The sequence below is a fragment of the Octopus sinensis genome, linkage group LG2 (genome assembly GCF_006345805.1).
Source record: "Octopus sinensis linkage group LG2, ASM634580v1, whole genome shotgun sequence".
Lineage (NCBI taxonomy): Eukaryota > Metazoa > Mollusca > Cephalopoda > Octopoda > Octopodidae > Octopus > Octopus sinensis.
This window is the reverse complement of record NC_042998.1, coordinates 184,276,331-184,401,728: the sequence shown is the minus strand read 5'-3', so window position 1 is coordinate 184,401,728 and position 125,398 is coordinate 184,276,331. Positions and strand designations below refer to the sequence as shown.

The following is a 125,398-nucleotide window of genomic DNA, read 5'->3' as shown; positions in this document are numbered from 1 at the left end:
GATATAAACACACCAGTACCAATGGTTAAGCGATGGCAGGTGGAAAAAACATAGATACACAGACATTTATACATGTACCCAAATACATGCATACACACACACACACATATTGTAGCCTAAGTACCCAGTGTTGCTCAGAATTTGAAGGAATGTTAACCCTTTTGATACCAACCCAGCTGACTCTGCTGTACATATGTCTTGTTTTCATATGTTTTGAATTTAAATTTTCCATCGAACCTTATTCACAATTCATGTTACAACATCAGGTTAATGATAACCACCAAGTTATTTTATGAAGCTGTTTGTTATATTTAAAATTAATTGAAAGAAACAGCATCTCAACAGAATTCATCATTATCATCGTTTAACGTCTGCTTTCCATGCTAGCATGGGTTGGACGATTTTGACTGAGGGCTGGTGAACCAGATGGTTGCACCAGCCTCCAATCTTGATCTGGCAGAGTTTCTACAGCTGGATGCCCTTCCTAGCGCCAACTACTCTGAGAGTGTAGTGGGTGCTTTTTATGTGCCACCGGCACGGGGGCCAGTCAGGCGGTACTGGCAATGACCTCGCTTGAATGTTTTTACACGTGCCAGTGAAGCGCTTTTGGTAATGATCACGCTCGAATGGTGTCCTTTTACGTGCCATGGGTACGGAAGCCAGTTGGCTGCTCTGGCAACGATCACACTTGGATGGTGTTCTTGGCACCCTACTAGCACAGGCATAAGTGCCAGTAAGGCGACGCTGGTAACGTTCATACTCGAATAGCCGCTCTGTCAACGATCACGCTCGAATGGTGCCCTTTTACGTGCCACGGGTACGGAAGCCAGTTGGCTGCTCTGGCAACGCAACGCTGTGTTTTTGAAAATAAGATCTAAGAACTAAGGTGTTTTTGAAAATGAGATCTAAGACTAGGAAGCAGATGTTGTGTGTTCTCAATTATTTATAACAATATTGTCATGTCTTTTCGTCAGTCTTTGCTCTGAAAGTTCAAATCACATCCAGGTCGACTTTGTCTTTCATCCCCTATTGGGAAATACTGAGTCTATTTATTCAACTTCCCACTCACATCAAAGATTGCTGGCCCTGGGCCAAACTTTGAGACCCTCATCATCATTGCTATTATCAATATTACCTTAAAGAAAACCTTTGTCTCCCTTTTATCAATGCCCAACAAACAACAGGAAAACATTAACTGATGCGGTATTCCTCAATCAGTTTCCTCTCATTTTGCTTATGTCCCATTACACAGTGGAAGCACAATGGCTCAGTGGTTAGGGCAGCGGACTCGTGGTTTCGATTCCCAGACCGAGCATTCATCATTATCATCATCATCATCGTTTAACGTCCGTTTTCCACGCTAGCACGGGTTGGACGGTTCGACCGGGGTCTGGGAAGCCAGGAGGCTGCACCAGGCTCCAGTCTGATCTGGCAGTGTTTCTACAGTTGGATGCCCTTCCTAACACCAACCACTCCGCGAGTGTAGTTGGTGCTCTTTACATGGCACCGACACAGGTGCCAGGGGAGTCTGGCAGCGGCCACGATCGGGCTGGTGCTTTTAATGTGCCACCGGCACAGAAGCCAGTCTAGGCGGGGCTGGCATCGGCCACGTTCGGATGGTGCTTTTTATGTGCCACTGGCACAGGTATCACAACTACTATTTCCATTGATATTTATTTCGATGTTCATGTACTTGACTCAATAGGTCTCCTCAAGCACAGCGGGATGTTCTGAAATCCAAGGTACTTTGAATGGGCAGGGGCTATGCGGATCTGGTGCAGGAAGCAGCCCGGGTCTTTGCAGTCACAGCATATCTCCAGAGATATCGGTCCTTCGTCATTGCCTCTGTGAGGCTCAATGCTCTGAGGTCATGCTTGACTACCTCATCCCATGTCTTCCTGGGTCTACTGATACCTTCAATTGTTTGGTTGCGGCACTTCTTCACACATCTCTCCTCATCCATCCGCAGTACATGACCATACCATCGCAAGCGTCACTCTTGCACACCACATCTGATGCTTCTTATGTCCAGCATTTCTCTCAGGGCACTTACACTCTGTCGTGTGTGCACACTGACATTACACATCCAGCGGATCATGCTAGCTTAATTTCATTCAAGTCTATGCATGTCCTCTGCAGTCATAGCCCATGTTTCACTATCATGAAGCATGGTAGTTTGCACACATGCATCATACAATCTACCTTTCACTCTGAGCGAGAGACCCTTTGTCGCCAGTAGGGGTAGAAGCTTTCTAAACTTTGCCCAGGCTATTCGTATTCTAGTGGTGGCACTCACTGAGCATCCACCTCCACTACTAACTTGGTCATCCAGGTAGCAGAAACTATCAACTACTTCTAGTTTCTACCCCTGGAGTGTGATGGAATCTGTTTTCTGAGTATCTGTGCTGTCTATTGTCCCTGTGCATCTGCCGCACATGAAAGCAATCTTATCAGTTAATTTCCCTTTGATGTTGCTGCACCTCTTATGCATCCATAGCTTACACTGGGTACATCTTATGGAGTTTCCACCTACACCTTTCCTACAGATCGAGCAGGGCTACCTGCCCGAGGGTGTGCCTGGTGGGTTCACCTTTCTGTTTACTATAACTTTGGTCTTTGCTACATTTACTCTAAGGCCTTTTGATTCTAACCCTTGCTTCCACACCCAAAATTTCTTTTCTAGTTCCGGTAGTGATTCTGCTATGAGAGCCAGGTCATCAGCATAGAGGAGCTCCCAGGGGCAACCTGTTTTGAATTTCTCTGTTATTGCCTGGAGGACTATGATGAATAAAAGGGGACTGAGGGCTGAACCTTGGTGTACACCTACTTCTACCCGGAATTCTTCACTATATTCGTTGCCAATCCTAACCTTGCTGACAGCCTCTCTGTATAGGGCCTGTACAGCCCTTATTAGCCATTCGTCAATCTCCAGTTTCCGCATCAACCACCAGATAAGGGATCAGGGGACCCTGTCAAAGGCTTTCTCCAAGTCCACAATAGCTAGGTACTTCTCCTGCAGTTGTCGGACCAGCAATATAGCATCAGTGGTGCTTCTACCTGGCACAAAACCGAACTGCATCTCATCTAAGCTAATTCTCTCCCTAATGAGATGGGTTATGACCCTCTCTGTGACCTTCATTACCTGATCCAACAGTTTAATACCCCTGTAGTTATTTCTATCTAGAGCATCACCTTTACCCTTGTAGCAGTTGACTATGGTGCTGCTACGCCAGTCATTGGGTATGACTCCATTATGAACTACCTGGTTTACAATGCGGGTGACTAGGCCATAGCCCACACAACCAGCTGTTTTAAGCATCTCAGCAGTGATTCCTGATGGGCCGGGTACTTTACTTGGTTTCATACCCTTAATTGCCTTAACTACAAGGGAGCTGTCTATTCGGATAGCTGGTCCCTCTACTGGGTCAACATTTGGCAGGCTCTCCTCCTCCCATTCATTCTCCACATTCAGCAGTCTTTCATAATGGCTTCTCCAAGCCTCTTTCTTTTCACCATCATTTAAAGCAAGTGCCCCATCATCCATGCAGACACATTTCTCTCCTATAACATCACTATTTTCTCTCACACACTGTCTAGCAATCCGAAATACCTGTTCTTTGGTCCTCACGTCGCTGGACATTGGCAAACTTCTTTTCTGCTACATCTTTGGCTATGTATACCTGCCGCCCAGCCTCCCTTTTGGCTACCTGGTACAGTTCCCTGCTACCCCTATCCCTCCAGGCTTTCCAGGCCTGTTTCTTTGCACTAATGGCTTTGTCTACTGTACCACCACCACCACCACCACATAACTCTAGGTCTGGAAGGGACTTTGCACCATCCACGGACTTGGTCTGTGGCACTCAGCAAGCTGTCCCGTAGGAATTTCCAGCTACCTTCTATGTCCAACGTCTGTAGCCCCTCCTCCCTCTCATCAAATTTCTTGATGAGGATGTCCCTAAATCTCTGACCATGTGAAGGGTTCTTTAGCTTCCAAATCCTTCTTTTCTGGATTGGTCTGTTTCTTGGAATCCTTCTGGCCTCAAGCCTAAAGTCACTAATGATTAACCTATGCTGAGGGGCACATTCTTCACCCGGGTGGGTCTGAGCGAAAACACCTAAAGCTCCACGAGGCTCCAGCAGTTGGTGGTGGTGAATCCTGCTGTACTCTTTCACCACAACTTTCTCTCATTCTTTCTTCCTGTTTCTGTTGTACCTATATTTCAAAGGGGCCAGCCTTGTCACACTGTGTTACGCTGAATCTCCCAGAGAACTACGTTAAGGGTACACGTGTCTGTGGAGTGCTCAACCACTTGCACGTTAATAAATGAGCTGCGACGTCACAAGTGCCAAGCTGTATCGGCCCCCTTTGCCTTTCCCTTGGATAACATTGGTGACATGGAGAGAGGGAGCCGGTATGCATGGGCGACTGCTGATCTTCCATAAACAGCCCAGACTTGTGCCTCGGAGGGTAACATTCAAGGTGCAATCATAATTAACAGATCATTATTTCGGTGTGGTCAAATTATTAAGTTTGCTTCACATTTTCCAAATGTGAGAGAGATTAAAATTTGAATACTCCGTATCAAAAAGGTTCCGACATGAATAGGCAGAAAAGAATTCTGTTTACATAATCAGCTTGATTGGTCACCTTCCTCTGTTGGTTGAGTAAAGTGTCGTCCAAGCTGATGTTTATTGGTAAGGAAACTTAATTTGCAACACCTGTGCATATTTATCAGCCTCACAGCCTCACTTTTGTTGGTAATTCTCATCAACAACTTTTCCTGTGATCATGATTTGATAAGACATACAGCAGTATGCTAAAGATCGGACATAATCTCTTGAGGGCAAAAAATGTAAAATAAAGTTTATTATAAACAACACAAACACTTTGTAATTTAATAGATTTCAATGTGATACCTGTTCAATAGAAATTACTTTTATTCAATAAAAATTTAATTAAATCCAATCAAGAGTAAGTGAAATTATCCTAAATACAACTAAATTGAAAATCTTTTTCCTAAATACAACTAAATTGAAAATCTTTTTCCCTGTCTATATCAGCAATACTCAAAACTTTTAAGTACGAATTTTATATAAGTGAAACCTTTTTTTGAACAAATTATATCCTGAAAATCACCTGTGTTAATTACACAGGTGCACAACTTACATGGGTTATTACGGCACTTGTGTTAAGTCAAGTGATACTTTTTAGAAAATGATTTACCACAGATATCAGAATATGGTTTTTTCCCCTGTATGTGTTGAGTCAAGTCCTATAAGAGAATGATTTAACAGACATTATTATGATATTTCTTTTCTCCTGGATATGTATGTGTATGTTGAATCAAGTTACATCCATAAGAGAATGATTAACCACATATTACAAAGATATGGCTTTACTATTTGCCGGTGGCACGTAAAATATACCATTTGAGCATCGCCTTACTGGCACTCGCGCCGGTGGCATTTGTAAAAGATTCGAGCGAGGTCGTTGCCAGTGCCGCCTGATTGGCACCGTGCTGGTGGCATGTAAAAGCACCCACTACACTCTCTGAGTGGTTGGCGTTAGGAAGGGCATCCAGCTGTAGAAACTCTGTCAGATCAAGATTGGAGCCTGGTGCAGCCATCTGGTTTGCCAGCCCTCAGTCATTCGTCCAACCCATGCTAGCATGGAAAGTGGATGTTAAACGATGATGATGATGTGTATGTTTGTGTTGAGTCAAGTCCTATAAGAGGATGATTTAGCACAGATATCGCAATGATATTTCTTTTCTCCTGGATATGTATGTGCATGTTGAATCAAGTTACACCCATAAGAGAATGATTTACCACATACTACAAAGATATGGCTTTACTGTTGCATGTGTATACTCGTGTTTAGTCAAGTTACTCCTTTTAGAGAATGACCTACCACAGATATCACAATCATATGGCTTTTCTCCTGTATGAGTACGTTTATGTTGAGCCAAGTTACTCCTACACGAGAATGATTTACCACAGATCTCACAATGAAACGGCTCTTCTCCTGTATGTGTATGTTTGTGTTCAGTCAAGGTACTCCTACACGAGAATGATTTACTACAGATATCGCAATGATATGGCTTTTCCCCAGTATGTGTATGCTTGTGTTCAGTCAAGGTATTCCTATGAGAGAATGATTTACCACAGATTTCACAGGAATGTTGTTTCTCTTTTGAATCTGGGTTTTTTGGTTTAGTTAAGTTGCTCATTATGAGAGAATAATTTATTATACATATCACAATAATAATGTTTCCTTCATCTCTATAAACATCTTTGTTTTCAGTTCTGCAACTTTTTCTAGAAAAGAATTTGGAGCTGTGTTTCTTTCTTCTGTGATCTTACTTAATATCTAAATCAGCTGATAGAAATCGTCAACTCGTTTGTAAAGTTATCCAACCTTAATTAACCTGTAAGCCAATCACTTAATCTACATTCCAAACAGTGAAGACAAGAAAAATATTGTATTCTTATAAATTTTGATGTATTGATGAATGCTGCTGATAAATTATGTCATCTTGCTTTGGTTGATGAAACGACGTCAAAATATGAAAGGCACATCTGAATGAAGAAGTTTCTTGTGGGTCAACATAAGGTGATATTCTGAAATAGGAAAAGAAACATCAAGATAAAGAGAATAGTTAGATGATACACTAATTCAACGTTGCAAAATTTAACATTGTCATCTATTAAATGTTTTTAGGGGTCAGAGTTAATTGAGGCATTGAAAGACTGGCACAATGACATGCTCCACACACTACATTTGTTTTCTCATGCCAATCAAAATAAAATCAATGTTTGGGAGTAACTTCGGTATAGGTACCGGATACATTTCAAGAAAGTGTTTTTTTTTATATAGGGGGGGGGCAGAAAAGGGTTTCTGTTATCTTCAGAAATGTAAACAAAGCCACTTCCGGTACCTATAACGAAGGATCGTAAATGTTTGATATATCCAAGACGAGGAATCATATTTTCTCAATGTTGCTATGTTCTTAATTCTATGAGATGACTGTAACCTCAAAGGGTACGTATAGTTTTAGAGCAAGGACCAGAATTCATGACTCAATTATTAGTAATCTTTCTTAACTTGCTTATTCTATATCATCAGTAATACAGCTTTTTTGACATCGATCTCCTTTTATCTTTTTAGAAATTTACATACACAAATGAAGCAGCTAAGAAGGAACCCTAGCCGAAAACACACACATACATCTATAACTTGCACGTTATAAATATGCAAGGCTTTTCTCAAGTTTAAACTGCGACGTTGATTTTATTATCTACATTCCACACAAATACAGAGCAGAAATATGTATGTGCATCAAGAAAGTGTATTATAAGTGATAATATTTCATGTGTTTATAGTTAACAGCATGTGCTGCCCCGAACGCGGAAACATACAAACGAATCTTGACAAATCGTAACAATTACAAGCCTGTTAGGGTATACATAAAAAAATCCGGAACAACAGTGTGTCAGTGTATTGTTTATTTCGCTTCCATCAGTCACACATGGTGAAAAAGAGTTCGAACACACATTTTAGTCTCCAAAGTCCGTTCCCTGCGGACCAAGTCGCTAACTAGGCCACACAAAAGGCCCTGTCTGTAGTTCGTGTATTTTTGAGTCATTGGGTAGGGCCCAGTACACCTTAAGTTTCAAAGCACGAACTCCTTCCAGTTCGACTTTGCCTTGTATCCTTTCCAGGTAAACAAAATAAGGAGCTCCAATAGAAACGCATCTCTCCAAGAAAATGAAATGCAATTGAAAAAAGTCATGAAAATATATACAAACAAGTGTCTTCTGCTATAGCCTCGGGCCGACCAATGCCTTGTGAGTGGATTTGGTAGACGGGAACTGAAAGAAGCCTGTCGTATATATGTATATATATATATATATATATATATATATATTATATATATATATATATATATATATATATGTATGTGTGTGTGTGTTTGTCCCCCAGCATTGCTTGACAACCGATGCTGGTGTGTTTACGTCCCCGTTACTTAGCGGTTCGGCAAAAGAGACCGATAGAATAAGTACTGGGCTTACAAAGAATAAGTCCCGGGGTCGATTTGCCCGACTAAAGGCGGTGCTCCAGCATGGCCGCAGTCAAATGACTGAAACAATGAAAGAGAGAAAAAAGAGATGTATGCAAAAAAATTAGGAAGATTTATCTGTTTTTAAGTATTTTATACTAAAGAATAAAACAGAAGGAGAACGTTGCTGGCCCAGGGCCAAAATGTGAAACCATCATCATTATTACTTTATTCATCCCGAAAAAGAAGTCCAGCTCTCAGTGGAAATACGGCCGAGGTCGTATTTGCCTTTCATCGTTTTCGAGAAATACTGGGTTCCATGTATTCGACTTCAGGCTCGCATAAAAGACTTCTGGCCCCGGGCCAAAATGTGGAACCATCATCATCATTATCAAAATAACCTTAAAGTAAATCTTCGTCAACTTGTCAATTAATTAGTGTCTCATAAACAACAGGACAACATTAATTAATGTGGTATTCTTCAATCGGTTTCCTCTCGTTTTACTAATTAATTATGCCACATTACTCTTATTTTACAAATTAATTTCCGGTTAATATAGGGCGTAACAAATATCAGAAAATCAAAAAAAAAATGTGTGTAATAGGTGTAAAACAACTTCCTATGAACGAATATGAAAAAAAAAATTCGCGCACGCGAAAGGGGGGTGGGGGAGAGGCCTCGGAAAATTCACATCGGGAAGTTCCGAAAGCGTCTGAGGGGCTGACCCGGGCACCAAAACAAAAAAAAAATAGTGTAATATGTGTAAAACAACTTGCTCTAAACGAATATGAAAAAAAAAATGCGCTCTCGCGAAAGAGGGGTGGGGGAGAGGCCTCGGAATATTTATATCGGGAATTTCCGAAAGCGTCTGAACCGGGCACAAAAACAAAAACAAAAACAGCGTAATAGGTGTAAAACAACTTGCTCTAAACGACTATCATGAAAAAAATGCGCGCTCGCGAAAGGGGGGCTGGGGGAGAGGCTTCGGAAATTTCACATCTTCAGTCCACGGCCTTTAAACTAAGAAAAAATAGTGTAATTGGTGTAAAACTACTTGTTCTAAACGAGTATCAAGAACACACACTCACACATGAATCATAAAATCATATTTCGCAAAAAAAAAAAAATAAAGAGAAGAGAAGAAATTCTGGAAAAAGTGAAGAAATGTTGGATCTCATTCCTTGGTTAAAGCTATTTTAAACATTAAATTTATGCTTTTCTTTGAAATAGTTCAGATATATGCAATTCTTCTCACTTATTAAGATGCATTTATCAGAAAAAAAGAGACAGAAAAAATTATTATTTTGTGTCAATCCTTCCCTAATTATCCTTTATTAATTAGTTTTGGCGTGTATTTTTTTCCCAAATTTATTTTTTCACCTTTACAACACTGTTTAGTAAAGCAATTAATTATCTTTATAATTTGCATATTTGACTTATTAATCAAAATTCTCTAGATGTAATATATACTAAGTAATGCATCCTTCATTTATGTGTTCCGTTCTGTATTATGCATGCGTGACTGTTTGTATGTAAGTGTGTTTAACTGTGCACATGAATGTGAATATTAAAGAACATATTTATTTACTATGATTGTTATTTTCAGAACAAATAAATCTTTTGGCTGTTATGTTATTGATGTTATTATTATTGCTAGTTAAAGGGTGGTGACTTGGCTGAATATTTTGAGTCTTGTAGTATGTAGTTGTGTTAGTCAATATTCTGAGTTCAAATCCAACTCATTTCTTTATCATCATTATCAAATGGACCACTCAAAGAGGTATGTATACATTATCATTTTCGTAACATAATTTCTGTAGTATTTCAAGATGTTTCTGACACGTTTATGATTCATGTGTGAGTGTGTGTTCTTGATACTCGTTTAGAACAAGTAGTTTTACACCAATTACACTATTTTTTCTTAGTTTAAAGGCCGTGGACTGAAGATGTGAAATTTCCGAAGCCTCTCCCCCACCCCCCTTTCGCGAGCGCGCATTTTTTTCATGATAGTCGTTTAGAGCAAGTTGTTTTACACCTATTACGCTGTTTTTGTTTTTGTTTTTGTGCCCGGTTCAGACGCTTTCGGAAATTCCCGATATAAATATTCCGAGGCCTCTCCCCCACCCCTCTTTCGCGAGAGCGCATTTTTTTTTTCATATTCGTTTAGAGCAAGTTGTTTTACACATATTACACTATTTTTTTTTTGTTTTGGTGCCCGGGTCAGCCCCTCAGACGCTTTCGGAACTTCCCGATGTGAATTTTCCGAGGCCTCTCCCCCACCCCCCTTTCGCGTGCGCGAATTTTTTTTTTCATATTCGTTCATAGGAAGTTGTTTTACACCTATTACCCACATTTTTTTTTTGATTTTCTGATATTTGTTACGCCCTATATTAACCTAATTTCCTTTATATCACATGAAACAGTCGATCATAGGTTTTCATAAACAATAAATCAACATTTCTGTTTGGAAATTATTAATTAAGACGAGGAAATGTATTCTCCTGTTCTGTTTTCGTTTCAAAATAATTGCTGTAACATCGAGAGGTTCACAGAATTCTATTATTTACATTATTAGTATTAATAGTATTATTATCACCATTACAACCTTAAAGTAAATCTTCGTCAAATTACAGTATTCAGATACAAACAGCGACTCAGTCAGTATTCGGCAATTAAGCACCTTAATTAATAATTTAATTGAATGGATGTTTGAAGTGCTGTAGAAGTTATTTCCCTTGTGATAATTCTATTCCTCAATTCTCCAATAGACGGCTCTACTGACTGGCTGGATTCATTCCAGTCTTTGTCTTTGTCCCATTCTCTCAGCAAATTTGGATCTTTTCGGTTTGACCGGCAGATTTTTTAAATAATTTCCACGTAACTATAGACCTTTAAACTTCGTGTACCGATAGAATGTGTTTATAAAACATCTTTTTCTCTTGGCTTTATTGAGAAAATTCTATAGTTTGTAAGATATTTGTTGTTTTTTCTTCTTCAATTTCAACCAATCAATGACGTCTATTGAGGTAAAAAACATTCTGTGCCGTATGAATATGTCCCTCGTTTAAGAAACAGATTGGGTTTATTTACATTACTGAAGAAAAAAAGATACCCTTCCCTCTCCCCTAACCCTAACCCTAAAATAGATTGAAATGCAATAGATCAGTACTAGGGTCATAATTATGGGTGACAATTTCATATGACACCGCTAGAAAAAACTGCTGTTCAAACCGAAAAAATCTCAGTAATATCCTTCACAAAGCTGAGTTATTTTCGAAAACACCCTGGGGCTTTTTTCAAGATAACTGATCTAAGACAAGGGGGCATATTCTTCCAGTGTTGTTACGTGTTTTCGTTCGCCTTTACTCTGAAAGTTCGAATCACATCCAGGTCGACTTTGTCTTTCATCCCTTTCAGGAATTACTGGGTTCTATGTATACAACTTCCCACTCACATCAAAGATTGCTGGCCCTGGGTCATAATTTGAAATGATCATCATCATTACTATTATGAATGTAACCTTAAATAAAATCTTTGTCATCGTTTTAATATTGCCTAATAAACAACAAGACAGCATTAATTGATGTGGTATCCATCATTATCATCATCGTCGTTTAACGTCCTTTCTCCATGCTAGCATGGGTTAGAAGGGTTCGACTGGGGTCTGGGAAGCCAGAAGGCTGCACCAGGCTCCAATCTGATCTGGCAGCATTTCTACAGCTGGATGCCTTTCCTAACGCCAACCACTCCGTGAGTGTAGTGGGTGCTTTTTACGTGCCACCAGCACAGGTGTCAGGCGAGGCTGGCAACAGCCACGATCGGGTTGGTGCTTTTTATGTGCCACTGGCATGGAAACCAGTCAAAGGCGGCGCTGGCATCGTCCATGTTCGGATGGTGCTTTTTCCATTGATTTCTGATGTTGATGTACTTAACTCAATAGGTCTCCTCAAGCACAGGGTCGAAACGGTGTTTCTTTACTTGCCACCTGCACAGGAGTCAGTCCAGCGGCACTGGCAACTGCTGGTTCAATTTTGATTCCGATTTCACTTGCCCCAACAGGTCTTTTTACTTATTAATTGGAAAAGAAGGACTTGGAAGCTTAAGAACCGTTCATATGGTCACAGATTTAGGGATATCCTTACCGAGAAATTTGATGACATAGAAGGGAGCTGGGAATTCCTGTGAGACAGGTTGCTGAGTAACACAGACCAAATCTGTGACTGGTGCAATGTCCTTTCCAGACCTAGGTGGGAATTACAACTATGTTTCGTGGTCTGCTATCACAACAGCTCCTTTACAGGATCCAGTTAGCTCAAGACATCATCAGGAGGAACCACGTCCGGTTTCGGCTCCTACTCCTCTACCATTTTGACATGGCGGGGCCTACCCCCTTTCGGAGGTGTCTTCAGCTCTGGTGTTGGGTGCATGTATTCTTTCTTTTGTTCCCTGGCCTCTTTGATGTATCGTCAGCGAGTGTCAGCCGGTGACTGACTGACTTGTCAAATTTTACCCTTTAAATACCTGCCGCTAGGCTCCAGCAAGTTGTCACATGACACTGTCTCACCTTAACTGGCTAGTGAAGGCGCGTAGTTTTAGCCCGTGCATTCCCTAAATGATCATCACCTGTCAGTCAGCGAAGCTGATTCAGTGTCAGCTTGTCTTACCTAATGATGTTATAACATGGTGGTGGAACAATACTGTAGACGACCATTAGTGTAAAGAAACAGGCCTGGAATGCCTGTAAGAGTTGGGGTAGCAGGAGAATGTACCAGATAGCCAAAAGGGAAGCTAAGAGACAGGGAGTAGTAGAAGAGAAGGGGTTTCCTAATGCTCAGCGATGTGAGGACCAGAGAACTGAAGTATTATGGATTTCAAGACAGTGTGTGAGAGAGAAAACCGTGATGTCATAGGAAAGAAATGTGTCCGCATGGATGATGGTGCCCTTGCATTTAATGATTCTGCAAAGAAAAGGGCTTGTTGAAGCCACTATGGAAGACTGCTGAATGTGGAGAATGAATGGGTGGAGGAGAGTCTGACAGATATTGACCCAGTTGACAGACCAGCTATCCGAATCAACAGTACCCAGGTAGATGAAGTAATTAAGGATATGAAGACAGGGAAAATCACCAGGCCCATCAAGAATCACTGCTGGGATACTTAAAATATTGGGTTGTGTTGGTTATGGTCTTGTCACCCACATTGTAAATCAGGTAGTTCATGAAGGAGTCATACCCAATGACTTGTGTAGCAGCACCATAGTCAACTGCTACAAGAGGAAAGGTGATACTTTAGACAGAAATAACTACAGGTGTATCAAATTATTGGGTCAGGTGTTGAAAGTCACAGAGAGGGTTATAGCCCAACAAATTAGGGAGAGAGTTAGCCTAGATGAGATGCAGTTTGGTTTGTAATGGGTAGAAGCACCATTGATGCTGTATTTCTGGTAAAGCAACTGCAGGAGAAATTTACATAATATCAGTGTCATTTATTCTTTTGTTGTCACATTATTATTACTATTAACAATATATAACAAATAAATAAATGCGCCCTTTTAAAGCATAGCCAGGCTCATGGGCCCGGTTTTCAGGTTTCAATGGTATATGTGTTCCCCAGCTGGATGGGATGCCAGTCCATTGCAGCGATACTAATTTTTGCCAGCTGAGTGGACTGGAGCAACGTGAAATGAAGTGTTTTGCTCAAGAACACAATGCTTCGCCCGGTCCAGGAATCGAAACCACAATCCTACAATCATAATGCTGACACCCTAACCACTAAGCCACGCGCATCCACATTAATAATATTTATATATATATATAAACACTATTCACTGAAGGAGGAATTATGCTAAGAACAATTAGTGTAATTTATAGGGTTCTTTCTTCTCAAATTTGTCATCGTCAGCCTCAATTTCATCACTGCTGCCAATATTGATTTCATCATGGTCTAACTTCAGCATCGTTACTATAAAACAAAATGCCTGGTCTTATGATTATACATTGACATTGGTGATTATTTGTAACATATGTGTAATAAAAGAATGCAAACTTTAACAACTCTGTATCGTACAAAAGGAGGCCAGAAGAAACGCTACAAGGACTCCCTGAAATCGAACCTCAAAAAGTGTGACATTGACTTCACCAACTGGGAGGAAACGGCAAAAAACAGACCACTCTGGAAAACCACCATCCATGAGGGAACGGCGAATTTCAAGTCGAAAAGACGACGACGGAAGGAGTGCCAACAACAACCACGTGAGCTCTCCCTTCTGGCACTAGATGTCCGCACTGTGACCAATCTTTTTGAGCAAGAATTGGTCTTATCAGTCACCTGCGGACTCACCAATAAATTTGCGCGAAGACCATCATCCTCGACCTTGAGGGATTGCCATAGTAGTAGTAGTAGTATAATAAAAATGAGTTTTTCAAACAGGGGAGATAAGCACCTCCACCCAGCAAAGCAGCAAGCAAAGACTAGTTTCAGAGCCATAACCCTTCATCAGTCTGGAGTAGCTTGGCTTGCTAGCTGTGAATGCTTTTCCCAATGAATTAAGTAACAACATTGTAGACAGAAATTGGTTCCTTACACACACACACATACATAGGTGTGGCTGTCTGGTAAGAAGCTTGCTTCCAAACTATATGGTTTCATGTTCAGTCCCAGTGCACAACACCTTTGGTAAGTGTCTTCTACTATATACTTGGGCTGACCAAACCCTTCTGAGTAAATTTGGTAGAGGGAAATTGAAAGAAGGCTGTATATATATATAATAATTATTATTGTTATTCTACAAATTATATACATCATCATCGTTTAACGTCCATTCTCCATGCTAGCATGGGTTGGACGGTTCGACTGGGGATCTCGGAAGCCAGAAGGCTGCACCAGGCTCTGGTCTTATCTGGCAATGTTTCTACAGCTGGATGCCCTTCCTAACGCCAACCACTCCGTGAGTGTAGTGGGTGCTTTTTACGTGCCACCTGCACTGGTGCCAGGCATCGGCCACGGTCGGATTGGTGCATTTTATGTGCCACCTGCATGGAAGCCAGTCGAGGCGGCACTGGCTTTGGATGGTGCTTTTTACGTGCCACCGACTCGGAAGCCAGTTGAGGCGTCGCTGGCATCGGACGTTTTTATTATTATTTTTTTGCAATTTACTTAATCTTTGACATTTTATTATTTTAATTTTAATATTTATATTATATGTAATTTTCTAGAATTCATAAAAGGTGGGTTTTTTTCTAATTTTATATAAATATATATATATGTGGGTGTATGTATGTATGTTTGGTTGGTGGGCTCCAAACGGGGTCTCAGTGAGTGGTATCCCTGCCTTCCTAAGCTAATTTTCTACCATATTTCTTAAAAACCATGGCATAGCAGAATCCATGTACTCTGGAACACTCATGTCTAGAAACTGAGGTTGTGGGTAAGCAACATTACAGATGATGACAGCTCCAAAAAGCCTCATGACAGCAGCCCAAAGGTTGGGGTGGGCTGAACCTGCCTGCCTCGGTTGCTAAGGCATTGAGGTAGATCCAACCACCCCCATTAGTGGGGACAAATCCTGAATTTAAAACAATGGATGACAATGATTATGTATATATGTGTGTGTGTGTGCATTTTTCCACCGGCCATCGCTTAACCATTGGTACGGGTGTGTTTATGTCCCTGTAACTGAGGTTTAGCAAAAGTCACCAATAAAATCAATACTAGACTTACAAAGACTAAGTCTTGGGGTCGATTTCTTCCATTGACTCCCTTGAAGGTGGTGCTCCAGAATGGTCTCAGTCAAATGACTGAAACACGTCAAAGAATAAAAGACTAAAAGAGTACAAATAAATTTCAGGAGCCAATGGAAGCAAGGCATTTGAATAACAAGACCATCCACGTAGTGTTGGGGATTCCATACCTGTACTTGAACAGTGTGTATGGACATGTAACATCAGCACCAAATCCCTAGGTGAGAAAAAATCCCACAACAGGGAGGTGAGCAGTTAGTATTGAACGGGTGTGCCGTTGTGCCAGATGCGAGATTTAAGGAACAGAGGAAACAGTGTCTAGATATTGAGTAACAAAACGAACACATAATGGTCTAACTTTTATTCTGATTTTTTATTCATTATTCTTTTGTAGCAAATTCCTCAAAATCCAAACACAGGCTTTTTTAGCAATCAAGTTAACTCAGAGTCAATATTTTTACAGATGATGACATATTTGAGGTTCACACTGACGGTATTCAAATTGATGATTGGAAAAAACCCTGCATGACAGCTGACAAAACAGACTTCATTGTTGTAATGTTTTAATAAATTCTGACATTGGTACAGTTACGATTGTTGTGAATACCCATGTGTACGGATGTAGCTTTTTTCAAGAGAATGGTTTAGCACAGATGTCACTCTGACCTGGCTTCTCTCCTGTAGGAATGCATTCATTTACAGTTAAGTTAGATCTGAGAGAATGATTTACAACAGATTTGACCATGATGTAGATTTTGTGTGGTATGAAAATGTATAGTTAAAACACTATTTTCAAAAATCAAATTACCACAGCTATTGCAATGTTATGGCTTCTCTCCTGCATGTGTCCATTTGTGTTTAGTTAAGGCACTTATTTGAGAGAATGATTTACCAGAGATATCACAGTGATGTGGTTTTCTGCACTGTATGAATGTATCTGTGATTAGTGAAGAGACCCCTTTGAGAGAATGATTTACCACAAATATCACAATGATATGGCTTCTCTCCTGTAAGTGTATGCTTGTGTTTAGTTAAGTTACTCTTTTCAGAGAATGATTTGCCACAGATATCACAACGATATGGGTTTTCAGTACTTCGGAATTACCCCTCACTCTGTAACTTTCCAACCTGTTATTATTTGTTTTTTGATACCTCTTCATATTCCTATGTTTTCGATATTGGAGATCACAATTTAGCAAAAAAAAAAAAAACTTTAATTTCGATCCCTTCCCTCACCAATTGATTAGCTTTGTTTACAGTTGGCAAGATGTACTGTCACACATAAAATGACAGCTTCCAAATCCTCTGTCCTAATTGGGTGAAAGTTATCAAACTTTAAACCGCTATAACTTTTTGAAAACATTCAAGCTTAATTGCTGGAGTTGTTTCACTTTTTCCAGAAAAATGCTTTTAAAAAGTTATAGAGGTTTAAAGTTTGATAATTTTCACCAAATCGTAATCTCTGATATCGAAAACATATGAATCGGAAAAGAATAAAGAAAGAAAATTATTGGTTCAAAGTTATAGAGTTGGGGGAATTCCAAAGAAGTACCAACTATTCTCTTGTATGTGTACATTTATGGTTACTCAAATCATTCCTTTCAGAGAATGATTTACCACAGATATCACAGAGAATGACATGACTTTCTTTACTAGTCAATAGACATTCTTCCAAGAATGATTTCCCATATGTATCAATGATCATTTTTTTCCCCCAGAAAGAATACGTTTGTGACATTTAAATGAGAATGATTTAACTCAGGTGTCACAATGATATGGCTCCTCTCCCACATGAATACCTTTGTCACTAGTTAAATCACAATTTTGAGGAAATGATTTACCACAGATGTCACAGTGATATGGTTTTTCTCCCAGTATGAATATATCTGTGATTAATCAAGTGACAATTTTGGGAAAATGATTTACCACAGATTTCACAATGATATGGCTTTTCTCCCGTATGTGTGCGTTTGTGTTGAGTCAAGTGACTCCTTTGAGAGAATGATTTACCACAGGTATCACAATGATATGGCTTTTCTCCTGTATGTGTATGCTTGTGTTCAGTCAAGGTAATCTTTTGACAGAATGATTTACCACAGATATCACAATGATATGGCCTTTCTCCTGTATGTGTACGTTTGTGCTTAGTCAAGTCACTCCTTTGACAGAATGATTTACCACAGATATCACAACGATATGGCTTTTCTCCTGTATGCGTATGCTTGTGTAGAGTCAAGTGACTCCTTTGAGAGAATGATTTACCACAAATATCACAATGATATGGCTTTTCTCCTGTATGTGTACTTTTGTGTTGACTTAAGTTGCTACTTGAAAAAAATGATTTATCACATATATCACAGTGATATGGTTTTTCTCCAGTATGGATACGTCTGTGAGTAGTCAAGTAAGTCTTATAAGCGAATGATTTACCACAAATATCACAGAAATACTGCTTCACTCTTGTATCATCGCTTTTTGCTTCAGTTAAATTATTCATTGTGAAAGAATAATTTATTATACATATCACAATAATAATGTTTCCTTCATCTCTATAAACATCTTTGTTTTCAGTTCTGCCACTCTTTCTAGAAAAGAATTTGCAGCTATCTTTCTTCCATCTGTGATCATAATATCTAAATGAGCTGATAGAAAATCGTCAACTCGTTTGTAAAGTTATCCCACCTTAATTAACCTGTAAGGCAATCACTTCCTCTACATTCCAAACAGTGAAGACAAGAAAAATATTGTATTCATATAAATTTTGATGTATTGATGAATGCTGCTGATAAATCATGTCATCTTGCTTTAGTTGATGAAACGATGTAAAAATATGAAAGGCACATCTGAATGAAGAAGTTTCTTGTGGGTCAACATAAGGTGATATTCTGAAATAGGAAAAGAAACATCAAGATAAAGAGAATAGTTAAATACACTAATTCAATGTTGCAAATTTTACAACATGAACACTGTCATCAATTAAATGCTTCTAGGGTCGGAGTTCAACGAGGCATTGAAAGAATGGCAGGTTTTTTTTCCTTTGAACGGCACATGTCAACACAATTTCTAGTCACTTTTAAACTTCGTATACAAGTAGAATGTGCCAAAATAAAACACTTTTCTTTGGCTTTCTTGAGAAAATTGTAATTTGTTTGTTTAACATAGCTTAAGTTTTCGAATTGCGCGCACCGGGACCGATATACTCGTATGGTACTACTAGCGAAGACTGGACCCGGTGCGCGCCCATATATATATACTCACATACACACACATATCTATATACATAATACTTACATATATATATATATATGAATGATGTACCTACTATGGATGCTGTCCAAAAACTAAAAACTAGTAAAAGAATATATCACACATACAATATCTATTTGTATAGGTGTGTATATACACACACACACATGATTAAAAACTAAAAGAATATATCACACACATTTTGTTTGATTTATGTAAAAAAATCATATACATTGTTCTAAGAAATAATTTATTTACTTTCTTTAAAAAATTCTTTTATTTTACTCTGTAAAATCAACTCATTTGCATACGCGCAAGTCGTTGCAGGATCGACTACTTACGTTCAGCTAGCGCGGACACGCGATTGCGCGCACCGGGTCCAGTCTTCCCTAGTAGTACCCCCTAACCCTAATCCTCCATATATATAAAAAAAAAACTTCTTTTAAATGTATCTGGTACTTCCGGAAGCACACCGGTACCTATACCGTAACATCGCCAGTTTTTTTTACACAAAGTAAATAGAAAAAAAAAACACAAATAATCGACTAGTCACGACTAGCTAGCGCGAATGCGCGCACACTTCTTAAATAGTACCTAGAATTTCAACAAAAGATAGGATCGGAGATTATTCATACACTTCGATTATACATTTTGATGAGGTACAAATTGTCAGCCCCCCCCCTTTTTTCGCATCAATTCCGATACATAATTGTAATCTACACGACATGAAATACTTTTTGAAAATTGTATTTAAAAATACCCATTTTTTGCCCAGGGCTCTGCAGAGAGTCATTACTTAATTCACAATACACCGGTTGAAGTAAAAAGACTGACACCGTTTCGGTACCAGGGAGGCTTTCTGCGGCGAATCAAAGTGCTGGAAATAACAGCCAAATCTTCATTTGAAAAAAAAAGGACATAAATGTTAAAGTAAGCCTGTATGGTAAAAATTTCGACTAGATTAGCTCTGCATATCAACAATTGGGATTCGTTCCAACAGGACATTTAGGTTGCTTAGAAGTATTAGACAACTAATAGGCGCAGGAGTGGCTGTGTGGTAAGTAGCTTGCTAACCAACCACATGGTTCCGGGTTCAGTCCCACTGCGTGACATCTTGGGCAAGTGTCTTCTGCTAGAGCCTCGGGCCGACCAAAGTCTTGTGAGTGGATTTGGTAGACGGAAACTGAAAGAAGCCTGTCGTATATATGTATGTGTTTGTCTCCCTAGCATTGCTTGACAACCGATGCTGGTGCGTTTACGTCCCTGTCACCTAGCAGTTCGGCTAAAGGGACCGATAGAATAAGTACTGGGCTTACAAAGAATAAGTCCCGGGGTCGATTTGCTCGACTAAAGGCGGTGCTCCAGCATGGCCGCAGTCAAATGACTGAAACAAGTAAAAGAGTAAAAAGAGTATACTTTCATTTGTGGACACATATGTGAATACAAATATCTTGGCGATCTTTCGTCTCTAGCAGACCTTTCCGTCGATTTCCGTAAAAAAATATTTTTTTTTACATATGGGCTTGCGGGAACTTTTGAAGTAATATACATACATATGCACATACACCGAGTAAAAAATTTCAGTTATCTCTTTCTTTCACACACTAACAGAAGCACTTCACTTACACAACATACTGTCTGTCTCCCACACCCCATCAATGCTTCCCATGCACGGTAACTTCAAAAGAACTTCCCTAGTCATACAATCGCTTTCTCTTAGTCTCTTTCGCTCTCATTACTTCAAAAGTTCCCGCAAGCCCATATGTAAAAAAAAAAAATTTTTTTACGGAAATCGACGGAATGGTCTACTACAGACGAAAGATTGCCAATATCTTATTTGAACTGATTCAATTTTAGAATATTGAACAAAAGACTAAAAATGACATTGCAAAATTTAATGAAGCATTTTAAATAAATAACTTGACAAAAATAATTTTAATTTTTACTGTTCTTTCATTTGTACACATCTGAATTGAATGTTCCTTTCACTTATTGATAATTCATACAAGAAATTATCAATAGATTCCGGTAAAGTCTTGGGCATGGGATCTAAAATGATTCCATATAAATTGTACATAACTGTTTTAGTCAGATCTGTTCCAGTCTCCCATTAGAAACTTTCAGATGTTCGTGACGCTATAGTGCGTAACTTACCGTATATTTTTGAGGGTGGACTACCCAAAATCAAATTACAAATAGCTCTTCGTGCAGTTTTGATATTCTGAAAAGAACCTAACAAATGAATTTTCGTATCAGCTAAAACAATCCTCGTCTTGGTAACATTCTCGATGGTAAATTTAGTTTTGCCGTTCCGGCCAGCCAGCCGACCAACAGCACGACCTAAGTGATCTCCTTTCAAAGGTTTCACGTCGGTAACATCGAACGTTTCCAAATAAAGTTCTTCCAGACGAAGTAAGGCTAAAGAATCGTCGATGTCGAAACCGAGAGTAAACGCACGTACGAAATCCGCTCCTCTCTGTAGTGCTCCAATTTCTGTGGTGCTTTTACAAGTACGCAGTTCTACATTTCTCGTCTTTATATTGAATCGTACTTGTAATTTCAGTTGTTCAACTACAGGAGTGTAAATTTTCAACCAGTTTTCCTTAAGAGGTGTATATCTATGTGCGGGAACTGGAATTTTACGCCTTTCCGATTTACCAGTTGCGGAAGCTGCTGATATCGGAGGATACTGTGGTTTCTTTGGCGGTGATATATCTACCGAATCTTCGTTAGTGGTGCAATCTTTCATTTCAACATCGCTGTCTAGAGGTTTTTTCCGTTTTCTTGAGTTCACCTCAACAGAGTCAACCTCAGCATGAGCTTCCACGGGTTTTTCCATATTTTTAAATCAATTCAAATTGACAAATGTATATATATATATATATCCACGTACCTCTAAAAAGATCTGCGATATTAAACGAGTCTGTAGTAACACCACGTGCACATCATGAAAGTATTCTTATGAACTTCCGGAATACAAGCATTTCCGAAGGGAGATAACTCAACTGACTAAATGCATTAGCCTACAGCAAGAAGAGTTAGTTTCTCATCTTGCCATACGAATTCATATAAAAATAGAACATCTAATTTTACTTCGTAAATTTAAGTTTTAAACTGTAAGAGTTCATGAAATACGTTTATATATTTGTTTTGCAAGATTTTTGATGTGAAATCGTGTGTTGAAACAGATAATGTTGTATTTAGGAATGGTCATTTTGCCAGTTTAGCCAATAAAAACACACGCACTGTATATTTGATGTTACTTTGCTTCAGCATTATTTATTTTTAACATTAATCTTAATCTTATTTCTGGCCGAAATACGACATCTAATTTTACTTCGCAAATTTAAGTTTTAGACTACTGGCCAAAATAAGATTAAGATTAATGTTAAAAATAAATAATGCTGAAGCAAAGTAACACCAAATATATAGTGCGCGTGTTTTCATTGGCTAAACTGGCAAAATGACCATTCCTAAATACAACAATAAATTCATGAAATAGTTACTTTAAAATGCTACAACTGTACATAGTTGTTAAGAATTTCGTGGAGGAATTCAATGATTAGCTAGAAAATGTGCTTTTTTCAACTGTCCTCTGGATTTCGTTTTAATTTAGTGTTTTAGATTGTCTGAAGCAAAAATTTGTTTCAGAGTTGTACTTGCTTGTTAAGTAGGTACCTTGAAATGAGATTGTGTTGGTGCCTGATATATATTTAAAAGACAGACATATTTTCATATTCATATTAGGGGAAGCTAGGAGACAGGTTTATATAGCCAGAGGGGAAGCGGATAAGAAAAAATTTGCCAATGTTCTGAGCCGTGAGGATGAAAGACTTGAGGTATTTCGTGTTGCAAGACAGTGTGTGAGAGAGAATCGTGATGTGGTAGGAGAGAAGTGTGTTCGCATGGATGATGGTTCACTTGCGCTAAATGAGGATGCAAAGAGAGAGGTTTGGAGATGCCACTATGAAAGTTTGCTGAATAAAGAAAATGAATGGGATAAAGAGAGTCTGCCAAATGTTGACCCAACAGAGGGACCAGCTATCCGAGTTGATAGTTCCGTAGTAGCTAAGGCAGTTAGGAGCATGAAGACAGGGAAAGCCCCAGGCCCATCAGGAATTACTGCAGAGATGCTCAAAATATCTGGCAGTGTCGGCTATAACCTAGTCACCCGTATAGTCAACCAGGTGATACACGAAGGAGTCATACCCAATGACTGGTGTGTAGCAGCATACTAGTCAACTGCTACAAAGGTAAAGGTGATGCCCTGGATACAAATAATTACAGAGGTATCAAGCTGTTGGATCAGGTAATGAAGGTTACGGAGAGGGTCTTAGCCCAACTAATTAGAGAGAGAGTTAGTTTAGATGAGATGCAGTTTGGGTTTGTCCCAGGGAAAAGCACCACTGATGCTATATTCCTGGTAAGGCAGCTGCAGGAGAAATACCTAGCCAAGGATAAGCCCCTGTACCTGGCTTTTGTTGACATGGAGAAAGCCTTTGATAGGGTCCCCCGATCCCTCATCTGGTGGTCAATGAGGAAACTAGGGATAGATGAATGGCTGGTGAGGGCTGTGCAAGCCATGTACAGAGATGCCGTAAGTAAGGTTAGAGTTGGCAACATGTACACAGAAGAATTCAAAGTAGAGGTTGGGGTCCACCAGGGTTCAGTACTCAGCCCCCTCCTATTTATCATAGTCCTCCAGGCAATAACGGAGGAATTCAAGACCGGTTGCCCCTGGGAGCTCCTCTATGCTGACGACCTCGCTCTAATCGCTGAGTCACTATCAGAACTGGAGGAGAAGTTCCAGGTGTGGAAGGAGGGTTTAGAATCGAGGGGCCTTAGAGTCAACCTAGCTAAAACCAAAGTACTAATAAGTAGAAAGGTAGAAAACCCACAAATATCATCAGGAAGATGGCCCTGTTCGATCTGTAGAAAAGGTGTAGGTAGAAACTCTATAAGATGTACCCAGTGTAAGCTATGGACACATAAGAGGTGCAGCAATGTCAAAGGTAGGCTAACTGGGAAGATAGTTTTGTATGTGGCAGGTGCTCTGGAGCACTGACCTCCGAAAATCTGCAGAAAACAACTTCTGTCACTTTCCGGGGGGAAAAAACTAGAAGTAGTTGATAGTTTCCGCTATCTAGGTGACCAAGTCAGTAGTGGGGGTGGGTGCGCTGAAAGTGTAACTGCTAGAATAAGAATAGCCTGGGCAAAGTTTAGGGAGCTCTTACCTCTGCTGGTGACTAAAGGCCTCTCGCTCAGAGTAAAAGGCAGACTGTATGATGCATGTGTACGAACAGCTATGCTACATGGCAGTGAAACATGGGCCGTGACTGCTGAGGACATGCGTAAGCTCGTGAGGAACGAAGCCAGTATGCTCCGATGGATGTGTAATGTCAGTGTACTTACTCGACAGAGCGTTAGTACCTTGAGAGAAATGTTGTACCTAAGAAGCATCAGTTGTTGTGTGCAAGAGAGACGATTGCGCTGGTATGGTCATGTGGCGAGAATGGATGAAGAGAGGTGTGTGAGAAAGTGCCAATCCCTAGCAGTTGAGGGAACCCGTGGAAGAGGTAGACCCAGGAAAACCTGGGACGAGGTGGTGAAGCACGACCTTCGGACGTTAGGTCTCACCATGGAAATGACTAGAGACCGAGACCTATGGAAGTATGCTGTGCGTGAGAAGACCCGGCAAGACTAGTGAAGCCATAATCCGTGGCCCCTACCTGGGACGTAGTCAGTCCACCTGTGCATACCTTCCTTCTTGTGACACTTGTGAAGACCTGTTGAGGCAAGTGAGAATCGAATCGAATCGTATCAAATCAAATCGAACCAAATCAAAATAGATGAACATCAATGGAATTTGTATCCTTGTGGTACCAGTGCCGGTGGCACATAAGAAAACCATCCGAACGTGACCGTAGCCAGTACCGCAATGACTGGCCTCCGTGCTGAGGGCACGTAACAAACACCATCCGAGCGTGGCCGTCCGCCAGCCTCGTCTAGCACCTGTGTCGGTGACACATAAGAAAACACCATCCGAGCGTGGCCGTCTGCCAGCCTCGTCTGGCACCTGTGTCGGTGGCACATAAAAAACACCATCCGAGCGTGGCCGTCTGCCAGCCTCGTCTGGCACCTGTGTCGGTGGCACATAAAAAAACACCATCCGAGCGTGGCCGTCTGCCAGCCTCGTCTGGCACCTGTGTCGGTGGCACATAAAAAAACCATCCGAGCGTGGCCGTCTGCCAGCCTCGTCTGGCACCTGTGTCGGTGGCACATAAAATCACCCACTACACTCTCGGAGTGGTTGGCGTTAGGAAGGGCATCCAGCTGTAGAAACACTGCCACATCTGACTGGCCTGGTGCAGCCTTCGGGCTTCCCAGACCCCAGTTGAACCGTCCAACCCATGCTAGCATGGAAAGCGGACGTTAAACGATGATGATGATATTAGTGATAATAACACAGTGGATGATTCTTAAATATAAAAAGGAAATTATAATAGAGTACCACCTTGAAGGCACACACACATCGATATATATATAAATAAAGATACCGGAGTAAACACATAAATGTGAAACAAGGTGGAAAAAAGAGTACTCAAATACCAGTGGTAGAGTAATATGCTTTAAATAAAGTATAAATAAAGATAGATAGATTGATAACTTGTTCTATATATATATATATATAAGCCTGGTACTTGTTCTCATCATCATCATCATCATCATTTAACGTCCGCTTTCCATGCTAGCATGGGTTGGACGGTTCAACTGGGGTCTGGGGAGCCCGAAGGCTGCACCAGGCCAGTCAGATCTGGCAGTGTTTCTACAGCTGGATGCCCTTCCTAATGCCAACCACTCCGAGAGTGTAGTGGGTGATTTTATGTGCCACTATATATATATATATATATATATATATCAATAATAACAAAGGGTAAAATTAATTAATTAAGAAGTAATCAATAATTTCACCAAGTAGAATTCGGCATGAAAAAAGGACCATTTCACGGTAAACTTAAGTAATACTTAATAATTAAGGTTCAGCAAAGATTTGCTTTACCACATACCGAAGTTTATATATATATATATATATATATATATATATATATATATATATATATATATATAGGTCTAAAGAAAAAAGTGCTGAGGTCATTCATTCCACCAAAGATTCTCAAGAGTGTGCCCCAGCATGGTCGCAGTCTAATGACTGAAACAAAAGGTAATATATCATCATCATCATGATCATCGTTTAACGTCCGCTTTCCATGCTAGCATGGGTTGGACGGTTCAACTGGGGTCTGGCAAGCCCGAAGGCTGCACCAGGTGAGTCAGATCTGGCAGTGTTTCTACAGCTGGATACCCTTCCTAACGCCAACCACTCCGAGAGTGTAGTGGGTGATTTTATGTGCCACCGACACAGGTGCCAGACGAGGCTGGCAGACGGCCACGCTCGGATGGTGTTTTTTATGTGCTACCGACACAGGTGCCAGACGAGGCTGGCAGATGGCCATGCTCGGATGGTGTTTTTTATGTACCACCGACACAGGTGCAAGACGAGGCTGGCGAACGGCCTATATATATATCAATAATAACAAAGGGTAAAATTAATTAATTAAGAAGTAATCAATAATTTCACCAAGTAGAATTCGGCATGAAAAAAGGACCATTTCACGGTAAACTTAAGTAATACTTAATAATTAGGGTTCAGCAAAAATTTGCTTTACCACATACCTAAGTTTATATATATATATATAGGTCTAAAGAAAAAAGTGCTGGGGTCAATTCATTCCACCAAAGATTCCTCAAGACTGAGCCCTAGCATGGTCGCAGTCTAATGACTGATACAAAAGGTAATATATATATATATATATATATATATATTACTGGGGAAGTCCAGTTTATGGAATTACCCTGGGTTCCTGTCCATAAAGGATTCAACTTTATGGCATATCATCAGACCCCAAAACCTGTTAGCCTAAGACCTCTTCAAAATATGAAGCGGGAAAGGCCTCGTTATGAATATAAACATGGGGATTATCTCTCTTTGCCATTGACTATCAACTTCCAGCTGTGCAGCCATTTTGCGGATTCCAAAACACTAGCTGGAATATCCCAAAATGCAAACATGGCCCTAAAATTTCTGGAGTTAAGGATGTTCCCTGGCTTGAGTGAGTCTTTTAGGATTCTTGCGCATTCAGCCGTGGATAACTTGCATTGCTTCATCCCGTTGATGTAGGAGCCTAGGTTTTCAAGGATTTCCCATGAGATTGAGTGTGGGATTCCACCGTCTCTTAGTTGCCAGACATGACTGGTTAGCAAGGTTACATATCTCTTTTCTGGGACCCTGAAGGAGGATTATGGTTGGAAATGTGTTGCTTGAGAGACTTCCCAGTACATCCAACGTATTTCCAAGAGCACATAATTGATGGCACTGCACCTATTGCTGTTGCATCTGTTGTTGCTGCCGTCGTTGATGGTGTTGTTGTTGCTGATGATGCTGGAGGTGGTGGTGGTATTGGTAATGTTATCACCGCTGCATGTGTTGCTAGTGCTGCACCTGTTGTTACTGATGTTGTTGCTGCTGCTGTTGTTGGAGATGGTGCGTGTAAGGTGGCATTAGTAATGCAAATTTAAGGCGGTGAGCTGGCAGAAACGTTAGCACGCCGGGCAAAATGCTTATGCGTTACGTTGTGAGTTCAAATTCCGCCGAGGTCGACTTTGCCTTTCATCCTTTCGGGGTCAATAAATTAAGTACCAGTTACGCACTGGGGTCGATGTAATCGACTTAATACCTATGTCTGTCCTTGTTTGTCCCCTCTGTGTTTGGCCCCTTGTGGGTAATAAAGAAATAGGTAATGCATTGTGAAGGCTTAATCAGCACGATTGCCATCAGATTGAAGATCACCATAGAGACCAACCTTACAACAGCAGACTTCCTAGACATCATGCTCTTCTTGGGCTCCAGACCCTACTGTTAACCAAACGAGAGGCTAACGTGCATCAACACAGCCTCCTGTCATCCACCCATCACGTCCAAGAACCTGTTAAAGGGTGTTAGTAAGAAGATTTCGAGCTTTTCCTCAAACCAAGAGGTCTTCGACACAGTGGCCCTGTACTATAAGGAGGCCCTAGCTACCATCGGGTTTAGGGACTGCATCTCCTATATTCTGGAACCCCACAGCTGCAGAAGGAAGTGTCACAGAAATGCAATTTGGTTTGTGCCCCCTTCACCCATAACGCCCACAGGTAGACTATTCCTTAAATTAGTAGACAAGCACTTCATTAGCTCCCATACATACGGGCCCATTTTCAGTAGGTACAATGTTACTGTCTCGTCTAACTGTGATCCCAATGTTAAGAGCATCCTCGTTAGCACCCCTAAGCCTCAGGGAAAGGCAGGTTGTTCATGCAGGAACTGCAATAGTTGCCCAGTAGGAGGCCGTTGCAAAACCAAAGGGGTCATCTATCAAGCTGAAGTACTAGCGAACCCTGCCAATACCACCGGCAGAACAGTAGCCATAATCACGAGAACAGAGCCAACACCACCACCACCATCGCCACAGTGGACACATTAGCAACCTCAACAATAGCAGCACCAATGACAACAATACCAGCCTTACCAGTAGCAGACCTGACAGTGTCCACACTAGCAGACTTGACACCCACTATAGTAGCAGCAGAAACAGATCCAATGCCAACATCATCATCATCATCATTGTCGTTTAACGTCCGTTTTCCATGCTAGCATGGGTTGGACGGTTCAACTGGGGTCTGGGAAGCCAGAATGCTGCACCAGGCCCAGTCTGATCTGGCAGTGTTTCTACAGCTGGATGCCCTTCCTAATGCCAACCACTCCGTGAGTGTAGTGGGTGCTTTTTATGTGCCAGACGAGGCTGGCAACGGCCACAATCGGATGGTGCTTTTTTTATGTGCCACCAGCATGGAGGCCAGTCGGGGTGGCACTGGCAACGGCCACGTTTGGATGGTTCTCTTACGTGCCACCGGCATTGGTTATAATGCCAACAACAACAATGGCTGCAGCCCTAGCAGAAGCACCAGCATAAACACAGCCATGTGGTCAGAAGCAAACTACTTACCATACAGCCACACCTGCACTTGTGAGTGAAGCCTAATGGCGTTTGTTTGCATTACTACCACCATATCAAATCATTTTGGATTTCTCTTATAGCCACTCTTGACGCCATGGACCTAATCATGGATGAAGAATTTGGATTTTAAGCTAAAATTTATTTGAGTACTACTACATGTTTTCCATACTGAGCATGTCTAGCTCTCACCTAGTCTCTGTGTGTGTATATATATATATATATAAATTTTTAAATTTTATACTTTATATATTTTGTATATTATATAAATTATTTTTATGTTCTTCACTGTTTGATTTGCCTAATAGTGGTTTTATCTCTAATTTATATATATATATATATATATATATATACACACACACACACACACAATGGGACTCTCCATGCAACAGACCCATCACATGGGACAACATCAATATTTATCAAATTACTAGATAAACCAGCGAAAAAAAAAAAAGAGGGAAGAATTTGCTGTTCTGTATTCAAACAACCCCACAAAAAGAAGACAGAGTACTGTGCATAATTGATCAAACAATATGTATTTTACTTTCAGAATACTTGGCATTGCTTAAGTAACTGTAAATAGCCCAGAATTATTCTTAAAGAATGAATATTCAGTTTCATAGACCACCACTAAATTTCTCTTGAAAAGTAATCTTACATGTAAAAATTAAATATGGGACTATCTACTTTTGTGGATAGTCCCATATTTAATGCGCTCAATATATATAGTATATTTCATAATTATGTAAATGACATATACATAATTCATGCTTATTAAATGAGAACATAGGAGTGAAAGTGAACACATTTTTAAAAAACTTTAAGCATAATTATTTCGCTTGTTATTCTTCATATTCTTTAAATTTTTAAATGAGAGGAAATCAGAATATCAAGCGGTAAACCAATGCTGCAAATAAAATAACTCCTAAAAGATATGGAAACCAAGGTGTTCAGATGAAATTTACATGTGCAAATACTGGAACTGGCCCAGAGCAATACATGCATCAATAAAGAAATGACATCGTTCCATGAAACATAATTTGTATTATTTTAATATACACTACCGGAGCTGCTGGCACCAGACTTGCCTTCTGGTCAATCCTCGTTAACAGATCACTAGCAGGGTCTGAGGATATCATTTGACCCCTAAGGTTACACAAATACTCATTTCACCCCTAAGGTTACACAAATCCACAGCTTTCTCATTGTGCATTAAACTCCAACATCTCTTGATCTGCCTACTTACTGAATTCTTGGCAATTTTGTAAGCAGGTACAAGAGCTTGAAAGCTGAATGTTACTGTATGTCTCTCACAAAGAAGTATGGCAGTGCTACTTGAAACAAATGCAAGAGCTATGTCAATAGACTTGGGCAAGCAATAAATTAATCAAGAATGTCTTCCCAATACCACAGAGCAAGTAAATTCTAGCTTCTTGTTGCCAAAGCCCATCAAAAATAGTAAAAGACTGGGCTCTGATCAAATGTAGGACTTGAAATTTCTGTTGATAAATCAACTTTGAAGCAGTTAATTCGAAGGAAGGCATATTATACAAGTTCTTGGCCACTTAATGGCCAAAGAGAGCTGCATTATAGATTTCATCTTTGTAAACTATTTCCATACTAGAGTGCATCACTTGGGCTCAATTCTTCAAACACTTGCAAGGTCATCACAATACTTAGACCAAAGTTACAGCTGATTGGATTGGTTCACAGGATTTTAACAGCATAGCAAAAAGAACTCTAAAGATTTTAGATTGTTTGAGATAGTGTTGCATCCTACTGGGTAATGTTCTTTAATCCAAGTCAAAAGCATGCCTCTCATGCAAGAGGTGAAACCATGCCAAAGCAAACACTGGAGCATCATGCAGATTATGGACCCATCAGATCCTGTCAAACAATTTTACCCATGCTGGCATGGAACATGAGCATTAAATGATCAATTTGAATTAATTCTATAAATTAAAATATCGAGTATAAACTAAACCACACTTATATGGACTTCAAAGAAAAACAAACCATTTCCATGACTCAATAATTTTATTAAATTTATAACAAGGCATATAAATTGCTGTAATTAATTTCTGCTTAAGCCCCATCATACAAAATACCAGTATACAATTGGTGCAAATATTACAAGACATCTTAAGTGTACAAACTTATGCTTGCAATTCCAAAAATTTATCCACTTTACTCTGAAAATACTTTTACATTAATTAGTTATTGAAATATATTGATATCAAATAAATTCCTTGCCTCAGCTTACAAGTTACTATCACAATTTTTCCATTTATTTCATCCATTTAAAAGTACCTTTAAATAGCCAGATTTGGCAATATTTTCAAAATTCAAAAATGATAGTCAACAAAAATAGGCAAAATATGTTAATATTTGTATAGAATGCGGACTTGAACAAAATGTGTGGCTACTCAGAGTTTGCTAAGAGTTAATGGCCTCTTAATTGCATTGCTAAGTTAAAATTTGTCATGTTTTGTTCGTGGAGTTTATTTCAATATATTAAAAAAATTGTTTTTATATCCACCCAGTTTTAAGTATCAAAAACAATTCTTATGAATATCAGTTAAGTTTGGGGGAAATGCATTCATCAAATGAACAATACATAACTTGGTTGGGTTATGAGTTAGTGGAAGTCATATACTTTGAGCAAGACAATTCGATAGTACTTGCTTAAATTACTGGTGCTCTCTTGTCAAGAAATTATCAAGATAATAAAACCACTTTCAAGAGAGTTTTATTTTGTTTACTTTTCACTACAAAGTTACTACTTAATCTTGACAGGATTCGTTGAAAAATTCAAATTTACAAACACTTTCAGTAAATCATATGGCAGTCAATTCAAATATATTGAGTTATTGAAATAAAACATTCAAATTTATTTAAATGTTTGATGAGAAAGAACAAACCACAGCTTTGTAGAATGTGACTAAATCACAGCAGAAACAATGCCAAGTCAGAAATTTATATAAATTTCAGACAAATTAATGTCTTGTATACAAATAATTTATTCAAAGTTAATATATTAATAAGAGTCATAGATAGAGGAGTTTGGCATGATGCTGGCTTACTAATAGAAAGATCAACATCTTTTGTTTAGTCACTAGTGCTGTGCATCTGAAAAGGTCAGTAGACTCAAAGTGAGCCAATTCAGTTGTCCTTTCATAGTGGGTGGTGAGAATAGTTCATTATTGTTAGCAACAAGGGTACTTTATAATTGGCTAGTGTTTTGTTAGCTTGCAATGATCTCAAATTTCCTCATGGGACTAGCAAAGGCAGTAGGAATCCTTTCTCCCCCTGGAAGATGAATATCCCTACTAAAGTCAACAGGTTTAACCTGCCATGGATCAATATCACTAGTAAAGAATATTCAAACAATGATGTATCGCACACTTTCATGTTAAAAATAAGGTAATATGTGACATGTTGATCTATTTAATGAGTATTTGAAATTTCAGATATTGCAAACTCTAAAATTAAAAATGAAAGTTAGAAATCAAGGTATCCTAAGAAATATTTAGTTGGATGGCATGGATTATTTTACATGTGTTTATATGCCTCTTCATAATTCTGAATATTTTATGAAATTAACTGAATAAATTCGATGTGTAAATACCAAAGAATACATGGAGAAATATATGTCCTTAAAAAGGGATAAAATTTAAGTAAAAACAAGTGTGGGTGTAAATTTGTTGGGTTCAGGAGTTGCGTTTGACCAAGTAGTTTATATCATTTCACTGTGGTCATAGTAAAAATATTGTATTCTCACCACTAAATAGCTTGATACAGCTCACTACTTTAAGCAGTGAAAGAACTACAAAAGCATTTCAATAATTGCTGCGTTTAAATTATGAGTATGTTGGGAGGTATGGGTTTTGTTAGACTCACTAGCTCTAGTCACATTGCAACTCATACTTATGGATACTTAACCAGATGAAATATCAATCAAGTAGAAAAGATTAAGATAACAGTATGAAAAATTTGTTAAATATTAATGATATTGAATATTTATATATCTCTGTAATATGAAACCTTTAAAGAAGCATCACATCTGTTAATTTACAAAATATGAAGCAAATTTTTATGAAAAATAATTTTGTAATAAAAATACACATTAATACTTCCTTTTGGATTAGCTAAAATACAATAAAAACCACTAGATCTGACAAGATTAGAACCACATGACAATGTCTTGCTAGAACAAGATCAATAAAAGTTGGATTACACAAAGGAGGGGAAAAAATTCAACTTTTATCCTCTTAATACCAAACCGTAAGTATTTATGCTTAAATTAAAACCTCCAATTATAATTTTATGTAAGAACCTTTTGTTGTTTTTGAAACACCAAGTTAAAATGACAAAATTATTTCACTGAAATCCTCTCAATTGTTGATTATATTCAAAATGAAGCACCATCAGTGTGTTTCAATTAGCTCATGAAAAAGGGTTAAAACATGGATTTGTTGTAAACTTGCAATAAAGTTTCAGTTAGAGAGACATAATGGAGTGAATTTTTAAACCAATTCCAATCAATTTACCCTTTTTCATTGCTCTTCTAAACACAGGAAATCTATATACTTAGAATATCTAGCTTCTACAATAATATTCTGTAAGCCGAATATTAATTTTAGTCTTATATAAAGATTCCTTTCAAACATCTATGGTGTTATGTTTATTATAGTACAATTAATTTCACATAAACCATACTTGTTCAGTGTTCATCTGGAAGATAAATAGTGTACGAAATTAGACAATAGCCATATTTGATATGTAGACTCACAAGTGAAACCTCTGTAAAGGTCCAATAATATTTAGAATTTTGTAATCAAGTCAAAGAAATACTTTATATGACAGATGCTTGAACAAAACCCAGGGGTGAAGACAATATATACACAATCTAGGCAATTTAAAAAGACCATTAGATACCAGGTTATAATTTCAGCAGCAAATTGTTGACTAGATTAAATACTGACCACTCACCTCACCACCTTTTAGCTTTCAATTTGAAGTTGCTTGTAGAATTGAAGTATAAACATAATTGATGGCCACCTATTAATGTGGAAAAATCCTTCCTATATTATACGTATATATTTTTTTTAACTCATACAAAATTGTTACATTTTTGGGGAATTCATCAAGAATGTAGCAGTACTAGTCCTGTAAGAGTCACTAAATTAATATACCCTCTAATTAACATATCAAGTACCTGACTTTGTGGTTCTTTCCATTTCAAATGAAATCTCCAACTAGTTATATACATATGCATACATACACACACACACGTAGAAGACATAGCAAAATAAGGTGCACTTCTTTTGACAAGTAATCTCAAACCCCAAAATAAATCCTTGAAGAAATAACTTTATAAAAATACAATCCAAATCATTGACTAAATAGAAACCATCAACAGGGTTTTGGCCATATAAATAATATACAATGGAACTGTATTTGCAGAAAGAAGTAGATTTACTTTATCTGCTCCAATTTACATAATATCATCTACTGTAAATACTTGTCATTTGCTGAAAGGTAGAACTTCAATAATGCAAAGCATATTTTCAGAATATTTACTCATTGACAATGGTTTTAATATTTGTGAAAAGATTTGAAGGAAACAAAATGTAAAAATAACTGAGAGAATCAAGAAAAATTTTAGGAACAATACTGAATTAGAAAAGGATTTCAATACCATTTATTATTATTATTATTATTATTTTTTTTTTCCAGAGATAAGAATTTTGTATATTTCGATGATCTTATTTGAATTGTTCATGTTAAGTTGCCAAAAATAAAAACATGCATAAATGGATAATGAGGTTTGGTAGATGGCTGAGCTTGAAAATCAACAAGTATAATACTTCTGAGAAATGGATAATCATATGAAATGCGACTGAGAAAGTGGAAATTTATTATTGCGTTGAAATCAATGAATCAAAGCTTTATGCAATGAAATATTGAATTCAAAGTTTTAAGGCATTAATATTTGATATAGTTTAGAGATTGTAATAGTGAATTTTATTTTTTTAAAATCATGATTGTTCTAACTTTCAAGTATTGAATAATAACACTTATTTCTAACAGGTTTTATACATAAACTATTACATACATTGAATATAGAACCTAAGTGGAAGAAAAAAAAAAATCTTAGTCAAATCAAGTCTTCTTTGCCAAGTGTCGCTTAGTGATCTCAATTCCAGCATGAACTATTTAGAAACGAACAACTTAAAAGTAAACTATATAACAACTCCAAAAAATTCTATCCTAAAATTCAAAGAAAGGTGTTAATAGAGCAGTGTATATCCTTGAAGCAAAGGATGATTATAGAATTTTAATTTAAAGACAAAAATCAAAATTTCATTTCTTCTAACTAATAGCATTTACCACATTGAAGGACATGAGGCATTCTGCTAAATATTCAACAGCAAAGTTTCTGATCCAAAAATCCTTGCTATTAAATGGAGCCAAACTTTTAAATTTATAAAGGTCCAAGTCCAAAATATGAACAGAATGTACTGACAGAGTATTAAAAAGTGACAGCAAAATAGGGTTTATTATGTAGATGAAGATAATCATGAAATAAGGAGAGGGATTCATGAAAAGGGTAAATACAAATATGTAGATCTATGAGAAAATGAAAACTAATTTACGTTATAAATAATAAAATTTCCAGTAGCAGCACTAGAAATTTAGTTATTGCGATTAATGCAGGGACAAACTGGATAGACAGTATATATATATATTTTCTATAGAGAGCAAAGTGGGAGGCTTTTTTTTTTATAGTTAATTCAAACATGAAAAGAATGTAATCTTCTACTTGGAAGAAGTTAAAGAGCCATTGAAAATCATAAAATAAGAAACAATAACTAAAATTATTTCTTCTTTGTTTTATTTATTCAAAATTTTACATTTGAAATAATGGCTCATGCCGGCAAGACGACCACATCCGATCATGCATTTATAAATAGCAGTCTTCAATAACAGCCTAACCAGCTACTTCAGATCCAGAGGATAGAATCAGAGGAATGTAACGATCCAGATGATTCATACTAGAGTCAATGTTATATGCTGCCATTGAAGATATGCAAAAAAAGAAAAGAGTATCTTATAAAATCTATGAGGAATTGATACAAGTTTTTCAACCTGCCAAACTATGGTAGTATAAGACTAATGATTTTTACAAGCACAGCTAATTTCTTTTATTCTTATAATTTTGAAGTGTGAATAACTATGCATATATATTTATTTTAGCAAGATTCCACAACAGTTTTCCAAAGTCAACATCACTTAAAAAGAATTCCCAACTATCTTTTGTAATATGACTATACCAGTTGTAATTATAACTTTTCCAGAATTATATTTAAAATTTTGTGCCACAAATTATACAACACACACACATCCTAATCAACCAACAGTGTGTTACAGAGTAGACAGGCTTTGAGTAAACATGACAACTAAGTTTGCTTTTTACCTTTAATTCAAGTTGAAGAAAAATAAAGCAAAAGACAACTTTTTGTGTAATTAATATAAAAATATGAGGATTTTACATATTTTCACAATAAAAATCAGTTTTTTTTTTTGTGACAAGAAAAAATTTCAGAACATAATTTTAAAATAGCATTTCCCTAAGAAATAAAATTACATAACCAATAGTAATACTTTGAGGAGACAAAGCACTGATTAGAATTTTTGTGGACATTTAAAAAAAAAAATTTTCACATCCATTTCCCTTTTGCAACAATAAAAATAAATCAACTACTATATGCCTTTTATATTAATGATTAAATAATAGTTTCAAATTAAATGAGACTGGACATTTATTTTTTATACTAAGGCATTTTCAAGGTAAAACAAATGGGATTTAGTGTATGAATAAACCAACCAATAAAGCTGCTCTATTAAATGAAATGTTAAAGCTAACAAAATTATAACCAATTCTAAATTTCACTAAAAACAACTGTTGAGACCCACAAAATATCTTAAGGTATGACAGGACATTAAATTTATAGGAATTTTATAAAATCAGCATTTATAACAATCCATTTATTCATAAAGCAATTTTTCAATATAAATTTTCTCCAGAAGCTTAAAATTTGAAATACTAAGGGTCACACAATTATCTATAGCACCAATAAACTAAAATTTGCCAAAAGAAAAAAAAAACAAAAAAAACCCCATCTATTTTGCCACTAACAAATAACATACGTTTACAAAAAAAAAAAAAAAAAAAAACAGAATGAGGAGTTAACATAATTGTAAAACTACTTTCCAATGACCTGTACAAAACAGCAAACAAAGTATTCAAACATTTAATTTCTTGGAAAGTGAGAAGGATGTAAAAAAATCTTATGATATACTGTCCATGTTTTAAAATGAATTTTTTTGCTTAACTGTGAAAATTGAAGCAAAAATCTCCATTTGGGCTTAACATATGTCACCCCATAGGCAATTGTATATTTAACAAAAACTTTCTTTTGCATAAAAATATTAAGGTGATGATAGCAATGAACTTTATTAAGGGATTATCATTTAAGGTTTTAATAATGAAAGGAACAATAATAATATTAAATTTATCACATGTAAATGTGGGCATTAAAAAAAAATAGCTGGAATCCCCATTTGAAATAAATGTTGGGGGTGGGAAAAAAAAAAAATTACATTAACATTTTGAATCTAAAATTTCCAAACCAATTCATTGTCTGAAACCCTAATTTTATACAGGCAAAATGGAAAGAAGAAATATTTTCATGTTACTCCAAATTTATCAATGAAGGGGGGAAAAAAAAAGTAAATTATAAACAAAATGAAATTAAATTCATTCTTCTTACAATCATTCAAAATCAAAGTTTTACTTGAGATAATATATATATATATTCTTTTCAGTTAAGTAATAAAATAAAAATATTACATTTGATAAAATTTTAAAAATACAGTAGTATCTTACAATCTTCATTTCAAATATTTTGTAAAGCAATAGAGTTTATATATTGTGGAAATATACAAATTGTAAGTAATTTTCTTTTAGAAAAAAAAAAAAAAAAAAAAAAAAGCATATATATATAATTTACAACCATTTCATACTGTTTGAGCTCTCCCTTTCCTGGTCACATCTGATATATAATTTTATATTTATCACTTTAAAGTAATTCTAATGATTTACAATACATTGTTATTTGATAAATTCATTCATAAAGTTTCAATTTTCAAGAATTAAAGAATTTGTGAATCAAATATTTTGTTAAGAGAATGAGATAATTTGGAGTAGTTCATAAGCAAAGGTAAATTATATCATGTATTTTTTTTCACAATTTGAAACCAAGGAAAAAACTTTAATCCACTGGTTTATTAGTAACAGTATCAGTGATTATCTGTAATCAAATGATTTTGCAGTTTAATTTTTTCAGAATTTCATAGAAGTTAAAAATGTACTCCAAGGTTGTATTGAAAATTCATGAAATGTAAGGGTTTGATCTTTTAAATAAACTATAAATGAGATTTCATATATATATATATAACACATACAACATGGTGAGTTTTTCCATGAAAACAGTTAAGTGCTCAATATGCACTCACAAAGTGTTTAGTGTCTGTGCATTATATAGTGCTTACAGCTATTTCTATTCCATGGTTTCTTGTTAGTACCAATAAAAGCTTTTGCTTCAACAATTATGAATGTCCAATGAAAATCAAATTACTAGATAGTAGTATAAAATCAAGGTACAGACGTAGCTACAAGCACTATACAAGATTAATTACTCAAACAAAAATAAAATATGTGAGTAAAATAAAATGACAGTCCCTTATAGAAAATCCATTTTAACTGAGTTTCATAGGAATTAATCAAGATAATTTACACTGGTCAACAATGAAGTATTTGAAGTAAATAATGATTCACCAGGTGCATGCTGAGGACAAATATTAAAAGGAGGTACAACTCAACATTTAAATTACTTGTTTCACAGAACCACAAATGAATGTGTATGTTAAACTAAACCTAACTAGTACTCAAGGATATCAAAATAAAAGTAGCAAGGTCAGCTTGATTTATGGGTATGATGTGAAGAATGAATGAATATGGAAGGCCAGTCAGTCCATGGTGGTAATAAATTCCAGACTTTCAGTAGATACTTATCCAGAATGGCAACATTTTATAAAAGTTTCAGACCACACTGAGGGTAACAACAAAAAGAATTTATATTTAATTTCTATTAAATAGCCATTGAGAAGCCAAATTTATGATGGCATTAATGAGGTTCTATTACATCTGAAGAGTATCCATTGGCATATAGGGATATAGCCAATCCATCTTTAGACCAAAGTTTATACAATTTTCATACTTGGTAGTCCTTCAACAACACACAAGTCAGCACAATCATATGACCCCATACTTACAATGAAAGAACCATTAGATCTGAGTTTTTAAAATCCAGACAGAATCTTTGCTAAACAGTGGATATTTCCCAGCAAACAATTTCATTATCATTTATATATCATTAGTGAATTCTACAGATCTGATGGAGAAAGATTTAGATAGAAAGGAATAAAAATCAACAATATCAAATTGGATAAATCTAGAGTAATTTTTACTAATAATAAACCAACTAATAACAGTTGGTATTGTCCCAATTTTTAAGGTTGACTGCTTTTCTAATAGTATTAAGGTTTTGTCCCATGATTTAAAGTTAACTATATTTGGGGTTAGAAGCAAAATGGTCTTTGTAGTCTTTAGTGAGATATACAACTTTCATTTAATAAAACATTGGAATCAATTAGATAATCGATGGAATTAGATAATTCTAGTAAGTTGTAATTTTTGCATCATGTTTATATTATTCAAATATGCACGCTAGTTTTCTTATAGTTTTGGTAATATTATTTAGATGATTTCATAGAGGATTTTACTTTTAACAGCATATATTTTTTTTCCTTTAGACTTCTTAAATCTCAGAAATCATGTATAAAAAGTTGAATTCAGAAGGTTTTAGGTTTGATGATTACTTAATTCAACACTAAGCTGAATAGTTATAATGTACTTTCAATAAAGAACCATACCGTATGTATGTATATGTGTTTTAATTTACAAGTATGAATTTTAGAAAATGTAACTGAAGAAAAGAAGCACTGTTCAGAATAGGAATATCAGAAGTTGACATCCACAAGAATGTAAAGTGTAAACATTACAGTGTGTATTTTTAGCATATCTTATATATATATATATATGCTAAAAGAGTAAGAGCATACATTTTACTGCATCGACTTAATCATGCATAAAAATTTTAACATTTAAACAGGCTTGTTTACATATATTCATGTATATTGTATGCACACACAATTTCATGCCCCTGTCCTATAAGTTGTTCGAGAGTATTGTTTTTATTAGTATCTCCAAACATTAAATACGAGTGCAGGAATAGGGAGGTGAAGAATATTTATAGAGAGAAAAATGGATGGCTTATTACAATTCAGAAACCATTTCAAAATTTCATTTTCTGCTGTGAGACTGTATGTCTCAATGTCTAGGATAAAATGTTTCTTGCTCTATAGAAATATTAAGTAAACTGTTAGATGTTGACAGAAATCTTAAGCTCCCAGAAAATTAGAAAAAACTAATTTCTATATGTTCAGTTTAGAAATTGAGCTTTAATTGATATTGATTTGTTTTTTGTAACTCGAGGAAAAATGTGACATCAATCAAATATCTGCCACAAACTATTTTTTATACTTTTTTTATGAGTAGATCAATAAATGTTTTAAAATGGTGTTTTAGATGGTTAAAAAAAAATGGAATTAACACTGCTCTTTCCACCAAATGAAATATTTTGCCCAATTTTCTTGAATTCATTCCCTCTACATGTTTTCCTGTTCAATTATCTGTCAGAATGCACAGTGAACATAGTTTATTAACCTTATTGTTATCTCCCTGTCTACAAAGGCCCGAGAAGGTCAGAGACATTTGCTGCTCCACTGTAGCCTGAATGACATTTTAAAAAATATAATTGTTATAATTTCTTTCACTTAAAGTTAATAAAATAAGAGGAATATTTACTTGAGCATTCAATTTTTATTTTTAAATATATATATGTACAGACTTTCAAACTCCTCAATCTCTAGTCTTTTGGGGTTTTTTTTCAAGAATATATCTAGTGTTGCCATCACCAAGAATTGAACTGGAGAGGAGAACATCAATACCTTAATCTGCTAGGCTAAAGACCAATATGGTTTACCAGTTAAGTATAAAGAGGAATAATTTATATATTCCTAAATTTTTACTGATACATATGAGACTATGGTCTAGAGTCTAGCAGAAGCAAGTTAAAGACTTGAGATTAAGCAGTTGAAAGATTGTATGTAACATATCAAATGCAAATGAAAATAGTCCTAATTTCTTTCACTACAGTTTAAGAATTGTTCAAAAATTGTTTAACAGTAAGTTTTTTATGTCTTCATACCTTAATATAGGCCAACATTTTAATCTTCTATATACATATTTGCTTTGTTTTTTTTCCCTTTACCCTGCAATGTATATGGTTAATGAAATATTTAATACAGCTTTGGAAGCTTGCTTTAAAACTTTAGAAGTAAAATGATGAAACTGCATTTAAAAATGTTTTGTCATGCAGCAGATGCACGTTTTAATAAACAAAATTTAACACAACCCAGATATTTTATGAAATGAATATATAATTATGTAAGGCAATTTGTCACTGTTTTTAGCAAATATTCATTCATTTGGGTAGAGATGGTCAGTTTCACAATATTCCTAATTAGTATTGGATTCTTAAAAATGTAACCCAAGATTAAGGGAAAGAAAATGGATATTAACAAGAGCATATGCAAAGCATAATTGATTTAGACTGACAATCTCCTGTTTAGATACAAATCCCTTTATGTAAGATATAATGGTTCAGGGTCAAATAAACCTCAAAACATTTACTGCTAGAATTTAAAATGAAGTTACCTCCCAGCCGGACTACAGCTCAGTGAAACATTAAACATGTTATAAAGTATCTAGATTAATACTCAAACATTTGCACCAACTCAACATTCTCATACTCACAAACTATTTTGTGAGTAAATATACACTCACAGAAAATGCTGGGTTTCAACTCGCAACATTAATTGTTGATGCTAGAAAAACTGATTAAGATCAATAGCAAGATATGCTTATTAAGATGCATGTCTCATTAATAATTGTTGTGCTTTAATCAATGAGATATCTCAGAACTTTTGTTAATCCAACAAAACTATTCAACAAAATAAATAACATTTGAAATCAACAGCTGAATGCATAAAAGCATTTGAAATATAATTTTCTAAATCAGTAAGATTAAAATTGAATAATCCAAACCTATTATACTTTGGTACTTTCAATTCTTGAAGAATGAAGGGTGAAATCAACACCAACAGTAGTTGGGCACAAACGTCACACATGAAATTATGTGCATCATATCATCTAGGTCTTTTTACTTTTTAGTACATACTCCACCTCCCTAAAAATAATTTCATAAGCAAGCATAAAGTTTCATAATTGTAATAAATGATATATGGGAATCTGTAAGAAGTGAGCCAAAATAGGAATAGAAATGCAGTCATACCAGCAACTCATTTCTGAAACAGTTTTATTGAAACTTCATGTAATTAGCTGTTACTTAAGTTGTGTATAAAGATTTTTTTTAATTAAGCACAAAGCCTCAACAATGTAACAAGAGGATGGAATTAGGGAGCTGAAGCTTTGATTCCAAAAGACATTAAATATGAGAAGCTGAATGAAAATTGAAAAATCAGGTCATTGGTGGTTTGAAAATTTCTCACTTCATACACCCACTCAACAAAAATTTATCTTTTTACTCTTTGTATTGTATTAGCAAAGAGTTCTTGAAAGAAGAAAAAAGTCTGCTGAGAAAATAAGGTTCATGAAAAGACACAAGAAATGACAAAAAATTTCATTGGTTTCTGAACCTTATTTTAACTTATAATAAATATTTTTAAAAATGTTACATTTTAGAAAATTTGAATTATTCAACATACATCTTGTATGCAGAAATATATTATCATTCCATTTCATAAACATTTGTAATGTTTATATGTGTGAATCTAAAGTATATATTTTGTTTGTAATCTTTAATTCTCAGATATTTAAAAAAAAAAAAAAAAAAAAAAAAAAAAGTACCTTGGTTTATTCTATCAATGTTATAAAATAACTTCTGATTATAGCTTTGGCACTGAGCCACAAATTCAGGGAATGGAGAGTGGTTGGTTGAATCTATCCCAGTTTTAGACAAGTATTTTAACAACACTGAAACATGGATGAAAGGCTAAGTCAATATTGACAGGATTTTAACTATGTAAATGGATATTAACAAAATAATACCCTATAATTATCTATCACCTCAGGAATAGTTTAAGATATTTTCCCACGACTTTGCCCTGTTATTGAATATAAAGAATTCATGGAATTGTAAACAACAACTGTGTTTATATATTGGCCTGATATTAAAAGGACCAGAGAAATAATGGAAGCTTCATCTACTACAATACAAAATGCGATTGTAAATGTTACAACTGGAGAGTGTAAACAAAGATCAAAACTAAAAGTAAATTTATAACAAACAAAGCCATACTAAATAGAGCTTAATAACTGGAATTTTCTCATCAGAAGTGACCCCCGCCAAGATACAAAAGATATTGGGAGAAGAAAACTGGGTTAAAAAAAAAAACGTTTTTTGTAAAAAGTAAGGAAAGAAAGTCTGAGGTTAGAAAATGAGTTTTTTTTTCTTCTTCTAAGACTCAAGAAATCTACAGTACTGAAACTTCATAAATGCATTTAAGAGTCACCAAGTTAAGCAATGCAAAAGTTCTTAAAAATCAATTTTTTTTAATAAAGTTTCATAGGTTGAATAAACTTGCTACAGAACTTAAGAAAGCTATAAAACCTTAAATGTAATAATTCATCTTCAACACAGCAGAATGTTGCTCTAGTATGGAATAAATAAATAAAAAAGGAAACCCTGAGAAACATTTAAGAATCTGCATGCACACAGAAACACACATGCATACGTATACATACACACTCAGGAAAATAAAGTTATGAATTCCCTTTATCTTTAAATGAGATATTTCTAAAGACTGATCACTTTTATTTATACACATATACATCTGAAGTTTCTCCTCAAACTATTACAAATTCTCTTAAATATTTTCACAGTAGATAATTTTTAACTAAAAACGAAAAAAGAAAAAAAGAAAAAATGACCCCACGCACACACACACAAAAACTTCAGAGTAAAGAATTCCTTCCAACAAGATATTCTTGGCTATCGATCCTCAGATGCCTTTGCTCAGGGCTGTTACCATCGATTTACAGCAATAACATTAAAGTTGGAAGGACGGAACATTTTGAGAGATATTAATATTCATGGTTGCTTTCAGTTGACTAATTCAAGACTAAATGATAAATGCTTTTGTTTATGAATCCCCAATAGAATCATGGCATCTTTAAACAGCTATGGCTAATCCTCTAAATACACTGGTTTTTTTATTGAGCTGAAGTTTAAGTTGGAATTCTGAAAAAAGGGTTTAGCAATTGATGACATTTCCATAGAGTTCAACGTCTCAACAAAAGTTTGAGCAAATTGGGACCTGAAAAAAAGACAAAAAAGGTTCATATTTAATATAATTAGTATTTAAATAATTCAACATTAACACAATGCAATTTTCATAAGATCAATTAGTATGACTTTAAAATTATGGAAATAAATGAAACTATATTTTAATTTGTTTAAACAACCAACTTACCTTTAATAGGATTTGTATGATTTCAATCAGTATAAATAATTTCAGCCAAGTTTCTAAACTAAATTAACAATGCAAAACCGAGTTCAAACTTAGGTACAGCTATTACTTTTTCTCACAGTAAATTGCATTAACCCAAATGGTTTAATTTACTGAATTAAACTAGTTAAGCAATTACATTGGGTATTTAGACACAAAAATACTTCCTACATCTGAAATGTCACTTAATTTGATAGCAGCCAAGTCTCATTCAAATCACAAAACACCCTAAAATCTTGAAACAAAGAGACATTTGCTAACATAATCCTAAATGTATTATATGAAAAACAAAAAAAGATGGGAAGATCATGGGAGGGATATCTTTGATCAGAGGTCCTTTTAATCAGGATTATGTAGTATAAAAAAAATTAAAATACAACTGATATAATTAACTAAAAATTATATACAAAAATGACATGCCAAATTCCAAGTGAAAATGTTTGACACTGATATACTGGTTAATATATTAAGAATGTGAGAACAAAATTACAGTTGTTAATCCTTCATTAGTATTTTATTTTTATTATTGCTACTGCTTCTAAATACATTTAAGTTTTAATTCTTTGTTTAAGCTATTCACCTAAGTGGCTTGATGCCTTTGAGAAATTCAAAACTTGTTAACTTTACTATTCACTAAAAATATCATGTTCCTAATACTTTCTTTGAAATTAAAATTTTCTCTCATTCACATTGCCCTTATTCAATGTGTTCATAAGCTTAATTACCAGAGACAGACAAACTGATGAGAGAGCCTCTATTTGGTCATTTAAACTGCTAAAACTAAATCTCCCTCATTGCATTCCACTGAAAAAATTCCAAGAAAAATCATTGGACATACAATAAATCTGAAAGAAAAAGACCAAGATATTGAATTATAGTCCTTGCTCGATTAAGTCAGACCTGAAGGTGAAACAAGGCAGGCGAGTAGTTAATTCTGCTTAACTGAATAGTTTATCATAGTTTAATGAACTATTTAAACTAATAGGAAGTGTGTGGGGAAGGGTAATAATAAAAATATTTACCATGCACTTCGGAGTTGGTTATCAATTTCAACATTTGAAGATGGGAGGAAAAGCATTTCTGCTCTGTTAAGAAGGCTACTAATCACAGAACAAGCAAACTGAAAAATAAAATAATTTTATTAAAACATAGATAATTTACCACATTACTGACAGAATAATCAATCTAATATCACTACTTGATTTCATAGGCATTCCAATAATCTACATCATAAGATAAAGGACCTTTGCATGGCTGCTTGGCCTGCTAGAAATTGCAACCAAATACCCTATCTTTAAGAAAGAAAAAAGAAAAAAAAAAAAAAAAAAAAAAAAACTAACGCAGGAGTGGCTGTGTGGTAAGTAGCTTGCTAACCAACCACATGGTTCCGGGTTCAGTCCCACTGCGTGGCATCTTGGGCAAGTGTCTTCTGCTATAGCCCTGGGCCGACCAATGCCTTGTGAGTGGATTTGGTAGACGGAAACTGAAAGAAGCCTGTCGTATATATGTGTATATATATATATACATATATGTGTGTGTGTGTGTGTTTGTCCCCCTAGCATTGCTTGACAACCGATGCTGGTGTGTTTACGTCCCCGTCACTTAGCGGTTCGGCAAAAGAACCGATAGAATAAGTACTGGGCTTACAAAAGAATAAGTCCCGGGGTCGATTTGCTCGACTAAAGGCGGTGCTTCAGCATGGCCGCAGTCAAATGACTGAAACAAGTAAAAGAGTAAAGAGAGAGAGAGTAAGCATCCAGAATAATGTAGTCCAAAATGCAGTATGCCTTTAACAAAGATTGTATGACCACAGGTTGTTCAATTTGGCCTGTCCTGCACTAAACAACGCAAACTGTCACCAGTCACCTCCAATAGCTCATACTCTCTCCATGAAGAGCTGATGATCAGCCACCAATTAACAGATCTACTTCTAAAAGAAATAGCATCTTATATCTCAAAAGAATACATGCATGCAATTTGTTTTCTATTATTAACATTTAGGGTCAATAACTCATACCCATAATTATGTTAAGTGAATCAATTAACTATAACAATTTCATGAGATGAATAATATACGCTCAATTACATATTTTATTGCAAATAGTAAGCTCATTACCTTGTTTTGTAGGGCAAGAACCAATGACTTATTGGAAAGACTTGGAGTATCTTTTAACAACAACTGACTTAGTTCTACAACTGCTTTCAAATTACAAACACTAATTTGTTGAGTCACAGTCTCACTTAAAACCATTAGACCCTGGAAAATGTAGAAAATAATGTAAATGAAAATAAATATTAACAATTAAATAAAGATATATCTTTACAAAATATTACTGTTAAACTTGAAATGTTAACATCCTCCTAAATTTTCAAAATGCGATTTTTAATATCTTTTTGCTAGTTATCTTTGTTAATTGCCTTATAACAATCTTCTGAAATTAACATTTACAATTAAAGCCCAAACAATGATTTTCATATAAACTTTCAATGTCTGCATAATTAAATCTCAGAATGAGATTTAATGTTTATTATCCTTTAAAAACAAATATGGTTTTATTATATGGACAATAGTATTAATATCTAAACTCACAAAAAGTACTTCAATTCTATTCTTATTCAATAGCAAAAACAATAAAGAACATGTGTTACACAAGAAGTATGGCATAAGAAGTGACCCAATCTTTGACACTATTATCATGAATGACAGCAACATTATGTAAAACTCAGGTAATCTAAACGTATATCTATGCTAGCTGAAGTAGCCACTGTTGCTGATAATCCCCACCACTATCATCATTTTAACATCCACTTCTCCATGCTTGCATGGGTTAGACGGAATATGTTGATTAATAAAAAAAGAGTTGTTTTATGAAACCAGTCTAAACTCAAATTATTTTAGAATTTTCATTGAAACACATAAGGGGTGTATCTTCATCATCATCGTTTAACGTTTGTTTTCCATGTTAGATGGTTCAACAGGGGTCTGGGAAGCCAGGAGGCTGCACCAGGCTCCAATCTGATCTGGCAGTGTTTCTACAGCTGCATGCCCTTCCTAAAGCCAACCACCCCATGAGTGTAATGGGTGCTTTTTACGTGCCACTGGCACAGGGGCCAGGAGAGGCTGGCAATGGCTACGATCAGTTGAAGCTTTTTACGTGACACTAGCATGGAAGCCAGTCAAGGTGGCGCTGGTATCTGCCACATTCAGATGGTGCTTTTTACGTGCCACTGGCACGGGGATCACAACTACAATTTCCATTTGATTTTAATTTTGATGTACTTGACTCAATAGGGCTCCTCAAGCACAGCATGTCGCCCTACAATCCAGGGTACATTTGAATGGGCTGGGGCTGGTTATGCGAAACTGGCGTAGGATACAGCTATGAACTCACTTTATTTGCCGGGTATTCGCAGTCACAGCATATCTCCAGAGGCCTTTCGTCACTGCCTCTGTGAGGCCCAACGTTCGAAGGTCATGCTTCACCTCATCCCATGTCTACCTGGGTCTACCTCTACCCCGGATTCCTTCAACTATTTGGGAATGGCACTTCTTCACACAGCTCCTCATCCATCTGTAGTACATGACCATACCAATGCAAATGTCTCTCCTGCATACCACATCCGATGCTTCTTATGTCCAACATTTCTCTCAGGGCACTTACACTGTCATGTATGCACACTGACATTACACATCCAGCGGATCATGCTAGCTTAATTTCTTTCAAGCCTATGCATGTCTTCAGCAGTCACCGTCCATGTTTCATTGCCGTGAAGCATGGTAGTTCACACACATGCATCATACAATATACCTTTCACTCTGAGTGAGAGGCCCTTTGTCACCAGTACAGGTAGAAACTTTCTAAACATTGCCCAGGCTATTCTTATTCTAGTGTTAACACTCTAAGCATCTACCTCCACTACTAACTTGGTTACCTAAGTAGCAGAAGCTATCAACTACGAGTTTTTTCCTCTGGAATGTGATGGAAACTGTTTTCTGAGCATTTGTGGTGTTTATTGCCTGTGCATCTGCTGCACACGAAAGCTATCTTCCCGGTTAATCTTCCTTTGATGTTGTACCTCTTATGTCTCCATAGCTTACACTGGGTACATCTTATGGAGTTTCTACCAACACCTTTTCTACAGATCGAGCAGGGCCATCTACCTGAAGGGGCTTGTAATGTGTTCACCTTCCTACTTACTAGAACTTTGGTCTTTGCAACATTGACTGTAAGGCCTTTCAATTCTAAACCTTGCCTCCACACCTGAAATTTCTTATCTAGTTCTGGTAGTGATTCTGCTATGAGGTCTAAGTCATCTGCATAGAGGAGCTCCCAGGGGCAACCTGTCTTGAATTCTTCTGTTATTGCCTGGAGGACTGATCCTTGGTTGACCTCTACTCCTACCCAGAATTCTTCACTATACTCACTGCCAATCCTACCCTTACTGATGGCCTCTCTGTACAGCACTTATTCGTCAATCCCAGTTTCCGCATCACCCACCAGATAATAGTTCGGGGGTCCCTGTCAAAGGCTTTCCCCAAGTCCACAAAAGCTAAGTATAGGGGTTTATCTTTGGCTAGGTATTTCTCCTGCAGTTGCCACATCAGGAATATAGCATTAGTGGTGCTTCTACCTGGCACAAAACCGAAGTGCATCTCATCTAAGCAGACTCTCTCCCTAATGAGATGGGCTATGACCCACTGTGACCATCACCTGATCCAGCAGTTTGATACCCCTGTAGTTATTTCTATCTATAGCATCACCTTTACCCTTGTAGCAGTTGACTATGGTGCTGCTATGCCAGTCATTGGGTATGACTCCATCATGAGCTACCTGGTTTACAATGCAGGTGACTAGGTTAGCGATATAGTAATGAAGGGTTAATTTAGAAAAAACTCCAAGGTAGACAGCATTTCTTGTTCTGTGGTTCATTACTAAAAGAAAAAGATGTCTGTTTGGCTCGGCATGTGAGCATGCAACAACAAACTGGAAAACATAGATGTGTCGATTCAACTCTAGCAACCATGTCAGATTATCCCTGAGACTTGTTATGGCTTTAGAAAAAGAGAGTGTTACTGGAAACTGTAGATGCATGAACTCACACAATGTATTTGTTGAGATGACAGCTGTGTAGAATGAAAACACCTTTGGCACAGTCAGTCATAATGGTGGCTTTCATTACATGTAACTTCAGAGTTTTGGTGCATCTAAACTTTATACCAAATTAATGTGCCAGGTAGAAGCACCACTAATGCTATATTTCTGGTGTGGCAACTGCAGGAGAAAGCCTTTGACAGGGACCCCCGAACTATTATCTGGTGGGCGATGCGGAAACTGGGATTGACGAATAAGGGCTGTACAGAGAGGCCATCAGTGAGGTTAGGATTGGCAGTGAGTACAGTGAAGAATTCCGGGTAGAAGTAGAGGTCCACCAAGGATCAGCCCTCAGTACCCTTTTATTCATCAGTCCTCCAGGCAATAACAGAGGAATTCAAGACAGATTGCTCTTACTTTCAGTCATGGGTTGTGAGAAGAGAAAACAGTGAGCTGATGAGAATTTAAAAACTTTTAGATAGTTAGCAACATCATTAATATCAACTGTTGTGTTAAATGACCTGTATTATCTCCATTGGCTTGGTATTTGTTGAATGAATCTAGCAGTTATACCTTGCTCAATATTTTTAGGAATCAGGATGTTGTAAACAAACTCACATATAAGTATCATCATCATCATCATCATTATTTAACGTCCGCTTTCCATGCTAGCATGGGTTGGACGGTTCAACTGGGGTCTGGGAAGCCAGAAGGCTGCACCAGGCTCCAGTCTGATCTGGCAGTGTTTCTACAGCTGGATGCCCTTCCTAACGCCAACCACTCCGTGAGTGTAGTAGGTGCTTTTTACGTGCCAGATGTGGCTGGCAAAGGCGATGATCGGATGGTGCTTTTTACGTGCAACCGGCACGGAGGCCAGTTGGGGCGGTGCTGGCAATGGCCACGTTCGGATGGTTCTCTTACGTGCCACTGGCACTGGTATCACAACTACAATTTCCATTGATTTTGATCGATTTCGATTTCACTTGCCTCAACAGGTCTTCACAAGTAGAGTTTTGTGTCCCAAGAAGGAAAGGTATGCATAAGTGGACTGGCTACATCCCAGGTAGAGGCCACGGGTTATGGTCTCACTTGTCTTGCCGGGTCTTCTCACGTACAGCATACTTCCAAAGGTCTTGGTCACTAGTCATTTCCTCGGTGAGACCTAATGTTCAAAGGTCGTGCTTCACCATCTCGTCCCAGGTTTTCTTGGGTCTACCTCTTCCACAGGTTCCCTCAACCGCTAGGGTGTGGCACTTTTTCACACAACTATCTTCATCCATTCTCGCCACATGACCATACCAGCGCAAACGTCTATCATTGTATGCAAGATTGAGCGATAGCTTAAAAGCAGAATACGCAGTCCTGCCACTTGGGAGTAAAACCACATTAAGTCCAGATCATGTGTGAGAAGATTAAAGAAAGACTGAAGGAGAAAGGAAAACGGTGATGTGACAAACTGACATCAGTTCTGTAAATCCCACTAACACTCCAATTCAATTATCACTCCATTACAACATTCAGTCTATCTACAGCTTTCATGCATTATTCTTGATTGCACACAGATCTCCCTCTGAAATTTGGTAAAGATTCATTGAGAGATGACAACAGTGTTTTAAACAAAACAAGCAAATAATACTTATAAATACAGCATTAGACGTACCTCCTCTGGTTGATCTCTTTTAATAAAATGTGGCAAATTTTTCATTATTGTAACCAGAACAGCTTTTGAATGTTCCTGTTGAAAGTAAAAAAAAAAAAAAGCATTGAGAATCAGTGAGAGCCAAAAACAGCATTTACATCAAAAGATAAAGAGTCCTGATCAACCCTTATAAATGAAATCATTCCTATTAATACAAAAGATTGCAGAAGGCCATAAAAAATTTTTTTTTAACTTCTAAGATCATGTAACAAAGATGCTAAAATCTACAATAAGTTATCATTGCCTTATTGACCATGAACTAGCATGCTGAACTACAAGTAATGATAGCATCCAACAAGCTAAAGGAAATGCAGAAATTTTCCAGAGGCCCAAAACATCTTCTTACTCTAAAACCACAGAATTAACATCCAATCAACAAAGAGCACCTCTGAATGAAATGGAAAGCTTCCACAGGTAACAAAATCCTCAAATAAAGCCAATAGTTCTGTTTTGTCAAATTTATAAACAACATTCATTTACACTATCTTGAGCCTAGATTGTCTGCCTTCAACAAAATCTGGAAAAAAAAAATTTCTAAACTGAGCCTTAAATATGCGATTAAATGACAAAAATGTAGAAAAGAACTAGTTTTGGTGAGGAGGTAACAAAATCTTACAAAGTGACCAATAAAGAGTTGCAAAGGATAGGAAGTTTTACTCGCATGAAGTAAAACAACTTATCCTTTGCAATTATCTGATTTAAGCTGATATTATAACTATAGCTCAAGTCTTGACCAACTGCCCAAAGAAATCCAATAAAATTTATTCCAATTTATGCACATGGGATCTTATACTTTATTTTAAAACAAGCTTTCAATTACAGAAGTGTCCATAAACTGAAATGACAATGTATCTCTGGATGAACACCTACTGTCATCATCATCATCGTTTAGCGTCCGCTTTCCATGCTAGCATGGGTTGGACGGTTCAACTGGGGTCTGGGAAGTCAGAAGGCTGCACCAGGCCCAGTCTGATCTGGCAATGTTTCTACGGTTGGATGCCCTTCCTAACGCCAACCACTCCATGAGTGTAGTGGGTGCTTTTTATGTGCCAGACGAGGCTGGCAAACGGCCACAATCGGATGGTGCTGCATTCTCCAAACTTTGGAATATTTTACCAAATCATCTTTTTGCCTTTAGTTCTATAACCTTCTACTCTTAAAAAGTTAGAAAATGTTCAGATTTAGTAATACTAACTGATTTTCAAATGCAAAAACAACAAAAAATAAAGAAAAAAACAAAACACAAAAGCATAACACATGATGGACTTTGAACTGAACTTATCAATTTCTGAGTTTGTAAACAGAAGACAGCAATAATTTCTGAAAAAAGTGTAAACTTAAAAATATTTTTCTTACAGAATTTAGAACCTCAATCAAAATTTCACTGAAAACACAGATTCTGTTTTATAGCCACTGTGTAGGACTTCAAAAGCATCAGCAAGCATACGCAACAATGAAACTGATGTTTGTAGCTAAACCTTATATGGTGCATAACAAAAAAAAAAAGAAAAAACCTTAATCTAACACACAAATCCAAGTCATCTTGATTATTTGAAACAAATATTTGTTTTAGCTGATGATGATCATCATCTAAGTGTCCGTTTTCCATGCCCTAACATGGAAAATACAGTTTGACTGGAGCTGGTAAGCTGTACCAGGTTCCAGTCTGTTTTAGCTTGGTTTTTATAGCTGGGTGTCCTTCCTAATGCTAACCACTTCACAAAGTGTAATGAGTGTCATTTACATGTCATTGACACGGGTGCCTTTTATGTGTCACCACCATTAGCCACAACAATGATTTCACTTAGCTTGATGGGTCCTCTCAAACACAACAAATCACCAAAAGTCTCAGTCACTAGACATCAGATCAAAATTTTAATGTTCTAAAAAAAAAAACACAATTTAATGCTGACTGACATTTTAAGTAAACCAATAAGTACAAACCGAATTAAATATAGGAAGACACCGAGCCACAAGTTTCCTTCCTTTCCTGATGGACATCATATAGAGAAAACTGTCTGCATGATTATCTTGAGTTCCCAGATTTAAAAAGAGCTGATTTATCTTCTCAGTACGGTCTTCATATAATTTTTTTCTACAAGTGAAATAAAAAAAAAATTTAAAAAGATAAACAACATTTTATATAGTGTTTTTCTGAGCAAAAAGAGAGCAGGGAAAGTTCAATATGTGACATCAGGTTTATTTTACAATCATGTCAAACATCTCAAATATTTAATGTGACTAAGCAGCTGAAGCTGCCAAAGAAATGGTGAGTAGACAATCTCAGTAGTGACCTAAATAATCTTGACACTGATATCAGACTGACAAAGACAAGAATGGTACAGCCACTTCTGATCTAAATGTCCAATTTTAGAGCATATAACAAAGTGGAGCAAAGTTAGTTTTGAAATAATTTATAAACAAATTTCTCTTTAGTAAACTGCAGTACAGACAAGAAAACTAATTTGAATGCAGAAATATCAGAGAGCATAACAATGTCATCATTATCGTTTAGCGTTCACTTTCCATGCTAGCATGGGTTGGACGGTTCAACTGGGGTCTGGGAAGCTAGAAGGCTGCACCAGGCCCAGTCTGATCTGGCAATGTTTCTACGACTGGATGCCCTTCCTAATGCCAACCACTCCGTGAGTGTAGTGGGTGCTTTTACGTGCCAGACGAGGCTGGCAAACGGCCACGATTGGATGGTGCTTTTTTATGTGCCACCGGATGTAAGGCATTTTAATCAGTTTAACTGTTTTGTGTGTCCCATAGTAATCAACAAACAAGCCAAACTGTCTTTACACTAAACAGCATTTACTGTCATAATTACATTTCAATATTGTTTCAAAGTAAATATAATCAAATCAGATTCATATAATATTCAGCATGGCAACTGAAATATTCAAATGTTTGTGAAAAAAACAAAATGGTTAAACCAAATTGTTAAATGGCTGCCAACATGTTTAAAAGAAATAACAACTAAAGAAACATTCACAAAGATAATGAACAATATATTTACAGTGCAACAATGTGAAATTGAGTGGCATCTTGACCAAGTGTCTTCGACTATAACCTTGGGTTGTGAATGACATTTGGTAAATGGAACAGTATAGAAGTCCATTACGCATGTGTGTAGCTATGCGTGCTTGTAGTATCAATGCTCTGGCACGTAAAAAGCACCATCCGAATCGTGGCCGAAGCCAGTGCCGCCTCGACTGGCTTCCGTGCAGGTGGCACGTAAAAAGCACCCACTACACTCACGGAGTGGTTGGCGTTAGGAAGGGCATCCAGCTGTAGAAACATTGCCGGATAAGACTGGAGCCTGGTGCAGCCTTCTGGCTTCCCAAATCCCCGGTCGAGCCGTCCAACCCATGCTAGCATGGAGAACGGACGTTAAACGATGATGATGATGAACAAAAAGTCTAGCAGTTCAGTGGTTTGCATCAAATAAGGTGATGTTTCTCATAAATAAGTACCTTATTTATGAGAAACAAGTGAGGGTTGACACCAAGAAGGGCATCCAATTCAACTATCAATTGTAAAATAGGCACAAGCATAGGTATGGTTAAGAATTTCCTTTCCCTATCATGTGATTTTGAGTTTGGCCTCATAGCACTTTAAGTGCCTTCTACAATAGCCTCAGACTGACCAATGTCATGCCAATGCAGTGCGAGGGAATTTTAGTAGACAAAAACTGCAGGAAGACCCTATGTATTTATATGTGTGAGTGTATGTATGAGAATGTACATAACAGTATTATATTCCATACTATTATCACTGAAGCAAAACAGTGTTAATGTTGACAATATGACCAGGTGCTCTGCACTTTTAATGACCTCTTAAATATCTTTTACTTAAAAACAGACATTAACCCTTTCATTACTAACCCGGCTGAAACCGGCTCTGGCTCTGAGTACAAATGTCTTGTTTACATAAGTTTTGAATTAAAATTTTCCATCAAACCTTAGTCATAATTTGTTCCTAACACCAACTTAATGATAACCAAGTTATTTTACTAAATTCTTTATTATATTTAAAGTAATTAAGAGAAACATTGAGCATCTCAAAATAAATACAGTAACAAAAGGGTTAAATAAATTCAAATTATACACATTTTTAATAATAATAAAATATCAATCCAAAATTCACAAACCTTGATTCTTCTGGTAAGGCCAAAACACGTTTCTCCAGGTCGTCAATGTCCAACAAAATAACATATGCCTGAAGAAAAAGTGGAAACAACCAAATGAATCTCAAGTACAACTTTGTAATTAGCTCCAATAAGAAGTGAATCAAATATATTACCCCAAACTACTACCATGCATTTTTCATTTTTACAAACAAACAAAAGAGAGAGAGAGAGAGAGAAAGCTGTTACACTTAGTTAAAAAAATAATAGACGTACTTTTTCAATTTCCATTAACATTTGTCGATATCTGTATACATCTCTTCCTGATGATTTTCCACCTTGCTCATCATTGTGTGCCATTGAAACTAAGTCGATAACCTGTCGAGGATTGTGGACACTTGATGTGGAAACTCTTCCTAAAGATCCTTCAAAATGTGCTTTAATAAAAAAAAAAATAGTAAGCTTAATAAATTTTCTTTTTTAACAAGAAATATAAGTTAAGAAATAAGGTAGAAACTCTATAAGATGTACCCAGTGTAAGCTATGGACACATAATAGGTGCAGCAATATCAAAGGAAGGCTAACTGGGAAGATAGTTTTTGTATGTGACAGATGCTCAGAAGCAATAAACACTGAAAATGTGCAGAGAACAACTTGCGCCACATTCCAAGGAGAAAAACTAGAAGTAGTTGATAGTGTAGCTGCTAGAATAAGAATAGCCTGGGCAATGTTCAGAGAGGTCTTACCTCTGCTGGTGACAAAGGGCCTCTCGCCCAGAGTAAAAAGTAGACTGTATGACAAGTGTATGAACAGCCATGCTGCATGGCAGTGAAACATGGGCCACGACTGCTGAGGACATGCGTAAGCTTGCAAGGAATGAAGCCAGTATGCTCCGGTGGATGTGTAATGTTAGTGTGCATACTCAACACAGAGTTAGTACCTTGAGAGAAAAGTTGGACCTAAGAAGCATCAGATGTGGTGTGCAAGAAAGACGACCGTGCTGGTATGGCCATGTGGCGAGAATGGATGTGGATAGCTGTGTGAAAAAGTGCCACACCCTAGCGGTTGAGAGAATCTGTGGAAGAAGTAGGCCAAGGAAGACCTGGGATGAGGTGGTGAAGCATGACCTTTGACATTAGGCCTCACCAAGGCAATGACTAGTGACCGGGACCTTTGGAAATATTCTGTGCTTCAGAAGACTCGGCAAGCCCAAGTGAGACCATAACCTCGTAGCCTATGCCAAGGGTGTAACCAGCCCACTTAGGCGTACATTTCCTTCAGTGGACACTAAACTCTGCTTGCGAAGACCTGTCGAGGCAAGTGAAATCGAAATCAAATTCGATGACTGGCATCCGTGCTAGTGGAGCACTAAGAGTACCATATGGGCGTGATTGCTGCCAGAGCAACAAACTGGCCTCTGTGCCAGTGCAACAAAATGCACCATTTGAGTGTGATCGTTACCTGCGTCATCTTACTAGCACTTGTGCTGGTGGCACATGTAAAAACATTTGAGCGAGGTCGTTGCCAGTGCTGCTGGACTGGCTCCTGTGCAGGTGGCACGTAAAAAACACCATTTGAGCGTGGCTGTTGCCAGTACCACCTGACTGACCCTTGTGCCGGTGGCACGCAAAAGCATCCACTATACTTTCAGAGTGGTTGGCGTTAGGAAGGGCATCCAGCTGTAGAAACTCTGCCAAATCAGATTGGAGTCTGGTGCAGCCATCTGGTTTGCCAGACCTCAGTCAAATCATCCAACCCATGCTAGCATGGAAAGTGGACGTTAAACAATGATGATGAAATATGAAGGAATTACAATTCTTGTGTCGCTTTGCAATCATAAGGTCTCAGATTCAATCCCAGTGGGTGGCATCTTGGGCAAGTGTTTTTTACCATTGCCTCGGGTCAACCCAAGCATTGTGAGTGAAATTGGGTAGATGGAAACTGTACAGAAGCCCTTCGGAGAGATTGTACCTGTAATTCAAAGGTACATTCTTGGCACTGTATCACACTCATTTTACTTGAGAATTACGTTAATGGTACACATGTCTGTGGAATACTCAACTACTTCACATGCTTATTCAATAAGTAGGTAATTGGAATAACTGAATCCACAACATCAAAACCAACAGATCAATTTATCAAAAACAGAAATTTCCTTAAAATTTATAATTAATAATTTTACATCCAATTCTATATGAAAATGGTGAGATTTTAGTAAATTGAAGATATTTACATTTGATCAAGTGATTTTGCAAGCTACAGAATGTTTTAGTCAGATTTTAGTTGCAGACAATAATATAAAATAGAAGTGAGACTAACACAACAAAGCAGATAGTGGTCTATCCCAGATAACTAGTTGGAAGAATAATACAAAAAGTTAAGAAATATAGGGCTAAATATCTTGCCAAAAATTTTGAAATGCCTACATGTTATCATCCATTTGATAATCTGTTGGAATATTACTTTTACAGTTGGACACTCTATCAATGGAAGAGAACGTTTTTGATATAACATGCCTTACAAAATACAAAGTAGTGCAGAACATGATAGCAGCCAGAAATCCAAAACCAGAGCCAAGTCAAATCTTTCAGAGAGATAAAAAAATATTTCATACTATGTCCATTAATACAGCATCCTGGTTAGAACCAAACAGAAAATATTGCAACTAGGATATCCGAAACAACTATTTACCTGGAGTATAAGCTTTTGTTTCAATTTTAGCAAGTGCTGGAATAATAAGTTTTGGTTCATCCTTATTTTCTTTGTTCTTTTTCTTCCTCTCTTCAGCTGATTTCCTTAAAGTGTAGCGCTTCAATAAGAACAAGAAAAATTTATTAATTATTTAAAAAAAAAATTCTGGATTATCAGTTTCAAAGAAAGTTAATTGCCTTGAAGCAAATGGAAAGGCTAAGGGTTTAAGAACTGATAGTTTGATACTCATTTCTTTGAGAACATTAAGAAAATATCGAAGTATATTTGCAACCTAAATGTGGCTGACCCACATAGGATGATGCTACTGTAGTTTACAACCCCAGGAAGACATCTCCTCCAGCTGTGTCCTTTTCGAGATCAGCAACTGTTTGTCACTGGAAAAAGCATATAGTATTTTGTGTTCGGAATCACATCTCATCCTTAGCCAGTGATTGTCACACACTAATGATGGGTTATTACCCAGAAACCCAGGTCTGTGTGTATCACATCAGGCTAGAGATGGGAACAATGATTTTCTTTAGCAAATACTGATCGGACACAGACAGTGTTCGTTAGCCAGCTGGAGATGTCTTCCCGGGGCTAAAATCTACAGCAGCATCGTCTCATATGGGATGGCCACATTTAGGTGGAAAATATATTTCATGATGTCATGCTGCTACTGTTTACATCTCGCTCAGAGATTTATTATATTAAGAAAAATTTTTGTAAAACATACATCATAGAAGCAAAACTAGACTGCAGATTAAAACTAATTTGCTTAAAATTTTCCTTCAATACCATAAAAATCATGACCTGAAATTGTTTTATACGAGGCATTTTCAATTGATTTGAAGGAATAAATTAATCCTGTATAGAGATTTAAATGCAGGAAATAAAAGAATATAGTGAGCATCAATGTGACCCTTCTGTCCAAGTCAGTCGCCATGATAGATCGTTAGCCACTACACACATTTTTTTCTCTCCTTGTTTTTTCTGTGTCCCTTTCTGTAGAAGAGCGTAGGCTCGAAATGTAAAAGACTTTTTTTATTCCTGAGCGTTATACTAATACATCTATTTCTTTTGTACACCACCTATCTTCGTCTTTTGTTTCTTTCGTAAACTCTCCCTATAATAAATGCTAACTAGGAATAAATAAAAATGACAAAAAAAACAAACTAACATTAGTATTCTTCAATGACTAATAATTTGGTTTTTACCGTCATATACATGATACAATTTGAGTTTCAGATGTATTTTAATCTCATTAGTAAAGCATGGCTTTTATTATAAATGCCAAATGAATAGTAAATGTGTCACTTGTGCTTGCTGCAAAAATGAAAATATTAGCCATTGATTAATATCAGGTTTTTTTTCACCTCGCATCATCATCATTTAATGTCAACCTTCCATGCTGATATGAGTGGGATGGTTTGACCGAGGTCTGGAGAGCCAGCAGCTGCACCAGGTTCCAATCTGATCTGGCAATGTTTCTACAGCTAGATGCCCTTCCTAATGCCAACCACTACAAGAGTGTAGTGAGTGCTTTTTACATGCTACTGGCACAGGAGCCAGTCAGGCAGGTCTGGCATTGATCACTTTCGGATAGTGCCTTTTATGTGCCAGTCAGGGGGTACTGGCATTGGCCACATGCGGATGGTGCTTTTTACGGGCCATCGGCATGGGAGCCAGTTAGGGGGCACGGCCCACAGCTACGATATTGGTTTTGACTCAACAGGTCTTACCAAGCATATATCACTCCAGGCATCAGGGGTACTCTTAACTGGGCCGGACATGCATGACTGTGGAAAACAAAAGCAGAGGCAATAACCTGATGCGTAGAGCATTAAAAGCTTTAAGCACTACTTACTACTTTCTTCCATGTAAATGATTGAGTTATTTAATTTCTAAGAAAGAGGAAAAGGCTCTGAATACTTACTACATAATAATAATCGTCAACATAAGGATTATCTGTGTGTAACTGCAAAAGCTGAATTTTAATAACCCATTCTTTTTCCTTCTGTGTCATAATCCCAGCATATTCATCAATAGGATGCCGTGTGTCTAAACGTTCCCGATAATTATCGCGTCCTCGCTGCTGCTGATAATTATTTTTGTTTTGGCTGTAAATAAATGAACATTTTCCTTTCCATAAAATATAAACAACAAAATAAAGTCTATTTTAAATTAACTACCTCTAGAGTATGTCCACATTTTTTTTACAACTAAAAACATTTTATAAGTGAAAGAGAGCAATGACTTAATCCACTAAGCTACTGGAACATATGATTTTTATTCAGTATCTAAATTAACAGCAACAGTTGAGACAAGACTAAACATCTGTCTTATTACTATTTCTATAAACAAGATTCACTGTTGAACTTATTAAACTAAGATAATGTTTGGTTTCAGCCACTGCCTTAGGCTCATCAGTTCCATCTGATTCATAAATATAATATGAGAATCACTACCATTAATTCATATAATTTATTTCATTTCTGCACATAGTGAAGTTAACCTGGACAGATTTTATAATCATCATCGTTTAATGTCCGTTTCCATGCTGGCATGGGTTGGACAGTTTGATAGCTGTCCAGACACCAATTGTCTGTTGTGGCATGGTTTCTACAGCTGGATGCCCTTCCTAATGCCAACCACTATACAGAGTGTGCTGTGTGCTTTTTATGTGCCACCAGAACAGGTGTTTTTACAGTGCTGGCACAAGTGCATTTTATGTGGCATCAGAAACTATAAAGAACAAGCCTGCATGTATGGATGACAGCAATTTTTATTAACTTGATGTTTCAAGATTTTATAATAAAAATGTGAACTACTTAAATTATTACTGACATTGTTACTTAGAGTTTGTTCATTTTAAATCCATTTTTCCACACACTTCTAACCACTAACCAATATGTTTTTCAAGTACAGTCTCTTATTTTCCATGCCCTTGAAGGCACAAACAAGTGGACAAGGTCATAGAATAAAATTAAACAAATGCACTAACACACACACACATGCACGCAACAGGCTTCTTTCAGTTTCCACCCACCAAATTCACACACAAAGCTTTGGTCAGCTTGAAATAGAAGACACTCATCCAAAGTGCCATGCAGTGGGATTGAACCCAAAACCACATGGTATGGAAGAAAATTTCTTAACCATGTACCCATGCCTGCACCTGTTGTTTACTGAAACAATATAAACACAAATAAAACTCACTTATTAAATTGACGCATTTGATGAGGTGGTCTGTGAATCCTGACATTGTCATTTGGATGAGGAATTCTAAAAAAAAGAATCAGGAATTAAAAAAAGAAAGAATTTAATGCAAACAGTAGAGGCTAATTTGACATTTTGGTTTGTTAAATGAAGATATTAATGAACAATAACTAAATTGAAACCCAATAAACAAGTCTAGAACATTTTAATAATCACAACAGTTCCATGTAAAAACATCGCCTTGCTTCCATCAAACTTTTTATTTCCACCATCACAAGGTCTGCTCTGATTAAACCAACCTGGGATTCTACACATCATCATTATCAAAGACTTAGAATTAAATTGTTAATTTTTTGGTTCAAAAAGCAAAAACAAGGCCATGTAGGGAGACATGGAGGGTGTTCATGCAAAGAGTTCAGGCCATTTCTGGTCAAGAGAGTCTTTGAACCGAGTGGTTGTAAAGAATAACTGACAAGATTTTATCAGAATGTAATAGGAAAATAACTTACCTTTGTCCATTAATATTAGGAACTGATGAGCCAACTATTCTCATTAAATTTGGAGGGTATATCAAATTTGGTGGAAATCTGGGCACAGGATGATTCCTTGCAAGGTTTCCTAAGAAAATAATTCAAAATTCAAATTTCAAAACAGTTTCTTTTAGATATTTCAGTTGGTTTTAATACAAACTTTGTGGAAATTAGCTATACTTGTTATTGCTACAAAAGTCAATGAAATTCTTGCAGAAACGACATTTTTCTATTTACACCATATTAAAGAGAAAAAGAAACTAAGTCTCATCACTATTTAATGTCCGTGTTCCATGCTGGCATGGATTGGACTGTTTGACAGGATGACAGGTCTGACTACTGCATCATGATCCAATGTCTGTTTTGGCATTGTTTCTGTGGCTGAATGCTCTTCCAAATGCCAACCACTTTACATACAGGGTATCCCAGAAATATTTAGCCATGTTTAAAACTCTTCCGAAAGAATATCAGTTTAGGTAATACTACCTATATTTTATATAAAGATTTGCATATATGTCTATTGTTTTGTTCATCTATAATACTTTTGTAAACAAACATGGTGTCAAAAGCAAAACGTGACCAGATTGTTGCTTTGAAAGAGTGAGCCAGAAGGAAATAATAAAACAGTTGAATGTGTGCCGTAAAACAGTGTTCAATATCTGAAAACGATATATGGAGTCCACTACCTTTAGTAAGTCAATTCTTGCTAGGAAACAATCAATTCATACCAAACAAACTTAAGTGAATGAACAGAAATCACTACAGGAATGAGAAAGAAAAAAAAATCCCAAAGCTCTTGATATTTAGAACTTGTCAATGCACAGGATTTTTAAAGATGAGTTAAAGCTAACTGCATACAAGAAACACTTTCGGCAGTTAATTTCAGCAGCTTCCAGGCAGAAACAGCTTGACAGGTAAAACCAGGTTGGTTGAGATGAAGCATGCCACTAACAAAGAGTCAATCCAGACCAACGAGAAGATCTTCACTATGGAGGCAATCAACAGGCAGATAGGCAGGCTTTATGCACATAATGCAGGAGTCATTTACGCCATCAGAAGCCAGTTTCACTCATGGTGTGGGACATAGTTGCATCTGATGCGTTCAAATTCAAGTCTTCCTTGACCTTCATCGATGCTGGCATCAAGGTCAACAGTGAAGTATATGTGGAAATGTTGGATGAGAAAGCATTACTCTGGGTCATAGAAATCTTTGGTGACCACTACATCTTCATTGAAGACGAGGCTCCAGACCATACATCCAATTATACACAGAGGTGGTGCAAAAAGCATTTCAGCAGTTTTTGGGACGTGATATGGCCTCCCCCAAGCCCAGGCAACATCAATCCCATGGACTTTGCTATCTAGTCAACCTTAGAGAGTAATGTTTCTGCTCTCTTCTATTCAAATGTATCAGATCTGAAGAAAGCCCTTCTGTCTTCATGGGTCAAGTTGGATGAAAAGGTGGTATGGCACTCCTGAAACTCAGTGGCTACTTGTTTGCAGACTATGATGAAGATGAAAGGTAATCATTTTGAAATGTAATTACTGCAATAGATTAACAATTTACATTAGAATGTGTGTGCCAAATTCCATTATCCTACCTTAAGTTAATTTTGAATAATTAAGAAATATCAAAGGGTAAATCTTTCTGGGAAACCCTGTACTATTTTTTGTGGCACCTGCACTGGTGAGGTCAACATGCAGTTTGCAAGACCAAGACCCCTTCCAGCTACATGGATCTACAGTAGAGATGAAGGAAAATTAATGCTAGGAGACGAGGGGTTCAAGTATGTGAAACGGGGCAGAACAATAGGTTTGTTGATGCAGAGGAGCCACATGGCTATCGGGAAGAAGTCAGTGAAGTATGCAGTGCCTCTCAAATTAAATGGTAGCAGCAGAATACTGCAGTCAGAGGAGATGCATGAGCAAGAAATTAGACAGGAGACCCAATTACACATCAATACAAACACACACACACTGCTTCCAGATTCTCAGTTTCACTGAGATAGGGAGGTCTTCTTGAAAACTGCATATTGCCAGTCATCCCAGCCTTCTGTATTCTTTGTGAGCTTCAAGGTTCTTAGATCAACCTTCACCACTTCATCACATGTCCTCCTGGATCTCCCTGTTCCACAAGCTCCATACACATCAAGCAACTGACATACAGCTGTCTGCACACTATAACCAAGTCCTCTTATGCATAATTTTTCTCTCAACACATGCATTTTGTTGTTCATGTTTACTTGCACTGCACATCCAACAGAGTATATTAGCTTCATTTCTTTCCAACTTACTAAAATTTTTGTCTTTGCTAAGTTTGACTAGAGGCTTCTGATTTTAGGTTGAGTTTCTATGCCTGAAATTTCCTTTCTAATTCCACTACAGATTCAACTATGAGAATAAGATCATCAGCATATAATAGTTCCCATGAACAGCCAGTAGGATCATGAAGAACTTTTAATTTCATGTTAAACAGTCATGAAAATCATTATTGATTCACTGCATCAGTATAAATAGCTTGTACAACCTTCACAAGTCATTCATCTGCACCTAGTTTCCTTTAGGACCATCAAGAATAAGAAAACACAGGCAGGTTTAAGAGAGCACAAGGACTGCTAATAGGTATGTCTGCACAAGCATACAAGAGATAGATGTAGCATGAAAGACAGACCATGAATGTAAGCATTTCAATCTGCTGGGCAAGCATGAAGAACAATGTGACATACATACTGAAGAGAACATATGAACATAAAGTACTTTACCAATGAGCGAATTGCAGGGATAAGGTAACCTTTGTTTTGTAAGGGCATCAATTGCTGCCTGAGATGGCTGGTTGTGACCAGTTGGTGTTGAATTCCTATTCATACCAAGATGCATTCCTGAATAGAGAAATAATAGAAAAGGTCTGAACCAGTCAAAGGATAATGGCTTTTGTTTTTTTTTTTTACTTCTCTAGCTACAGACTATCTACACTCTTGAATTGGAATCTCAAGGAGGATCTAAATTCTGCTGGTGTAGAAAATCCAGATATCACACTGCTACATCCAATGTGTAGGTCAAGTGAAAAGTACAGTATAATTCAAATAAGAAAGAAAGAGTTTAGCACATTTTTAATGACAATTTACAATTGTTTCAGTACCACTCCGTTTTTAATGCCATAGCAAAATTCCATGTGAAGTTACATAATAGTTGCAGTTTCATGCATTAGAGTGGCAAGTCATCAGATTTGCATCAAAAGGTGTGCTGTTACATTTGGAAGCACTCCGTCGGTTACGACGACGAGGGTTCCAGTTGATCCGAATCAACAGAACAGCCTGCTCGTTAAATTAATGTGTAAGTGGCTGAGCACTCCACAGACACGTGTACCCTTAACGTAGTTCTCGGGGATATTCAGCGTGACACAGAGAGTGACAAGGCTGGCCCTTTGAAATACAGGTACAACAGAAACAGGAAGTAAGAGTGAGAGAAAGTTGTGGTGAAAGAGTACAGCAGGGATCACCACCATCCCCTGCCGGAGCCTCGTGGAGCTTTAGGTGTTTTGGCTCAATAAACACTCACAACGCCCGGTCTGGGAATCAAAACCACGATCCTATGACCACGAGCCCGCTGCCCTAACCACTGGGCCATTGTGCCTCCACGCTGTTACATTATGCAACTGTCAAGCATAGTATGTTGCTTATATTGGGAGGAAGCAAGAAGTGTAAAATAGGTCACACAATGTAAGAGCGCACCAACATTACACAACTTTTCACACGGAACATTTGCACGAAATGGCATTAAAAACAGTGATGATGAAACAATTGTAACTGGTCGTCAAAAATGTGCAAAATTCCTTTTTTGCTATGTTATTTTGATTATATTTTTAGATATACATATTTTATATATATATATAGTTGGACGTCTTTGTGAAAAATTAACAATTCATAGGCACAGGAGTGGCTGTGTGGTAACTAGCTTGCTTACCAACCACATGGTTCCAGGTTCATTCCCAGTGTGGTACCTTGGGCGAGTGTCTACTATAGCCTCAGGCTGACCAAAGCCTTTTGAGTGGATTTGGTAGACGGAAACTCAAAGAAGCCAGTTGTATGTATGTACGTACGTATATATGTGTGTGTGTGTGTATGTGCGTGTGTATGTATGTGTGCGTGCGTGTGTATGTGTTTGAGCATGTGTATGTGTTTGTGCGTGTGTATGTGTTTGTGCGTGTGTATGTGTGTGCGTGTGTATATGTTTGTATGTCTGTCCCTCCAACATCACTTGACAACCGATGCTGGCGTGTTTATGTCCCCGTAACTTAGTGGCTTGGCAAAAGAAACCGATAGAATAAGTACTAGGCTTACAAAGAATAAGTCCTGGGAGTTGATTTGCTCGAATAAAGGCGGTAGTAAAATGACAAACAAGTGAGATTTTATCTATAAAGGGGAATTTTTTTTTATTTTTCAAAAAAAGTTATAGACAAAAGGAATACAAAAAACAAAAGATTTTATGTACATATACACACACTGCTACATGCTTACCAGGCATAGGCGATGGGCCATGACCATTGCTAAGTCGTGCTTGCATTCCTTGCAAGAGTTGTGATGATGGTCCACCATTTTGTAACAGATGCTGTGAGGGAAGGATTCCAGGCGGTAAACATGGTGAACCCCTGCCATTCATAGAAGCAATAGTTGGCATCGAATTTAAGCTTCCGGACATTTTGTTTGTCTGATAAAATAAATGTAAAAATAAGTAATATTCATCAGAATATACACACACACACACACACACAGACATTCTCTGTATTACCGCTATATCAAGTTATGGGATATTGTACTCACAGATATTGTAAAGTATGACCATTAATTTCATGATAAATTTTCTAATTTAACCTTTACAAAAATTAGATAATTTTGAAACGCTCAAAAACAACACTTTTTTCTTCACCAAAAACGTCACTAAACATTTTAGTCAAGATCAATGTGTAGTTAATAACTTGAAAAACTGTCATAATATCAGGTTGTCCCATGTGTTTTTCTTTCAATTGCATGAACTAAAAGGCTGAGTGGTACGCGATAAACTACCTGCATCAACTTATAAAAACAGGGAGTAATTTTACCTTGGCTTTATTCTTATCGCAAGTTTTCAAGAGTGCAGTTTGATTTTAACAGTTATTTTTTTCAGAGATATAATGGAAGTGACAAAGGAGCATATTCAACATATTTTACTGAAAGAGTTCAATAAAGAAAGTGTGAGGAATATTAATGCAGTATATGGGGATCGGACAATAAGCATAAGTCTGTCTTGGTATTTCACATCACCACCCTTGTATGTACCTTTGTTCCAGCTGCCCTCGTCTGTACCTCATGTTGGGCTGTTGGTTCATCCAGTATTGTGGAGAGGAGGATGGCTAGTTCCTTTATGAAGACATCTACTTCCACCTTATCCAAATTTCTTAATTTTTGTGACAGGCCATTGAAGAGCTGTGGGCCTTTGAACCCTAGACTATTGCAATGCCTGATCCTAAGTTTTGACGGAGTGGATGGTACCTTTGGTACAATACAATGGCAACCAGTTCTGGCATTTGTATAACACTCGATGCCAAAGTTAGGTACTAGCCCTTCTAGGACTTTCCATATGTATATTATTACATATCTCCCATGCCTTCGCTCCAGGGAGTAAAGCTGAAGCTTTCTCAGCCTATCCCTACAGCTCAACCGCTGCACTGTTTCAATCTTTTTGGTGTAGTGCTTCAAGCTCCACTGCGAGTTTGGCACTGTGTGGTGACTATAACTGGGAGCAATAGTCCAGGCAGCAGAGAACACAAGGTTCTCCGCAGGGTCAACAAAGTTGTCTGCACTTTGCTGCTATCTTGCATTTGTGCATATGAAATGCTTTTAAAAACAATTGTAACCTTTTCAAATTCAGTTGCATTTTCAAAAACAAATTCTCTATTTTTTCCTGCATGGAAATACACTCCTTTTCTTATATATATAATCACCATGTGGCTAGACATTTTAGCAGAATATTGGAAATGAATGACACTACCAGTATGACAATGACACTCTTTTACAATTATCACACAATGTCCACACAAGGAGATGCATCCACACACACACACACATCACTAAATCCACTCAGAAGTCTTTGGTTGGCCTTGGGCTACAAAAGAAAATATACCCAAAATGCCATGCAGTTGGGAATCAAACTTTTCAACCACATAATCATTGATTAATATCCATGTTTAATGCTGGCATATGTTTGATGGTTTGACAGGAACCAATGTGCCCAAAGATGCATTGACTCCAATGTCTGCTTTGGCATGATTTTTACAGCTGGATGCTCTTTAAATCAACCATATTACAGCATGGACTGGATACACATGTAAAAGAGACAAAGATAAAAAGCTTGTTTACTTACATCATGTGCATTATTAAACACCTGAGATGTAAACGATGAAGGCGCTGAACCAACAGGAGGAATGGGCGCAGCCATTGAAAATGGAGACACATGATCCAAATTTTGGTTACTTGATGTAGGAACATCTCCTCTCATATGCCTTTCCAATTCTTCTGCAGTTACAACATTAGCGTTTGAGAAAAGTTTCTTTTCCACTTCTGCCAGTGTATGAGGTCTTGTTATGCTGCGAGATGACTGCATCATTTGTTTTGAATTCTGCAAGTGAAATATTATATGACAGTATTGAAACAAGAACTATTAGAATACAGTTCATTAACCGTTTAGCATTCAGATTAATTTATCAAAAGTAATGACACATTTTTAAAAATTAATTATGCATTATCTTGCAACTTCAAGATCTCAATGATAGGATTGCTTATTTTTAGAATGATATTGTAGGGTAGGTGTGAAGAGCTGGATCTGGCTGATTTGGGCCGAATAGGACTGGTTTAAATGCTAAAGGGTTAAACTAATTAAGGCAATAAGCATAAAAGGAATAATTTGGTTAAGAATGTAAATCACTAGACTATAGATAAATGGAGAATATGTTGAACTTGCAGTACCATTATGTCATTAACCTTTTCATTACCAGACCACCTGTAGATGCCCCAAAAATATTTTCATTAATATTACCAAACTGTCATACCCACTTGAAATGGCCTATTCATATTTCAGTGCAAATTTCGTTAGTACATTTGCAAAAACACACAATTTCACTATGCAAACAATTGAGTTGCAGTGTCCAACATTATTTTACATGATATCCTAGTACTGCAAATTTCTGGAGATTCCCCCCCCCCACTTTGATTTTCTGAAATGTTTCACTATGTTTCAAAACTGAAATGAATTCTTACAACATAACGATGAAAAAACAGTTTGAGGTTTCCTACATACTTGGAAGAAAGAAATCTGAACACTTTCAAGAATATTGTGCATGTGCGTGTGTAAATTCAATTTGTAAATATTTTCAAATTTATATTTTTATTTTTTTATTCACCTACAAATCTGTAAGGCATGCGACAAATTTTGATTAATTTGTATTGTTAATCATTAGTGTATGTGTTCCTGTGTATTTATGTATGCATGTGAATTAATTTCATTTAGTTCATGACATCTATTTAAATTCCACTATATCGTTGTTTTACTTTTATGGTACACCTGTCTTATTTATGTACATTAAGTTCAAATGATAGATAATCCAGTAATTTGCACAATGCTTCCATATTAAAATTCTGTTGTATATTCATTGAATATTAGCTGATAACTTATTTTCCATGCTGGTGTTTATACAAAACTTAATTCTATATTTCATTGTATTTACCTGTAATTAGATTCACTTTGAGACAAAAACTATGAAATTGATTTGCTTAAGGACCTTTTGTTAAACTGTGTTCCAAAAATCACTATGCTGATTAATAAAAGTTATGAAACGAGTCTAAATTCATGATTATTTTAGAATTTTACTGAGACATAAAGGGTGTACTTTGGTTAGCAACATAGTAAGGAAAAGGTTAAACAAAATACCAGACCTGTATAACATACCGAGATTTCAAAACTTAATCTGCAAAGAAATGCAGCAGATGACAAAGAAAAAAAAATCCTCAAATTAACTCTGAACACTATCCTTTCATAATTATACAATAACATTCTTGGCTATTACTAACCATTCTTATATGAACCAGTATAAAACAATCAGAGCTGGAATGTATCTATAGCCAGTAACCATTAAATGGTATATCAAACATATCAGCCATTGTCTACTTCAGCAAAGTAAATTTTGGTAAGATGACCCCGTATTCAATCACTTGACCTACCACAAGTAATGATCAGATTCCTACAAATGACATTTTACTATCTTACAAGATGGACACATTAAATAATGTAGTCCTAGATGCACAAAAATATGCAATGGTCACAGTTGTATTCCCTGTAGGCCTGCTCAATTAGACTTATGAGCAGAACCACTCACCAGGGGGATAAGGTCTTGTCTGTCTTCTTGCTAAGACGTTAGTCTTTGCCAAGTTAACCTTAAGGCTCTTAGATTACAGGTTTTGCTTCAACACCTGAACTTTCTTTTCTAGCCCTGATATAGAATCTGCTATGAGGGCAGGATCATCAGCATACAGTAGCTCCCAAATTTGAATTCCTGTTATGGCCTGGAGGACAATGAACAGGAGGGGACTAAGAACTGAGCCTTGATGAATACCTACCTGTACACCAAATTCTTCATTGTACTCATAGTTAACTCTCACCTTACTGACCTGTACAGTTTTCAATGAAATTGGTTGGTTTGAATTTAATTCACTTTGAACAAGAAGTTTATATCATAGAACCAGGGGTGATGATAGACCAGTTGGTATCAAAATACATTCCATGACAATCACTGGATGTTCAACATTCCAAAAGACGTGTAATGACCTCAGTCTGTGAATGTTAAAATTATGCTATGAAAAGATGCATATCCAGATTTGGGAGGAATTTTCTTTTAATAAACTTTTCTTGTTCAAGAGTTGTAATTCTTGGATAACAGACTGCCTAAGAGTAACAGCATTAGCCTGCCTTAACTGAAAATAGCTACAATCTACTTACCTGAAGGCTAGTTTGCCCAGTTGATTTGGCAAAATTAAAGAAAGACTGAAGACTATCAGGTGGATTTGGCTTGGGCTGTGTGTTACCAGGCTGCAAAATCTCTGCTGGAGGAGACCACCAAATACTGTGGCTGTTTGGTGATACCTTAGAATACAAAATGTTTAAATTCAAGTTTCCCTACCAAAATTCTTTAAAAAAATACAGCATTAATCTTTCCATATGGAAATAAATTTGATTCTTTCAATACCACATTTTACATTAATTTTTAACAGATTGCATATTTTGGTATGAGTAGATTTAAAGCTTTTTCTAAAGTGCTCACTATAGCACTTTATGTATTTCAAAATACCTGTTAATGATCAAAATTTAGTTCTATCATTCAGTGAAGACTAGATTTTTATGTAATATATGAAAATTAAGATAATTAGAAAGCTGACACTTATCTTCTTAGAACTTAAATTTAACTTGACAAACCACTTGAACTATTGTAACCACAACTACTTACAACAGTGGACTGTGTCACTCCACAGTAACTAATCACAAGAAATTTTAGTTTTAATAGTTAACAGACAATGACGGGCAGCATACATGATCTTTTTCAGGACTTCCAAGTCATCATCATCATCGTTTAGTGTCCGCTTTCCATGCTAGCATGGGTTGGACGGTTCAACTGGGGTCTGGGAAGCCAGGAGGCTGCACTAGGCCCAGTCTGATCTGGCAATGTTTCTATGGCTGGATGCCCTTCCTAACGCCAACCACTCCATGAGTGTAGTGGGTGCTTTTTACGTGTCAGACAAGGCTGGCAAACGGCCACGATCGGATGATGCTTTTTACGTGCCACCGGCACAGAGGCCAGTCGGGGCGGCACTGGTATCATAGCTACAATTTCCATTGATGTTGATTTTCACTTGCCTCAACAATCTTCACAAGTAGAGTTTTGTGTCCCAAGAAAGAAAGGTATGCATAAGTGGACTAAGGCCATGGGTTGTGGTCTCACTTGTCCTGCCGGGTCTTCTCACGCACAGCATACTTCCAAAGGTCGAAGTAAGGAAAGTTATCCTCAGACCAGTGGCCTAAACTGAATGCTTGCAAACAAATGGACAATCACTCCGAATAAGATTAGTTCCATTCATAGCTAGCTTTCCAGTTTCTATTGACTAAAATCCAATCAAGTGGCTATGGTAGCAAACACTTGCCCAGGATTCTATGTAGTGCAACTAAACCCAGAAACACGTAGTTGCAAAGTGAACTCAAGCACACAACCATGCCTGTACTAGTGATGTGGCTGAAGATAAAAGATGCCCCAGAGAAAATGTTATTCCAGTTATATTCTCTGTATACATTATTCATTGATGCTCAATTTACATTTATATATTTAACTTAATACAAAAAAGACAATTTTTACTTGTTACTTCATTAAAATTAAATTTACAATACAATTCAGTCAGTTAAGTTTTCGACTTACAAAGTATATGAAATATACTTTAGCTTTTCACAGCAGACATGGAACCTTAAGTTTTATTGGAGAGGAATTCAAAACCTTATGCTTTTCGTGCCTTTCATAAAATGAAGTATATCACATGCATTTTGAAATTGATCGTAAGTTCATTATCTTACTTCATTAATCGATTGTAAGTTCATTCTTACCACCACATTTTACTTCATTAATGTTCATTACTAGATTAGAAGTTAAGATTTACACTTCAGGGAGGAGAAATAAGAAGATATGATATTCATATTTTTTCTACAAGCAGAGTAGAAAAAAAAAAGAAAAAAAAGATGGTGTAGTACCAACTAGAAATAAAAATCTTATGAATTCAGTTTCTTCTTCACAAGCCTACCACTGAGCACAAGCATTGTAAACATTTCATTATTACAAGGCATGTAAAAAAAAAAAATTTTTTTATTTATCCAGAGAAATGTTTTCCAAAGGATATAAAATCTCAACTTACCATCACCAGACAATGTGGTTGATCAAATGGCACAGTATTTACTTGCTAAAAAGGAAGGGGCAATCCCTAAGAAAATATATACTTTTGTCTCTAGAGATTTCCTTGTTTGTGTTTCATAAAAATAATCCTGCCCTCATTGCTGTAGCAGCAAGAGTAGGATGTTGTCAAAGGGTTCTAATAATGATTAGGTGAGAAGCTATTCCCAACCAAGATTTTATAAGCAACTCCAGATACCTTTTGCCAAAATATTAACACTTGATATAAGCAATAAGAGATGAGCAGATGGTAACTTGTCATGACTCTTATGAGAATCATCGCAGTAAATGAAGATATTTCAGCTGAAGAGTTACAACTACCTAACTAATAAAATATAGTACCAATAATGATTAAACATTGGCACAGACCACAAACTTCAGGAATAGGGTTTGCCAATGCAACAACAAATTGGCAGTTCATGAACTTCAATTGTAGAAGAATATGATTTAAGTTGTTTTTTGTTCAGTCCTCTACAAATTCCAGTCCACTGCCTTTGATACTAATAAGAGTAAAATAAGAATAATAATAAGAATAATAATAATAATAATAAGAGTAATAATAATAATCTTACCAAGTGCTCAGTATCCAAAAGTCCAGGAGGAGATGATGGACCAAACAAATGATTAAGATTAATAGGTTTCTAAATTAAAAAAAATTAAATATTACTGTGTAAGATTACATGTAAACAGTTCAGAAGAGGAATTTAACTTATTCAATGAAACAATTATAGATACTATAATAAATCATAGATTCTACTATTTGCAGATTTCAGCTTCTCAAATTCAGAGTCATAATCAGAACCATCAGCTTTGGGGAAAGCTAGGATCTTTATCCAACGATCCTTTGTTTCAAGACATTATCTTTCCAACGCGACTGACCCTAGAAACGTTCCCTACTTTGAATACTACTTTGGACAATTACATATGTTACAAAGGTCACTGCCTTGCTTACTTTTGGTACATCTTTAGCATAACTTGAATTGGAGACTGATGTATTGCCACTAAATCTCTTCTCAGACAAATCAAGCCTCTCATCCTCCTCTTCATCATCATCAACCACAAGATTGTAAATACTTTCTTCCAGAAACTCCTGAAATAGAAAATAAAAAAGCCTTCGTTTAGACAGTTTTCTTTTTGATGAGGACTAATGAACTTCAACATTTTCTCATCTTGATTTTTAAGATTGGGAGAAGGGATACACATTTTTTTGGAGAAAGATATGATTAAATCAACCTAAGTATTTAGCTGTTCATTTTATTGACCCTGAAAGGATGAAAAGCAATGTTGACCGCAGTGGGATTGAACTGAGAACATAAAGGATCATAACTAAATATCCCATGGTATTTTGAAAATAGGGCATTCCTATTGCTCAATACATAGAACAATCAATAGTGAGCTCTAACATTTCAATCAAAACCTTAAAAGATAAGTCAACTGATTTAAGTTATATACTGAAAAGTAAAGCAGAACATTAACAATTTAAAGAGATAATAGCTATACAGACACACTCTACCCAATAAAACGATTCTCATACTGAATAAGCCATTGCACAAATTAAATATTGTTATTAGAATGAAAAATTGCTAAGAGAAAAACTTTGTTCAACATATAAGTTTACATAACAATTTAATTATACATGAGATTAATACAAAATAAGTCATATGCACTATATTGTCAGGTAATGTAACCACTTATGATCATTTCCAGATTTCTATAGATGCCTTTAGGATCTGACTAATAGCATGTATAATTCTAATGGTACTGAAGTGGAATAATACTTAACTAGGTTAAAAAATCATTATTCTTCTGTTGTCAAACATGCAGGTTCTGGAAATTTTCACTGCAAAATTATTATAGGGAAATCATTAATCTTATATATCCTTAAAGAATGCCCACATTTCCATACAAGAATGGATTTGACAGGAATTAATTTAATAATCAGAGGCTCTTCATATTAACAACCCCAACATGTTTTTCAGTTAAAAGATTTTTTTTAGGAATACAATCACGAGTCTAAAAACAAAACTACACACCTTCACAATGTATAATAAGTCAGCAAAGAAAAAAATAAATGTTGAACTAAAGACTGGATTGTTAACAATAAAATGAAAAGCTATATTTTAACACCATATAAGAGATAATAATGTCACTGATGAAATAGATGTGTGACATTGCAGAATTAAAGCAATATTCCTTTGTTGGACAAACTCAATACCCTTAGTACAGTTTGGCTATGATGAAAGAAGATTATGCATAAATAAACAAGGTTAAATATAAAGAGAAATAACTTCACATGAAAATAAATACCTCCTGTATTCGGAAGACATCCTCGAAATTCTCATCTAGGAATGCTTTGGGGGTGATCTCCTGAGACAACTTAGATGATTTTTCAAGACCCTGATTTTCAATTGGTCTGTTATTAAGCGGAAAACCTGCCTGTAATGGATTATGGTCTTCCTGCCATTCATATGCTGATAAATGAAAAAAATATTAAAATTTTATTTTTAATCTACCTAGCAATAAGCAACACATAAGAGTCCATATCAATATCTTAATTTATTTTTCTATCTAATCAATATATATATGTCTATTTTTTCAATGTGCACAAATAACATGGAAAAATATATGCAGTCATCACATTCGGTTAAAATGGCTTATTGATGTGCTTTGTTTCTCTTTTTTTTCCCTTTGATGAAAAGATAGCATTGTTTTACATCATTTTATTTCCTCTGGAATAACACCAATGTTTTCTTCGAAACATATGTCAGAAGTATAAAGATTTGAATAACACCTGCATTTAACCCCATTTCATATATATATATATACATACATACACACAAACACACACATATGTAGGCATGTACATGTATGTGTGTATATATGCACACACACACACATATATATATTATATAGTCAAACGCCATGCATCCATTTCCAAGTAAGTTTTATCTTAATACTGATGCGCACTCTACAACCTATCTATTCTATCACCCTCTCTTGTTCTACCATTGTTTTATTCTCCCACCCTTTCTCTAAATTTTCTCTCCCCTTCTCTTTCCTCCTCCTTGACTCTCGTTAATTTACAAGTGACCAACGGCTATCTATCTTTCTTCCACTTCCTCCATAAAAACGTGCTTTTGCCTGTCTCTTCTCAACGCTCATTTTTCCAGCGTTCACCACTCCACCTCGTAATGGCTTAACAGCCCTCACCGTTTGTTTTTACTGTCCTGTTTTTCTTACCACTTTAACCCTCCACAAAAAATCCCAAATTTTATTTAATTTGCTTTGCGGGAAGGATTGTTTTAACAAAGTCGCGTCTTGTCCCTACCTTCAAAACATAGAGTAGAAAAAACAGGGGACAACTGATGAAGGGAATGTTCTTTATGCTGCCTGTCTCGTTTCTCTGTTTCTTTCGTTGTTCAAAAAAGTTTGTTTTCCATGCTTTTGTTTATGTTCTCATTTCTCCTTTTGTTCACATTTTTTATGACATCCTGTACTCATCATCATCATTTAGCGTTCGTTGCATGTACATATACATACATATGTAGGCATGTGTGTATATATGCATATAAATAAATATATATATATATATATATATATATAGGGCCTCATGCAGGAAAAGTGACAGAGTTCCTTGGACCTCACAGCGGCAATGACCAAGACCTTTGCATTATGTTGTGCTTGAGAAGAAGACACATCAAGCCAAGCAAAATCAGTTGTGGCAGACACTGGTGTCATGCAAATTGGCACCCATGCCAGTGGCATGTAAAAGCACCCATTACTCTCAAGGTAGTTGGTAATAGTAAAGGCATGCAGCCGTAAAATACCATGCCAAATCAGACTGAAGTTTGGTGCAGCCTTCCAGCCCAGTCAAACCATCCAATCCATGCCAGCATGGACAACAGACATTAAATGATGTGTATATAATTATATATATATATATATATATATATATATATAATGTTATTAGGTTATATATTCAAATATTTTTTTTATTAAATGAAATATTTTACTCCAAGATTGCCAAGACTGCTATGAATCATGCATAGAAAACCCAGCACCAAGTTGATCCCAACTGAATAACCTATTAAAAGGTATCAAAGTTGTGACCACCTGTTTCTTTTCCTCAAGAATGTTTATTAAAACTACATTATACTGTCTTCATATTTTAAAACAGTAGGATATGATTTGGCTTGCTGTCTCAAGACATTCAAGCAACCATTATAGGTTCCTCCTTGGCTCACTTCACTCAATGTTTTAAGAGAAAGAACACAAAAACTTATAATAAATTAGGTAAAATTTAGAGGAAAAAGCATATATGTAAAATATATTGAGATAACATAGGTTTTGAGTGTGTCAACAACAAAAATTTTTTTAAATTACCATCATCAGAAAGTCCAAAAGTTTCATCATTTCGGAGATCATTGTCTTCTTCATCTTCTGGGGCTTCAATTAGTTCATTATCATATTCTCCAAGTTTCCCTGCTCCAAGAGCCTGCAGCAAAAAAATATATACCAGTTAGACTATTAAGCTTATTTTCAGATATCCAAGACTGAAATTAATATTTTCTGCTTCATGCTCACATGTTCTACATTTCTTCAACAAAGGGAAAAGCTAATCATTATTTTACAGCATAAATTGTACAGATTGACACAGTCCAAATCAGAGTTCAGAGTTTTGCCTCCTAAGTCAGTCAAAGGATCATATCTTGTTCATACATCCCAATTTTGGTATGAATTCTATGGTTAGATGACTTTCCTAGCACCAAAAAGCCAGTGCATTTTTATTATGGTACCAACATCAGAGAGGCTTTCATGTCTTGAACAAAACTAAAGGACCTTCATTTGGAGGTAGCATGACCAAGAGTGGGGTCAATAGAAGAGAGCAATGACAGTGGGGCTAGAGTAAAAGGAGTAGAGATATTGTGGGGAAACAGTGTGAAAGTGGAGTGATGTAAGAATGAAAGTATTGAGAACAAGTAATACAAGAGGCAATACTGGCAGCTACATGTTTGCTGGTCTGATAAATTTGAATAGTAATAGGGTTGAGTGATGGTGAGAGAATGATGAGCAAAAGAACAATAGTTTCATATACAAAAAATTGTCCTCCTACAGGTTCAAAATTAATATTTAGATATTGGCTGGCTTCCACATAAAAAGCTCCAACCGATCGTGGCCGATGCTGGACCCTACCCCTGGCACCTGTGCAGGTTGCACGTAAAAAGCACCCACTACACTCGTGGAGTGGTTGGTGTTAGGAAGGGCATCCAGCTGTAGAAACTGCCAGATCAGACTGGAGCCTGGTGCAGCCCCTGGTCGAACCGTCCAACCCGTGCTAGCGCAGAAAACGGACATTAAACGATGATGATGATGATAAGTTGAATTATGCTGTACAGTTACTCATCTATGAGGCAATGGTTTAAATAAATATGAAATATTGACCTTCTATAGAGCAGAGGAGTTGAATATAAAGGATAAAGAAACACACCAGAAACTTCTAAAAGTAACATCGCTTGCAGAAAAAGATTCAAACTATCAACAAGATACAATGAAAAAGAAGCAAGACTAAAGATTAGGTTAGAATATATACTGCAATTTCAGACAAATAGTAGACATACCGGTACTGTGTCACCTTCAAAACACAACAGTTAAGGGATCAGGAACCAGCATTTCATCATTAGATATGTCATAAACTTAGCTATTTTTAAATATTATAAACATATTTTACTTTTCTTCCAACTTGTAATTTAAGCAGAGTTACAGTATGGAGCAATTGTTTGACAAACATTTTAACTAAGAACATCTTACAAAAAAACAATAGATGTTAATGATTTAAAGACAGCAAAGTTTCCTGAACATTCAGCAATTACATAAACTTATTACCCGTCCTGCTCATCAAGCATGTCCATTTACTTACAGTCGTGAAATAGAAAGGAAAATTCACAATTTCTTTACATTTATCATTGTTACTTCAAAGCTTTGAGCATCCTTTTAATCATTACCATACTGTTTTTTTGCTTTTTTTAAAAAACTTACGAGATCAGATTTACGAAGAAAGTCTAAATTTTTTTTTACCAACTTACTGTTTTTCAATGGAAAGTTCTCACATTCCACATTTTAAAAATATTTTCTATCAAGTGCAATTAAAAAAATATTCATATGGTCCACCACTCAACTTAAGTACCTATGAAATTCTCATACATTGAAAACTGTCAAGCAGTCAGCTAAATTTGCATATTCAATTATCACAAATTATTCGTTAATAGTGTTTATGTGCAGTTTGAATAGGCGTATTTTTGTTTCCTTTTATATATAATATATATTTACTATTTCTTGTGGTATACTTATTTAATAGTTAATTGTCCATATGCTGCACAGACTATCAAAAATACAGGTCTGATAAATCAAGTCTTCTCTAACTTGATACCATGTTGCAACCACAGAACTTAAGGAATTTATACCAAAGGGACTTACTGGCAGCCTGCAGCCTTTAAGTTCATCTATTGTAATTTCTACATTTTATGTCTGCTCTTCCATGGTTGTATGGCTTGAATAGGTCTAGCAGAACATCCCGCCACTTATTGCAATCTCTTGTGAGATTCAGCCTCGCAAGATTAGCTTTCACCACTTTGTCCCATGTCTTCCTCTTCTGTAAGTTCATTGCACTTCAATTACTTTATACCTCGTTACCCAACTGTCATTTTCTACACGCATCACTTATCCCATACCAGTTCAGTTTCCTCTAGCAAACTAGATCCAGATCTTCCTTATGTATTCAATGCTTACATTTCACAACCATGCAATATTGCACTTCATTCACAAGTATCATACAATCAGTTCTTCAATCAGAAAGAGAATCCCTTTGTTGTCAGGCAGAGTAATCACTCCCTAAACACTTTTCACTTCTTACTCCAGTGCAATGTTTTTGAAATGCTCTTATCCACTTGAAAAGGTAACATACTATCAGCTATCCACTGAGCAACTGCTCTTACAACTAATTATTCTTGTATTTCTGCTACACACGAAGGCTGCAATTCCACTACATCACTTGGACACCCATACATTACACCAGGTACAGTATTTATTCACCTACTCCTTTTCTACATACTGATCACATCCAGTTCTCAGAAGGCAGTGAAGTTTTTGCTTTCTTTCTTGATAACTAAAATTTTTATCTTTGCTAGATTTTCTTTTAGAACTTACAATTTTAGGTTTGCTTCCATATTTCAAATCGCTTCTTTAATTTTTCAAGATTCAACAGTGAAAATTAGATCATTGGTATACAAAAGTTCCCACAAACAGTTTGAAACCATCATGGCCTGGAGAACTGTAACAAAAATGGAGCCCTGTTGGACACCTGCTTGCATGTAAATTTATCATTGAACATGCTATTCATCTATACCTAGGTTTCTTGGTAGCAACCATCCTACAGAGCACAGCACTGTCAAATTACCTTCTCCGGGTCAAAATTGCTATGCATAGTGGGTTTTTTTTTTTTTGCAAATAACTTGTCTCACCAAGAAGAGGATATCAGTAGTCCCCCATCCAAGTACAAAGCCAAACTACGTAACATCTAAGCTAATATTTTTGCCTTTTGGTCTGTTAATGTGATGGCTCTGTAGTTTCTGTCCATCTTTCTAGAGAGACTTCACTCTTGTAGCAGTTAATGACATTGACATAAAATCACTGCATATGGTATGTTCCTATACTACTTGACTATATAAAAGACTAATGCAGGTCTTGCTTTGCAGAATGTTTTCAGTATCTCGTACATCTTTAATGGAAATTTCAACCATAAAGCAGTTAATTTCAATAGAAACTGGGTATACTTAGAATAGACCCAGTCTCTCATTTTCTCTTCATTCAGCAACTTCCTTACAATAACATTTCTAGGCCACTTATGTCAGTGCACTGCTATGATTGCATACACATTTTCCCCTCACTGCATCCCATTTCACACCGGCACACTACTTTGCAGTGGAGCACTTTATCCTCTAATCCTCTTATCACAGAATATTGACAAACCTCTTACAGCTTCCCTCCTGGCTACACATTGCACCCATCTATATTCTTTGCTCTGCCTTTAATCTTTCCAGGCTTGTTTTTTTTTAGATTTTAAGGCTTTATCTACCATGCCAATCCACAACTTCATCACTTTCTGCTTGATTAAATCCTTGTCCCATTTACAGATATGGTCTGTATTTTGCAGTAGGCTATCTCAAAGAAACTCCAAATTGTCTATATTACAGGATAGATATATACTTGGCCAAGAAATTTAACAGTTTCCATATTTTCCTTCTCTGGGTTGTCTTGTGCTTTTGGATCTGCCTAGGTCTTACTGATATCACTAATCAATGTTAAGTGGTGCATTCTTCATTGGTGAAAGACTTTGTATTCACAATCATCTGCCTAGTCTTTTCCCTAGTAAGTGGGACATGTATATAGTTTGTGTATCTGCTGGAGTGGTAGGTGATAAGATGGATGAATGATTTCTTGAACGTAGTGTTGCAAATAGTGAATTCATATATCTCTATTCACTCCATGTACCATAAACATAGTCTTGTATGTTTGGAATAGCTACCATGTTCAATGATGTCACCAATCTTGATGCTATTATCAAAGAGGGAGGCAAAAGAAATTCATAAAAGTAGTCTTTTTATTCATTCAGTCCTGATTTAGATATGTCATATGACTAGTCTAAACTTAATGATCACATATTCTGATGACTTTAATTCTTTATCCATTTCTGTACTAACAGGTCTACATTTCCAACTCCAGTACTGTTACATACCAACAAAAATTTGCACTTCTGTTCTTTACCCATTACAAGTCTAGCTGAGGCACTGCTCTTACCTCTTGTAAGAGAGTACATCTACTCATTTCACTAATATCTCTATAATCTCTTCAGACCCACTTTTCATTGTGACAAAGCTGATGGTGCCAGTCCTCAAGTTTTGTACCTACCAGTGGAGCAGGGGAGTTTCTGGTGGTGGACTTTCTGCATCAGAAAGGGAAGAGAGATAGTGAAATCATTTTATAATGGTCAAGTTTTCATTTGACCATCATCAAATGATTGCACGAATTCTCACAGCATGGCCAGGTGTTTGCAACTGGCTACTCACCCACTATTGAGCACAGTTCTAACATAAATGTAGGCTCTGTATATGCAATTAGGACTTTTCACTGACTTGACAATCATGCTGATGTGTTCTTAGATAGCTGGATGCCCTTCTTGTTATAAACCACTTTCCTGAATGCATTTTGTGTTATTGATAAGACTGAGACCCCTTTACACAATTGTGTCAGTTCTTACCTAGATTTGCAAAGTGCATGCCAAAATTTCAAGACTTTATTTTAGGAGAGGCAGTTTTGTGTCCTAGATTATTCTAATTTTAGTATATCATTATTATACATCTAATAAGCTGACTTGGAGACAACTGTAAGAGCTCTTTGAACACACCCTACTAAACACTGCTTGTCACAACTGACTAGTTTTCTGAATGCAATTGGAACAAGAAGCTCATTATACAATAAAGTTGTTAAACTGAGCAAAAATGTTGCTTATGAAATGCTCCAAGTTTATGGATTAACTTGCATGAGCCGAGCATGTTTGCTGCTGGCACAAGAAGCCAGGCAAAGCTGAACATACCCCTTTTTTAACAGCAAAAGCATCATCTACACCCACAAGATACCTTCTGGTCAGTCAACCAAAAATAATTGTAGTTTTGAAGGAGTTCAGGAAGAGATTTCATTGCAAAAGGCAGAGTACCTGCATCAGTCCACAGTTTCATCCTGGCAATCAACTACTTGACAGAAATGGGCATCAAAACTATCCCTAACCTTCCCTACAGTCCAGACCTTGCTCCCTGTGACTTTCGGTTGTTCCAAATTTGAGAAGATCAAGGAGGCTGTAACAAGGGTAGTGGACAGCATTAAGCGGCTGAAGCACTAGATGTGCTTTGAAGCCAGAGGGTCCTAATTTGAAAAACAGTTTTGTACAATTTTTAAAATTTCTCTCCTAAAAAAGTCAGAATACTTCTGGAATGCACCTTGGACTTTCATAGCAGTCTGCAGAATCCATTTCATCCAAATTTTATTTCAAGTTACAGCCAACAGAGTTGGGGAGACAGACGGAAACACCATAGCAGGGGTGTGATGTTCACCAACAGGCTATGTCAAGAACCCTTCTGTTAGAATAGTTAAGCAATAGTTAACCATATTTTCCAAGATGGATTTTTTTAATAGTTAAATTGCTAAGAGAAAGAGGCATATGGAGTGATGGGGTAGGGTATGGGGGAAACGACTGTGTGCACCTGTCAACTATTAATTCTTGTATTCAAGTTATAATTAGTCAGTAGAGTGGAAGCAAATCTGGCAACTTTTGCAAGTCATGTCAGCCTTGTGAGATCGACATAATTGGTGACGTTCAAGTGAAACATTTGTGGGGCAATGCTGAAATAGCATGGGTAGAGAATGAATTCCAGAGTGAGATATGTTTGCCATAGAAATGGTTAATCTCACAACTGTTGGCACAAAATTCCCAGATGAATGATGTTGATTTATATAGATATGTATGCACACAAGAGAATGAATAAAAAAGTGAAAACAAAATCTGCAGGATCTTCAGAGATAGTTGAGATATTAAAAGCACCAGTCATTTCCTTAGCAAATTAGATTGAGAAGGAATACAATTTTACCTAATGACTAACCTAACATCACTACTGTCAGCTACTCTAAAAGATTTAGAAGGAGGAATCAAGGTATGTCTATTTAACATCATTGTTTAACGTCTGTTTTCCATGCTGGCATGGGTTAGTTCACAGATTTTGATTGAATTCTGTATTTTATGTTTGCTGTAAGAATTTCAAAAGAAATACTTAGAAGCAAAACTACTTTGTAATTATTCACCTAGAAAAAGCTTTTGCCAGAGTCTGAAGAATAATGGCCTGCAATGGGAAAAAGTTCAAAATGGCTTAGGAGTGACTGACCAAAATAAGAAATTTTATGCACGCTTAAATATTCATAGAAACATGCAGTAAATAACTGAGTTTATGTGAATCACTGGAGGTAGAGCGAGTGCTTCCATAGTAGCAGTTTTCAAAAGGAAAAAGGAGGTTGGTTACTATAGTGAACGATATCTCAAGTTAGACTAAGAGGTAAATGTCTTAAATGCAGGAAAACCTGTAGAAGACTGTCACATCTAGTGAAAGTGTTAATGATAAAGAGAAAAATTTGAGAAAGAATAATGAGCAACAAGGATTTATATGTCAGCCATAAGGCTGAAATGCATGGAAAGATTTGGCACAGAAACAGTTGAACCAAACAACAAGCCAACACAGGAAAGTAGACTAAAAATGGCAAAGTAATTCAATATTAAATGTAAAAAAAAAAAAAACAATGCTAAATAGTTGTATTCTATTAAATGTTTATTATATTTTGTATAGTATACTTTACCAAAATTATTCTTTAACTCCATGGTAAAGCAAATTTGAGGATATAAACCAGATTTTAAAAATACTTTTCCTGAAAGTTTTTTTTATTAAACAAAGGCAGGATCTCAAAGAGAATAGAGATTCTGATAATCCAAGTCCATGTTTTGCTGCTCCTATGATTACAGAGATTGTTCTTGTGTGCATATCCTACATCTTCAATATTTCTATTTTCAGTCATATGCGAACAGACTTTTATTGAAATATCTGTTGTACAAGATACATTAATAATGCGATTTAGACCTAACTCGTCTTTTAATATCAGACCAATTCATTCCTGCTGTTTCAGTTTACTGTTAGATGAAGAACAATGCTTATGACTTCTAAAAGTTAATCTAGACTGTAGAATAAGACTAGCTGAATGGTACCATCAAATGTTAATTTTCAATCTTAATTCAGAGAGGGTATACATGGATACAAAGCTAATGGTGCGGGAAAGATGAACCGAGCGAAAGTATCAGAAACTTGCTTGTGGTGCACCTGAGCACTGTATACAATAATTCCATTATTATTATTAAACCAAGCGACAACAAAGGGAGATAAATACAATAGTCAGATTTTATCAAGAAAGCTTAAGACGAAGCAAAAGAAATAGAACACATCTTGTTTGTGTATGTTATATGAGTGAATCACTTTGAATGCAGAGGCGGAAGTGTTATTTTTAATAAGTCATTTCCCAATTTTGAATTTTGGCATATAAAACGTTAGGAAACTGCTTACACATATGTATGCACTTACAACCAGTTAAACAGCGCAGTTTGTGCTGAAAACATAACACAATAACTGTTTCATGGTTTTGGATCCAATGAGACCTCAAAAAGAATCGATATTGCTTATGTTTTCACTTTGTGCTTTAACGAGAAAAAAAATGTTCATGACGAGATTAATGTATGTAAAACCGAAAGCTTCCAAATATATTTATATCCTCCAAATCGTAGTCATATTTTATGCTGTTCAATAACTTCGGTACTTGAGCTGGTCCTTTCACTCACACACTGAACTATTGAACTCTTGAGAGCAAGTCAATGCCCAGGATCCATAACAATGCAAACAAATCAACAACTAATAAGGTATTCAACCTACAAGAAATAACAGCTAAATCTACAAATTACACTGTACTATCTTAAAAAAAAAAAAAAAAAAAAAATGGGGGTGAGTGATATTGTGGTCCTGTCCGAGAAAAAGATAAGACCCGAGGCAAAACAACGATATGTAAATATACTAATGTCCATTGAAATTCCTTCCTTTAACAGAGCATCTTTAGTGTCAAGTATTATGGCCTAAAATTTAGGGTTGAAACATGTTTCTATTTTATGACAATGATGGTGCTAGATATTTAAACTCGGATCAGTCCGCGGATCAAAAAGATATTCCAGCTTTAAGCATATCCCCCCTACCACCGAACAAGATATTTCAGACAAATTGCAACTTTTCTCTTAAGACAGGGTGTAATACGAAGAAGGTTTATCTGCTGGAATAATTATGTTTGCTTGTGTTTTTTAGCCTGTGGTGCTTTTGAATAATAATATAAGTTCATTGTTGGAAAGATAAACATGGACAGGTATTTGTCACTAATACACACTAATTAAAGGAAAATTAATACTAAATTATTTCTTATGAAACAAAATTCTTTCCTGCATTCACAAGGGCTTTGCAGGTAGAAATAAGTGTATAGTATAACGTAGTATCTTACTGAACCTCTAGAAAACCTAAATGCATGTTCATCGAAGAGATTTATAGCGATGTGGAAACATCCGAGCTTATTCAATTATGAACCAAGGAACCTAGTCTTTCAAATTACTCTTCCTCTTCAAAGTCGCGCGCTTGTGCATGTATTTGAAAAGGCATGTGCGCGTTAAGTGTTTCATGTATTTCATTTGAGAAAATGTAGACATGTACAAATATAAGTACGTAAATAGGATTCAAAACTAAATTCATATAGTATCATAAAATGCTAAAAGGTTTTTTTTTCTTTTTGTCTTTTCCTAATAACTCCAAACTTAGAAATATTGAAGTATTTCTAGCTCAAAGTGATAGCTAAAACATTAGAATCAACAAAATAAAATTAAAAAAATATATCAGTACACTGATAATTTGGTGGTACATAGCGAAAAACAAATGTACATTTAGACGAAAAAAAAAAAAGGTAAAATTTACCAAAAATATTCATACATTTTATAAATTTTGAATAGTGATAACTAATAGTAATCCTCTCCAAAAATAAAATGAAACAAGAATATATTTAGCCATTATATAAACTTAAATGAGGCTCATTTAGCTAGAGTTTAGAAATAATTCGTTTTGAAAGCTCAAAATACGGAATAGTTTCAGGAATTTTAGATAAAAAATTGACGAAATTAAAGACTTTGAAATGTATCTATCATATTTAATGTAAAAATCTAACAAATATAGTTGGTGTTAAGTTAAAACGTAATGGGTTGTCATCTTTGAATACGGATTATTGACGGGTGAACAGACATACAGAGTATTGTTACAATGATATAAAACATTAATATTTCGAATTAAATAGACTGTTACACGTCTCAAAGTGTTTAAAGCATAAAATATTAATAAGTTGTATGTTTTATAGCTAAAGAAATGAACAATAAATCCTACGTACATCCGTAAAGAAAAGAAAAATAAGAAATATATAGTTAAAACCCAGTTTCTCAACTGAAACATGCATTTGTATATTCAGACTAAGGAGAATGGTTAAGCTATCTTGTGAACTAAAATAATCGCTCACGTAGCAAAACAGAAAAATAATATCAATAGTTATGTTGCTATTTATGTTTAACACGCATTTCTAAAGGAAGCGCGCACTTGCTGCTCATTGAAATCTAAGTCTAATTAATTTTTAAGCACATACAATGTCAATATCTTTAATCCGTAATACATTTGTTCTGCATTAAATAGCATTATATTATAAGTATATATTTAAAAATTTATCCTCTATACTCACAGAAAACTCAGATTCATAGTCCAAAATTGAACCTTCCATGTCAAGTCATTTTTAGTTTCTTTTCCTTCCGTGACTAACTCCAAAAATATACTCTTGACGCAGAGATGTTTATTAGACAACGTACAGATATATGCTTTTGAATTCAAAAAGAAATATAAGTATATATTTTAATCGTATTTTTATTTCTTTTAATTAGAAATTCATTTTATGTTTAGAAATAAATTTCAAATATTTTCTGTTTTAAAATAATAGCATAGGTTCGAGAGTATCTATCTTACTAGCTACGAGGACTTCATTTTTCCGCCATCGTTCGTCCTTCAATGCGGCGAACAACGGAAATTTCCGAGCAAAGCTTATGGCAAAATAATTCAGGTTTCACTGTTTCCGAAAGACTCAGAAATTAATGTGCATTTCATTTTTTCAGTTACCTTCATTGATATTTATGCCTGAACCCAAATCAAAATTAGAGAATCCGACTGAAAAATTTGTCGACTGGAGAGTTTCTTTACTGTTATGTCTGAAGTCGATATTTCCGACTCGCTACCGAATGGTGACGATCCCGCCTTCACGGAGGAGGAGGACCCACAGCAGACTGCCTCCGACCATCCAGGTACGGACAGTGGTGCTGGCTCTGTCACCCCTTCTGTGGTCACTAACAACGGTACCATTCCAGCAGATCAAGTGTTTGTTGCAACATCTCAAGGTATACTCTCTGCAGAGCAGCTTCAAGAAGCAGGTATCAAGACTACGCATATCGTGATTCATGATCAAACCTTAAGTGTTGCAGACGAGTCTGAATTGAAACCTCCATTAAATACCCCACCGACTCCTCTTGATAAAGATATTAAAGGGTTCAAGTATCAATGGGATGAATCAGTTCATTGCATGATTTTGCCTGTCAGATGTAAAAACACTAATGGAGAACTCTACAAGAACAAATTTGGATCAGGTAGGAACTGCTCCAGTCATTTTCTCTCTTAACCTGTTACGATTCATAGTTTTGTCCCTCATTTAAATGTTTATAATTGTTTTAATTATCTCCATTCAAAACTTTGCGCATTTTGTTTTGTTTTCTGTTAACGCCAAAGAAATAATTTAAAACGATAATTGCTAATCAGATAATCATCATATTTCTTTCTGTGTGCTTCATTTGTTTTGCTTAGTAACTCTTCCCATTATATTGATTGTTTTTTTTTCTCTCCTTTATTATAATTGATCGAAATCGTATTTAATTCCAATCAAAAAATTTTCCAGTTTCCTCCTAAATTGTACAGAAAGTAAATGAATGTTATGATAACACTGAAATCGCTCATCCTTCTTTGTAACAGACTGTACTTTTTTAATTGTTTTATAAATCCACTCTAATGAATTATCACACTATGCAGCAATATTGTTTGTTATATGCTATAAGAATGAAAAAAAAGAGATAATTTATTCGAATATTAAAAAGGGGGAAAAAAAGAAAAATACTATTTGAGGTTAAGTCATTGTTGTTCTTTGGTAGAACATTTGAGTGAGAAAGTCGACTTTGCCTTTCATCCTTTCGGGGTCGATAAATTAAGTACCAGTTACGCACTGGGGTCGATGTTATCGACTTAATCCCTTTGTCTGTCCTTGTTTGTCCCCTCTGTGTTTAGCCCTTTGTGGGTAGTAAAGAAATAAATATAACTGCTACAAGTTGTTTTTCTTTCGAAAACAAATAATTTATCTCATTTATTTCGATTACAAATAATAATTAAAAAAAAATGAAGATAAATATATTAAACGAATTACTCGTAGAAAATTGTTTAATGCTGAAAATTCTTTGTAGTTTTTTACCATTTTGCATCTGGTTGATTGTTGATGGAATGGGGGTATAGTCTAGTTTGTGTATACTTTCGTAATCTCGTTGCACAGCTTTGTAAGATCACAACTATTTAGCATTGTGATTTTGCGAAAGGAAACTCGTGGTAAACGATAACTTGATTGTTTGTAAACTTTACCAACACGTAGCTGCTGCTGGAGCGTTTTTATTAAGACTATATTTCCGTCCATACCTTCTGAAAGAAAAGATTTCTAAACAAACCTTACTATTCGGTTCATTGCATTAAATATACTCCAGTCTGACATTGTAGTAAACGTATTTAAACATCAAAGGACGTACATCAAAATAAATATATTTGTGTATGATTACGTAAACATAAAAAATGGCGATGTTTTCTCAAACTGGCAGTTTCTAAATAATGAATTAGCTATTATAAATTACCTGAATTACCTATTAAAATTACCTAATGAGTCATTTGGTTGTTGTTGTTGTTTCGTTCCAAGTCGACCTTGATTCAGTAAACTTGTGATCAAAAACTCTCCAACTATGACCATCCTGCCTTGTATATCCAGGACTACATTTTTCTATATGCCTTTCCCTTTTTCTTTAAGATATTGGGATGTGACTTCGGGGTATATTTGGATCTATTTCTTGCTGGTCGAGCAACTGAAGTTTCTTCAGTAGCAGTACAACAAAATGTTTGTGTCACGTTTTTCATCTATCACACCGTCAATTCTGATGTTCTTCAATGATGTCATAGCTTTGCATGTCTTCCTCATCAGGTGTGTTTTTCTCGTAAATTTTTATACTTGTGGGAGATGACATTCTATCGCTCGACCTACTAGAAACAGCTGCCAAAATCTCCCTCAAATCACGCCCTACCCTCTTGGTATACTACGCATGAAAAGTAAATACGGCGCGACCATGACTGCAGTGGACTGTCTTTGATAGGTTATATGGAATATATATATAGATAGATTGGTAGCGAGTTCTTCGGAGGAATGGACTGCACTATAACCTAAGGACCTCTGAGGCTGGCCAAATTATTGCTATTGATGATCAGTTTTAAACCATCAGTTTGTATTATAATATCTACTTCATTGCCTCCTCACTACATCTCGCTACAAAATTCCTCTAAACACTTTTAGACTTGCGTATTAAAATGTACATGTTACCTCAGGCACTATGCATGCTACATACAGAAATAAATATACTTTACATACCCACCTGTCGAAAACTGTCTGCTAAGTAACGGAGGCAATCGTCTTAGATATGGCGTTTTATATATCAAATCACAAAATTTTTTAAAATCAACAACCTCTTCTGAATGGTTCACTAGAGTATGTGAAGTACAGCTAAAAACCTGTTCTGCTCTGGCCCCTTCTCCCATACATTTACCCACCCTGCTCCATCTTCTAATATAAAGCTACCCCCTCAGGGTTCATAGTCTTGCAAGCTGCATGGCAAACTCAGTGCTACTGACATGAAAAAAAAAAGCACCTGGTACACATTGTATAGTGGTTGGTATTAGGAAGAGCATCCAACCATAAAAACTGTGCCAAAACATATATGAGAGCACAGTGCAGTCCTTAGGCCATTAGATCTTGTCAAAACCATCCAGCCCATGCCAGCATGGAACATGGATGTTAAATGATGATGATGAGTTTCTCATATGCCCAACAAAACGCAGAGCTTATTCCATGTTCACCTATGCTTTATTCCCATACATTTACACGTTTCATCTTGTAAGCTTTTGTTCAGAAAAAGAAACCCTTTTTCTCACTAGAAATGTGTGATTGGATATCTAAGCTCTGTCATTTTCAGTTACACTTCTGTTTCCTGGAAAAGGTCTGAATTGTACAACTGCAATTTCTAAATGATGATAACTGTTTGAGACATTCATCCATTGCTATATCGCAATAACCTCCAGCTTCCAACTTAGCCACAGATATACATCATACACAAAACAACACCAGCCATACATAAATATATGGAAATACTTGTTCAACAAAACTTTAATAATAGCTGCATTACTTAGCTCTTCTCTAACAACAGTAAAAAACAGAATATATTACAAATCCTCATTTTCAATGATTTTAAACTTAGTAGGGAGTAGTTTGAAGGAGATTTGACTGCTAATTCTGACAGATTTGAGTGTCCATACTGCACCTGATATGATTAATCACTTTTTGTTTGAGGAGTGTAGTTTTGTTTTTGGACCAGGCAGAGGCAAGCCACATCTAGATTTCACTTAATTGTTAAACCAACTGCCAACCAGTACATCCTGTATCTGCACAATCAGCACTGATTTGTATAATATTCATTGTATGAATATCATTCATACAGCTCGTGGAAAACAATACCAGAACAACAAACTAACTAAATACTTAATGAACACAACCAAAATAAAGAAAATCTGGCACTTTCTACAAATAATACCAAGTCATTCATTAATATTGTTCATCCTTCGGAAATTCTTGCCAGTATCCTTCCATTGCTTTGTTATTGTCAACTCCCATTCATGTTTATTAATTAGTCAATATAATAGAGCATATACTTATTTCTATTTTATCTGTATCTATAAAACAGTCCTTTGACGAAAATTGTATACACATTTTGCTTTGACGGTTAATGGTGGCCAAACCGAGGCTAGGATCAAGCTGAAAATTGGCAGGGATACTAAATGCATGGTGAGGATGAGACCCGCGATGGTTAAAATTCGCAGACTATAAAGATGTGGTTGCTATGGGAAAAAGAACAGATATTAATCAGATATATTGTGTTAATTTATATATATATATGTGTATATAAATATATATAAGAATTTTTTGCATAATGAGATAAAAAACCAAGGCTGTATAGATATTAGAGCATAGATCTATATATAGATCTATCTATCTATAAATCCTCTAATATCTATACAGACGTGATTTTTTTAACTCATTACGCAAAAATTCTTATATGCATATGCTGACGTAGAACCAATGTTGAACCCTTTATTCACAATATTACCGAATCTGGAACTTAACTATGGTATGTCTATAGCACTTATTCAGCATTACCTAACACTTTTGGGTCTCAATGACACTATTATCTCTTATAACCTCAACTGTATATAAATATATATATATATATACATATATATGTGTGTGTATACATATATGTATAATGTGTATATATGTACATATTTAATGTGTGTGTGTATGTATATATATATATATATATATATAATGTGTGCATATGTGGTCAGATTGAGCTGAAAATATGCGAGTTTGTATGGCAACTTTGAGTTTGCTCAATTGAAAGGCATGGCCTCTAGGGCAAAATTCCTCATCTTTTAAAATGTGGCCCACTTAGACCCAAATGAAATCGGGTTATAATACCGAAACAAGTAAAACAATAATAAACTATTTTAATCCCGAGCAATTCTATAAAATGAAGAAGGCAAACATTGATGCAAATTGGATTTTTATGTAAAAAGGGGTCTAAATGGGGATGGAAGGGGATTAAAATTTACAGGAGTGGGTAACTTGAAGTGAGAAATTGATTGGGAGACGTTTTGGTAGCTTTAGTGTGAAAACGGGGATTTTATTGAATTTTTGGGATACTTGGGAACTTTTGGGACACTTGGGGGTTTAGATTGGACACCTTTTGCCCGATTTCAATCAAATTTTCAACACGGTAAAGTGGAAGCGGATTTGTAATTTAAGAGCAGAAATCTAATTTTTTAGAAATAGGAGAGAGATAGAGTAAGAGAAAGCGAGGGAGAGTCTGAGAGAAAGGAAGTGTAAGATAGTGGGAAAGTGAGAGAGAAACAAAGAGGGTGAATGTGGTGATAAGAAACAGAAAGGAAGCAACAGAAAGTAACAACCCACATCACCTTAAGCTAGTTACATATATTTTGTGTTATGTTTATAGCCACTATATGCAGCATTAGTTATTTTAAACAATTACAGAGTAAGTGTCTAGTTAATATACTAGACTAAGGATTGTGGCTGAATGAGGTACCATATGAATCATTTCCATATATATATATATATATGTTTAGTCAGTCTATGTGGAAGTCTGTACATGGGTGCTTGAGTTACTGCTAAAAGTAGCAAAATCTCATTTAAATCAAACCCTACTATATTAATACAAGGACATTGAACTGGCACTCTGACAGTTGTGATGATGAAGGTTCCAGTTGATCTGCTCAACAGAACAGCTTACTCGTGAAATTAACATGCAAGTGACTGAACACTCTACAGACACATGTACCCTTAACGTAGCTTTCAGGGAGATTCAGCATGACACTGAATGTGACAAGGCTGGTCCTTTGAATTACAGGTGCTGCCAGGAAGTGATCTTAGGACTTTAAGATCATGAGCTGAATACCTTAACCCCACTAAATCACGTACCTTCACTAAGAAGGATATTAAATTATGTAATTACTCTTTTACTTGTTTCAGTTATTTTGATTATGGCCATGCTGGAGCACCACCTTTAATCAAACAAATCAACCCCAGAACTTACTCTTTGTAAGCCTAGTACTTGTTCTGTCGGTCTCTTTTGCCAAACCGCTTAGTTACGGAGATGTAAACACACCAGCATCGGTTGTCAAGCGATGTTTGGGGGGACAAACACATACACATATATATACATATATACAACGGGCTTCTTTCAGTTTCCTTCTACCAAATCCACTCACAAGACTTTGGTTGGCCCAAGGCTATAGTAGAAGACACTTGCCCAAGGTTCCATGCAGTGGGGCTGAACCCGGAACCATGTGGTTGGTAAGCAAGCTACTTACCACACAGCCACTCCTATGCCTTCTAGATTTTCCTTAAAAAGTTTGAAGTTCTTTGCATATGATTGGAGCCTCAAGTCTTCAGTTTTTATTTATATTTATTTGGAGACTCTTGCCAAAAAAGTTATTGTATTTCAGAGAACTGGGATTGGTGCAGCAACACAGTAGTTACTTAGCTGGCAAAGATTATCTTCAGCCAATCACATTACTTGAATGGGGTCTGTAACTGAAGGAACATATCTCACATGTTGTGTTAATTATATTAATACCAGAGCATTACTTGTCATATGATTTGTAACTTTTGCTACCAGGGGTAACATCACAAAATAATACATACATACAACAATAATTTTTTAAAATCAAATTTCAGAGTGCTTGTACAAAATAATGAAGTTAATATTAATTTTCAAAATGAAAATATTTATTATCTTAAAGTATAAATTGAAGAAATTTCTATTTTTAACTTGGTTGGGATGGGGCTATGTCCTCCCTTAACAATATCATTTACTCCCTCTCCTTCTCTTCTGTCTGTATGATTCTTTCTTTCTTATTGAGTATTTGTAGCATTCTTTTATTCATTGCCTGCTGTCAAGCATAGTATGTGCACTCATTCTGCACCTCTTATGCTGATTCTCTCTGTATCTCGTTTACTCTCTCACTTTCCCTCTCTCTATACATTGTAAAGCATGACTAGAAATCAATCAGTCAATCAACCAACAATTTTGTTGACTATTATTATATTGAAGTATTAGATAGCATATAATCTTACATATTAAAACTGAAAATGTCTGTCTGTGTGTGTGTGTGTCCTCATTTTGTGCCAAAACAGCTTGACCAATTTTTCTTAAACTTCACACGCACATTGCTTATATGTCTGGGGAGGTTTTAAGTATTAATTGATTTCAAAAAAATATTTGGGTAAACGGCGGGAGGAATAACATTTGGGCACAGTTGAACGGTAGGCATAATTACTTTTAAGCTTCCAAGGGAAATAACCCATTCCCTCCTTCATAAATTTTTTGGTAAAAAAGAAATTGAATATGCTTATTTCTTAGTATTTGAACTATTTTAGTTATTTTCTCAGTTTATCCAGTACAAAGCTTGAACAAGTAAATAGTATTCTCCTAAACAATAGATCCACTTATTTCTGTTAGTGACTCATTCACAAATATACCAACACTAGCGCTGCTGAGGGTAATATTCACAGTTATTTACTTTGAATTGTTATCTTATATCTGATTAGCCTGTTATTACGTAACATTTCACAATTTTAGTATACATACCTTATTAGTATTTCCTCCTAAGGTCTATATACTCTGGAAACATATTAAATCCCTTTTTGGAGACTACTTTATTTGAAGTCTTATAGGGTAATTAATTTCATGCTATTATATAACTGACTCCACAATTTGGGTATTCATAACTTATTGGGAATTCCTAAAAACAAGATCATTTGTAAGACAGTTCAGTATTCTCAATAAATACACAAAAACTGTTTTAAGGGCTACAAACTTTGTATTGTTACTGGATTAATGAAACAATTAGGTGAATGGAACCAAGGGATAAGCCTGCCTTCCCAGGAATTACCAGGCATGCCACCTGGCATATATATATATCTACCTATATATATGGATATATAATTAATAATATCAGGGTAAAAAAAATTTTAGAAATTTTTTTACTATCAGTGGCCTAGTGTGTAGAAAAATTAGTCAATAGACTATATATTATTCATATAAATACAGTGTATTTATATGAATAATGTATGTATATATATATATATATATATATATATATATATATATATATATATATATATATATATTATATATATATATATTATATATATATATAATTAATCAATATAGGGAGGCAAAAAAATTTTGTAGAATTCTTTTGCCCCCAGCGGCCTAGTGGGAAAAAATTAAATAGTCATAAACCATTTTTAAGTTCAATATCACAATCAAGGAACGGCCATAATAGGCCATTCACCCACTAGAAATAACAGCCAAAAAGCTTCAACCGCAAAATAACATTAATTCCGTAAATCAGGAGAAAATTAAAAAACATTTACCTGAAATTCCTTAGACGATGCACCGTTTCTTCTACTGTTTAATGGTAAATTAACCTGATTAAATTAAATCAAGCCAATCTACCATAGGCCCTTAGATTCATCAGTAAGGAATAGCCAAATCGGAACAGATATTTTTCACGAGGCATTCTCGTCCATGCCTCGCCAATATCTGCCCTAAAATTTTCAAATCGTCGCACTCGCGCCAAATTTATCGGCAGCAAATAATATATAAGCCGCCGATTCCATTACGGAACCAACCAGAAAATTCATAATTAATCAATATAGGGAGGCAAAAAATTTTGTAGAATTTTTTGCCCCCAGCGGCCTAGTGGGAAAAAATTAAATAGTCATAAACCATTTTTAAGTTCAATATCACAATCAAGGAACGGCCATAATAGGCCATTCACCCACTAGAAATAACAGCCAAAAAGCTTCAACCGCAAAATAACATTAATTCCGTAAATCAGGAGAAAATTAAAAAACATTTACCCTGAAATTCCTTAGACGATGCACCGTTTCTTCTACTGTTTAATGGTAAATTAACCTGATTAAATTAAATCAAGCCAATCTACCATAGGCCCTTAGATTCATCAGTAAGGAATAGCCAAATCGGAACAGATATTTTCACGAGGCATTCTCGTCCATGCCTCGCCAATATCTGACCTAAAATTTTCAAATCGTCGCACTCGCGCCAAATTTATCGGCAGCAAATAAATATAAGCCGCCGATTCCATTACGGAACCAACCAGAAAATTCATAATTAATCAATATAGGGAGGCAAAAAATTTTGTAGAATTCTTTTGCCCCCAGCGGCCTAGTGGGAAAAAATTAAATAGTCATAAACCATTTTTAAGTTCAATATCACAATCAAGGAACGGCCATAATAGGCCATTCACCCACTAGAAATAACAGCCAAAAAGCTTCAACCGCAAAATAACATTAATTCCGTAAATCAGGAGAAAATTAAAAAACATTTACCCTGAACAATGTAAATGTTTTTTAATTTTCTCCTGATTTACGGAATTAATGTTATTTTGCGGTTGAAGCTTTTTGGCTGTTATTTCTAGTGGGTGAATGGCCTATTATGGCCGTTCCTTGATTGTGATATTGAACTTAAAAATGGTTTATGACTATTTAATTTTTTCCCACTAGGCCGCTGGGGGCAAAAGAATTCTACAAAATTTTTTTGCCTCCCTATATTGATTAATTATGAATTTTCTGGTTGGTTCCGTAATGGAATCGGCGGCTTATATTTATTTGCTGCCGATAAATTTGGCGCGAGTGCGACGATTTGAAAATTTTAGGTCAGATATTGGCGAGGCATGGACGAGAATGCCTCGTGAAAAATATCTGTTCCGATTTGGCTATTCCTTACTGATGAATCTAAGGGCCTATGGTAGATTGGCTTGATTTAATTTAATCAGGTTAATTTACCATTAAACAGTAGAAGAAACGGTGCATCGTCTAAGGAATTTCAGGGTAAATGTTTTTAATTTTCCCCTGATTTACGGAATTAATGTTATTTTGCGGTTGAAGCTTTTTGGCTGTTATTTCTAGTGGGTGAATGGCCTATTATGGCCGTTCCTTGATTGTGATATTGAACTTAAAAATGGTTTATGATATTTAATTTTTTCCCACTAGGCCGCTGGGGGCAAAAGAATTCTACAAAATTTTTTTGCCTCCCTATATTGATTAATTATGAATTTTCTGGTTGGTTCCGTAATGGAATCGGCGGCTTATATTTATTTGCTGCCGATAAATTTGGCGCGAGTGCGACGATTTGAAAATTTTAGGTCAGATATTGGCGAGGCATGGACGAGAATGCCTCGTGAAAAATATCTGTTCCGATTTGGCTATTCCTTACTGATGAATCTAAGGCCTATGGTAGATTGGCTTGATTTAATTTAATCAGGTTAATTTACCATTAAACAGTAGAAGAAACGGTGCATCGTCTAAGGAATTTCAGGGTAAATGTTTTTTAATTTTCTCCTGATTTACGGAATTAATGTTATTTTGCGGTTGAAGCTTTTTGGCTGTTATTTCTAGTGGGTGAATGGCCTATTATGGCCGTTCCTTGATTGTGATATATATATATATATATACATATATTATTCATATAAATACAGTGTACATTTAAATACACTGTATTTATATGAATAATATATAGTCTATTGACTAATTTTTCTACACACTAGGCCACTGATAGTAAAAAAAATTTCTAAAATTTTTTTTACCCTGATATTATTAATTATATATCCATATATATGGGTAGATATATATATATGCCAGGTGACATGCCTGGTAATTCCTGGGAAGGCAGGCTTATATATATATATACAGAGAGAGAGATATGTGTGTGTGTGTGTATATATAAATATATATACAAAATGAGAAAATGGAGAAACATACTTAAATCAATCAATCATCAACAATCAGATAATACCCAATCAATACTTTATTACACCATTACATAACAGCAAAGACATTATACATAATATATTGTAAATATAACTAGACATGGAAATAGAAATATAAAATACAATTAGATATGATGTAATTGTATTTTATATTTTATATTTCTATTTCCATGTCTAGTTATATTTACAATATATTATGTATAATGTCTTTGCTGTTATGTAATGGTGTAATAAAGTATTGATTGGGTATTATCTGATTGTTGATGATTGATTGATTTAAGTATGTTTCTCCATTTTCTCATTTTGTATTATTAATTTACGGTAATATTTTTACCCTTGCCCACATAATACAGTAGATGAATTAATTGCACCGCAATTTTTAACATTTATGTATTAGTCTTGTTGGGTACCTCTCTAGCAGTATATTGGATATATGTTATCCCATGGTGGGTTGAATTGTCAACCCCTATCTCATTTTATAATATAAATATATATATATATATATGCTTTCGGTGCAAATGGTTTTGTTATACGATGCCATATTTTACAATCCTGTAAATAATAATAATGGTATTTTTTATATAAGCTTAAAGTTTATGGCGTTCACTGTGCAATGACTAAGGAAAATAGTCTAATAATTGGGCATATAAGCCCTCAACAGAAAAAAGAAGGCTTTCCCATCCATGTGTAAAGGTCATGTTAACAAAGGAGTGTGGGTTCGCGTCCCACGCGGATGGGAAAGCCTTCTTTTTTCTGCCGAGGGCTTATAAGACTATTAAACTATTTTCCTTAGTCATTATTAGACTATTTTCCATAGTCATTGCACTGTGAACAGCTTAAAACTTTAAGCTTATATAAAAATACCATTATTATTACAGGATTGTAAAATATGGCACTGTATAACAAAGCCATTCGTTCTGAAAACATATATATATATATATATATGCTTATTATAGCCTCAGGCCAACCAAAACTTTGTGAGTGGATTTCGTACTTGGAAACTGAAAGAAGACTGTTGTATATATGTGTATATTTGTGTATACATGTGTGTCTTGTGTTTGTACTCTCCCCATTGCTTGACAACTGATGTTGCTGTGTTTACATTCCTGTAACTTAGCGGTTTGGTAAACTAACAGAATGAGTACTAGGCTTACAAAGAATAAATCCTGTGGTAGATTTCTTTGACTAACGGCGGTGCTCCAGCATGGCCATAGTCACATAACTGAAACAAGTAAAGCAATAAAAATCTATGCCATTTCAATCCCGAGCAAGGCCGAGTATCTCTGTTGGTCTATTTTATGTCTGTAAGTCTGAAAACTCAGGTTTTGCTGCAAAGGTTATTTAAATTAAAACCTAAATTGATGATAAAGAATTGTTATCAGGCATGATTAAGAATTAGGTTATTGTGAATTTAAATCTTCATAGACTCTCCTGAGATTCTGTTGTCAAAATTATTTTAATGTAACTATAGAAAGGAAACTTTCTATCAGGTCCTTTCATAGATTATCATTCCACCTTCATGTTATATCCTGATATATTATCCTATACAATTTCTGCTGTGACCAGCAGCGTCAAATGGACACCCGACGGACTGGTCGGTCAAGGTGAAGGTGATAATTTCATAGAACTTTAGGCCTTGCAAATTTCTTTCTTCTCCCTTGTTTAAAATAATGTTGCAATGTATCAAATTTATAATCTCTAATTTTCAGGTGGTCGTGGAAAATGTATAAAAAGTTCTGAACAGTGGTTCACTCCAAATGAGTTTGAAACCTTTTGTGGTCGTGCCAGCAGTAAAGACTGGAAACGCAGTATCCGATACGGTGGCCGAACTCTACAGTGCTTAATTGAAGATGGCATTCTCCGAGCACATGCTACTTCTTGTACATGTGCAGCCTGCTGTGATGATGAATCTGTCGTATGTTGATTTTGTTAATAATATTTACTATGGCTTTCTGTAAAATAAATATCTTATTTTGTGCTTCTTGTTGGATACCTAGAAGTACTATTGTAAGACCAAATTAAATTATGAAAGAAATGACGTTAACTTTTTGTTTAATCTAATTGTACTTAGCTTGTTTGGATAATGGAAGTTGGGATGGTAGTGTTATGGAAATGATAAAGTAGAGTTACTCTCTTTTTACTCTTTTACATGTTTCAGTCATTTGACTGCGGCCATGCTGGAGCACTGCCTTTAGTCGAGCAAATCGACCCCGAGACTTATTCTTTGTGAGCCCAGTACTTATTCTATCGGTCTCTTTTGCCGAACCGCTAAGTGACGGGGATGTAAACACACCAGCATCGGTTGTCAAGCAATGCTAGGGGTACAAACACAGACACACAAGCACATACATATACACACACACACATATATATATATATATATATATATATATATACACGACAGGCTTCTTTCAGTTTCCGTCTACCAAATCCACTCACAAGGCATTGGTCAGCCTGGAGCTATAGCAGAAGACACCTGCCCAAGTTGCCATGCAGTGGGACTGAACCCGGAACCATGTGGCTGGTTAGCAAGCTACTTACCACACAGCCACTCCTGTAATTTATGTTGAAAATACCAGATTAATAATGAAAACTCAGTTATTTTATTAAACCCCTCCGAGTTCTTGATTATTTCTAAATTAATTAATCAATTTTATTACAAATATGGTCACAAAAGGGTTAAATACTATTAAAGGCTATCATTCATTACTACTAATCAATATAACCCAATTTCATTAATAAGGCTGGGTGAATACAAAGTTTCACTAATGAAACTTGAATTCAGAATATTGAGGGATTGAGCAATTATGGAAAGCAATTTAGTCAAGCATATAACCTTTTTCTAATAAAAGAGTTTACCAAACTACTAAATCTAGAATGAAGTCTCTCGCAAATTCATCTTGCTAAATTTAGAAAGCGTTCTAAATTGTAGCTTCCTACTTGAAAAATTACTGATGACATAATAATGCTAGACTAAGTCAAGTTTAATCTCATTCTCTGTTGTGGCAAGAGTCATGACACCCCCTATGAGAATAGACTTGACCAAATGGCTATAAACAGTAGCGGTCTGAGTGTGAGAGGGAGAGTAGGTGTTAATCCCTGGAAGTTGTAAGGTGTCAGTTTGTCAGAATATCATTAGTTGGTTCGTGGAAAATTTGTTGGATTGTTACATTGTTGTTACCCTGCTTCATTATATATTTTATTATTACTACATGGTTATAGTGTAAACAAGTATCATCATAAATAGTGGCAATACTACAGTAATTAGCAACAAGTAACTGTGTTACAATACTCACTTAACTGAATAAAAAATCAGCATTATGATAAATTGGATTCACTAGTATTTTGAAGAACATAGGAAAATACATGGTGTGTTCAAAACCTTTAGGCATAAAAAAGACAATTTTGTACATTTCACAAATTTTATTTAATCATCTTCAAAATACTTTCACACACTTCTCTCAGCAGTTCTGTCATTGCTGGTAACACATCTGGGATGCTATGGAGCTCTGGTGTTGCTTTTCTCATAATTTCCTCTGGCATCATTACCAAAGTCCTGAATCTTCTGGATGAGTTGAACTTGAGTACCACCAAGCTTTTGGAAAGACTTGATGCATTATTCTGCTTGCTGCTTTCAGTTATCTTGTATGAAAATGCAAATCTGACAAGCACACACAACATGTCTATACTCTAAGTGTAACAGCCAGGAACTGGTGTGACCTACCGGCCTGAAAATTTTCATGTACGCACAAGAAGGGTGGCATTACTGCCCATCCAAAAGATTTTGCCTATGCAGCATTAGTTTTGTTGGGAACAACTAGTTGGATGCCTTTTGAACGCACCTTGTGTAATTTGAAGCATAACTACTTAAATATTTTATATGTTCATAATAATTTGTGACTAATGATTTGGTGCTTCCCTTGAATGCATTTTCATCACTTAAAAGAAATTATTGAAACTATAAAATTGTTGGTGAAATTTGTTTTTTAATACTTTAATTTCATACATTTCTTTATAATAATTGTTATATTTTTACAGACGGGGCCTGTTCGCTTGTTTGTACCATACAAACGGCGAAAGAGAGACAATGAAAATGGATCTCCAACAATGAAGAAAAGGCCTGGTGAGCCGAAATCTACTATAGTGCCTTCTGGAATGTCTAAAGAAGGTAAATATTACTTACATTTTCTTGTCTTTTTTTCTTTAAACAAGATATAAGTGAATTTATTCTTTACTCTTTTATGTTTTTTCAGTCATTTGATTGTAGCCATGCTGGAGCACCACCTTTAGGCGAGCAAATTGACTTACTCTTTGTATGCCTAGTACTTATTCTATCGATCGCTTTTGCCGAACCGTTAAGTTACAGGGACGTAAACACACCACCATCGGTTGGCAAGCAATGTTGGGGGCACAAACATATACACACATATACATATGTATATACATATATACGACGAGATCCACTCACAAGGCTTTGGTCGGCCCGAGGCTATAGTAGAAGACACTTGCCCAAGGTGCCACGCAAGGGGAATATACCCAGAACCATGTGGTTGGTAAGCATGATACTAACCACACAGCCACTCTTGCGCCTAATTTATCTGTTTAGTTCTTTTATTTTCTCTACTGTGTTGTTATGCCTGTGTTTTTCTAGTTATTTTCATAATCCTCTGAAAAAGAGAAATTTATATTGAAGGGTTTTTATGTTGCGGATTAATCATAGAGCAAGAGCTAGATGAAAAATATAACCCTCCTAATTGTACTAAAGTGCTAATTACATTGTAAACAGTTTTTCAAGTGAAACAGTATCTTGAATAATTCAGAGGACTGAGTTATCCTGACCTTATGCTACCCACTGAACATAGACTGAACACTTACACTTGTCATGTATTTCTAAAAATAATTGTACAAAATGCCAGAATGTTCAATTAACTTATTTGTTTTATGTTACAAGACATAGATTACCATGAGATAAAATTAGTATCAATAATATATTTAAATACTTAGTATTTCGGTCTGTCACGAGCCGTAGGACTCATAAGGCCAGAGCTTCATCCAATTTTCAGTGTTTCAACACTTTCCCCTGTGTGGGACATTGGTTTGTTGCAAGGTTAACTTTCCAGCTCTTGCTGGACCTCATTTACAGCTGAGTGGACTGGAGCGATGTGAAATGAAATGTTTTGCTCAAGAACACAACACACCACCTGGTCTGGGGATCAAACTCACAATCTTAGAATCATGAGTGCAGCTCTCTAACCATTAGGCCACATGACTTCACATTAAATGTAAAACAAATAGTTGAAACATTTGATACCTTGATTTTTGGAGGGTGCGTGTATAAGTTTCACCAGTTGTCAACCATCTTTTTCATTTGTTTGTTTCATACTAGCAGGAGTTAGACAGATCTCGCAGCATCTCACCATACATCATGTTTTTCTTCTTGTAGTACATGCATACACAACAGAGAAAACTGGCAAATTGCTATTGTGTATGTTATGTTATTTTCCACATGGTTGGATGGTTGGATGCCCTTTCTATTATCAACCATCGCATCAATAACTTGAAATACAACCTAACAACCTTCAATAGTATTCAAGTAACGGAAAGTTAGGCTTCTATAGTTCTACTACTACTACCCCAGCTTTCATTATCCAAACACTATTCATTTTATTATGTCACCAGCTGTAGAGAGTTTGTTTATACCAGAGTTAAAAAATCTTATCTACCCTTCCTCCCTTTGGTCACTATTAATATAGACATTTTGCCTTGGCTTTCAAGTTTAAATATTGTCTCTGCCATTGTTGTCATCAGTGCTCAATTTCCAGATCAATTCTATACTGTACCAATAAAGATTTTAATTAACTAGCTTACTTTCATACTTATAAAGAGGGAAAATTGATGTTGGGTATTAGTGATGTATATTCCATAATATTACCCAAAATTATTGTAATTGTTTTATTTAATAGTTAAGCTAAGATTTTATTTCTTTCAATTTTGTATGTATATTTTCTAGTAGTTGTAACATTACCGAGTGGTCCTGCTCTTAGCCGTCCCATTAGTGTGAATAATGCAGAAAATGGAGAAACTGTTCACATAGTTACAACAGATCCTCAAGGTAACTTCGTAACTGGAGGTAAGTGGTACATTTCAATTTTATTTATAATTAAGTGTTGTTAATTTCATAAAATAAACTTTATGGAGATGGCTTATATTGTAGGGTTGGGCAGATTAATTCCAGAGGCTTAATCTGATTAAGAAGTCCTTTGAGGAAATTCAGAAATTCAGGTCTGTTACTATTATTGGTGATAAAGGGCTTAGAAACACATTGTTTGAAGCATGATACTAATGCTACTTGTTTGTGTCACATAGGCACTGAATGTAAATCTGTTAAGGCTGTGAAAAAATAAGGTAAGCAGGATGAATTGGTTGTGTAATATTAACCTACATGTGCAGTGGAACACATAGTTTTTTATAGGAATCAAATTAATACAAGCCAGAGTAGTTAAATGAGTTATTTAAAAACCATTCATGAAAACTTTTATAAACCGCCTTGCAACAAACCATAAACTGACACTCTAAAATTAAAAATCTCCAGCTCAGTAACAAACCCCAAACCTATGAACCTGCACAAAAACTACCAATGATGATGATCATCATCATCATTGTTTAACGTCCGCTTTCCATGCTAGCATGGGTTGAATGGTTCAATTGGGGTCTGGGAAGCCAGGAGGCTGCACCAGGCCCAGTCTGATCTGGCAGTGTTTCTACAGCTGGATGCCCTTCCTAATGCCAACCACTCCGTGGTTTATAAATTGATTGCAGACACGAAAGCTATGAACTTCACAACTCTAACATCTGTGTGTGTGTTAAAACAATTGCGTTCTAGTTTCATTTTTTTTTAAGGGCTTTTTTTTTACATATTTGTGTATGAGTTCCATGCACTTTGTAAAAATCAATCACTATTTCTAGACTTTCACAGTTTCATCTTCTGGATCAAGTGGTGGGTGTTGGTGTTTGTTGTTGTTTGTCTTGTAAGTGTATGCTAAGCTGCCTGAAAGTGTCTGACTTGCATTTTTACCATTCATATCTCGGATCTTTGTAATAAAGTGATAATCCTAATGCTCAGTATACTATGTACTTGAGCTTCATGTATTTGTTCTTCCACACTTCCACTCTCAACCCTCTATATACTGAACTGGCTTTGCTCATCTTGCAATCATGTAAACCGGTACCAGCTGTACATGATTTGACTGTTTAACAACTAAAATAGCAGTTTTTGGAAGAGCCATGGAACAAACATTAAATCTCATCAAAAAGAGTTGTTTAATAGATTGTTAAAGTAAATACCTGATTGAAATACTTACTAGGTCAGTATGATTGACTACAGCCTTTAAAAAGCTGGTCCCCTGCATGACCACAGTCCAATGATTGAAACCAGTAAAAAAAAATACAAGTATGGCACTTTCAGGCAGTTTTGCATACATTTACAAGGTAGCAACACACACCAATATTCACCATTTAAACCAGAAGACAAGACTTTGAGGGTCAAGAAATGACAAATGATTTGGAAATGTTACTGATCCAAATGAAGGAGCTCCTACTAAATTTGGAAGAAACTTTAATAAGAAAGATAAAACTAGAATGCAATCATGCTTTTAATACAACACACACACACACACATGTATGAACGTGCATGTGTGTGTGACTTGGATATAAAAGTATATTGAAAATCTTTGTTAAATAATATATAACGATTACAAAATGAAAAGGGAATATAACATTATGGTTATGTGTTTTATCACAATGTAATTTTTTTAATTAACAACACGTGGTCTCAGATCAATTCCCTTGCCAAATAGGTTCAACTCCTTTAAATATATAATATGTATTTTCTCATCTTTCAGATGCTGTTGTAATGACATCCTTGACAAATGCTTTAAAAGCACCAATGCCTAATGTATTATCAATGGATGTATCAGAACAAAAATATTGGTGGCAACTCGAAGAGGTGAAAAATTAAATTCATTTTTCATTTTTTTTATTCATTCTCATTATGTATATTTTCATAAATCTCAGTAGTTCCTCTTTGACACTTCACTAATAATATCTGATCGGTACAATCATTAAAATATGTTCATGTAAACACCATGAATTAGTGGCAAACTTTTGGTGAGCCAAATCTGGAATGCAGGTTCAACTCCTGATTAAGCCATTTCACTTTGCCTTTTTTTGTACCTACATTTTCAATATTAAGAAACACACAAAAGCCGTTCGATTCACTTCAACATTTAAGTTTAATTTGTCAAAATATTTTCATCGCTTTAAGACCGCAACCTGTTCACTGACAAAAATCCGTGCTGCATCTCGAGATGCAGCACGGATTTTTGTCGCGGCCTTAAAACGACGAAAATATTTTGACAAATTAAACTTAAATGTTGAAGTGAATCGAACGGCTTTTGTGTGTTTCTTAAATGGCTTACAAACACCTTCCACGCTGCAATTGTTTTCGTTTCAGCACACAATCTCAGATCAAATCACTTGCTATGCAAGTACATCTCCGTAATTTTCAGTATTGTATAGAGAGATGACTGTTAGGTTGACTTGCACTTGATACATTGAAGATGAAATCTCTGGTGGTAAGACAACCAATATTGGGTAGTTTTCATTTCACTCTGTGAATTAAAGCTGACAGGTACCTCGACATGTTTGACCTGCTAGCAATAGCAACCACATATTTGTTTAAATCAAACCCCACCATTTTAAAAAGTAAAAATAACATTTTGGATAATATAATTCTAGATACATTTGTATTTTACATCAGGTTTTTCATACTGGTATGTGTTAAACAGGTCTCAAAGCATCTTACCCACTCATCACTGTCCTTCATTATTGGGCATGCACAGCAACAGAGAAAACTACTTGAAGATGGAATGGAGCACTTTTATTCTGGTTTAGAATAGATACACCACATTCCTGGGTGTCGTAAGAAGTGACTTAAAAGGGTTGCATCAAGAAGGGCATCCAGCTATAAAAGCACTGCCTGAATAAGGTCCTTCATGCATGTGATTATATATGAGTGAATTACAGTACAGACTAACCTATAGGGGTCCAAAACCTAAGGTTGGGATCCCAGCTGAGGTAAGGATGGAATTCTGTCTATTTATGACGGCTAAGTGCTTGAATGTCTGTTGTAAAGACTTGTACATAAGATTTTGGAAGTTAGAGAGGGAGAGACTGAGAAAGACATGGTCTAAATATGATGCAGGTGCAAAAATGGAAGAAATGAGAGCAAAGAAGGTATGGGAGGGAGTGCAGAGGATAGTGTAAACTGGATAAGATTGTCATAGGTTTTCAGAGCTAACCTTTGCTTTAGCAGAGAAAATGACCCATAGAATGCTTTTTGGTGGTGGTTGTGGTAGAACACTTTAGTTCTTAGGTCTACTTCATCAGGACTGAATTGAATCCAAACAACTTGAATTGGAAAAAAACAAAAAAACCCTCTTGAAAGGAATAATTATTGCATATGTTACATCTGTCTCTTCTTTTATAAACCCTTCTTATTTGTGTTGCTATTCACTTTCTCTCCTTTTAGATGGCCAATTCTCTAGTGCAGCAAACACAACAGCTGAAAAGTATGATAGAGCAAGCAAAACAGCAGAGCTTAATTGCAAAAGAAAATGCTCTCCAACAACTAAAGTTGCAGATGGAGAAAGAAAAGCAGGATGTAAGCAGCTTCTGTTCTTATTATTAGTGTAGGTTATGGTTTGTTATTTGTTTATTTTATATTTGGAATTGTTCTTATATGTTTGTAATAAATGGTTTTGAATTCTGGCCACTAAGAGTTGCTGATGGCTGAGTTGTTAAGTTGCTAACCTATTGACTGAAGGATTGACACCTACTTGTCTCTACAAAAAAATAAAATATAATAAACAAGTGATTTAATCCACTTAATGGGGAGAAAAGTATCAATGTAAGCAGTGAGAGCTCTACACATAATATTTTTTTATTAACTTTTATTTTAAGTAGAGTATATTACTTTCACTCTACTCAAAATAGATGAGAGATGTCAGTAAACAGTACTATTCTCTAACAATTAATTTGAGAGTTATATGAAGACTCAGTTACTCAATCATTATCCTTTCTACTATAGGCACCAGGCCAGAAATTTAGGGGAGTGGGCTAGTTGAATTCACATAATTTATTAACTCCAAAAGGGATGAAAAGCAAAGTCAACCATGGCAGCATTTGAACTCAGGACATAAAGAACCAAAAGTGCTGCTAAGCTTTTTGCCTGGTGCAATAATGATTCTGCCAGCTCACTACCTTATGTTCAAGTGCTTTATGGCGAGGTTATCCAACCTCATACCAACTACAGAACCATTAAAGCAGTATATATTTATTAGCTAACTACTCCAAAGCAATAAGAATGAATCTAAAAGCATTGTCAAAGAGAATTTTATTTGTTGAATCAGTAATCCTTGAGACTATAATTTAGCTCTTAACCACTCAGCCTATATATTTGTGGTCATTAAATTAATTATCTTTAAATGAATACTAGCAGCTAAGCCCGGTATCACCCAGTCGGTTTAGATGATGTGGCTGTAAAACCTGCTCTGTGTAAGCATTCGACTTTTTTGGGCACGCTTACGTTAAAAAAACAATTTTAGAATGACTTTTTTCTGTCAAAATGCTAAAGATAACTGACCAATAAAAAAAAAACAACCAAGATTCAACCAAATCAAAAAATAAACCCAAATACTAAGCGAGCAAAGATGAACCATCCCACTTTCATTGCGCACACACATTCACATAACCCCCTTTTACATACACACACACACATATTCACACGGAGTTGAAATGCTGTTTGATTTATTTTTTTCAGCATACAATTTTCATCATCCCACTACCAAGTATGACATCACCCCTTCCTTTCTCATTCATAAACACAAGAGTCTTATTATAGTAGATTATCTTGGTAACCATGGGAGATATGAAAAATATGACATCACCCCTTTCTTCCTTCTTCATCTATTACCCCTTCCTTTCTCATAAACACAAGAGTATCATTATAGTAGATTATCTTGGTTACCATGGGAGCTATGATAAAATACAAAACCCAGCATCACCACCAGATCATTTTACACATGTGTAATTTTTTACGCAATTCCATCCAGCCATTTGACTGTGAATCCCAAGACAAGAAAGAATCGCCCGTGTCAAATTTATATTAATAGGTTACCACCTTTTACAGCATCTAGGGCAAGTGTCTTCTACTATAGTCTTTGGTCAACCAAAGCCTTGGTAGGCAGAAACTGAAATTAGCTTGTCGTATATATATATATATATATATATATATATGTGTGTGTTTGTTTCCCCCACCACTGCTGGTGCTGGTGTGTTTACATTCCTGTAACTTAGTGGTTCAGCAAAAGACTGATAGACTACGTACCAGGCTTATAAAAAGTAAGTAGTGGGGTTGATGCATTCACTTAAAGATTCTTCAAGGCAATGCACACACACACATGACTGTGTGGTCAAGGTGCTTGCTTTTCAAATATTGGGAATATACATATATATATATATATATATATATATATACACACATACATATATATATATATATATATATATACACACATACATATATATATATATATATATATATACACACATACATATATGTATATATACATATGTATATATGGATTGATTTGATGATTCACTCAGTTATTACTCGGAGCTTCATACACGTAAGATTCATCTGCAGTTAATCAGTGGTAAATGATTGAAGCCAAGTTCACAATGTATCAGCTAATCTGATTCTCATTGATCAAAGGTGGGTCTTGGTGAACAAATGTCTGACTGATATTGCTACCTAGACTTGTGTGGTTAAGGAAACAACCTAGTACATACTTCTAATTTTCAAGGGACAACTACTCTGCAATGCTTGTTAGACCTAATATCTGTGGAGCTTTGGAAGGTCTTGGATTCTTAAGCATGTAGAATCTTTCCAAGAGAAATTTTTCAAATGGCAGTAATTAGATTATATATCTGGTTAAGTGATATCATTTACTGTTTTAATATCTGGAACTTTTCAGTTAGACAAAGCCTGCAGTTTTGTGATCCATTTGACAAGAAGTGACTTTATTGACAATGCTCTGTGTTATTGGAGAGCAATCTGTTCCTTGGCCCCTGATTGTCCACATATTTTGATACAAAGATGTGGTGTTTCCTTTGTCCTTTAATCTAAAAGAGTGTAGATGTTGATAATAGTGGTTTTTGAAAGTGCTTGATGTAAGTCTCATGGAATACTATCTATGGCTTTTATAAATGTTAAATATATATGCATAAGATTTGAACAGAGTCTTTTGAGTTGGCTGGTAGTAGGTTTTCAGAAGTTAACATTGGTTAATGTGACTGAAAGTATTTTGTGCAATTTTATTCTATGAATTCTCTCCTAAGATGCTAATGCAATTGGTACTAAACACTGTAAACACCAACTCTTTAATAACACATAGCATTGTTGATAAATCTACTTTTTTTACAAATGGTTCACAGAACTTCAGGCTTTGTCTAACTGGAAAATTCCAGATACTAAAACAGCAAATGATATTAACACTTTTGTTACCATATATTTGTTGAAGTACACTGCCTTTGTTACATTAGTTAATTCTGAAAATATTGAAAAATCTAATAACATTGTTATTATTGAGCTGCAGTTTGGAACATAAATTAACATGAAATTCTGACACAAGGTTTTACCCTAGATCCCTTTAAAATGGAAAGTTTATATCATAGAACCAGGGACAATATTGAGCAAGATGGTATTAAAAGGGTTAAACAGATATGTAGTCTACTTGCTGTTATAATAGTAAGTCTACACATTACCAATTACGTTATTCCATCCTCTCCAAATTAAATATAATTTGTAAGTTATTTAGCAAGATAGACTTATCTACTAATCTCCAACATAGTGAAGGGTCCTACCTGGGTTTGATGCTTGTGACAATAAACAACACAATGAATTAAATTGTGAAATAACATCAGTTTTATACCCTCAGTTATATTGTAATGGTGAAGATGACCCACATTATGGTTCACTGCACAAATATTTGATTTTGAATTCTAATCTTTATATATAAAAGTAAGGTTGTGTGTCTGTCTCCTACGATTTAGATTCCTAACTACTCCCACATTTTGCGGTGCAGTTTAACCAAAACCGGGTAACTTATAGTCGTGATTCATTTCGAGCCCTTCTGGGTATTAGCGCGCGTCTACGATGAGTCTATGATTTAAAAAAAAATTTACCATAATTTTTTTCCATTTTAATGCATTTTTTCGCTATTATATAAGGGAAGTAACTCTCTAAAAATGTCTACGATGAGTCAACGATTTTAAAATGCTTATATAGTTATTTCCCTTACAAACCCGAGCAACGCCGGGCGATACTGCTAGTCCTTTATATAGCAATATGTACCAGTAGTATGCTGATATTCTCTTCTTAGCTTTAGTTTTCATATACCTCTACCTTAAAAAATTTTATCCGCTGCTTATTCAAAATGATGTTTCTGTATGCATCTATTTATCTATGTGCACATGCATATATATGTATATACTTATTTCCGCCGTATATTAGCCTTGTATGTGCACTGTTATGAGTTAGGAACTATTAAATCAAATACATTGTTAAATAACAATTTTTTACTGTTCTTTCCTGTAAACACAGTTTTTCTTAATGTTATTTGTACTTGTAAATAATAGCAGTTTGTTAAGAAACTAAAGTTACATTATATTTATCCAATTAAAATCCAGTACCATACCAAAACATGAATGCTAAATATGTTTTATTTTGTTTCAGGCATTACAAGCGGCAAGAATTGAAAACCAAATAAATCTTTCTCGTGCTGTTTTGGAATGTCAAGCACAAAAAGACATTGCTGTTCAAAGTGCACTTGCTCAAGCACGAGCTGAAATGCAAGATAAAATTGACAGTGTAACTTTAGTTGCTGGGGATAAAGTTACATATGCTGTGACTTGGACGCATCAAAATTCACAGGGTAACATGGACAGTATCATTGATGATGTAGAGGAGTTAGAAAAGGAGAAAGATTGAAATAAATTATATATGATTGTCATTTATTTAACAAACCCGGTTACTCATGGTCATAAAATCTCTTTCTTTTCATCAGTTTTATTAATCAACTCTGTTGATTCCTGTTCTGGATATTTGATATATATACAACTATGTACAACCAGGTACATGGGAATATGCAAATTAAAGCATAATATACTGTCGTCAGTATCCAAACATCTTAAAATTTTTATTAGTATCTACGTTAAAACCCTTCTATTTTTTTTCCAGCTACAACATTTGATAAATATTTTCAAAGAATGGCTTGAAAGTTGAGCTGTTGATGACTGATCAATATGGTCAAAAGTTCAAACTCTACTACAATCATTGTGTTATATCCTTCCTAATTAAGGTACATAACTTTGCTTGATCTGGTTGGCCTGACTAACAAAAACAGGTTTCAATCCTATTTCACAGTTGACTTGTTCGAGGTAACAAGAGTACCAGGCAATAAAAAGTAGTTGTGTCAACAAAAACCTTCAAACTAAGCGTGGAAAAATGAATGTGAAACAGTGAAATAGCATTTAAGTTTATTGTATCATATGGCAGGTTTTTATTTAAAATACTTCATCTAATTTTCCTTTTAATCATTATTTAAAAGTCTGAAGTAAAATTGTCTATCATTCCATATCTTTCTGTAATTTATTTTGTATTTCAAAGTAGTATTAAGTCCAATAGTATTTATAAAAATAAGGCTGCTGTTCAGTTTACTGAGTATTCAACTATAACACCTTTTTTTTCTATAATTGAAGAGATAATCTTACTAATTTGAGTTTTCTTTATAAACTACTAGAAGTGAGTAAACAATTGGTTTTCAATAGAACTTGCATTGTATTGCATTTCATAAGTTTTGTATCTTTAAAAAGAAATTCATGTCCAACAGAAAAGAACCATTCATTTCACAACTGAATCATTAATTAATATTAGGAATATCATCTAGTTGTGTAAGAAAGGAACCACTTCTCCATCATCTGCAAATATACACATTTGCTTAATCATCCCACATATTGGTAAAAAAAAAAAGACAAACATGTAAAGCCATACATGAAAGAAAAAAATTCTCTTTATACATACATCAAAATTTGTGTACCAATGAATGGGTTGTAGTGATATCTGCTGCAGACCTCACCTACAGATCTCTTGAACTCCTGTGTTACTTCAGAATGATATTGATGCATTAAGTCATGGTTTTCTATATTTGTATATGTACATATGTTTTTTATTATTCAGTTGGATTGTTATTGACGTTATATTATGTTGATAATTACCCCTCAATTGTTCAGATGTTTAAAGTAATTTGTCTCAAAGCATTTTATGAAGAAGAAAAAATGAAAACAAACATCTTAACAGGACAGTAAAAAAATTTTGCATTTCTGTCTCAGTCTAATGGGATTTACTTATTGCAGTCTGTAAAAACTTTCAAAATTGCATGTTTTATTTAATGTTTAACCATATTCTATTGTTTGTTTGATTTCATTCATTTCATTCAACTCTCATTCAGACATTCAAATCATAATTTTCGACTTTCACTTTCATAACCATTTTTTTCATACTAGCACAGATGGAATGATTTTCACAAATTTTATACAGTCTAGTATTATAATTACATTGTGGCTGTGAGGTTAAGGTGCTGAGACTACATACTACATGGTTGTGAGTTGAAACCTTGTTAGAGATATTGTGTCCCTAAGCACATATGTGTCTCTGACAACAGATATAACTCTTCACAGTTGCATGGTTTACTGACAGGAAGGTCAACTTGCTCCAAATTATGTAAATATCAATTTGTAACATCATTTCATCTGCGCTAGAATTAAACTGGATGGTTTTTCTGTTTTCTTTTTACTCATGAAAAAATAAAATTCTGTCACTTCTCAAATCATTAATAAAAATTATTCACTTTCAGGTTAACCTAAATATAGTTATATTGATAATAATGCTATGATAGTGACAAGGGCAGGTGGGATATACTTTATATGAAAGGTGCTGAGTTGGAAACAGACATTTTTTTCCTTCTGGACTCCTGTTTCAGAAAGAAGACAGTTTTTATGTCAAATTGTATTTTAAAAATATATTGTGTGATTGGAGTTGAATGAAATGTTTTTGAATCTGTTATGTTTGTTGCATTAATTTATCTTTTGTGAAGTTAGTTTGGCATTTAAAAATGTGTTCTTCAATCTGTATTACAAGAAATAATACTTTTACACAAAAATCTATGCAATATTAAATTAAATCCTAAAATATTTATTGTAATATCTTCATATATCAATTCTTGTTTTAAGAATATGTTGGGTGCGTATATGTTTATTTCACAAATATAGAAGGTAGTCAGACATGAAATATATTATTTTCTGTTTAAGAATTGTGATATTTGTGCTTTCTATATGATATTAGCAAAACAAGAGAAATAGATACAATCATATCTCGGTCATAAAACATCACTTGATGCCCCTCCTACTTTTCACTGCTGAAGAAAGATAAAACTTTCTGAATTAATTTTTGCAATTTTAAATGTTTTGTTTTAGTTGAAAAAGGAGAGGATGCACTTAAAACTTTTGCAGGCTTTCAGAGGTAGTGAGATCTATGTGGTGGATGTTTTCAGCATGACGTATGCTGATTAATGTTCCTAAGTGGTAGGACATGGGTAAGAAGAATTGGGAAAACAGTACAGATTTGAATAGAGGGGAGAGGAGAGAGTTTGCTTGGGTGATGATGGTATTCACAGGAGAATCTTTTTAAGTTGTAGCAGGGAAGAAACTGGGCCAATGGTTAATGGTATGTGGATCAGTAAATCTTTGTCAATGTGTAGAATTATTGTTTTTGAGCAAGTTTGTTGTCTAACCTAAAGTTGGCACTGATTGATATGTATGATGAAAATTATTCCAGCTATCTGTATCAAGAGCTACGTTGCCTAATGCATCTTTGAGATAGTATGATTTGATTTAAGGGCATTTGTCTAACAGGATGAGTGATAGTACTATCAGTGCTCAAATATGTTCTAGTAAAGGAAATTTGAGCCTTTTCTGGGAAGTAGTTTTAACATGTGAAATCACCTACTGTGGGATATCATCATTGATTGTGAATTCTAACTTTTGTTTGGGGTATAACTGTGTGTGTAGCAATTGCTCATTGCAGTTGCTTCCCTTGTCAAAAGATTTTCAACAACTCAGTTCATGGTAGTGGTGTAAGTTTAGATTGAGTGTAATAGATACTTATATGCAGATGGCTAATGCAGAGTAAGGGAGTTAATGTGCATAGAAGTGAGTATGTAATCAAAATAAATGGAATTGTTAAAATACAGAAGGAATTGTAAGAGACATAACTAGATTTTGTGATAGAGATGTCTGAGTCCAAGAGATAGATTAAGCCCATCAGTGAACAGCTTGCTGATGTCTTGGACAGCCACTTTGCTAGGGAACTACAGATATGTAACATTGAAGAACAAGTCTATGACAGGCTGGTCTTTATTGAGAAAGGAGAGGTACTTGGTTGTTTCCATTACTTTTGAATGTTGGAAATGGGGTTTGCATTTTAAGGTATGTGAAGAACTTGAATATTTTCATAAATTGAGTTGATACTTAGAGGGAGAAAGATTGAAGTGTTTGCAAAGGGTGGAAACTATTTCTGGAGAACATTGTGCAAGAGCAGTGGCTAAAGCAATTCCACCTGAACCTTACAAGCCTAGAAAACTAGATACTAAATTGAGAGCTAGAACTCTTGTATATATATATTTGTTTTCATATAGAAGGGAAGCTAGATGTTTTGTATACTTAGCTAGGGGAGAAACAGAAAAGAAAAGATTTGCACATGTTCTATGGCATGCAGATCAGGTGTTCAGCCTTGCAGGACATGTTAAAGAGTCAAGAGGTTGTTGGACAGAAGTGTATTTGTCACCTTATCACTCATAGCTCTCCATCTTCCATCTCTCCACCACCTTTGTTGATCACATCATCTTCATCACTACCCATTTGTCCTTCAGTAAACATGTGCATTAGACCAGTCAGCCCTCTCTCGACACACTCTAACTGTATAGAAACAACTTTAAAGTTTCCATGAACAAGTTCTATAGTAATGCAGTGCATTTTACAATTTACCTCAACAGCTGATGTCTATATCATAGCTCAACCTGCTGGAAATCACAGCCAAATATCTTTCTCAAATCACACACTATTGTCTTTTGAGGGCTATATACTCCTCAAAAGATGGAATGGCAATGGCTGGAATGTCTTTGGTTATAAGTGTCCTTGGTGAAGTTAGTGTTTGGACAAAACGTCAGTTATGATCTATGGATGTTTTCCTGACTTGGTGCCACATAAAAAGTATCCAGTCCACACTAAAGTGGCTCGCATTTGGAAGGGCACCCAGCTATAAAAATCATGCCCAAACTGTCCTTGCCTGGTGCCATGTAAAAAGCACTCAGTCTACTCTGCAGAGTGGTTGGTATTAGGAAGGGTATCCAGCTGTAAGAACTCTGTCAAAATATACAGTTGCCTGGGATAGTTTCTACATGGCTGGCTCCTGTCAAACTGTCCAACTCATGCCAATAGACTTCTTTCAGTTTCTGTCTATCAAATCCACTCACAAGACACATGCCTAAGATGCCATAAAGTAAGACTGAATCCAAGACCACAGGGTTGGAAAGCAAGCTTCTTAATCACACATTCACCTAATTTTTTAAGTGACAAAAATTCTGCATGCCTACACTTAATATATTAAATGAATATTTATGCACAAAATTTGCAAGCATGAAGAAGCAGGACAGTCACTTGATGCTCTCTGAAAAAAAATATGTGTATAGTTATACTGGTGTAGTTTATATTCATTCCTTTTATATCCTGTAACTTAACAGAGTTGATAAAATAACTAACAAACTGAAATTGGAATTATGGTTGACATGATCCACTAAAGCCTCATAGGTAGTGCTCCAGCATGGCTGCAGTCTAATAACTGAAGCCACATAATAAATCACTAATCCACTTCTTTTAAGGCAGTGTTCTTCCACATAATATGACTGACAGTTTTCTATCTTCATATATTGCATATATGTTACTATGATTGCTAGTGTCAAAATTAGAATTCCCTCCCCCTACTTTGCTAATTTATGAAAGTGAACAGTTTAATGCCGGCTTTTCAGCTGAAGAATCAAGATTTCTCATTCCATAAGTCTCTACATCAGCAGTTCTCAACTGGAGTCCACATAAACTTAAAATTTATGTGCAACAAATTAGTTATACTTCTAAACACAAAATATAAAATTTTTTTTTTACAGAATTCCTCTAATATTTAATCAAAAATATGATGGGACTTTTTAAAATATCAAATACTTTTTAGGGGCCAGTGGAGTACAATAGGAATCAAAGGGGTCCACAGGCAAAAAATTAAGAACCAGTGCTCTACATGGCCACTTGACTTGCTAAAAATAGCAGCCAAATCTCAACTTGTATCTCACAAGCTTTAAATAAGAGGGGGAGAGAAACACTCGATATTGTAGTCTGAGATGAGCTATGTATGAACAGATGGGGTGGTTTTGGTTGGAGCACCATTAGTCACATCTGCTCAATCAGGATTTGATAAAAGGCTAAATAACTACAAGTAACAGTAATGTACTCTGAACAAAACACAAAAGTAGTGAACAGCTTAGTGACAGAATATATCCTTTTTCTACTCAGCACAAGACCCAAAATTTTGTGGGGATGAGGTTTGTCGATTAGATCGACCCCAGTATGCAACTGGTACTCAATTTATCGACCCCGAAAAGATGAAAGGCAAAGTCAACCTCGGCGGAATTTGAACTCAGAACATAAAGACAGACGAAATACCTATTTCTGTACTACCCACAAGGTGCTAAACACAGAGGGGACAGACAAATGGATTAAGTTGATTATATCAACCCCAGTGCGTAACTGGTACTTATTTAATCGACCCCGAAAGGATGAAAGGCAAAGTCAACCTCAGCGGAATTTGAACTCAGAACTTAGACAGACGAAATACCACTAAGCATTTCGCCCAGCATGCTAAAATCTCTGCCAGCTTGCTGCCTTCAGTGACAGAATATATCAAACTAGAAATGATGCATCTTAATGATCTCTGTAGAGCTGTTATTGAATGGAATGGCAGCCTGTAGTGTTCATGTCTTTTGTAAAGATGTTAATAATGTTATAGACATGAAATAACCACTGCTAGGAATCAAAACAGAGTTTTGAACTTCCTCCTTTGGAAGTTTATTTTTCTCTAATTGCTTGCTGTTATCAGACTAAACAGATTTTGCAAACATTTCAATCATTACTTCCCTGGGCATGGATACATTGAAACTCCGACATCTGGCAGCTGACTTGGCAGACACCCATAAAATTATTAACCATCTTACTAACAATAACTCTGAGCACCTTTTCAAACTCCACCTGTCTAACACCCGTGGACATGTTTACAAAGTCAGACAACAGCACAGCTCTGATCACTTTCGGAAACATTTTTTCACGCTAAGAGTTGCTGAAGGATGGAACAAACTGCTGGCATCAATTGTTGGTTGTCGGAGTACTGCATCCTTCAAAACTTCTATGCTTCCTGAGATTCGCCAACACTACACCTGATTTTCTCCCCTCCATACACACACAAGCATGTATCTGACTCATACACTGTTCACTTCCCAGACATTTGTACATTACTACATATGCTTTATACACACTTTAAGTTGTGCTGCACCTGAGCACTGTATACAATAATTTCATTATTATTATTACATGTGATTTGATTAAATATCTTAAGGAACTTAACTTTGTGAAAGATGGAAAATGAAAAAGATATAAAATTATTTTGTATTTAGTGACCCCCAAAGATATGGAATGTATTTCAAAGTTTTCCCAAAAGTCAAATGGGAAATGGTAGGTTTAACTACTGAGCATGCAGTCAAGAATTTAAGCCCTTGCTATTGTCATTCAATACTGCTAGATAAGGTAGATAACTCTGTTGGCTTCAGTTTTTATGACGCGGTGTAACAGACGCCAATCACGATCATCGTTATCGTGCTGTGCTTCATATATTATCTCAACTGTTGCTGAATTACTTTCGTTATGTGGTAGGATATTTTTGTGAAAGATTCTAACAAGTAAAAGGGGATAAAAAGAAAGCATGCAATGAATTTAACATAATCTAAACCTAGTGTTGACAAGATAACCATTATAAATTTGATATTCTGTATAATTTTCATATTCGAGACAAACTTACCACTTGGGTTCTTCACAATAATAATGATAAAAAAATCATTTTTAAAATGGTTTTCTTTTGATAACAGAATATGGACTACGCTGGGTATCATTTCATATTTAAGGAGAATTGAAATTTCTTACATGTTTTTTATACTGTTTGTAGTGGTGTTAAAAATTAGAAGACAGTGCAGTTAATATATTTGAAGGGTTAAGAATTTTAAGATAGTGTAGTTAATGTTTACAGGTATGTTAAGAATTCTGTGACAATGCAATTAAAATCATTAGTTGTTGTTTAGCTCCAGGTCGTCCCCAACCAAATAGACCTATGATAGAGGATGCTTCAGTTTTCATTATCCTCTTAAGCATTGCATATCAAGGAGTACACTATGCAATATGTCCACTCTTTTTTAAAAACATTATAGTGTGTGTTGAGATAGATTTTACTACTATTTCTTGCAAATTGTTCAGGCTCATTTGTTGGCTTAAATTTTAGAGACTGGTATTTCTACCAGTGAAAAGTCTAGGACATGTGGATGGGTTGTCAAGATTAATTCCTAAATACAATGAACCATTAGAGGACACGGTAATAGTGGTATTAAAAGCTGAAATTGAAATAAAAAACACTCTGCAACGTAGTACATGAACTACCTGTCACTTTAGAAGAAATAAAAATTAAAACAAAGAAGGATGTGTTTGTAGTGATGCTACTGTGTAGGGCTCGAGGGACGTTTTCCCGCACATGCGCATGGGGAAGACTTCCGGTGGCCAGCCGGAAGTAGTCCCATTCTGCGCATGCGCGCCGAACCCTGCACAGTAGCATCACTACAGGGCTCCCCTCCGAGTGCGAAGTACGGCAACAAGAATATTGTGGTGGTGCTGCAGAAAACAGAAGGCTTGCCGATCCCCCAGAAGACTTGGTACATGATATACAACAAGAAACATTTTAAAGAAAGTTAAATGTAGATTGTTTTTGAAATGTACCAAGTCTTCTGGGGGATCGGCAAGCCTTCTGTTTTCTGCAGCACCACCACAATATTCTTGTTGCCGTACTTCGCACTCGGAGGGGAGCCCTGTAGTGATGCTATTGTGTAGGGTTCGGCGCGCATGCGCAGAATGGGACTACTTCCGGGTGGCCACCGGAAGTCTTCCCCATACACATGTGCGGGAAAACGTCCCTCGAGCCCGCGAACCTCAAATCTCTCTCTTCGGCTAAGACAGCATTGCTGATCGTGTGGCTGTCAGAGCCGAGAATTCGTGACCGATCGCAATGCTGTCTTAGCCGAAGAGAGAGATTTGAGGTTCGCGGGCTCGAGGGACGTTTTCCCGCACATGCGCATGGGGAAGACTTCCGGTGGCCACCCAGAAATAGTCCCATTCTGCGCATGCGCGCCGAACCCTACACAGTAGCATCACTACAGGGCTCCCCTCCGAGTGCGAAGTACGGCAACAAGAATATTGTGGTGGTGGTGCAGAAAACAGAAGGCTTGCCGATCCCCCAGAAGACTTGGTACATGATATACAACAAGAAACTTTCTTTAAAATGTTTCTTGTTGTATATCATGTACCAAGTCTTCTGGGGGATCGGCAAGCCTTCTGTTTTCTGCAGAGCACCTTTTCAAACTCCACCTGTCTAACACCCGTGGACATGTTTACAAAGTCAGAAAACAGCACAGCTCCCATGACTTTTGGAAACATTTTTACATGCTTAGAGTTGCTGAAGCATGCAACAGATTGCCGGCGTCAGTTGTTAGTTGTCGGAGCACTGCATCCTTCAAAACTTCCATGCTTCCTGAGATTCGCCAACACTGCACCTGATTTTCTCCCCTCCATACACACTCAAGCATGTATCTGACTCATACACTGTTCGCTTTCCAGACATTTGTACATTACTGCATATACTTTATACACACTTTTGACAAGTTGTGGAGCACATGGGCACTGTATACAATAATTTCCTTATTATGAGAAGTTATGTATACTGACCAAACATGGATCAGGATATTGAAAAATTGGTGAAAGCCTGCAGGGGTTGCACCCCGGCAGCAAAGGCACCGCCTGTAAAAATTCAACCTTTGCCTAACACTGACATTGTGGTGAAATCCTGACACCCCTGTGGGATAGCAAGTCAAATGTCCTAAACTGTATAAAGGCACATGTGCACTGTCAGCGAAGGACAGTGTGGTGTGTGCAGGTGCTTTCTGAAGACAGTCGTAGAAGTTGTTGAGAAGAGATATTATTTGTTACGTGTTTTTTCTGATTTATATTTGTATTGTTATAACCTTGTTATAAGTCCACGTTATAAAGTGGTATATACAGTGAGTTCAAAGAAGGACATAACAGTGTCAATGAGACACAACATTAATGAATACATTAATCACAAATGGCAGGTCATGGGTGGATGCTATTTATCTCCGCATGACCAAAGCCTTTAATCCTGCACCACACAAATGACTTATAGCAAAGCTCTGCAGTGGGCATGATGATCAATCTTTATGACTGGTTAAAGTTTTGCAGTCTTCATTGAAAAGAAATAGTCACTCATCATTGTCTTCATCATCATCATCATCATCATCGTTTAACGTCCATTTTCCATGCTGGCATGGGTTTGACTGGGGACTGGCAAGCCAGGAGGTCACACAAGGCTCCAATCTGATCTAGCATCATTTAACATCTGTTGTTCATGATGGCATGGATTGGTCGGTTTGACCAGGGCTGGTAAGCTGAGGGGCTGCACCAAACTCCAGTCTAATTTGGCATGGGTTCTACAGCTGAATGCTCTTCCTAACACCAATCACTCCAAGAGTGTAACAGGTGCTTTTATGTGCCACCAGCACAGGTGCCAATTGTATGACACAAGTATCTGCCATGACTGTGATTTCACTTGGCTTGATGGGTCTTCTTCTCAAGCACAGCATATTGCCTGAAGATTTTGGTCATTTGTCATTGCCTCCATGAGACTCAATTCTCAAAAGGTGCTCTTTATGTCCCACTAGCATGGATAACAGTTATGTGATGCGAGCATTGGCCACATTGCCTCCATGAGGCCCAACACTCAAAAGGTGTTTTTTATGTGCACCGGCACATGTGTCAGTTGCCTCCATGTGGCCCAACACTTAAAGGGTACTTTTTACATGCCACCATCATGGGTGCCAGTTACATAAGACCAGCATCAGCCAATACTACAATTTCCCTTGGCTTGGCAGGTCTTCTCAAGCATGGCATGTTGCCAAAGGTCTCAGTCACTATTCATTGCCTCTGTCAGGCCCAATGTTTAAAGATCATGCTTCACCACCTCATCACATGTCTTCCTGGGTCTACCTCTCTTACAGGTTCCTTCCACAGTTAGAGATCAGTACTAGAATAATTAGAATAACATTCATACTAGAATAACATCTGGTATCCTGCATGAATCTGTTCTTGGTTCCGTTATTTGTTGCATACATTAACAAAATAGATGGCAACTTGAAGCATGTTGCTGTGTTAGAATATGTTGATGACAATAAGCTGTGCCTTGAGATAAAATGAACAGATCCTATATACTAAAGATCTTACCTGCAATCTGACATGAGCACAATGCAGCAGTGGCTGTGTGGTAAGTAGTTTGCACATGGTTCTGGTTTCAGTCCCACTGTGTGGCACCTTGGGCAAGTATCTTCTACTATAGCCTCGGGCTGACCAAAGCCTTGTAAGTGAATTTGGTAGATGGAAACTGAAAGAAGCCCATCATATATATGTATATATATGTATATATGTAAGTGTGTGTATATGTTTGTGTGTCTGTGTTTGTCCCCCCAACATTGCTTGACAACCGATGCTGGTGTGTTTACATCCCCATAACTTAGAGGTTCGGCAAAAGAGACCGATAGAATAAGTACTAGGCTTACAAAGAATAAGTCCTGAGGTCGATCTGCTTGACTAAAGGCAGTGCTCCAGCATGGCCACAGTCAAATGACTGAAACAAGTAAAAGAGTAACTGGCAACTCAAGCTAACTCTAGACAAGTGTACCTCTATACATTTTTGGGAGAAAAAATCCAATTGGTAAATACCAGCTTTATGATATCTGTTGGTGAGTAAGACCTTGACATTATTATCAACAATGATCTACATTGGACAAACCACATTTCTAAAATTGACAAAAGACTGAAGGTATCTTAGCATCACTCAGTATGTCATCTATCATCCACTCACCAGTTATCTATCTAAAGCTATATATGGTTCTGACCCATCTATACAGTTTGCATCTCATATCTGGAAACCCCATCTTGTCCAGAATATTGAACTGCCAGAAGTTGTCCAAAGATTTGCAACCAGATGAATGTCCTCTGTAAGTCACTTAATCTTCAATGTATTGCTTTTTCGGGCATTGACACACTAAAGTTCAACATCTAGCAACTGACTTGGAATAAGCCTACAAGATTATTCACCATCTTTCCAACAACAGCTTTGGGCACCTTTTTGAATTCAATACCTCTACCAATCGTGGATATGCTTATAAAATTTTTCAAAAAAAAACAATACAGCAACCATGACTTCTGGAAACATATTTCATGTTCAGAATTGTTGAAGTATAGAATAAATTACCCATGTCAATTGTTTGCTGTCAGGACTCTGAATTCTTCAAAACTTCCAAGCCTCCTGACATGCTTCTGCACCCTTTCTTCTCTATGAGTCTTTTAATGTTCATTTTTCTGTCTTCTACGGTTTTATTTTGTGTGCTATAAATGTATACTTTTAGCTTTCATTGCAGTCTTTCTTCATCTGACTTATGACTGCTTTATTTCCTCATTTTTAACCCATTTTGATGAGTTGTAGTGTACCACAAGTGAAGACTCACTGGTTAAAGTGCTGGTTTTACACATTGTGAGTTTGATTCCTGGACTGAGCTGTTTATTGTGTTCTTGAGTAGGACACTTTATTTCACATTGCACCAGTTCACTCAGCTGTAGAAATGAATTGCAGCATCAGTGCTGCCAAGCTGTATTGGCATTTGCCTTTATCTTAGACAACATAGGTGGCAAGGAGAAGGGAGACTGGTATGTATGGGCAACTGCTGCTCTTCCACAACCAATCTTGCATGGACTTGTGCCTTGGTGGGGAACTTTCTTTGTGCAATTCTCTGGTTATTAATGACTGAAGAGGGTCTCTACCTTTAGCCC

The 125,398-nt window shown here is 36.0% G+C and overlaps 4 protein-coding genes across 7 annotated transcripts; 1 reads left to right on the top strand and 3 right to left on the bottom strand.

Annotated features, from left to right (window-relative positions):
* Positions 1–5,113: 5,113 nt before the first annotated feature.
* Positions 5,114–18,066, bottom strand: LOC118762147 (zinc finger protein 436-like; the record flags this gene model as incomplete). Its single annotated transcript, XM_036500534.1, has 2 exons — positions 5,114–5,235; positions 17,822–18,066. Coding segments are annotated over 2 exons (291 nt in total), but the record flags the coding sequence as incomplete, so codon positions are not given.
* A 2,896-nt stretch (positions 18,067–20,962) lies between these two features.
* Positions 20,963–22,021, bottom strand: LOC115229291 (RNA-binding protein PNO1-like). Its single transcript, XM_029799673.2, has one exon. It carries the CDS (start codon positions 21,883–21,885, stop codon positions 21,157–21,159), a length of 729 nt encoding a protein of 242 aa, XP_029655533.1. The 5' UTR covers positions 21,886–22,021; the 3' UTR covers positions 20,963–21,156.
* Positions 22,022–31,180: 9,159 nt separating this feature from the next.
* On the bottom strand, positions 31,181–87,954 carry LOC115224119 (protein PAT1 homolog 1). 3 transcript variants are annotated; one of them, XR_004997925.1, is made up of 21 exons: positions 87,825–87,954; positions 77,757–77,868; positions 75,681–75,844; positions 74,326–74,463; positions 73,946–74,014; positions 71,387–71,530; positions 68,759–69,013; positions 66,877–67,066; positions 65,122–65,238; positions 62,339–62,447; positions 61,830–61,895; positions 60,547–60,730; positions 58,611–58,728; positions 56,196–56,356; positions 55,944–56,011; positions 53,735–53,885; positions 51,752–51,826; positions 47,115–47,255; positions 46,021–46,118; positions 44,596–44,806; positions 31,181–44,539 (listed from the first exon to the last, which is right to left on the bottom strand). XR_004997925.1 is itself a non-coding variant. In XM_029794926.2 (20 exons), the coding sequence occupies exons 1-20, from the start codon at positions 87,861–87,863 to the stop codon at positions 44,677–44,679; spliced, it is 2,529 nt and encodes an 842-aa protein (XP_029650786.1). In that variant the 5' UTR covers positions 87,864–87,954; the 3' UTR covers positions 31,181–44,676. The 3 variants fall into 3 exon arrangements, 2 of the variants coding, with proteins under 2 accessions (XP_029650786.1, XP_029650794.1); XM_029794926.2 differs by having other exon boundaries at positions 31,181–44,806; XM_029794934.2 differs by lacking the exon at positions 73,946–74,014 and having other exon boundaries at positions 31,181–44,806.
* Positions 87,955–88,106: 152 nt separating this feature from the next.
* Positions 88,107–114,945, top strand: LOC115228248 (deformed epidermal autoregulatory factor 1 homolog). 2 transcript variants are annotated; one of them, XM_029798882.2, is made up of 7 exons: positions 88,107–88,773; positions 100,618–100,823; positions 102,947–103,076; positions 104,919–105,038; positions 106,810–106,913; positions 108,498–108,629; positions 112,764–114,945. In XM_029798882.2, exons 1-7 carry the CDS (start codon positions 88,338–88,340, stop codon positions 113,016–113,018), a joined length of 1,383 nt encoding a protein of 460 aa, XP_029654742.1. In that variant the 5' UTR covers positions 88,107–88,337; the 3' UTR covers positions 113,019–114,945. The 2 variants fall into 2 exon arrangements, with proteins under 2 accessions (XP_029654742.1, XP_029654746.1); XM_029798886.2 differs by having other exon boundaries at positions 88,108–88,773; positions 108,498–108,657; positions 112,764–112,873.
* Positions 114,946–125,398: the final 10,453 nt, after the last annotated feature.

Coding starts and splice junctions, on each gene's coding strand:
- LOC115229291 (XM_029799673.2), bottom strand. CDS start 21,885: ATGGAAAAACCCGTGGAAGCTCATGCTGAGGTTGACTCTGTTGAGGTG.
- LOC115224119 (XM_029794926.2), bottom strand. CDS start 87,863: ATGGAAGGTTCAATTTTGGACTATGAATCTGAGTTTTCT. Junction 77,869..87,824: donor ACTATGAATCTGAGTTTTCT/GTGAGTATAGAG, acceptor TTTTTGCTGCAG/GCTCTTGGAGCAGGGAAACT. Junction 74,464..75,680: donor ATGTCTTCCGAATACAGGAG/GTATTTATTTTC, acceptor TTTCTATTTCAG/GAGTTTCTGGAAGAAAGTAT.
- LOC115228248 (XM_029798882.2), top strand. CDS start 88,338: ATGTCTGAAGTCGATATTTCCGACTCGCTACCGAATGGTGACGATCCC. Junction 105,039..106,809: donor AGGTAACTTCGTAACTGGAG/GTAAGTGGTACA, acceptor CTCATCTTTCAG/ATGCTGTTGTAATGACATCC. Junction 106,914..108,497: donor ATTGGTGGCAACTCGAAGAG/GTGAAAAATTAA, acceptor CTCTCCTTTTAG/ATGGCCAATTCTCTAGTGCA.